The sequence below is a fragment of the Nomascus leucogenys genome, chromosome 13, assembly GCF_006542625.1.
Source record: "Nomascus leucogenys isolate Asia chromosome 13, Asia_NLE_v1, whole genome shotgun sequence".
NCBI lineage: Eukaryota > Metazoa > Chordata > Mammalia > Primates > Hylobatidae > Nomascus > Nomascus leucogenys.
Genome location: NC_044393.1, coordinates 13781960 through 13923793, shown reverse-complemented (window position 1 = coordinate 13923793; position 141834 = coordinate 13781960). Strand labels below are relative to the sequence as shown.

The following is a 141834-nucleotide window of genomic DNA, read 5'->3' as shown; positions in this document are numbered from 1 at the left end:
GTGCGAGTGGTCAGAAGGCCTTGGGCCTGTGTTCAAGTCCAGGCAGACCGTTGTCGCTTTCCCGTCTGTGAAATGGCAGCAGCAAAAGCATCTTCCTGGTGGGGTGAAAAAAGTTGAACCTCGGGGTCCAGGCCCACCCTGAGCACAGGGCAGGGACTTGGTAAAAACTTATCTTTTTCTTTCCTTCTCTTTCCTGCACACCACCTCCCTCCCATGAGGACTGGCTTAAGTCCCTCCCTAGCAGCTTCAGAAACAGAAGCTTTTTGGCCTCTGGGACTGGCAATAGGTTTTAGAGCTCAGATGAGGGCATTTCGTTTGGGATGAATGGGGGACATGCGGCCATGTGACCTTGGTATGCCATGCCATGCTCCCTCTGGACCTCCACTGGCACAATCCGTGGGGGTCCCTTTCTCTCTGATGTGCAGCCCACAACGTAAGCCTTAGGTTTGGGAGTCTGGTGGGAACAGTGCTACCACCGCTGACAGCGACACCCTTCATGGATTGCAGTTGGGAGAAGTGCAGTGACTCACCCAAGGTCACACAGTGTGGCAGGGCCGAGCACCCCCCGCCCCTGCCCCATCCCAGGGCCCAGATCGGGTGGCGCAGCGCGGGGCAAGAGAAGACCCGGGTGTGTCCAAGCCGCGAGCAGGCGGCAGGTGTGGTGGGCGGGGCTAGGGGCGGGGCGCCGTGGACCAGGGTCCAGCCCCCAGCGGAGCGCGATCCTGCTGGGTCGCCCCGACACTCGGGGTCCTCATATTGGCGGTGGCTTAAGAGGGGAGTCGTCACAGGCGTGGAGTCTTCTTTCTAGAGCCGGGGACCTGGGGAGGAGGTGGGAGTTTAGGGGAGGAAGGGCCACGGAGATGGGTCGCTTCTCCTGGAGCTAGAGCTGCGGGCTGGAGTCTCCAGGGTTCGGCCCGGGGAGCCGACCCTGGTCGGCCGTCGGGGCTCTGCTCGGCCCTCCTGAAACCTCCGCCTCCTCCAGCAGGGGGCGGGCCGGGGCCGCGTCTCGGGGGGAAGGCGATCAGGTCGCCCCCTCCTCCGATTCCCCCGCCTTCCAGGACAGCCTCCAGCCCAGAGGGGCGGTCCGGGGGCGGGGTCGCACCGCCCCCTCTCGCTCCCAATCCCGGGGCGGCCGGGCGGGGGTGGGCAGGGGGCGTGAGGCCGCCCCCTGCGGCCCGGGGGCCCCTCGAAAACGCGCTCCAGGTGCCCGGTCCCTCCGCTGCTCCCTGCCGCCGTCCTCCCGGGGGTCTCGGGCGGCCGCGGCCGTGTCCTTCGCGTCCCGGCGGCGCGGCGGGAGGGGCCGGCGTGACGCAGCGGTTGCTACGGGCCGCCCTTATAAATAACCGGGCTCAGGAGAAACTTTAGCGAGTCAGAGCCGCGCACGGGACTGGGAAGGGGACCCACCCTAGGGTCCAGCCACCAGCCCCCGCACTAATAGCGGCCACCCCGGCAGCGGCGGCAGCAGCAGCGACGCAGCGGCGACAGCTCAGAGCAGGGAGGCCGCGCCACCTGCGGGCCGGCCGGAGCGGGCAGCCCCAGGCCCCCTCCCCGGGCACCCGCGTTCATGCAACGCCTGGTGGCCTGGGACCCAGCATGTCTCCCCCTGCCGCCGCCGCCGCCTGCCTTTAAATCCATGGAAGTGGCCAACTTCTACTACGAGGCGGACTGCTTGGCTGCTGCGTACGGCGGCAAGGCGGCCCCCGCGGCGCCCCCCGCGGCCAGACCCGGGCCGCGCCCCCCCGCCGGCGAGCTGGGCAGCATCGGCGACCACGAGCGCGCCATCGACTTCAGCCCGTACCTGGAGCCGCTGGGCGCGCCGCAGGCCCCGGCGCCCGCCACGGCCACGGACACCTTCGAGGCGGCTCCGCCCGCGCCCGCCCCCGCGCCCGCCTCCTCCGGGCAGCACCACGACTTCCTCTCTGACCTCTTCTCCGACGACTACGGGGGCAAGAACTGCAAGAAGCCGGCCGAGTACGGCTACGTGAGCCTGGGGCGCCTGGGGGCCGCCAAGGGCGCGCTGCACCCCGGTTGCTTCGCGCCCCTGCACCCACCGCCCCCGCCGCCGCCGCCGCCCGCCGAGCTCAAGGCGGAGCCGGGCTTCGAGCCCGCGGACTGCAAGCGGAAGGAGGAGGCCGGGGCGCCGGGCGGCGGCGCAGGCATGGCGGCGGGCTTCCCGTACGCGCTGCGCGCTTACCTCGGCTACCAGGCGGTGCCGAGCGGCAGCAGCGGGAGCCTCTCCACGTCCTCGTCGTCCAGCCCGCCCGGCACGCCGAGCCCGGCTGACGCCAAGGCGCCCCAGACCGCCTGCTACGCGGGGGCCGCGCCGGCGCCCTCGCAGGTCAAGAGCAAGGCCAAGAAGACCGTGGACAAGCACAGCGACGAGTACAAGATCCGGCGCGAGCGCAACAACATCGCGGTGCGCAAGAGCCGCGACAAGGCCAAGATGCGCAACCTGGAGACGCAGCACAAGGTCCTGGAGCTCACGGCCGAGAACGAGCGGCTGCAGAAGAAGGTGGAGCAGCTGTCGCGCGAGCTCAGCACCCTGCGGAACTTGTTCAAGCAGCTGCCCGAGCCCCTGCTCGCCTCCTCCGGCCACTGCTAGCGCGGCCCCCGCGCGCGTCCCCCTGCCGGCCGGGGCCGAGACTCCGGGGAGCGCCCGCGCCCTCGCCCCCGCCCCCGGCGGCGCCGGCAAAACTTTGGCACTGGGGCACTTGGCAGCGCGGGGAGCCCGTCGGTAATTTTAATACTTTATTATATATATATATCTATATTTTTGTCCAAACCAACCGCACATGCAGATGGGGCTCCCGCCCGTGGTGTTATTTAAAGAAGAAACGTCTATGTGTACAGATGAATGATAAACTCTCTGCTTCTCCCTCTGCCCCTCTCCAGGCGCCGGCGGGCGGGCCGGTTTCGAAGTTGATGCAATCGGTTTAAACATGGCTGAACGCGTGTGTACACGGGACTGACGCAACCCACGTGTAACTGTCAGCCGGGCCCTGAGTAATCGCTTAAAGATGTTCCTACGGGCTTGTTGCTGTTGATGTTTTGTTTTGTTTTGTTTTTTGGTCTTTTTTTGTATTATAAAAAATAATCTATTTCTATGAGAAAAGAGGCGTCTGTATATTTTGGGAATCTTTTCCGTTTCAAGCATTAAGTAAGAACACTTTTAATAAACTTTTTTTTGAGAATGGTTACAAAGCCTTTTGGGGGCAGTAATTGGCTTTTGTTTTTTTTTACTTTATTTTGGATTTGTAGGATTTTGTTTTTGCGTTTCTGGTGTGTAGGGGGTTGTGTGTGGGGGGCTGCTGTTATTTTTGGAGGTTTTGGTGGTTGGGTGGAGGTGTTGCAGCTGGTTTTTCTGCCTCCTCTGCTACTCCCCCCCGACACACACGGGGTCTGCTTGAGATGGGGTTCCAGCCCTGGGGGAAAGGGGAGAAGAGTAATGGGTCAGGCATTCAGGCTGACTCAGAGCCCCTGGGCGCCGGGACGGGTGGCTGGGAACCCTGCTTGAGAAGAGATTCCGGAGCCTCTGGCTGGTCCCGAGTGTCAGGCTTGGGTTTGGAAGGGCTGGGAGGTCTGTGACCCCTGCCCTGTGTTTGGGGACTAGGTAGGCAGGCCTGTGACTGTAGGAGGAGGGGGTTCAGGTCTTGGTCCTGCTGAGCCCGGGTCAGGGCAGATGCTTTTGGTCAGTGTAGTGGGGTGGGTTGTTTAAAACACAGTTTGTGTATACATGTGTATTTTAAAGAGGGGATTCTGGGTGTGTGGGTGAGTCTGTGTTTGTGTGTCCCTGGCCAGCAGGAGGGAGAGGCCAGGCCAGGTGGAGAGAGGTGGGGGAGGGGTTCTCACACTTCGATTCCCTTTCCTGAGGACGGGAAGCTCATCACTTGCCCTCTTTGCCCAGACGTGGACACTGAGCCCACCTCACCTGCCTGCTGAAGGTGGCTGAACCCAGGCACAAACTTGGGGCTGCTAGCCCTGATTTCCTGGGACAGGCTCCTCTTCCCTGCCCACTGATCCCTTTGCCCCTTCTGGCTTCTCACTGCACCCCCTACTCCCATCCAGCTCTGGATGGCATTCCTGAGAGTTGAGGATGTAGATGGATGTGAGTGGATACATGTACAGCGTCCCACAGTGCCTGGCACGCAAGAGGTGTTATATAAGCGCCTGCTCTTGTTATTATTTTTCGCTGGGAAGCTGCTGGCATTTGGCACCCCAGTCTCCAGTGCAGCGCCAGTGTGGCCAGTACTTGCCAGGGGCCGGCATCTGGTAAACACTGGACCTGCCCCATCCCATTTAGACCTCACAATAACCTTTGGGAAGGTAGGGACTGTTATGACGCCTGTTTTTAGAGATGGGGAGCAGCTTTGGGCTGTCCGATCCCTATGGGCAAGACACTGGTTGGGGGTTGCCCTGCCCTGAGGAATTCAGGGGCAGCAGGCTTCGTAGCCTGGTTTGCCAAGGACCTGGGGCGGTCTGGGATCTCAGGAGCAGCTGCTGATACCGTGGTTCGCGAATGGGAAATGCTGTGCCCCTCCTTTTCCTTTTGGAGGCCTGGTTGTGCTTTCCCTGTGGGAGCCTGGGATGTGGGGAACAGACAGCGACATTCATCCCCCACCCTCACAAAGTGGAGGATTCCTACAAGCTCCACCTCCCTAACGCCAGTGTCTCCTGATGGTGGCTCGAGGGCTATGCAGATTGCTGGACACAGATAACCTCACTTCAACCTGGGACCTGCAGTGTGGCCCTGGCCACGTCTCCTCCCAGCCCTGGGCAACTGGACAACTGGCCGGTCACGCCTTCGAGGCCTCGAAGTCAGTCCAGTCCCAAGCCCCACTGGTCTCGATGGTTTCTGTCAGTAGCAGTGACAGCAATGTGGGCTCGACCTCGAGGATTTACTTGCTGAAGGCAGAGGCTGAGGGGCTGGACCTAGGGAAGGAGGGTGGTGGAGAGGGTCGAAATTTAGGAACAAATCTCAAATGTCTGCTCCCTCCTTTGTCACCAAGAGTTGGCTGGGGGCCACTGCTCACCCAAATCAGGTGAGGGAAGCAGCCTGGCCAGACGGTGCCCCCCTTCCGCCCCTGTCTGCCCCACAGCTTCTGTTTCCCCAGTGCTGTCCTGGAACCAGCGTTGAGTCAGTTCTTCACACACTCACATCTTGCTCTTATCCACATAAGCGCCCCACAGAAGGTGCTAGACCCATTTCTAAAAGCACACATTGAGGTCCACAGAAGTGAGGTTTGTGCTCAAGGTGGGCTAGGTGGAGCAGGTTACAAAACCATCCGACTCCCAAGTCTGTGGGGCAAGTTTGGGGCTGGGAGCCTGGTTTGTAATCCCAGTTGCTGTTTAAAATCCCAGGCCCTTCTTGGAGGGCTCCTTGCCTGGCCTCAAGTTCAGGCACTCCAAGCCCCAGAACTGCAAACATCAGTTTCACAGTTTGGAAGCAACAGAAAGTGAATTTGAACCTGAGCCTCTCGGGCTGCCTCTAAAGAGGCCTGGGAGAAGGAGTTCACAGGTTGAGGGCTTTGACCATGGCCTGGTGTGGGAGCACTGTGGACAGAGCTGTGCCCAAAGGATTTGGGGAGATGTCATAGTTAGGGCAACACCAATCCCGTGGTTCACCAAGCTGCAAGGGCAAAGGGCATGCAGGGAGGAACCAGTCCATTCTGACATCCAGAAACAGGAGGGGGTGGGTTGGGGTGAGGCGAGCCCAGGAGGCCAGGGACTAGCCTCGAGGAATCATGATAATAGCAGGTGTGAGACAAGGGCTTAGATGTGCAAAGCACCACTCCAAGCCCTTGGCACAGATGGAGGTGCTGGATCCTTAGATATGTGGGAGAAAGCCGGTCATGTTAACCACAGACCCATTTAGTGTGTTTGACCACTGAGGCTAGCTGGGAGGTGGGAGCCTGGAACCCCAACCAATGTTTGCTCAGGACGAGAGAGTTAACAGAACAAGACACATTCACACCTCATAGTCTTACGCAATTGTTCCACGGCCTGGTGATTTTAGCAAGGAGATAAGTGGATGTCAGAAATGAACGCTCGAGACACTGCTGGGTGCCGGCCCCGCGCTGACACCGTGCTCCTTGGTTTAATCAACTCATCAGCCTTTTGGAGGCTGCAGCTTTTGTTACTAGCATTTTGCTGCTGTGCAAACCAGCGTAGAGAGGTGAACTGACCTGTCTAAGGTTGCACAGCTAAGAATGGCAGAAGCTGGAGTGGGAGTGAGGAGGGGAACTGCTCCTTCTGAACGCCTGAAGAATATTCCCCTGCAGGCTGGGCGCAGTGGCTCATGCCTGTAATTCCAACACTTTGGGAGGCTGAGGAGGGCAGATCATTTGAGGTCAGGAGTTTCAGACCAGCCCGGGCAAAATGGCGAAACCCTGTCTCTACTAAAAATACACAAATTAGCCTAGTGTGGTGGTGGGTGCCTGTAGTCCCAGCTACTCGGGAGGCTGAGACATGAGAATCACTTGAATCATGGAGACAGAGGTTGCAGTGAACCAAGATCACACCACTGCACTCCAACCTGGGCGACAAAGCGTGCCTCTGTCTCAAAAAAAAAAAAAAAAAAAGAATGTTCTCCTGCCTTCCAAGTTTTGTCCAGACCTCTCTGAGACTGTTTTGTCCCAGTTTCTCAGTCGTTTTTTTGCCCAGTTTTATTTTTCATTTATTTGACAAACATTTATTGAGCACCTGCTGTGTGCTAGGCCCCTTACTGGCTGTTGGGGACATGTGGTGGCCAAGATAGAGGTGATAATTTTCAGGGAGACACAGATGCTAAGTACCCAGTGACTGGAACAAGATAATGGCAGGTGGAGTCAAGGGCTCTGCAGGAAGGAGAGTGGGGCAGAGGTGAGTGGGAGCGGTCCTGCAAGGCCCCTCCTAGGAAGTGGCATCTGAGCAGAGACCCCTGAACCCGGGGAGTCAGGAGTATGGTGGGCTGCAGTTTATTGGGTGCTCACTTCGCACCTGCTGGTATCGTGCATGCTTTATTCTTAAAATCCCAATGATGTAGGTGCTACATTTCTTTTTTTTTTTTTGAGAGGAGTCTCACTCCGTCACCCAGGCTGTAGTGCAGTGGCGTGATCCCAGCTCACTGCAAGATCCGCCTCCTGGATTCAAGCGCTTTTCCTGCTTCAGCCTTCCAAGTAGCTGGCATTACAGGCTTGCTCCACCATGCCCGGCTAATTTTTGTATTTTTCATAAAGGTGGGGTTTCCCCATGTTGGCCAGGCTGGTCTCGAACTCCTGACCTCAAGTAATCTGCCCACCTCAATCCCAAAATGCTGGGATTACAGGCCTGAGCCCCCACACCCGGCCGTGGGTACTACTTATTACTCCCCTTCCCCAGATGGGGAAAATGAGGCACAGAAAGGTGAAGTCACCGGCCCAAGAGCTGGTGAGTGGACGATGTGAGGTTTGAATTCTCGCCTTGCATTTGAACCTGAGAGGCCTTCTCTGCCTGTTTTCCCCCATGGCCCCTGAGCCTCTCCTTTGCTGTTTTCCTGTCCTGCCCTTCCACCCCCACCTGAGTTCTTTCTCAGCTTGGCCAATCTCCTGCGTGGCCTGTGATGGCATCCCAGCAGTCCCCACTCCTTGTGGGATTTTTGATGGTGCATTGGCCGGGGCAGGGTAGTGAGGGAGGCCTGGGCTGGGCAGATCCAGGAGAGGCCAGAGTGGGCTGGGGAAGCCGGGGGCTTTCTGGGCTGGTGGTGTGAGCCCCTCCCAGGTGTCTTCCGAGACAGAAAGGAAGGAGTTCCATTTTACAGAGAGGAGACCTGAGGCTCTGAGAGGGGACAGTTCCTGTCCCAAGAGCAGCAAGGTTGGAATTTGAATCCAGGCCTGCCTGAGCCCCAAGCTCAGCCACTTTTCTGTCTGGTTGACTGCTCTGGGGAAGAGACACGGGCAGAACACAATTAGACGCCTCTGAGGGGTAGGATGTTTGAGCAAAAAAGCTGTGGGTCTTGTCCCTTGCTTGCAGAGTGACCTTGGTTGAGGCACTTAGCCTTGCTGAACCTGGGCTTCCTCACCTGTGAGCATGGAGTACAGGTATCAACCAGTGTCGAGCAAGCACCCATTGTGAGCCCAAGATGGTCCCTGACCCCCGGAGCTGTCATTCTGGTGGAGGAGACAGTGTGCGGCTAGCAAATTGGCAAGCCCATTGCAGATTGTGGTAAAGGCCCTGAAGAAAATAAAGTGGGGGAAGTGGAGGAGGGTGATTGCGGGGGAACGCTTAGGGAGCCTTCCAGGCTGGGGGAACAGCACACGCAAGGGCCCCAAGGCAGGACCCAGCTCCGTGTGTGAGGAGGAGAGCCTGGAGCCAGCATGGCTGGAGCGGAGGCAGCAAGGGGAGGAGTGGGGAAGAAGAGGACCGGGCGAGGGGGTGGGGGCACAGGGCTCCTCATGTAGGGGTGGAGTAGGGGAGAGGAGGATGGGGGCACAGCTCCCTCATGCAGGGGTGGAGTGGGGGAGGGAAGGATGGGGGGGCACAGGGTTCCTCATGCAGGGGTGGAGTGGGGGAGGGGAGGATGGGGAAGGGGGGAGGGGTAGGCCACATCTTCCACGCAGGGCGTTGGAGGCTGGGCGGGCTGTGAGGTGGCTTTGAGGATGAGAAAGTGGGTGTCGCTGCCAGGTGTGGCACCCAGAAAGGCCTTGACAAGCCTGTGGAGGGAATGAAATAGGCTCCTGGGCCTTCGGGACGAGGTAAAGTGCAGTGGGTGAAGGGCACAGGGAGGCCTGCCCGGGCCCAGGAGACCTTGTAGGCGAGGAGCCTGTGACCCAGGGCCTGGAGCCACAGGGAGCAGTTCATCGGGCAGGAATGAGGGGAGGGCTCACCAGGAGGGGTGCTGGAAGAGCCAGGGCTGGGAGCCAAGAGAGGGAGAGTTCTTTGGGAAGCCTTGACTGCAGGGGAGAGGGCACCAACCCTTGTGGGGAGAGAGGCACGGCTGGAGAGGGAGGGGTCTTCAGGGTGGGGTTGGTGAGGTACTGGGGACAGGCAGGAGACAGGACCTCTGTGGGGGTGTTTGCTTTTTATTTGATTTCCTAAGTAATGCATGATTGTGATGGGAGGATCAGAGACTGCAGAGTATCAATAAAAGAAGGAAATAAAGAGCACTACTCAGAAATAAACCCATTAACACTTACTGTGTGGCCTTGGGCAAGTTACTTCACCTCTCTGTGCCTCCGTTTTCTTGTTTATTAAATGGGATAATTAATAGTACCTGCCTCATAAGGTTGTTGTGAAGCTTAAGTGAGATAACAGAACAAATTTAAAGCAGTGCCACACACAGTAGGTATTAGCTGTCATCATTATTCATATCATCATTACCATTTTGGTGGGTTAGGAGCTTAGATGCTAGAATTAGAATGCTGGTGTTCTGAATCCAACATTTTCTTTTTTTTTTTTTTTTCCCCTTGAGACAAAGTCTTGCTCTGTCATCCAGGCTGGAGTGCAGTGGCGTGATCTCAGCTCACTGCAACCTCCGCCTCCTGGGTTCAAGCAATTCTCCTGCCTCAACTTCCTAAGTAGCTGGGATTACAGGTGCCTGCCACCACACCCGGCTAATTTTTGTATTTTTGGTAGAGATTGGGTTTCACCATGTTGTCCAGGCTGATCTCGAACTGACCTCATGATCTGCCTGCCTCAGCCTCCCAAAGTGCTGGGATTATAGGCGTGAGCCACTGCGCCTGGCCCGAATCCGCCATTTTCTAGCTCTGTAATTTGAGGCAAGTGAATGCATCTTGCTGGACCTCAGTTCCCCCATCTGTAATAAGAAGATAATAAAATTTCTCATAGTGTTTTGCAAAGATTTGACAGGTTAACTCACGCAGGGTAAGTTGTTAACTTCCAGAATTTTCATTCCATGTGTATTTTTCCTCATTGTGGCTAAAGTGGCCGATCCAATACTCATTCCCCTCCCTCTTCCTTACCAATGAGATCCTTCTATTTTGTGGGGGCAAGTACCCTACTAAGAGACTACGGTTTCCAGCTTCTCTTGCAGCTAGGGATGACCAGTGAGATTAAATAGAAGTTGTAGGTGGGGCTTCTGGGAAAGCTCTTTAAAGGGGGTTGACTCAGCTGTGAGGCACATTCCCTTTTGTATTCCTTCTCTGCCACCCCCCAGCCCCTGCTTCTTTGTACTTCCTGCCTGGAACTCAGATGTGATGGCCAGAGCTCCAGGGGCCATCCTGAATCATGAGGCAAACTCTGAAGCATGGAAGCCACATGCTGAGGATGGTGAATCTGAAAGACAAAAGGCACTGGGGTTCTTGATGATGGTGGAACAGCCTTACCAGTCTTTACCAGTCCTTGCTCTGGGCTTGTTTACATGAGAGAGAGAAATCTCTGCTTACTGAGGTCTCTGTCATTTGGGCTTCCTGTTACTGGCAGCTGAATCTATTTCTAACTGATATATTTGCCAGAACGGAATCAACCTGTGTGAGCTGTTTTGCGACCTGCATTTTTTCGTGATGCACCAGTGCTTCCTTATTACAGACACTATTGTATATGAGCACAGAAATGCACGCTTTGCTTAGGAAAAATAATTTCCATCAGATGTGATGGAAGGATTTCTTTTTATTCATTTTAATTACAGAAGTAATGCACAAAAACCTCCTGTCATGAAAATATCCTGCCTGTCCTCAAGTGTCTCTCTCGTGACTCTGAAATTTCAGTGTGCCTCAGCCCAGGCTTGAACCAAGCCCTTGAAATGGACAGAAATTTCTCTGCTGACCTCAGTGAGCTCTGCATTTTGTAGCCCCAGCCTGCATATGTGATCCACTAAGGGACTCCTCCATTTGGAAACAGAGAGGGTCAGGCCCTGCTGCAGCTCACAGAGCCTGTTGGCAGCTGCGCTGGGACCAGATGCCCCATGCCACCCTGAATAACCCTTCTGACCCACGCTGCCCACCACCACCTGCTCCACTGAGGCCTTGGCCTGCCAGGGCTGGGAGGCACCTTTGCCAGCCTTCCTGGGGCCAGCCCAGCTGAGATCTCTGGGAGGTGAGTCTGGAGGCCAGGGAGCCGGGCCGGGTGAACTTTTATTTTTATAGCTGTCATCAGATCCCTGCCCTAGCCCTGGAGCCCTGGCAGGGATAGGGGTGGCCAAGGAGGAGGAAGACTCCTCAGAGAGGCTGGTGGGTGGGAGTCAGCAGGCTGTGGGGGAGAGAGAACTGGGGCGGGGGTCAGGGCAGCCTGGGGCACCTGACTCCAGCCAAGCCTCAGTCCTCTCATGCCACATGGCACCAGTCTTCAAGCTCACCTGGCTGACCCTCTTGTGGGATGGTGAGGGACAAAGGGACAACAGGGACCCTTTCCTGCCTTTATTCTTGCAGGTCAGGTGCAGAGCTAATCATGCTTTCCAGTTCTTAGGACATGATTGTCATCAGTCTTTGCAAAGCCTGCATTGCACTTTAGTCTGTTTTCCCGTGCATCACGGTTTTTCTTTCTTTCTTAGTGAAATATACACACACAGCAATGTGCACATAACACAGATATACAGCTCTGTGAATTTTCCTGGTGTTGACCCACCAGTGTCCAGATCAAGAAGAGATCATTCCAGCACCCCTGAAGCCTTTTGTGTCCCTTCTAGCCACCCCTCTTCCACACCTAAGGGTAATCATTATTCTGATTTCTAACAGCAAACATTAATTTTGCCTGTTTCTATGCTTTTATAGAAATGAAATCACACAATAGATACTGTTTATGTCTGGCTTCTTTTATTCAGTATTGTAAATAACATTCATTCAGGTTATTGTGTGTATCAGTATTTATGCCTTTTTATTACTGATCAAAATGACGTTACATGGACACACCACAATGGATTTACCCATTTGATCCCTCATGGACATTCAGGTTGTTGCCAGTTTTGAGCTCTTTAGAATTGGGCTGAGATGAATATTTGAGGGGACATGTCTTTTTTTTTTTCTTTTTCTTGAGACAGAGTTGTGCTGTCACCCAGGCTGGAGTGCAGTGGTGCAATATTGGCTACTGCGACCTCCGCCTCCCAGGTTCAAGTGATTCTCATGCTCAGCCTCCTGAGTAGCTAGGATTACAGGTGCCCACCACCACGCCCGGCTAATTTTTTGTAATTTTAGTAGAAATGGGCTTCCACCATGTTTGCCAGGCTGGTCTCGAACTCCTGACTTCAGGTGATTCACTCGCCTTGGCCTCTCAAACTGCTGAGATTACAGGCGTGAGCCACCGCGCCCAGCGAGGGGACATGTCTTTTGATGAACATATTCACATATTTCACTTAGAAGTGGCTTGCTAAGCCATCAGAAATCTAAAAGTATATGTTTTAATTCCTGTTAATGCTATTCAAACTTAGCTCTTTCTGTTTTTTACTTTTTTACTGTGTATTTTAAAAAAACTTTTTAGTTTGAGAAATGTCTCAAATTGGTAGAAAAGTTATAAATACAATACAAAGAACATGTTCTCTTGAATTATTTGAGAATAAATTGCCAACCTGTTGCCTTATCACCCCTTAATGTTTTGATACATAGTTTCTACAAACCAGGGCATTTTCCTAGATAGCTACAATATAACCATCATAATCAGGAAATTAACACGATACACTGTGACTGTCTACCAAGACCCATTCAGGTTTCACCAATTGCCCTGATAACGTCCAGTAAGGGAACCCAGTTTGGGATCATACTTTGTGTTTATTTTTAATTTTATTTTGAGACAGGGTCTCACTCTGTCATCCAGGCTGGAGTACAGTGGTGTGATCATAGCTCACTGTAGCCTCAACTACCTGGGCTCAAGCAATCCTCCCACTTCAGCCTCCCAAGTAGCTAGAACTACAGGCATGTGCCACCCTGCCCGGCAAATTTTTGTATTTTTTGTAGACACAGGGTTTCACTATGTTGCCCAGGCTGGTCTGGAACTCCTGGGCTCAAGCAATTCTCCCACCTTGGCCTCCCAGAGTGTTGGGATTACAGGCATGAGCCACCGCGCCCGGCCTACATGTTGTGTTTAGTTGCCACACCTCTCTAGTTGCCTTGGAGGTAGAACAGTTCCATAGTCTTTCCTTGACCTTCATGACCTTGACACTTTTGAGGATACAGGGCAGCTGTTGTACAGCATTACAGCATGTCTTTCCCTGCGGGTTTGTCTGATGCTTCATTGTGGTGAGATTCAGGTTCTGCAACTCTGGCAGAAAAATCAAAGAAGCGATGTTATGTTCTTCTCATCCCATTGCTGATGGTGCACTCTTTGATGACTTGATTGAGGAGATAGCTGCCAGACTTCGCATCTGTAGGGTTACTTTCCCTGCTCTTTGTAGTTAATCAGCATTTGAGAGGAGGGACGTTGCAACTGTGTAAATATCTTGAATGTTATCAAACTTTCAATTATTCATTTCATTTATATCAGTATAGATTCATAGTTTTCTATTTTATTCAGTGGGTTGTGGTATATCATCATCATCATCATAGTTAACTTATTTATATGCTTAAATTGTCCCAGATTTGGCTCCTGGGAGCCACTTTTAACTAGCTTCTGTGTCACCATCATTCTTTGAGCATTTCCTTATTTTCTGGCACAGTGAGGTACTATAAGCTTATCTGGTATTTTTTCTGCCCCAGCTCTGGAATCAGCCACTTCTCCTAGGAGCCCTGGTTCCTTTTAGTAGAGAATGGAATTTAGAAGCCAAAATCTCAGGACAAAGTGCTCATTGCTGTTGGGGTGTCTCTACTCCCTGACTCTCGGTGGACAGAGTTAAGGACTGTATATATGTATATATAGAGACACATATTTACATCTGCATTATTTCTGTATCTAACTATTATCTGTCTGTCATCTGTCATCTATTTAGAAAAATATGAATGTACACTGATAACTGCAGTTCTCATTCAGCATCACAGAGTTTATTCTAATTTTCTCTCTTTCCATATTTGAAACTCTCTTTTCCATCAGTGAGAAAATTGGCTTCCATTATTCTTACTATATTTGTTTATTTGATGCATCCCCTATATGTAACCAGTTTGCTATCACTGCCCCCCCACCTCTATTCCATGATTGGTCACCCTCCTCACCCTGTGCAGTCTCTGGCCCCACACTATGCCACCCTTCTTGTGGATGACCTCAGATCAACCCCATCATGGCCTCTATACATTTTTCCTTTCAACTTGAATACATAATATGTGCTCATTGTTCAAAATTCAAAAGATGTGAATGGATTTGCAATGAAAAGTCTGTCTCCCTCCCACTCCTGCCCCCACATTCCCAGGTCCCTCTCCCAGAGGTTACTGAAGTTTCCAGCAGCTTTTTCTTATTTCAAATGGTCTATGTGAGTGCACCCAAACACACACACACACACTCACACACACACACACAAACACACGATATTTATGCACACTGTAGCACATTTTTTACACTGACCTGTGCTTTGCTTTTCTCACTCAACAATGTATCTTGGAGCTTGTTCATATTAGTACTATAGAGCTGCCACATTCCTTTTAATGGTTGTATAATATTCCATTGCATGGATGTACCATAATTATTTAACCAGTCTCTTTCTGATGGACATTTAGGTTGTTTCCAGTCTTTTTCTATTTCACACAATGCTGCAACAGACAATCGTATCCAATAGGTCACATTTTGTATGAGTGCAGCATATATTCCTGGAAGAATATGCTTTAGAGATGCCTCCAGGTTGCTCTGTGTCCCTCTGATTCATTACTTTTTATGCTGATGCATGACATTCCTCTGTATGTATCTGCCACATTTTAAGGAACCACTGCCCTTGTGGTGGACAATGATGTTGCCTCTAAGTACCCACAGCCATGAACACTGTTCTGACAAGCATTGTTGAATGTACGTCTGTCACAGGGCAGGTTGTGTGGATACTGAAATGGAGTTTGGGGTGCAAGATGTTTGTGGGGGATCAACACCTGAGAAATGGAGGGGGTGCAAGTAGGACTGGGCAGATGAAGTCATCCAGCAGCGATGCAGGCTTGCAGAGCCCTGAGCAGTCTTGGGAGCACTGGAGAGGAACTTGCTTGTTGGGTGCCCTGTGTTGGGCAAAATGGCCAGACCTTTATACCCTGCCTTGGTCTGTCTGGCTTTTGGGCTGCCCTGGGAAGGATGGCTGGGGCGAGATGGCTCTCTGCAGCTGGGGCAGCTGTTGGTGGCTGGAGGTCATCACCTCATCATACTCCCTGCAGCTGGTTCTCCCTTGAAGGAGACCTAGGTGGCACATCTTTGTGTTTATCAGTCCCCTAATGGTCTTCTCAGAGTGCCTCTGGTGTATTTACCCAGGAGTGGGATGTCTTAATGTCAGTCTTAATGTCACTAATAGGGCCAGATATCCCTGGTCTCAGCCACCCCACAAGGATCAGAGATCTGCATTTTTGAGGTAGTGAGATTGTGATCAAGGAATGAACTGAGGCTGACTCTCTAAGGCCCCCTGCCCTACGCCAGGCTGTTCCTCCTCATTGTCCCTCGTTCCTTCATGATCTCCCTATAGGGCTCACGAGTTGGATGGGTGTGAGTCTAAATCTCAGCTTTGTCACTTAGCTGTTTGACCTGGAGTTAGTGACCTCTTCTTCCTGAGCTTCAGTTTCATCATCTATGCAATAGGTCTTGTCACATCCTTGACTTTTGTGCATTGTGGGTCTTGGTGAAAAGTAAGCCCTCAGTACATGAGAGACCATATATCAGGAACACAGTATCACTTCTGCTGTATCCCTGCAAATATATATCAGACACAGAGACTGAATCTAGTCATGGGAAACATCCGAGAGATCTGAAGTGAGGAGCACTTTGGTAGGCCAAGGTGGGTGGATCACAAGGATAAGAGATAGAGACCTGGCCAACATGGTGAAACCATCTCTACTAAAAATACAAAAATTAGCTAGGCATGGTGGCCTGCACCTGTAGTCCCAGCTACTCAGGAGGCTGAGGCAGGAGAATTGCCTGAACCCGGGAGGCGGAGGTTGCGGTGAGCTGAGCCTAGATCGCACCACAGCACTCCAGCCTGGCAACAGAGCGAGATTACGTGTCAAAAAAAAAAAAATAGCTAGCCTGCATCCTCAAACATGTCAAGGTCATGTGGGTCAAGGAGAGACTGAGGAAGGAACAGTTTCAGGCTAAAAGAGCTGATATACAACTAAAGGAAGCTACATGCGATCCTGGGACATGATAGGGTCCCCATTACATTAGGGTCCCCAGGTCTTTGTGTTTCTAAGGCTGGAGCTCGGGCTACCTCAGGCTCAGGATTGGGGACACTTCTCCTTAAGCAATGAGAAGGAGAGAGGCTGACTTGGAGAGAACAGAGAGTCAGGGAGCTTGGGCTGGGTTGTTATTCCCCAAGAAGAGTTGCAACTGGACTTTCGCTTCAGTAATGTTTAAAAGAAAAATGCTAATCTAGATGGGGACTGCCATTCATTCATTCATTCATTCATTTATATTCCTCTTAACAACTTGTGACTTTGGGCATGTGGCTTAACTTCTCGGTTCCTCAGTTTCCTGTTTACAAAATAATGATGGTAGTAATAGTACCTATCTCACAGGATGTGGAGAGGATTAATGGAGATGATATGGGCAAAGTGCTTAGAATAGTGCCTGGCATACAGTAAATGCTCAATAAATATCAATTATCATCACAAGGAATTTATTCCACAAATCATTTACTAAGAATGTGCAACATGCCAGAGTTAGTTGTCACTCTCCATCTGGAACTAGAACCACCGAAAGCCTTAGATCCCATAAAACCAGAGCCTAGCAAAGATGACAGGATCTTGGCGTGTCACTACCCTGTCCATCAATCTGGCTGCCAGTGATGGTTTGGCAAGATCCCACGCGCCCTACAATTTGAGCCCAAGGCCTCCTGACAGCCCTGTGAATGCCCCATGCCTCAGTTCCCCAGATGTTGTGACAGCCTCAAACCCTCTCCAACGGCACTGATTTGAACCCTTGTAAACTCAGAAAAAAACAAGACTTAGGCGGCAAAACCCCATTTGTGCAAGGTGGACTCCCTTCCTCAAGTCCTGGGTGATGCTGAAGGGTCCGAATCTGCCTTTTCTTTCCCGCCTGTTGGGCCCTGGTAGAAAGTGGCAGCTGAGTCAGGGTTGGTGGCTCACTCCTGTAATCCCAGCACTTTGAGAGGCCAAGGCAGGTGGATCACTGAAGTCAGGAGTTTGAGACCAGACTGGCCGACATGGCGAAACCCCGTCTCTACTAAAAATACAAAAATTAGCTGGGTGTGGTGGCACGCACCTGTAATCCCAGCTACTCGGGAGGCTGAGGCAGGAGAATGGGTTGAACCCAGGAGGCGGAGGTTGCATGAGCCGAGATCACGCCACTGCACTCCAGCCTGGGTGACAGAGCAAGACTCTGTCCCCAAAAAAAAAGAAAAGAAACTTCAAGATATCCTTCAGCTATATTGTTTATATTTTGCCCCACTTTGTCTTTTTCCCCATTTGTATTTTTTTCTTTTGCCTGAATTATTTTCCAGGCAGCTGTAGACATGAGGTCACTTTACCCCTAAACCCTCCAGGCGTGAGCCACCATGCCCAGTCCATGCACACGATAGATTAATGTTAAAAGCATTATGCTGAGAGAAAGAAGCCAGACACAAAAGACAACTTTCTGTGTGATTCCTCTGATATGAAGTTCAAGAAGAGGCAAGATGAATCTAGAAAGCACAAAAGTGGTTACTTCTGTGGGGTAGAGGAGTCACTGCCTGCAGTGGGACATGAGGAAGACTTCTGGGATCTGCAAAATTCCTATGTTTTGCCCCAGGTGGTAGTTCCATGAATTTATCCATATATAAGAATTCAGGCCAGGCATAGTGGCCCACACCTCTAACCCCAGCACTTTGGAGGTCGAGGTGGGAGGATCACTTGAGCCCAGGAGTTCCAGACCAGCCTGAGCAAGGTAGGGAGACACAGTCTCTACAAAAAATAAAAAATATTAGCTAGATATGGTGGTATACACCTGTAGTCCCAGTTACTCAGGAGGCTGAGGTGGGGGGATCGCTTGACCCAGGAAGTCAAGGCTGTAGTGAGCCATGGTTGTGCCACTGCACTCCAGCCTGAGTGTCAGAGCAAGACCCTGTCTCAACAACAACAACAAAGAAGAGTTCATTGAGCTGTCTGTTTATGCACTTTACTGTACATGCTAAACACCAGCATCAAAGTAGAAACCTAAAATCAATGAACTAATTGTATACATTGAACATAGGAGAGTCAGGTGGGCAGGCAGTAGGGATTGGGGTGAAAGGGAATAAATAAATACAACCAGAGGGCAGCCTGTGTGGGCAATCATGATAACATGTTGCGAATTGAGGCATCAGATAACTTCACCCTGGACACCTGAGGTTCAAAAAGAAAAGCCAAAAAAGACCCAGGAGCACAGAGGGGGAGTGTACCTTGTCTGAGGTCACACAGCTGGTGGGTGGCAGAGGCAGGATTTGAACCTGGGTCTGAGGAACCCCAGAGTGTGCTCCTTACCCAGTGCTCTGGCCTGGACTCTCTGGGCTGGACAGCTCTGCTGTGCTCCCAGAGGTCCCTAGGGCCTGGCAGGGGATGGCGAAACCACTGCTTGGCAAAGACCATTGCAGCCCAGAGCTCACAGCTCCAAGTCGGGAGGGGAGTCAGTGGAGCAAAGGGTGGCTCCCATCCCTGGAGCCTTCCCTCCCTGGCCTGGGGTGGCTCTGCCACCCTCCATCCACCTCCTGCCGGCCTTTGCCTTCCTTCCTGGGCCAGCGTGTGGACTCTGGAGCCCTGCAGGGTTGGGTGTGAATCCCAGTTCTTCTTCTTTCTGGCTCTGCAACCTGGGGCAAGTGGCCCACTTTGTACCTCTGTTTCCACTTTCAGAGCCTGCCCATGACAGCATTTACTTAATAGCATTGGTGAGCAGAGTCGAGGGGTCAAAGATGTGCAGAACTCAACACCATGCTGGCATGTGCTAATTGTCCAATAACGGCAGCCGCTATTGCTGTTGTTGATGTTATTGCTCCTTGGGAGAGGGGAGCTCCTGTTGCTCTAAGGCCTTACAGACACCAACATGTGAAAACAGCTGGCATGGAATGGAAAGTTCTGGAGAAAGGGGAGCTTTCTGACTGCCTGAAGGTTATCAGAAAACTTACTTTCTATGCTGATTTTTGTGAAAGCTCTTGGTAAGCTAGGGTAGAACCAGGGTGGCTTCATGGGAGTACCATCTAGGCAATTCCACAGAGCCCCTTGTTTGGAAGGGCCCCCACTTGGTTTACAGGTCTGCTGTTGTCATCTTGAAATTCTCTCTCTCTCTTTTTTTTTTTTTTTTAGATAGGGTCTTGCTCTGTTGTCCAGGCTGGAGTGCAGTGGTGTGATCATGACTCACTGCAGCCTCAACCTCCCAAGCTCAAGTGATCCTCCTGCCTCAGCCTCCTGATTATCTGAGATTACATGCACATGCCACCATGCCCGGGTAATTTTTATTTATTTTTATTTTTTATTTTTATTTTTTGAAACAGAGTCTCACTCTGTTGACCAGGCTGGAGTGCAGTGGCGCCATCTCTGCTCACTGCAACCTCCGCCTCCTGGGCTCAAGTGATTCTCTTGCCTCCTGAGTAGCTGGAATTTCAGACATCCACCACCACGCCTGGCTAATTTATATTAATTAATTGAGACAGAGTCTCACTCTGTCGCCAGGCTGGAGTGCAGTGGCAAGATCTTGGCTCACTGCAACCTCCGCCTCCCGGGTTCTAAGTGATTCTCCTGCCTCAGCCTCCTGAGAAGCTGGGACTACAGGTGAGTGCCACCACGCCCAGCTAATTTTTGTATTTTTAGTAGAGACAGGGTTTCACCATATTGGCCAGGATGGTCTTGATCTCTTGACCTCATGATCCACCCGCCTCATCCTCCCAAAGTGCTGGGATTACAGGTGTGAGCCACCGTGCCTGGCCAATTTTTATATTTTTAGTATAGATGGGGTTTCACCATGTTGGCCAGGCTGGGTCTTGAACTCCTGACCTCAAATAATCTGCCCACCTCGGCCTCCCAAAGTGTTGGGTTACAGGCATGAGCCATTGTGTGTGGCAATTTTTATTTTTATTTTTATTTATTTATTTATTTTGAGACGGAGTTTTGTTCTTCTTTTTTTTTTTTTGAGATGGAGTCTCGCTCTGTCGCCCAGGCTGGAGTGCAGTGGCGTAATCTTGGCTCACTGCAAGCTCCGCCTCCCGGGTTCACGCCATTCTTCTGCCTCAGCCTCTCCGAGTAGCTGGGACTACAGGCGCCCACCACCACGCCCGGCTAATTTTTTTGTATTTTTAGTAGAGACGGGGTTTCACCCTGGTCTCGATCTCCTGACCTCGTGATCCACCCGCCTCGGCCTCCCAAAGTGCTGGGATTACAAGCGTGAGCCACCGCGCCCGGCCCCAGAGTTTTGTTCTTCTCGCCCAGGCTGGAGTGCAATGGCACAGTCTTGGTTCACTGCAACCTCCGCCTCCTGGGTTTAAGTGATTCTCCTGTCTCAGCCTCCCAAGTAGCTGGGATTACAGGCACCTGCCACCACCCCTGGCTAATTTTTTATACTTTTAGTAGAGACGGGGGTTTCACCATGTTGGCCAGGCTGGTCTTGAACTCCTGACCTCAGGCAATCCACCCGCCTCAGCTTCCCAAAGCTCTGGGGTTGGAGGCATGAGCCACTGCCCCCGGCCCTGGTAATTTTTAAAATTTTATTTTTTGTAGAGATTGGAGTAGGGAGGAGTCTCTCTACGTTGCTCTGGCTGGTCTTGAACTCTCGGGCTCAAACAACCCTCCTGCCTCAGTCTCCCACAGTGTTGGTATTACAAGCATGAGCTGCCGCACCTGGCCTTGAAATTCTTAATGATTTGAGAACGAGGGCCCTGCACCTTGATGTGGCCAGTCCTGGCAGTACTGTGGCATCCGGCATGGTCACCCAGCACTTTCACCTTGAGTGTTCAGGAACACTCTTTGAGGGCACTTGTCCCCATCGTTAACCTCACTAACCTCAGTTTCCTTACCTGGGAAATGGGAGGAAGTGCATTGCACCAGGACACAGAGAAACAATGGGTTAACCTTGGTCTTCTGGCTCTCAGATTCCATCAGTGGGAAACTTGGGCAAATAAGGGCTAGGCATGCCCATGTGTGTGCCCCTGGAGTACTGAGTAGGTTCTCAGTAGATACAACTTGCTCTTTGATTCCCTGGCTGGCCTCTCTTTTTGCCCTAAATTTTTTTTATTAAAAAATTTTTTTAAGACACAGGGAGACAGGGCATTAGAGGAAAGAGCTAATACATCTAACCCAGGTGATGGGTTGATGGGTGCAGCAAACCACCAGGGCACATGTTTACCTATGTAACAAACCTGCCCATCCTGCACATGTACCCTGGAACTAAATAAATAAATAAATAAATAAATAAATAGAGACTGAGTCTTGCTATGTTGCCCAGGCTGGAGTACAGTGGCACAATCATAGCTCTTTGCAGCCTCAAACTCCTGGGCTCAAGTGATCCTCCTGCTTGATCTCAAAGTGCTGGGATTATAGGCGTGAACCACCTGGCTGGCTGGCTTTTTGCCTTTTTACTAAGAAATTTTGATTTAAATTGATAATAGTAATACAGGCATCCATTCTCTTAACATATGATAGCATTTCCAATCAAGCTGAAGTTGATTCTGGATCACCTGCCCAGGGCTGGCTCCTTTTCAACCTGTCAGCGTGGTTTTATAATTTTGAGGTTTGAACTTCCAGATCTTTGTGTATGCATTTCTTTCATCTCTGTGTGAACGTGGCTTTTCCTTCCTTCCTTTCTTTCTGTTATACCTTTTAAAATGTGAACTTTTACAGAAGTCTAAGCAGGGTACAGAAGATACATTTTTACCACCTGAACACACCAGTGTGAGCAGCACTTGGATAAAAAAGCAGAACTTTTTTTTTTTTCTTTTTTTAAGTCTCACTCTGTCACCGCAGACTGGACTACAGTGGCAAGATCTTGGCTCACCGCAACCTCTGCCTCCCAGGCTCAAGTGATTCTCCTGCCTCAGCCTCCTGAGTAGCTGGGATTACAGGTGTGCACCACTACTGCCCGGCTAATTTTTTTATTTTTAGTAGAGATGGGGTTTCACCATGTTGGCCAGGCTGGTCTTGAACTCCTAACTTCAGATGATCCACCTGCCTTGGCCTCCCAAAGTGCTGGGATTACAGGCGTGAACTACCACGCCCGGCCTGAAACAGAACCTTTTTAATCACCGAAAAATCTTTCTGTCTAGGACAACTGCTCTCCTGACTTCTAACAGATTACATTGTTTTGCCTGTTCTACAACTTCATATCAATGGAATCATTCAGAGTATTTGCTTTTGTGTCTGGCTTCTTTTGCTCAGCTTAACTTTTAAGGTTCCTCTATGCAGTACTGTACAGCTTCATTCTCACTACTGTGTTGTGTTCCACTGTGCGACTACACCACAGTCCAGTCTACTGTTGGTAGACAGTTGGGTTATTTCAAGGTTTTGGTTGTTGTGAATAAAGCTGCCGTGGACATTCTTGCTTGTGTCTTTTTTCTTTTTCTTTTTTTTTTTTTTTTTTTTTTTTTACGAGTTGGGGTCCTGCTTTGTTGCCAAGGCTGGAGTGCAGTGGTGCTATCACAGCTCACTGCAGCCTCGAACTCCTGGGCTCAAGTGATCCTCTCATCTCAGCCTCCCGAGTAGCTGGGATCATGGCTATGAGCCACTGCACCCGGCTCTTGTTTGTGTCATTTGGTGGATGCCAGCTCTCGTTTCTATCGAGTTTATACCCAGGGCATCATCACTGGACACAGCATTCACGTGTGTTGAGCTTCTGCATATTTCCAGTTTCCAAAGCATTTTGCTACTGTCCTCCATATTTCCGGCCCATCTCTCTCCTTTTTTTTCTTCTTCTTTTTTTTTTTTTTTAGATGGAATCTCACTCCGTTGCTCAGGCTGGAGTGAGGTGGCAGCATCTCAGCTCACTGCCACCTCTGCCTCTTGGGTTCAAGCGATTCTCCTGCCTCAGCCTCCTGAGTACCTGGGACTACAGTTGTGTGTCACCACGCCCAGCTAATTTTTTTTTGTTGTTGTTGTATTTTTAGAAGAGATGGGGTTTTGCCATGGTATCCAGGCTGGTCTTCAACTCCTGACTTCAACTGATCTGCCTGCCTCAGCCTCCCAGAGTGCTGGGATTACAGGCGCGAGCCGCCATGCCTGGCCCCATCTCTCTCCTTGTGAGTACACCTGGAGAGGTCAGTCTTTTTAATATGAGCTATTTGGCCATGTGTGTAGTAATATCTCACTGTGGTTTCATTTGCATTTCCGGATGATCGTTCTTTTTAATGCCTTGGCGACCTCACACCAGCCACTCACTGGGACTTGTTCCTGTCCTTCCGTGATGTTCTTGAGAGCCGTCCACATGGTGCGTTTGCCAGTTTCCTCCTTTGGAAGGTGGTGAGGTCTTCCCACTTGATGAGGATGTCTCCTGTGACTTTGCCTCTGCCCCATATTTCTAGTCCATCTCTCTCCTTGACTCTGAGTCCTTTCTGTAAGTGGGGACTCCATGATATCCACACACTTGGTGCCCGGTAAATAAATGGCTAGTAAATGGACTGACGGAAGCAAAGGGGAAGAAAAACAAAAAAAACCCCTCCTCCCCCAAACCCCAATTTGGTTAATTGAGGGGTTCCATTGGAGTGATTTTTGGTCAATTGGAGTTTGCTTGTGAAACCTGTAAGAGCATGGACAATCAACCATAAGGTAGCAACACGCACTGAGCCCAGCATTTTCCAGATAATTATCACACTGTGGATGTCACAGGGATGTTGGGAGGGTCTAGCTGGCCGGTGGGATCAGCTACCCCTCAGGCCTCTGATATTTTCCTGAGGTTCCACAACCGGGAAGCGGCTGGGTAAGGCTCCTAGACCCAGGGCCTCTGATCCTACTTGCCACGGTGTTTCCATCTTGTTCTGTGCTGTGTCTGCAACTCACAGCCTGGCACACAAAAGACTCTCAAAGATGTGCTCCAGGAATGACTTTGATGAGCACACACCACATGCCAGGTGCTGTGGTAAGCCCGGGGATACAGAAGAAAATAAGGCGGCCCCAAGCCCTATCTTCATGGCAGGTCCATTATTGGGGTGTGGGATACAGGTGGTCCAATGATGAGTGCTAGGGAGGAAAATAAAGAAGGGGAGGGAGAGAAGGAGTGTGTGTGTGTGGGTGTGTGTGTAAGAGGGAGAGAATCAGAGAGAGAGTGCGTGAGTGTGAGGAAGAGAAGGATGTTTCATTTAACCACAGAGGTCAGGGAACGCCTGGTTGAGGGAGGTGCTATTGGGCGGGTTGGGGCAGGGGAGCCATGAGGTCTCTGGGGAAAGAGGGAATGTCATGGCAAGCCCAAAGGCTCTGAGATGGGACCATGCTGTCTATGTTCAAGGGACCGCAAGGAGGCCAGTAGGGGAGGTGCTGTTGTGAGTGATGAGGAGAGAAGTAGGATGGGAGCTGGGAGGTGGTGTGTGTGTGGCAGGTGTGGGTGGGGTTCTGAGGAGGGCAGGGATATGACCTGACTTCTTCCTCCTAGGGTTACAGGGTGGGTGATGTCGGCCAAGGGGAGGAGAGAACAAAATGAAGCAATTGGTGGAAAGTATGCAGCCTGTGGTCTGGTACACAGTAAGCACTCAATAAGTAGCAGGGTATGTGTGGGTTTTGGATGAGTGACCGCTAAGCTTTCTTTTTTTTTTTTTTTTTTTTTTTTTGACACAGGGCCTTGCTCTGTTGCTTAGGCTGGAGTGCAGAGGCACAATCACAGTGCACTGAAGCCTCTACCTCCTGGGCTCAAGTGATCCTCCTGCCTTGACCTCCCAAAGTGCTGGGATTACAGATATGAGCCACCGCACCTGGCTGGAGTGACCTGCTCAGTTTTAGTGGGATTCCTGGTGGGTTGGGTGATACCTGAGGGGATCTGCTTACTTGGGACTCGCCCCATGGAGGGCTCAGTGACCTCAGATGAGCTGGAGGTGGGGAGGTGGTGGGCAGGTGAATGGGAAGAGGAACTGGTTGGGGGCAGGCACACAGTGTCCCGACTGGGAGGGCAGGCCTTTCCGGGCTCCCCACCAGCTCCCCTCAATCCCTGTGTGTGGTCCACAGGCAGGACCCCCATTTGGGCTCTGTTTATGTGTGATTACAATCTGTGGTCTGTCTCTCCCATAGGTGCTAAGTTCCCTGGATGGGAACCCATCTGTTGTATGGGTGGCTGTGTCCTCAGCTCTTAGAATGGCACTGGGCACATAGCAGGTGCTCAGTGACTACTGGATGGAGGGTGAAGGGTGGGTAATTTTGTCTATGAGCAGAAAGATGGGTAGACAGATGGATGGTTGGCTGGCTGGGTGGTGGTGTGAGCAGCACTCAGATGGAGGAGAGATGGATGGGTGGATAGGTGGGTGGGTGGAAATTGGGTGGGTGGATAGATGAATGGACCAGTAGCTGACAGGAGCCTGACCAGAGTGGGGTAGAATTCAGTAGAAAACTTCTGGCCCAAGAGTTAGAAGACGGGGGTTCGATCCCAGTCTTGCTACCGAGTAATAACAAGGTCTGTGGAAACCTGGGCTTGTCCTGTTGTTGCTCTTTGCCTCTGTTTCCTCATTATTGGTTTTTCAACTTCATTATTCCTTTTATTGTATTGGATAGATCCCCTTTTATTCAACCCCTGGATGTTTCTGAAGCCTCACTGCATGAACAGAGTGAAAGGGAGCTGCAGAGGAGATGGGGGGCAGGGCCCAGCCCTGGGCAGCCCCCTGGAGTGTGCAAGCCAGGGGCACAGCTTGAACACTTAGCCTGACTGTTCACCATTTTGCCACAGCTTCCTCCTCTGAGTCTTTCCTCTCCAGGGTTCCTCCAGTGAAGCCCATGCTTCCAGTGGTTTGGAGCAGTCCCAGAAATCTGCACTGTTAACAAGCCTGCCTCATCGTTCTGAACTTATTTCTGGTTAAGATTCACCGACACCTTCTAGGACTGCTGGATCCTATAGCTCAGCGGCACCATGTGTGTGCGTGTGTGCATGTGTGTGAGCATGTTTGCACGCATGTAGGGGACATGGGGTGGGTGGATGGATGCAAGGACACTTTCTGTATTTAACGTGAGATTTTATGTATTAAAACAAGACTGGAAACAACTGCAGTGTTCATGAGTGGGGCTGGTTAAGTGCCATGAGGCCAGTCCGCTCCACTCCTTGGAGGATCCCGCAGGCATTACAAATAAGGGAAAAGGCTCTGATAAGACAAGATCTCCAAGACATCCTTACATGAAACAGCAGGTGCAAACAGTGCCTATTGTTTCACCACTTCTGTTAAAACATACATGCAAGAAGAGAAGTGTGGGTATTCGTGGACAATTCTGGAAGAACACACAAGAAACTGAGACCAGGGTGGTCCCTGGGGAGGGAAACTGGGGGGCTGGGGGTGGGAGGGAGAATGATGGCATTTTCTGAGTCTGTGCCGGAGTCCTAGGTTCAAATTCTGCCTGTGATCAGCTGCGTGGCCCTAAGCCAGTGGTGAGCACTCTCTGAGCCTGGTTTCCCCGTGTGTAAATGGGGCTGTGTTTGCAGCGTGGGGCTGGGCTGGCGTGCAGGGCCCAGACACTCTGCTCCTGTTTTGGCTTCTGTTTCCCAGGAGGCTCCTGGTCAGGCCTCACCTTCTAGCAGCCCCACTTGGCCCAGGGAGGGTGGGTCCCCGGGGAGGGGGTGGCCCAGTCCAGGGTGGGGCTGAGCTGGAAAAACCGGCAGGTTGGGAGCAGTCTGTGCAGGCACCATCTTCACTCCCCAGCCTGGAGGCTGTGGGGACACTCACTCCCACCCCACGCCCCTGGGAGGCTGGGACCAGAGACAGAGAGAGAGAAAGAGAAAGAGACAGGTAACGAGAGAGATACAGAGAAAGGGAGAGACAAGAAAGGAAAGAGACAGAGGGAGACTTTCAGAAGCAGAGATGCAGGCTGAGAGAGACAAACATTCAGGGTCAGGAGGAAGGGGGCCGTGGAGCTGAGGTCGGGGTGGGGGCAAGGTTGCTTCTGGCCAGGTGCCTGGGGCTGGCCGAGGCATGGGGGCACTGGGGGGGTGGGGTGGGGATGTCCATGCACCCACTGACCATGGGACAGGGGTGCAGGGAGCTGGAGCACCCCGTCAGGACATCTCCCACACTTCTGAGCTCCAGCTGCTGCTCTGAGTGCTCCTGGGAAGCCTCCGGGGCCTCTCACTTCTTGCCCCTCCAGGCCTCCCTGGGGATGTGAACCTGGAGGCTGCCTCTCCAGGGGGCCCTCCCAGAGCAGAGCTGGGAGGGTCTAAAGCGCAATCGAGCTAATTACTGTTAGGCACTGAGATAATCGCAGCCTGGAATGTTCCTTAGGAGGTCCTGGTGGGGGCAGGCAGCCCAGGAGCCATGAGGGTGCCTGGGATTGGCCCAGTAGGTCTGCTGGCTCCTAGAACCCTAAGTTGGAATGGGAGATTTGGGAAGCCCGGATCCTTGGGTCTTAGGGCTTGCAGTCTCTCAGTCCTCTCCAGGCCATCCTGTGTAGCAGCCAACGTGACCCACTGGACTCCATTCTGACCATGTCCACCCCAGCTCCTGCCTGAAGCCTTCAGTGGCTCCCCAAGGCCCTTAAACTGAAATCCACCTGCCTCACCTCAGCCTAGGGGAGGCTGGTGATCTGCTCTTGCTCCTGCCTCATCACTCTTATTTCTATTTCTGGAACATTCCATACTTGGCCCACCTCAGGACCTTTGCATATGCTGTGTCCCCTAGCATGCCCCCTCATCCAAGAGCTCTCAGGCCTCAGCTATACATCACCTCACTGGGGAGGCCCCTGATTCCTGGCTTGCCTGGTCTCCCTGGATGCACCACGTAGCTCCCACCCCCTGCTTCCCAGGGCTCAGTGCTCTCTGTTCTCATAGTGGCATTCCTCATTCAATGTCTGCTTCCTCCACGCATGGAGTGGCAGCTCCGTGAGGGCAGACTCTGGGTCTGCTTAGTCACCGTGGTGTCCCCTAGGACCTGACATGCAGCAGGCACTCCACCAGTGAGCCACTGACCACCAAGGAAGTGGACTGGACATTTCCCGCAGTGTGGACTCCTACGTTACGAAGGGACCCTACTGAGCCCTGGGCTTCCCCTGTGCCCCTCCCACAGCCCCAGCCCCAGCCCCAGCCCCATAAGCTCCTGTGTCTTGAGACTCCACCAGGTGGCCCTGGCCGTGATGTCGCAAGGAATCACTGGCCAGAATCTGGTTGAGATTATCTCCTGGCTGGGCATGGCCCATGTCTCCACGCAGGGCTGGGACCACAGGCCACCGCCTCAGGGTCCCCAGGTGTCCCACTGTGCCTCTTGACTTCAGCTGCAGATAACAGCATTGGCCCAAGGTGGTCTTGCCTCAGCTGCAAGTGCCCGTGCTAGGGACGCGCTAGGTGGCCTCAGGGAAGTCCTTGTTACTCTCTGGGTCTCCGGGTCGCACAGAGTAGGGTCCCACTCCACATGGGAAAGCAAAAAACTGGGGAGAAATGGGGTCTCTGGCTGGGAGACCTTGGAGGAAAAATAACAGTGCTTCTCAAGGGGGGGTGAAGTGAGAAAGTGGTTGGTGACACATGAGGGGATCCCCACGTGTCCCCAGCTGGGGGGCACAGAGGGTCCAGGGTGACTGACCTGCCCCAAGGTCCCTGAATGCCCGAGGTTTACCAGTGTCCTGGGGCCCATTGAGGCAGGTGTGGAAGTGTCCCTGTAGCATGGTGGAAAGAGTTGGCAAGTGAGGCTTTGAGCCATTTCTAGGGCACTGATCCCATGGTGCCTCAGTTTCCTTCTTGTGAAGCAGGTACAATAAGAGTTTCTACTTCACGGGGATACTGTCCTGAGCTCACAGAAGGCAATTGATCACTGCCACTATTATCACCTCCTAAAGTCTTGTCTCACCCCATCTCCACCTCTCTGTGCCTCCTGCCCCACCTGGCCTGGGTGATTAACCCAAGTGAGTGCAGCAGCCTCCGACTGCTCTCCTGCTCCCAGTCTCAGCCCTACATCTATTCTCCACGTGCTGCCAGACAGAGCCTAAAAAACAGGGGCTGGCCGAGCGCAGTGGCTCATCCCTGTAATCCCAACACTTTGGGAGGCCGAGGCAGGCAGATCACCTGAGGCCAGGAGTTCGAGACCAGCCTGGCCAAGATGGTGAAACCTCATCTCTACTAAAACTACAAGAATTAGCCAGGTGTGATGGCACATGCCTGTAATCCCAGCTACTTGGGAGGCTGAGGCATGAGAATTGCTTGAACCCAGGAAGCAGAGGCTGCAGTGAGCCGAGATTATGCCACTGCACTCCAGCCTGGGGGACACAGTGAGACCTTATTTAAACAAACAAACAAAAAAACATGAGCTGGGTCATGCTCCTCTCCTGCTCCACAGCCTCCAGGGCTCCTACTGCCTTCAGAATAAAGATTGGCCTCCTTATCCTGACCCACAGGTGCTGCACAGTGGTGGCCCCCTTTCCTGATCTGTGGCCACTCTCACTGTCACTTGCTTTGCTAGAGCCACCTTGGTTTTCTTTCCATTGCACCCAGCTCCCACCTGCCGCAAGGCCTTGGCACACTCTGCTTTCTCTACTGAACATTTTCCTTTCTCCTCTTCACCTAGTTAATGCCAGATCTCAGATCAGGTGGACCTCTGGTAGCAGGTGCTGTGGGGACCCCCCAGAGCCTCTTCAGTGGGCTCTGCACCCACCTTCCTGCTGCCACGCAGTGCTGGCTGCTGTGGGCTCCCGGCTGGGGCCCCTTAAAGCTGGAGTCCTGCCTCGCTGAGCAGAAGCTGCCTCCCATCCCCCAAACAGAGGTGGACGCAGCCAGTGACCAATGAGACCAGGACTCAGGCCTCTTACTTTGAGGTGGGACCAACGTGGTGGTGCAATTCACGTTCCAGAGCTCCCCGGGGGATCAGGCCAAGTGAGACTCAGTGGAGGCCATATCCTGGCTTAGCTCCCACCCTGCCCTGTCCTGCTTCTCGCCCACTTCTCCCAAAAGCACGTCCTCAGTGAATCACATGCATGCCAGTCCCCAAGTCAGGCTCCGCTTCTGGGCAACCTGACCTAAGATGCCTTCCCTGCCCTCCCTGTCCCCCTTTCTGGTCTCTTCTCCATGGATCTCTCCTTGCAGCCCTGACTATGGCAGTGTTTTTACACTTGCTTGGATGATTATTGGATTGAAATCTGTCCCCCACCCCAGAATGTAAGGCAGGGATCATGTTCCTTCTGTGTTCCCAGGGCCCATCGTGGGCTTGGGACATAGTAAGTGCTCAATCCATATTTGTTGAATGACTGAATGAATCATAGCTGGGTGAGTCAGAGCTGGGCACTATCAAGGCCCCAGGTTCTTCCTATCTCATGGTTCTGCCATCTCCACTCAGCCCAGCTCCTTATGGTGCCACGATGGCTGCCAAAACTCCTGCCATCTCTTCCTCATACAGCCAAGCAGGAAAGGCCCTCACATGTCCTGTTAAGAATGAAGAAACCATTCCCAGAAGCCCCTTGGCAGACTTCCCCATCTCACTGGCCACAGATGCATTCCATGTCCAGCCTCAGCCAATTGCTGCAAGTGGGGAAGGGGGCCTAATCAGCATCTGTGCCCCTGAGTGCTGTGGGTGGAGTCCACCCACACCCACTGAGGGGGGATCTGGCTGCCCACGAGCTGTAGACCCCTGAATTTGGGTCATTTTGACTATTCCTGGGGCTGTGGGTCCCCCACCTGTCCTTCCTCCCTGGGGAGCCCTTGGGTGGTGGAGGTGAGAAGGGGGCGGTGCTGGGTGAGGGTTTCAAGCAAATGAGGCGGCCAGACACCTTCACCTCAGTAAACATTTACAGAGCCAGGAATGCAGAGGAGGTGGTGAGCCCAGCAGATGAGTGTGTGGGGAAGGCACCACCTGGGCCAGAGGTACAGATAGTGAGACAGGGAGACACGGGGGTGAGATGGAGAGACACAGAGACACGCTGGAAGAGCTGATGTGAGAGACACAGAAGGAGAGAGAGAGGGTGAGAGATAAAGAGGGGAGAGACCCAGAGATGGAGGCTTTGCCAGGCAAGCTTTTGCATCAGGCCTGGAGCAGGCACAGGCCCTCTTCCAGTGGGCGTGGTGACCGCACCTCGTTCTCTTTGGCTGAATGTCCCAGGCAAACCCCTTTTCCAGCCTAGGTCTTGGATCCTCCTGTGTCAAATAGAGCTGTGTCCACACACTGGGCCTCACATGGACCTGTGGCCTCCTGTGACCCAGAAACAGCCTTGTGTGGTGGGAGGGAATTGTCACCTCCAGTGGAAGGGGGAGGCAGTGCCCAGGGGCATGGCGAGAGGGTGGAGGAGGGATCTGGACCATGGAGTGCGTGTTTCTAAAGCCTGTGTCCTGTCTGTGCCCCACAGGGCCAGTGTGGGGCTGGGAGGGGTGAGAGTGGGGCATGGGGGTACCCTTGGGGGTGGTGCTGGCCGCCAGCTCTGTTTGCCAGTAATGAGTGTTCTGGTCATAAGAATGGCTGCTGGGTTTGAATGCTCCCCAGGTGCCAGGCACCAACCCCACGAGGGAGGTGCTGCTTAATTTCTATTTAGTTTGGACTTCCCATTTACAGACGAGGAAACCACATCTCAGCGTGGCAGTGACTTCCTAACAACAGGGTGTAGGCTTTGGGGTTGGAAAGGTCTGGGTCCAAGTCCCCGCTTCATCCATGACAGGCTGGGGGACCTAGGCAGTCACTTCCGCCTCCTGAGCATCGGTTTCCCCATTTGTCAAATGGGGAAATAAGTTTAAGGGTGACATAGGGATTGGATGAGATGCTGCCAGAGGGTTCTTGGCACAGGGCTGGGTGCACAGGAAGCACTGGCTGAACGTTAACTGGGCCATCGGATACAAGCTTTTAAGTAATTTAAAATAATTCCTTTAATGGCCCTCCTTTTTTTTTTATTTTTATTTTTATTTTTTAAGGGAAAGAGCTGAGGTCCAGGGAGGGGAAGGGACTTGCCCAAAGTCACTGGCCAGGTGGAGGGTCTGAGGTTTGAACCCTGCGGGCCCTGAGGCCCTCTGTACCACCCATGATGGCTCAGGCCTGGATGGCCTGTTTGCGACTCAATCTTCATGGGTTGAGAAGAGGCCCAAAGTCTGGCCTGATAGCCCTCTGGCCTGGCATCAGCTACAATCACCAGTTGGGGCAGTTGCAAAATCCCTCACCCTTTGCCTGTCGATAAAGGGTGCCCATTGCAAAACTCAGCGGAGAAATTATTAAGGGTTGTGTCATCCTGTGGCCAGGCCCTGGGTGCCTCTTTCCTGCCCGGAAGCCTGGGTAGGGCCGACTACTCACTCTCTCCCTCCATGGCCCTGACCCGAGAGAGAATGGGGTGGGGGTCAGCAGGGGGCTTGCAGGGAATGCAGACGACAGTCTCCAGCACTGGGGCCGTCATGATCCCCGGTTCTTAGGAAACGGCAGCTCCATCCTTCTGGGTGCTCAGGCCCAAACCTCGGGTCGTCCCTTCATTTCCTCTCTTGCCCTGCATTCGATAACTGGCCAGGAAATCCTCTCAGCGCCACCTTTAAAACACATCCAGAACCTGCGTGGGTTTTCTCCTCCACTTCCACAGCTGAATTCAAGGCCGCCATTCTCTCTCCTGCAGTAGCCTCCTTGCTGGTCTCACTGCTCCCATCGTCACGCCCCACTTCCCCCGTGCAGCTAAAGGGATGCTGTTAGAACCCCACTCAGATCCCATCCCTCCTCTGTTTAGAACCTTCCTTGGCTCCAGCTGCAGAGCAAAACCCGAGGTCTTTCCCAGGACCACAGGGCCCTGTCTGATCTGGCCCCCACAGCCTCTCTGACCTCATTCTCCCTCCTCTCTTCCTTGCTCACTCACTCCAGCCACACCAGGCCCCTTGCTATTCTTCCAACACACGAGGCATGATCTAACTAGAGCCTTTGCACTTGCTGTTCCTGCTGCCTCGAATGCTCTTCCTTCAGCTCTTTCACCCAGCTGGATTTGCCACTTTATTCAGATCTCATCGCAATGTCACCTCCTCAGGGAAGCCTTCCCTGGCTACCTGCTAAACTGTCACCTCCACCATCACTCCAGCCCTTTCATCTTTCTTCCCTACTTGCCATCATGTTATACATCTGTTATTTGTTTGGTCAATGCCTGTCTGTCTCTTTAGAATGTCACCTTCCACAGTGCAGGGACTGCCGTCTGTGGTGATCGTGATGCTTTCTGAGCACTCAGCACAGGGCTCCGCACACAGTAGGTGCTCCACAAAGATTTGTTCAATCAGCGAATGGGCGGGCAGGAGGGGTGGCTGTTGGCCCAGATCATGCTTCAGCAAACATCACAAGTGTCCTTTCTCTGGCTGATGGCTTGAGGCTGGTGCCCAGAACAGGTTGCTGTGGAGACGGCTTCCCTGACCACCCTGTCAAGTAGCCCCAACTGCCCAACCCACACCCATGCTCTGCAGTCCCCTCGCCCCTCACTTCCCACAATCTCAACTTGTTTTGCTTCTGTATTTTTCATGGGCCCCTCCTCCCCTGAGAATGGAGCTCTCTCAGAACAGGGTGTCCTCTGTTGGCTCCATTGTCATCCCCCTGAGTGTCCGGTGCAGGACCCGGCACCCCGTGGGAAGTGTTTCATGGCAGGTTGATCAGGGTTTGCATCGGGTGCCCCATCTGCGGGGCTAGTTCTGGTTGGGAGGGCGTTAGGAGGAGATGCTGTGCTCGGACCTGCAAAGTCACGGGGGAGATGTGGACCCACTTGGGCCTTAATTATAACACATCCTATAATGATATGGTGTTATAATATGCACACAAAGTGTACTAATCTGATATTATATCTGGGTTTTGTACAATAGATACAATCGGCTGGCTGCAGTTTGCTAATTCATTCTCGACCTATCTCCACGCTCCACCTAGATGACTATCGGCTTCCTTAATTAAGTGGAAGGCAAGCTCTGCAGGCGATGCTTGCAGTCCCAGCACCGACGAGTCCGGCCTGGCCCTCCCATAAGCTGGGATAATAGCTACTCCCACATGGGGCGAGGCTGGTTCTGCCTTCTTCATCCCAACCTCCTGTCCCAGGCTTGGGTGTGACAGGCCTGCTCCAAGGCCTGGTAAGCCACAAACGCCAACCACCAAGGGCTCAAACTGGCGGCCTGTGGGCCGGGCCGGCCTCGAGATGTGTTGGGTTTGGCCTGCATGGTGCTTTAGCTGAAAGTTAAAATGAGTTGCCAACTCTGAAAAATCAGAATGTTGTACACAAACATCCAGATTCCCGGCTTCTCTTGGGAAATGGGAAGATGCAGGGACTCGGGCTCATAGTCCTGGGTGCTGGGGCTGGGGAGTGGCTGTCCCCTCTAGACAGGACATGACCACAGTTGTCTCCTGCCTGTTTCACTTTTATGTCCTTGCCCGACTCTTGCAGGCAGTTGAGTTTGCAATCCCTGCTCTGGGCTTTAAAAATCAGTTACCCCTTGGCAAGATGGGACAATGAGGCTCAGAAGAGGCAAGTGACAATGGTCATTGCACAGCGAGCTGGAACTCAGGTCACAATCATTCAACAGGTCTTTATTGAGCTCCCACTGTATACTAAGCACGGGAGACAAAGACCACAACAGACCTAGTTCTTGCCTTCTGGGGGGTGACAGTCTGTTGCTCCACAGGCATAGCATCCACCCTTATTGCTGGAGGCAATAGGATCTGTTAGAGACAGGTCCTTTATGATCCCTCAAAGTAGGTGGAAACAGATTCCCCATAGCTTCTGGGCCCCATCCAGGCCAGAGAATGGGCTCTGAAAGGTGCAAGGGGAGTGGAAGCAGCCATCTTGGAAGGAAGCTCTTGGCAAGAGTTCCTATGAGAGGGGGATGTCCCTAATCTCCAACCTGGGCTCCCAGAGAACAGGAAGGGTGAGCAAGGTGGGCTCAGAGGGGTGGCAGGTGGGGGTGGTGGGGGACAGGAGGGGAACAGAGAAGGCGCAGTGGCATCAGCTAGACAGAGCATGGGGACTTTCCCATCCTGGTTGAACCAAAGGTGAATCAGTTAGGTCCTTCTAAGACAAGAAGTGGAGGGCAAGATGCTGAAATACCCAAGCTGCCTACCTACTAGTCCAGGAGAAAGGGCTTTCTGGGAGGAAGTGTTTGTCCACTTGCCTCCCCACTCCATAGCACCACCCCTGGCCTGGAGGAGAAAGTGCAGCCTGGAACCTCTGTCCCCAGTGCCTCAATGCTGGACCCAGCTTGGGCCATTGCAGACCAGCTGGCCTCCCAGGAGCCACATCTGAAGAGCATCAAGCAGCCCACATGCTCCGTGGCCAGCTCCCCACTGACGTGGGGGGATGAATAACAGTCCCAGCCATCATGTGCATTTGCTAAAAATAAACTGACATACTTTTTGCATTGGGAAACAATGTGGATTCCAAACATTCTCAAAGGGCAGAGAGGGGAAAAAAGGAAGAATGGAAATCAAGTTTTCGGGCTTAGCAATTAATTAGTGCCTGTAAACAAATGACTCATGATCTTTCCTGGCTATTTTTCTTTCCATTTTGCGTGGATTTTCGCAGGGACTCGGAGAAGAATGCCAAGTGAGCCAAGCTGATAGGCAAGACAGGGTCCAGATGGGACTGTCTTGAGGGGGCGTTGTCCAGTTGGAGAGTGTGAGGAAGAGCATCAGGTGGAAGAACAACATGTGCGATGGCTATGAGGACTAAAAGATCTTGGCATGTCCAAGGAACACTGAGGAGGCCCATGTGGCTGGAGTAGGATGGGTGAAGGGGTGAGGTCAGATAGATCCATGAGACTCGGAACACACACACCCTTAGTGGTGTATTAAGGCATTTATATTTGATCTAGAAGACAGTGGGAGCCATGAGAGGGTTTTAAACCAGGAAAGAACATCATCTGATTTATATAATGGTGTCATCTAAAAAATAGATGATCAGGCCAGACACAGTGGCTCACATTTGTAATCCCAGCATTTTGGGAGGCCGAGGTGGGTGGATCACCTGGGTCATGAGTTCAAGACCAGCCTGGCCAACATAGCGAAACCCTGTCTCTACTAAAAATACAAAAATTAGCCGGGCATGGTGGCGGGCACCTGTAATCCCAGCTACTCGGGAGGCTGAGGCAGGAGAATCACTTGAACCCGGGAGGCAGAGGTTGCAGTGAGCGGAGATGGTGCCACTGCACTCCAGCCTGGGCAACAGAGCAAGAATCTGTCTCAAAAAAAAAAAAAAAATCAGAAAAATATATTCTACATGTTCTCTGTTGTTTAGATGCTTCTGATACTTAGATTTCCTCAACAAATGATTATCTCGTGTTATATTTCTTAGGGGTTTACACGTGTAATGTCTGTTTCCTCTCCTCAGAACATCAGCCCTATGATAACAGGGACCTTGTCGGTCTTGTTTACTTCTGTGTCCTCAGTGCCTAGACCACTGCTTTCCACACAGTAGGAGCTCAGTAAGTGCTTTTCAAGTGAATGAACACTCTGTGCAAGGTCAGAGGCCTCATTCCACCTTACAGGGCAGGGAGGTCTTCCAAGCCCAGTCTGGATGGTCCCCAGGAGAGGCAGGTTTTATTTAGTTCAAAATAAGAAGTTTGATGGCTGGAACATTGATTCTGCAAGGAATTGAACTCCCTGGTAATGGGTTCATTCCAGCTGGGCCCATGCTATCAGTCCCACAGTGGCCCTCTCTGATTAAAGACAGTCTCTGTGCTGCTCATAGAGTCCACTCAAAGATCTATGAGGTTGGCATGTGGCTATGCCCATTGTGCAGACAGAGAAACTGAGGCCAGGGAGTGGTGACATGCTCAAGGTCACATGGTTACAAGTGGAAGAGCCTGGCTTGGAATCCAGATCTGACTATAAAGTCTGTGTTTTTAACTCCTTCTCTGAGCCGTTGTCATGGGTTCCAATGCCTGCTCCACCACTTAGATGCCGTGTGACCTCAGGCAAGTCACTTTGCTTTCTGAGCCTCAGTGTTTTGCTCCATTTAATGGGAATGGGGCCCCTTGCCTCTCAGGGCTGCTGGGGGTGGCAGGGAGGTCTGAGCCGGCACACAGATGTTCGAATCACGTGCATCCCTCTTCCCTGCCAAGCTCCTTCCTGGGTCCTTCTGCCACTGGCCCCCCTCCTGGGCTGCCGACCCCGCCTTAGGCCAGAAGCTCCTTGGAGTCTACCCTCCAGTTCTCCCCCCGCCCACTGGGTGTTGAGTCACTCATGCCATGAGCTTCTTGCCCTCTGCCTGTGTTTTCTTCCTCCTTTTCTTGGTAAAACCACTGCCTTTTCTGATTGCTAAAGCTCCTCCTAGGGAGCAGGTGGGTGGCAGGGGAGACCCCACCATCCCACAGAACCATCTTCACTGCTTCCCCATCCCTCCCACTCTCACCACGCCAGGCTGAGGTCACTGAGCACGAGGCCTGGATGGCAGACATGGTCAAGGTTGGGGGTTTAATTAATCATCAGGGAGCAGGCAGGGCTCTGGCTGGTCCAGGGCCCCTTGCCTGGGTATAGGCTGGTGGGTAGACTAGGGGAGGTCAAAGTAAATATTCTGGGAATGATGTTGCTTGCAGCCCATGGCAAACATAAACATGGAAAAGCCTATGGGGATGTGCAGTAATGGGGATGGGGTGACAGAGGCAGGGATGGGTCTTTAGAGGCTTCATGGAGGAGGTGTGTCTGGAGCCAGGTTTGCAGATGGGAGATGAAGGACATGGGTGCTGGGGCCAGCTACCCTGGGCTTGAATCTCAGCTCTGCCCCTTTCCCACTGTGTGAACTTGGTCAGGTTCATGTCCCTCTCTGAACCTCAGTTTCCTCATTTTGAAAATGGAGATGATTGGCTGGGCATGGTGGCTCATGCCTGTAATCCCAGCACTTTGGAAGGCTGAGGTGGGCAGATCACCTGAGGCCAGGAGTTCGAGACCAGCCTGGCCAATATGGTGAAACCCCATCTCTACTAAATACAAAAATTAGCTGGGCATCGTGGTGCACGCCTGTAGTCCCAGCTACTCGGGTGGCTGAGGCACAAGAATCACTTGAACCCAGGAGGCAGAGGTTGCAGTGAGCCGAGATCACGCCACTGCAGTCCAGCCTGGGTGACAGACTGAGTAAGACTCTGTCTCAAAAAAAAAAAAAAAAAAAGAAAAGAAAATGGAGATGATAATATTTACATCCCCCTCACAGGGTGTGGTGATGACTGAGAGATGATGCAGATGAAGTGTATAGAGCGGGGCCAGGCATATAGCTGGTGCACAATACATGCTAGCTATTTTCATTCTTACTAGTGGCCTAGTGGAAAGCACTGGAATTTTAGCTGCAGACAGACGTGGGTGTAAATTTCAGTTTTCTGCATCTCCCTGTTCTTGAGCAAGCTCCTCGCCTGTTTGAGCCTCAGTGTCCTCACCCGGACTCGGAGATGGTTTCACTTTATGAGGTTTGTGGTGAGGATGACGCATGAAATTCCTGCAGATTGCTCAGCACAGTGCTGGGCACACAGTAGGCACTCGCTAAGGAGTGGTTGGCATCCACTGGTCTATGGCCCAGTGGTTAAGGCAGGGGTTCGTATATCAGGCAGACGTGGGTCTGAGTCCTGGCTCTGCCCCATGGGCTGCCGTGAGGATTATATAGAGCTCTAGATGTAAAGTACCCAGTTTGGTTCCTGGCACCTAACAGGTGTGTGGACAGCGGGAATAAAATCAGAATCTTTGTGACTCTGAAGACCGGTGTTAGGCCACCCCAACATCCTGGGTGGGAAGGTGAGTTTCTTCCATTGAAAGGTGGGGAAGGTTCTGGCCCTTTCATGGTAAGGAAACAGTTTCAGAGAGGCGACATCACTAGCCTAGGTGGGCAGCTGGGTCTGCTTGTCTCCAGAGCTTGTCTTTCCAAAAGGGGAAATCTCTGGATTGAGGGTGTCCCGTGGGGCCCCTTGAGTGTCACTGTGCATGCTGCTGGAACAGCCTTTTTTTTTTTTTTTAAGAGGGTCTTACTCTGTCACCCAGGCTGGAGTGCAGTGGTGCAACCACAGCTCACTGCCTCCTCAACTTCCTGGGCTCAAGTGATCCTCCCACCTCAGCCTCCCGAGTAGCTTGGGACTACAAGCCTGCATCATCCGCCTGGCTAATTTTTAATTTAATTTTTTGTAGAGACAGGGTCTTGCTATGCTGCCCGGGCTGGTCTCGATCAGTGATCCTCCTGCCTCAGCCTCCCACAGTGCTGGGATTACAGGCATGAGCCTCCGCATCCTGCCTGGAACAGCCTTTTAGTGGTTAATGAACGCAGGTGACACATACCGTGAAGACGGCAACTCTTGGCATGAGGTTCTGGGACCCAGCAGTGTTCAGGGCCTGCCACCCCAGACTAGGGACCAGGGAGTAGCTTTGTATGTATGGGAGGTGGCTTGGGGTCTTGGGGTTGGGGCAGACCCCAAGAGGCCTGGCCTGGGCCTTTTTCCCTCTATGCAATCAGCCCCATAGTACTCTGTCCAATTGTTTATTTCTTGTTACTATTGGGCGTTTTGAGGCATTTCTTCCAACTGTCCAGAATCCGAAACTCCTTCCTATGTGTGGAGAATTTTCTGCTGTATAAGGCAGATGTTCTGTCTCTCTAAAAGGAGGCTGTGAATATGAGCCTCAGATTCTGCCCCCTGCAGCCAGAGCATGGACAATTGGCTCAGCCATCTAGGTTCACTGTCCTGGGCCCCTGGGGAGTCAATTCAGGGTCCATCCAGAGGCTTCATTTATGCAGGTCACATCCTTCTCCTGCTCAGAATCCTCCCATAACTCCCCATTGTCCTCAGGATAAGACTTCAACTCCTGCCCGTGTCCTGCAAGATTTGACGTGATGGAGCTCCACTGACCTCCCCTCCTCTCCCTTTCACCCCTCCAGCCACAGGAACCTCCCTCAGCTAAAGTCAATATGCCGAGCTGGTACCTGCTTCAGGGCCTGTGCGTTTGTTGTCTCTTCTGTTACTATATCTCATTTCACAGGTGAGGAAATGGGGCTGGAAGAGGGGAGAAGGAAACAGGGCATGGTGGAAGGAGAATTCCAACTGAGGTTGGGCTGGCCTTGGCCTCGGCCTTAGCCTTGTGGTGATCACAATCCACACCAGAGACTGCCTCCTCCAGGAAGTCAAAACAGATCCTTTTTGTAGACAGATCCCTCTCCTTGCCTCTGCTCAGCCTGACTGAGGCATTCTCTCGGGCATTTGGGTGGGTGTGTGTGGAGGTGACATTGCCCCCACAGGGGTGGAAATTAATTCTTATGGAGTAAAAAACATCTTAATTTTTTTATGTATAAAGCCAAGATAGGCCGGGTGCGGTGGCTCATGCCTGTAATCCCAGCACTTTGGGAGGCTGAGGCGGGTGGATCATTTGAGGTCAGGAGTTCAAGGACAGCCTGGCCAGCATGGTGAATCCCTGTCTTTACTAAAAATACAAAAATTAGCTGGGCAATAGTGGCGCACGCCTGTAATCCCAGCTACTCGGGAGGCTGAGGCAGGAGAATCGCTTGAACTCGGGAGGCCTAGGTTGCAGTGAGCGGAGATGGCTCCACTGCACTCCAGCCTGGGTGACAGAGTGAGACACCATCTCAAAAAAAAAACAAAAACAAAAAAACAAACTCACCTTAACTTGATTTGAATCTACGCAGTACCTCAACTGAATCCAACTCAACAGAACTCCACTCATCATGTTTAGTTGAACTTGACTCAGCTTAATGTGTCTCTACTCAACCCTCCTTTGCTCAGTTTGACACAACCCAGCTCATCAGCACAACTGACACCAGCCCTGCGCCCCTCCAGCAGAGCGCAGTTCAGGTGAAAACTCACCTCAACCTGACTCAACTCAACCCAGCTAACTCTGCTTAACTCACGTCACCTCCGCTCAGCTCAGCTGACCTCAGTTCACCCCAGTTTACTTCACCTCAGCGCCACTCACTGCAATCCCACCCACCTCAGCTCAGCTCAAGTCAATCCTGCTCTGTTGAATGCTCAGCTCAGCTCCACCCAGCTCCTCAACACACCTCATCTCAACTTTTACAACCAGTTTTTTTTTTTTTCGAGATGGGATTTCACTCTTGTTGCCTGGGCTGAAGGGCAATGGCTTGATCTCGGCTCACTGCAACCTCCGCCTCCCGGGTTCAAGTGATTCTCCTGCCTCAGCCTCCCGAGTAACTGGGATTACAGGCATGTGCCACCACGCCTGGTTAATTTTGTATTTTTAGTAGAGACGGGGTTTCTCCATGTTAGTCAGGCTGGTCTCGAACTCCCAGCCTCAGGTGATCTGCCCACCTTGGGCTCCCAAAGTGCTGGCATTACAGGCGTGAGTCACCACACCTGGCCAAGTTTTTACATATTTGTTACCTTTTTAGAGATAGGGTCTTGCTCTGTCACCCAGGTTGGAGTACAATGGCAAGACCATAGCTCACTGCAGCCTCGACTTCCCGGGCTCAAGGAATCCTGCCTCAGCTTCTTGAGTAGCTGGGGCTACAGGTGCATGCCACCATACCTGGTTAATTTTTTAATTTTATTTTTTGTGGGGATAGGGTCTCACTATGTTGTCCAGGCTGGTCTCAAACTCCTAGCCTCAAGTGATCCTCCTGCCTTGGCCTCCTCCCACAGTGCTAGGATTACAGGCTTGAGCCACTGCACCTGGCTAAAGTCAGTTTAAGTCAACTGTATTCACTCGACTCACCTCAACTGTCTCGACTCACTGGAGGCCCTCACTGTAATTGCCACCTGCCTTCCCCAGACAGCCTCCAAGCCTTGCAGAAAAGGAGTTGGCGTCCAGGTGTTCCCAGTCTAACTGGGGACCCTGACATGTCCTTTCAGCAGGTGCTGTCATGTGGGAAGCACAGGGCACCGAATGAGCAGCCTGTGGCAGCCCCAGAAAGCCCCAGATGGTTCCCCACAGAAGGAAGAGTCAGTGCAGGCAGAACAGTGGGAGGAAGGGTGTCCCGGGCAGAGGGAATAGCATGTGCAAAGTGGCCGAGGCAGGGTGGATGGAACCCTCTGATACCCAGAGGTTGCTCCAGCTGGAGGGAGGAGTGGAGGATAAGGATGGTGTAAGGGTGGCTGGGGGACAGGCCCAATCCCCCAGGGAGGACCTGGCCTGGACAGGGGGAGACACTGCAGTACTGAGCAGAGAAGTGTCATTTTAAACACCTCCCTGGCTGCTGGGGGATGCACAGAGTTGAGAGGTGAGACTGGACTTATTGTGTAGGGACAGAGCCAAGAAATCCAGTCCTGGGGGGCTGGTGGGGAGCAGACAGGTGGGGAGCTTAAGGAGAGAGTTTAGGAAATTAACCATAAAAATGACCAGAAATTGAGCACTTATTCTGGTCCAGGCCTTGTTTCCTTGCCTTACAGGTATTAATAAATCTAATCCTCACAACGATTCCATGAGGTAGGTATTATTATCGACCCTATTTTGTAGATGAGGAAACTGAGGCCCATAGAGGCCAAGACGTCCTAAGGAATGGAGCTGGGACCTGAACACAGGCTTTGGTGCTCCAGAGGCCTCAGGGGCAGCCAGATATCCTGTGCAAAATGCCCATGGCAGGTGCCTCCTGGAGGCTGGCCCCTGCCCCCCAGCACACAGTAGGTGCTCAGGGCCTTCTTTCTTTGTGTTTGTGGGGATTTAAATCATCATCACTACCTGAGTTTGGAGTGTGCATCCACTATTCAAAGGGAGAAACTGAGGCCCAAGGAAGGATTTGAGCCACAGGTAGGAACATATTCCACAGACAGGTAGGTGGTATCACTGGGGTCTTCAGCCACTGGGACTTTTTTTTTTCTGGAGACAGAGTCTCGCTCTGTTGCCCAGGCTAGAGTGCAGTGGCATGATCTCGGCTCACTGCAACCTCTGCCTCCCGGGTTCAAGTGATTCTCCTGCCTCAGCCTCCCGAGTAGCTGGGACTACAGGCACACACCCCCATGCCTGGCTAATTTTTGTATTTTTAGTAGAGGCAGGGTTTTGCCATGTTGGCCAGGCTGGTCTCAAACTCCTGACCTCAAGTGATCCACCCACCTGGGCCTCCCAGAGTGCTGGGCAGTGGCAGGGTTACAGGTGTGGGCCACTGTGCCTGGCCATCATTGGGATTTTGATTCAACGTGTGTGCACTGAGTGGCCCTGTATGCTGCTGCAGGGAGAGGATCCCACCTTTGTCCCTCCAATGCTGAGAATTCTCCCATGGCTGCCCTCTGTCCCGAGGATGCAATCTGGGCTCCTCACTGTGCCCCAAGAAGCTCTGCTGGATCTGCCCCAGCCTCCCCTGCCTCCCTGGCCTCACCTCCCATGACTCTGCCTTCTTGCCCCTGCACCAGCCTCCTCCAGCACCAGTCTCCCCCCCCAGGACCTTTGCACGTGCTGTCCCTCTGCCTGGAACACTCTCCTCATGACAACCCCATCTCCTCCGTGGGTCCTCTACTCTAAAGTTGCCTCACTTCCTCAGCGTGGCCTCCCCGAGCACCTGAACTGAAGCCCCCCATTTCTTATGTATCACATCACCCCATTGTTTTGCTTTTATTTTTCAATATTCTGCTTCCTTGCTGGAATTTTCCTGTCTATTTCCTGCCTCCTGCAGGGGACAGAGCTACTCTAGGCAGGATCCCTGTGGGTCTTGTTCCCTCCTGTATCCCACAGCCCAGCACACAGTAGGTGCTTAAACATTCGTGGGATGAATGAATGAATGAATGAGTGAAGGAATGGATGGAAAGAGTTTAAAAATGTAGGTGTGGAGAGGAGGACTGGCAGGCCTTGGCCCAGGCTGGGGCTGAGGCCTCCTCTCCCGGGTCTCCTTGCCCAGAGGAGGGGCCCCTGCCAGGGCAGGAGGGTGGGTGTTGGGGGCAGCGAGCAGGGCTGGGCGAGGCTTCTCTGTTCCACTGTTTTCATCCTTTCGGTAATTATGGGCTCAGACACTCCTCAATGCCTTCCCAGAATAATAGCCGGGCCTGTTATCAGTGGCATCTCTGGGACCTTCTCACAAACAGTCATTAATGAAGTCTCACTGCCACCCTGCCCTCCCTCTTGGTGGAAGCCGAGGCACAGAGAGGTAAGGCCACTTTCCTAGTGCCGCACAGCTGATGCAGGAAGGATGGGCTATTTTGCCCTGAACCCTGAGGTGCAGGGTGGGGGCCCCTTCTCCCTGTTCCACATGGGAGAAGTCTCTGAGCCTGCCATGACTGGGGGGCCCTGCCCCCAATTTCAGGCCCCCAGCCCTCCTTGAGGCCTCAGGGGCCTCCCAAGGTGGCCTCTTAATCATTGCCGGTTAATTAAGGAGGTTAAGCAGCACCCCGGGGCCCAGGCAGGCCTGCCCAGGGAGAGAGGTGGCAGGGCCCAGACTGCATCTCACATCGAGGCCCCTGTTTCCCAGCCGGAGTCTGGCATGGGCATTGTGTCTCTGTGGTGCCCATCGCCGGACCTGGGGGTCTCTGGGGGAGGCATGGGGCCTCCGATGGGGCCATAGAGTTCCATTGCTTGGGCAGTGCCCCCTCCCCTTCTTCGGGGGTGTGTGGGAGGTGCTGGCATCACTTAATGAGGCCTCCGCGGCTGCCAAGGAGAGCTGGAGGAGTTGAAACAGGTTCTGGGTGAGGTGAGTTTCGTGGGCTGGGCAGAATCCATGGCTCCGTGCCATGTGGGCGCTCCCCAGGGCGGTGGGGGGTGGGCAGGTGTGGGACCCCCAACTGGCCCCTGTGTCCAGCCCTCTGCCCTGATGGGTGGGAGCAAAGGAAGCTTGGGAGGGGATTGTGGAGATGACAGAGGATGACAGACAGGAATGGAGGTTCACATTCCACCTTCCTAGGCCCCCTCTGCCCAGCCTGTGGGGACCACACCAAGACCCACCATGCTGGCAGCACCTGGGGCTCCGGAGACACTGCTAATCTGTGCTCTGACACAGACTTGGGCCTCAGTCTTCTGACCTGAGAAATAGGGGTGGTTGGATGGGATAATCTCAGGCTCAGAGCTTTAGTTTCGGAATGACCCATCTATATCAGAGCTGCCTGACTTGCTGTGCGACCCTGGGCAAGTCGCTTTCTTCCTCTGGGCCTGTACAGCTCCGGCAGTGACCCGGTGGTGGTGGGGTGGACGCAGTGATCCTTGTCTCCGCTGAGGTTGCCAGTGCTTTGCGAGAGGCACCTAGACTGCTTTCTCCAGGATTCTTCCAGCAAGGAAGCCATTCAGTGCATCTCTCCTGGCCCTGGGGAAGCACCGAGGCTCTGGATTCAGGCCAGGCAGGTTTAGGAGGAAGCTCCCCAAGGCCAGGCTGTGGGTCCTGGGGTCAGGAGGGCAGCCCTTCTGTGTTACTGAATCCTCGGGGCCACTGCAGGCTCAGGTGAGGCTGGATCAAGGCGGGACCCAGAGCCCATGGGGGCCCCGTGGGTTCTTTGTCTTTCCCACTATTTTTTCAAGTCACTTTTATGGATATATAATTTATATACAGCACGATTCACCCTTCTGTGGTGTGCAGTTCTATGAATCTTGAGAAACGTATACAGTTGTATACCAGCACGATCAAGATACAGAATATTCCATCACAGCAAAAAGTTCCTTGGTGCCTCCTTTGTTATCAATCCCTTTCCTACTCCCAGCCTCTGGCAACCACCGATCTCCCCCAACTTTTTATTTTGAAAAATTTCAGACTTAGAGAAAAATGCCAAAACTTCACAATGAGCCACCAAGTGTCCCTTCCCCCAGAATCCCCAACTGCGAACACCTGGCCCCATGTGCATTCTTGGTCTTCCTCTGTGTGATTTTTGCTGAGCTGTTTGAGAGTAAGTTGCAGACATCCTTACCTTTCACCCTAATTACTTCAGCGTGTGCCTCTGAAGGACAAGGGTGTTCTCCCACGTAACCACAGTGCCGAGATCACTCCTGAGAAATTTAGCATTGATTCAGTTACATTACCTAGTCTCCAGGCCATGTTCAAATGACTGGAACTGCTCCAAAGTGCTGTTTATAACCGTTTTTCATCTTTTTTTTTTCCTTTATTTTTCTGGTACCAAGGCTTAGGCCCTGCCTTTGGTGGCACATCTCTTTGGTGTCCTTTTATCTGGGACATGGAACATTCTCCCGGCTCTTGCTTGACTCCTTTTTTTTTTTTTTGAGTTGGAGTCTCACTCTGTCACCCAGGCTGGAGTGCAGTGGCACGATCTCGGCTCACTGCATTGCTTGACTCTTTTTAAAAACCACTCTCATGGTTTCCTATACCAGGAGCTGCCAGGGGAATTCCCTGGGGGATGTGAGTGCCAGGAAACGGGGGCTGCTGACTTGGGGGACATGGGATGTTCTTAGGGTGTTTTTTTCTGAAAAGTCTTGTTTAAAAGTAAAGTGGCAGTAGAAGGAGAGAGAGATTTGGGTTCATTGGCTCAACTTTTAAGAATGCTGAAAATTCAAAGCAAAAAGAGACACTACCCAATTTGCAATTGACAGGGATCTCTAGCCCTGTGGTTGAGGTTCAAATCCCAGCTGTGCCTCCCCTTGGCTGTGAGCCCTTGGTCAGGTAACTTCACTTCTAGGGCCTCTGTTTCCTCATCTGTGCGATGAGGATAATAGCAGTCTGTCCACTTTGCCCTGTTGTTGTGAGGAAATGAATCAATGCATATAGTGCGTGAATAGTGGCAACTTCATTTGCTAATTTGCGGATAGTTTTTAGACATTTCTCTCTACAGTTACAGAGATATGTTGGATATACTTACAGAGATAGCTCATGGATATATGTGAATCATGCATTATATAAATTAGGCCATCTTCTTTTCTCTCAATAATTTATCACAAGCATTTTCCTACATCCACAAATGGAGCACTTGTGCATCGTGTATAAATTTTAACTTTAACTCATTTTGTCCATAGATAATACCATGTGGCATCAAATACCAAAGGTACAACAAGTGTGCAGTGAAAAGCCAGTCTCCCTCTTACGTTTGTCCTCACCCTCTCAGCTCCTCACCGTGACAGTCTTTTGTGTTGCTTTTCAGAAGGGTTCTGTGAACATGTGGGCAAAAGCATGTATTTGCTTTGCTTTCTTACAGATATCAGAGGACTCTGCACACTAGTTCTGTGCCTTGTGATTTTCAGCAACAGTAGACCTTGATGATATCAGTGCATAGAGAGCACCCTCCTTTTTCAAGGCTGTGTGGCGTTCCATGGTGGACACAGAGCAGGATGTAAAGAGCTAGTTCCTTAGTGATGGTGGCTTGCAGGCTTTTGCCATGATGAATTGCAACAGAGAGCCTGGTGGAAAGCTTTCTGTGTCCTTGTGCAAGTATATCCATAGAGTACATCCTAGATGTGGAATTGCTGCGTCAACGGGGATCACGAGGTCAGGAGATCGAGACCATCCTGGCTAACACAGTGAAACCCCGTCTCTACTAAAAATACACACACAAAAAATTAGCCAGGCATGGTGGCGGGCGCCTGTAATCCCAGCTACCTGGGAGGCTGAGGCAGGAGAATGGTGTGAACCCGGGAGGCAGAGCTTGCAGTGAGCCGAGATCATGCCACTGCGCTCCAGCCTGTGTGACAGAGTGAGACTCTGTCTCAAAAAAAAAAAAAAAAAGAAAGTTATATATATTTTGAATTTTGCCCTACCATCATTTTATTTAGGATTATAATTATTTTTGAGACAGGGTGTCACTCTGTTGCACAGGCTGGAATGCTGTGGCACGATCTTGGCTCACTGCAACCTCTGCCTCCTGGGCTCAAGCCATCTTCCTACCTCAGCTTCCCGAGTAGCTGGACTACAGGTGTGAGCCATCATGCCCAGCCAATTTTTGTATTTTTTGTAGAGATGGGGTTTTGCCATGTTGCCCAGGCTGGTCTTGAACTCCTGAGCTCATGCATTCTGCCCACCTCGGCCTCCCAAAGTGCTGGGATTACAGGCGCGAGCCACTGTGGCCGGCTGCCACCATCATTTGTAATAGCTGCACAGATCCTAAGTGTATTTAACAGTACCCTACTGGTGGACATTTAGGTGGTTCCAACTTGCCCTTCCTATAAACAATGCCACAATGAACATCTTTGTGCAGCCGCCTTTGTGTGCAGGACAGTCAGCTTATGGGGAATTCCCGGGATCAACAGGAAGTACCAAGAAGGGGAAACTGAACCGCAGGGGCCAGCATGACCCCAAGGCCTGTGGGTATGGATGGTGGCTGGACTGGTTGGATGGGTATGGATGGTGGCTGGACTGGCTGGAGGCTCCCGGGCTCTCCCTGTCCCTGGTGTGGCCAAAGGGTCCTAGAGTACTGGACTCCTCTAGATCCTCACTGCTGTAGGTGTGGCCTGGGAGTCCCAGCATTGACGCCGCCTGGGAGTCTATTAGAAATGCAGGGTCTGGGTCCCCCCACCCCAAAACCCTGTTAAATCAGGATCAACATTTTCTTTCTTTCTTTTTTGAGATGGGGTCTCGCTCTGCTGCCCAGGCTGGAGTGCAGTGGCATGATCTCTGCTCACTGCAACCTCTGCCTCCTGGTTCAAGCAATTCTCCTGCCTCAGCCTCCCGAGTAACTGGGATTACACGTGCATGTCACCATCCCTAGCTAATTTTTGTATTTTTAGTAGAGAGAGGTTTCGCCATGTTGGCCAGGCTGGTCTCAAACTCCTGATCTCAAACTCCTGATCTCAAGTGATCCACCTGCCTCAGCCTCCCAAAGTGCTGGGATTACAGGCATGAGCCACAGCGCCCGGCCTAGGATTGACATTTTTACAAGTCCGCAAGGGATTCGCCAGCACAGCTGACATTGAGAAGAGCTGCCCTAAAACAAACCTAGACACCCCAAGACTGGAGAGAATGGCTCAGCCTTGGGTCTGGGGCAGTCCTGAGGTCACACCTGGCTTCACCGCCTGCTGGCTGTGTGATGGAAGGCAAGCCGGCCAACCTCTCTGTGCCTCGGTTTTCTCATCTTCAAAACAAGGAATGAGAGGATCCCTCCTCTCACAGGGTGATTGTGAGAATCAAGCACGATCATTCACAGAAAAGCATTTAGCACAGTGCCCGCACTTAGCAAATGCTTACTAAGCCCTGTGATTTTGACGGTTATGGAGGCTCACGCTATGGAAGGCGATGTGGGAGTCAGATCTGTCTGAGTTTTGGTTTCTGCTCTCTCCGTCTCTGTCGCTGTCACTCCCCCTGTGTCTCTTCAGCCCCGTTGTCTCTTCATATCCGCTTATTTCTCTCTGTTCCGCCACCGCGCGCTTCCTCTGTCTCGGTCTCCTTCTTCCTGTCTCTCAGGGTCTTTGTCCTCATTTCCACCTGGCCATAGGAGCTTTGCAAGCATCTATGAAAATGCTAAACATTGGGAAAAATGGAGCTAACTACAATGACAAAACTGCAAACTAAAAATTAAAAATACTAGAAAAGCAAAACTATACTATTATAAAAACTCAAAAACAGTAACAAAAAATTATGTTTTTGGTGGGTCGTGGGGCTTTTCCAGCCCATTTGGTGGGTAGTGGCTTGGAGCTGCAGGGCTGCGGGGCCCTGCTGGGGGTTGCCTCTCTTTCCTATGTTTTTTTTTTTTTTTTTTTGAGACAGAGTCTCATTCTGTCACCCAGGCTGGAGTGCAATAGCTCAATCTCGACTCACTGCAACCTGTGACTCCCAGGTTCAAGCGATTCTCCTGCCTCAGCCTCTTGAGTAGCTGGTACTACAGGCGTGCACCACCACACCAGCTAATTTTTGTATTTTTAGTGGAGATTGGGTTTCACCATGTTGGCCAGGCTGGTCTCGAACTCCTGACCTCAAGCGATCCACCTGCCAAAGTGCTGGGATTACAGGTGTGAGCCACCACGCCTGGCCTCTTTCCTGTTTCTTTGGACCCCATGCAGCCTTGGACCTAAACAGAGCTGAGTGATTCAGTGGAGATCTGGCCTCAGCTGGTCACTGATCCCCTTCTCTGTCCTTTCCTCACTGCATGGCCCTGGGAAGGCACAGCCACTGATTTGTGTTCTTCCAACTCGTTTACTAAATGCCTACAGCACCAGGCCCTGGGACACAACACTGAACACGATAGACACAATCTCCGCCTTTTGGTGCTTATGTTCTAGGAGGGTGTGCATGTGACAGATGATATGGATATGAGTGAATAAACACGCAGAACAGTTGTATAGTGCTAAGTTGCGGTTGTGTGATAGAGAAAGGCGTGGGGCTGCTTTACACTGGGGATGAGGGTGGGGATCTGGGAGGACGACTCTGGCCTGAATTTAGAGACTAGAATGATGAGAAGGAGCTGGGCCTGGGAATAGCTGGGAGAAGGACATTCCAGGCAGAGGGAACTGCAAGTGCAAAGGCCCTGAGGCAGGGACAACCTTGGGGGTCAGTCATGATTGGGAGATCTTGGAGGAGGAAAAGGTCTCAGGAGAAAGACAGTCTTTCTTTGCTGAGTGTCTCAAGCAAGTTACTTGCCCTCTCTAAGCCTTAGTTTCCCCCTGTGTGAAATGGGAATGTTAAAGACACAATCCCAAGAGATGAGTGAGTTTTAAATCCAGCGGTGGGCCAGAATTTCTATACTGGAGGGTCTTAGGGGATGGTCGGGCTATGGGGTGATTTGTCTTGAAATTGTGGGCTTAGCAGCACTACTGTTTTTACTTGGTTTATGTGGGTGGCTTTGGGGGGTGATGATGGAGATTATTTGTGCTTGCAAGCGATGCCCCAGTTTCCCCATGGCCGAGCCCCTGATTTCAGGAGTTAATAGCCTACAGCACTCGGCACGGTGCCTGGCACAGAGCAAGTAGACAGGAATGGGGAGGGCATTCCAGGTGGGAGGAAAGGCGTGGAGATGGGAATGTTTAAGGCGTGTTAGGGGAAGAGTGAGGAGACCAGCCTGGCTGGTGGGGATGGGTGAGTGAGAGGCTGGAAAGACGGGTTGAGGCCCAGGATGAGACCTCGAATGGCATGCAAAGGAGGGTGGCCACAGCCCAGAGGCAGGAGGAAGCCACTGTGAGCTCTGGAGCAGGAGAAGCCGTGGAAATAGGCTTTGTTTCTGGTTTGATTCTCAGTATTTTTAATGTTTTACTATTCAAAAAAATTTAAAGGATAAGAACAGAAGTTTCCACGCAGCTATCACTCAACTGCATGGAAACTTATGTTCTTCTGTGTTCTTTTCTTCCTTAAAAGGAAACACTCCAATATAGGGGATCCCCCCATATCCCTGCCCAGAAGGATCTCTCTTAGAAGTCACTGCAACCTGTGAGCTGAGATTGCACCACTGCACTCCAGTCTGGGCGACAGAGCAAGACTCCGTCTCAAAAAAAACCAAAAAAACCAAAAAATAAACAACAAAAAAAACCAGTCACTGCAACCTAGATTCGATGCTCATGATTTCCCTGTGTGTCTTTATCCTTCTTTTGTTGGTTTGATGAAGGTATCCACCTGGTTTGATGGAGGTGTAAATGCACACAGTAAAACACACAGATCTTTTTTTTTTTTTTTTTTTTTTTGAGATGGAGTCTCGCCCTGTCACCCAGTATAGAGTGCAGTGGCACGATTTTGGCTCATTGCAAATGAGCCTCTGCTTACCAGGTTCAAGCGATTTTCCTGCCTCAGCCTCCTGAGTAGCTGGGACTACAGGCCCGTGCCACCACGCCTGGCTAATTTTTTGCATTTTTAGTAGAGACAGGGTTTCACTGTGTTAGCCAGGATGGTCTCCATCTCCTGACCTTGAAACACGCAAATCTTAATTGTAGTTTAATGGTCATGGGACCACACCAGATCAAGATGTAGAATGTTCCTAGCCTCCAGGGGCTCCCCTCAAAGGTAACTACTGGTCTGATTCCTATCATGATAGATTGGTTTTGCCTATTCTTGAGCTTCACATAAGTGAGCCCATTCAGTCTGTGCTTTTTTGTATCAGGCACTTTCACTTAACCTCATCCAATGAGGTCTATCCAAGTTTTGTGTCGCTTTTCACGGCTGTGGAGTATTCCATTGTTTAACTAGACCACAGTTTGTTGAATCACCCTACGGTCAACAGAGATGGGGGTTGTTTCCAGTTTCCACTATTTTGAATAGTGCTGCTGTGAACCCTCTCTCACACATCCGACAGTAGACATAAGCAGGCATTTCCCTTAGTCTATAGCCAGGAATGGAATTGCTAGATGATGAGATATGCACATGTTTGGTTTTTGTAGCTATGGTCAGTTTCCCAAAGCAGTTGTAGGACATCTTTAGACTTTTACACACACACACACACACACACACACACGTGGAATCCCTGATGGATTCGGGGAGCTGCTTTGGGTTGTGGGTGGGATTGTACAGATGGCGTCCCTTGTAAATTTGCTTCTGCATCCTACTTTTTTTCCGCCCGATGTTCTGTTCTGGAGCTCTGTCCCTGTTGGCGGAGTGGCTCGGGTGCATCTATTGGTTGTTCCCTGTGGGCTTTGTCGTGGGGACAGACCACAGTGCTCTTCCTTAGGCTCCTGCTCCGGGACATTTAGCTTATTCCCGACTGGGACTCTCTTTTTGGCTTTTCATGAATATCTGTTATGCGTTGAGTGTGGCCAGCTAGGACTGGCCGAGGTGCAGGGTGGACATTGGGTCTATCGTGGTAGGAGATGGGGACGAGGGGCTGGTGGCACAGATAGTTTCAAGGGACATTTAGGGAACTTGGTTACGGTGGGGAAAGAAAGAAACAAGACAGGGGACTTGGGGGCCAGAAGCCCAGGTGTAAATCCCTGCTCCCACCTCCTAGCTGTGTGACCTTGGGCATGTGACTTTGCTGCTTGGAGCCTCAGTTTCCTCATCTGTAATTTGGGAACATCAACCCTGCCTGATAAGACGGGTGTGCGGGTTGAGTGAGCACAGACATTCAGTGGACCTGGATAGGATTTGAACCCCTTTATTAACTGATTGACCTTGGGCAGGTTGCTTCACCTGAACCTCAGTTTCCTCATCTGTAAAATGGGGATAAAGTAGTACCTGCCTCCCAGCAATTTTATGATGATGAAATGAGATTTTGGACATAAAGCACTTACTAGATGCTCAATACCTGGTAGACTCTTGTTAGTAATACTATTGCGGTTGACTTCGCTGCCTTTCCCCCCAGAAGGTGGGTGGCTAAACAGCAGGAATTGGTCTTTTGTCCCCACCTTCCTCCTGTGGCTCCCACACAGGACAGAGGTGAGGGTCATCTGCATCCAGGATGTAGACCTGGAGTGAGCCCTGCCTGGCTGGGAGCCTCAGTTCTCTCCTGTAACATGGGCTCATGGCAGTGCCTACCTGACCAGGTGGCTTCCCAAGGGGCACACGATCTTGTTGGGGAGAAGAGCCGGTCAGGAGGGACCTGTGGACAGGAGACATTTTCCGAGCAATGTTGTGGCTGATGCCATCTGGGGGGTCCTCCCAGAGATGGGGGGGTGTTGGGCTGAGCCCCTGAGGAAGGAAGACATGGCATGGGAGTGTGAGAAGGGAGAAGAGGAATGATTCCGGCCCTGCTGACCTCCTGAGGGGAGGTTTCAGCTGCAGGGATGCCAGAGCCCCTTGCTGCAGCGGGGACACTCAGGCCACAGCGAGAGGGAGGCTGGAGTCCTGGGTTCCCGACTTGCTGCTGATATCCTTGTGCTGTGTGACCCTGGGTGCCGATCGCTCTTTCCCTGTGCCTTGGCCTTCGTTCATTGTGAGAATCTCAGACTTGCTCTCTCTTCTGCTGGGTTTCCCGGCCCCCGCAGACCCCCTGGCCTGGCCCCTCTGCCCTCATGGAGGCCGAGGCCAGGGCCCAGGGCCAGGGCTGCGCACCTTGACAACCCGCCCACGCCGGGCACAAAGGCCCATTGTTCGGGCCCACGTTGGCGGGGAAGCGGGCGGGGAGCAGCCGCCTTTCACCCAACCCGCTTGTGGTCGGCGGGGACTGAGGAGCGATTCACAGAGGCCCCCGCCCCCTGTCCGGGCACCCAGCCAGGACGCCTCCTGGGCAGGCACCCTTGCCAAGCTGGGCCTGTGCTACCCTGAGCTGGACCTCAGTTTCCCCAGCTGAGAAAAGGGAAGCAGAGCAGCTCTGATAGCGGGGTAGAGCTTTGCTGTTTGGCCTCACTGCCCTGAGATCCACTGCTCTGTGGCTTCCCTGGGCACAGAGCAGCTGCCCCTGACATGTCGGAGGAGGCCACAGGATCTGGGGCTTTGGGGCCTGACAAGCCTGGGTTTGGATTCCTGCTGAATGATTTCGGGTGAGTCTATTCAGCTTATGAGTCTTAGTTCTCCTGCTAAGAGAGGGCTTGGAGTCCATGATCCTCAGAGGTAAAATGAGAGAAATGACACCTAGGGGCGGCATTCATTCATTCATTCATTCATTCATTCCAAAAGGTGTACTGGGTGTCAACTCTGTACAGGACCAGCTATAGAATGTTCAGTGTCGTGTGCAAAATTAAACGTGAGGGTCCTTGTTCAGAATTAAGAATTTCAAGAGGTAACGGCATTAATCCAAGCTTGGGGCCCTGTGTGAAGGCATGCGTTGCAGGTCTGTGAAGCTCACTCTGCCTGTGTGCCAGCCGTTATCCCAGGCACCAGGACCAGGCACTGGGCCCCGCTAATGAGAGAGGGAAAAATTTCTGTTTTCATGGAGCTCATAACCTGGCAGGGGGACCTAGAGTCCCTGAACCTTCCCAAGGCCAGGTGCCCCAGGAGGCCTGCTCCTCCTGGGCCTGCTGACCAGGCCAGCGGGGTGAGCGGAGGCACCCAAGCTTCCTTCGAGGCTCCAATGTCAGTGACCCCCACATCTGGCTTGGCACCCATAATAATAATGGCTTACATTTGCATAAGACTCTGCCGGGGCTGATCCAGGAGCCTTTCTCGGATGAACTCAGCGTCTTCATGGCAACGCCATGAGGAAGACAAGGCAGCATGGCTCACCCCTTGTACAGATGGAGAAACTGAGGCTCAGGTTCACTGGACCATTCGGCCAGCAAATGGCAGAGGCAGGATTTGAACCCAGGCTGTCTGGTGCCAGGGTCTTCATCTCCCCATCCCGTCCTCTGTGGATGGGGACAGCGGTGAGCGAGGTGGTTTGTGCTGGCAACAGAGGCCCTGCTGTGGATTGAGGCTGGGGAGGGTGCAGGTGTGCTGGTGGCCCGCCAGCTGCCACCTGGGTTGGCCCTGCTGTGTGGCCCTGAGTCACAGCGCTGTGTCCTGGGAAGCTGGCTGTGCTCCGGGCACCCGTGGGGCCTGAGTCACAGCAGAGCACACCCTACCTTCCTGCCCACCTCCCACCTGGGCCCAGGGACAGGCAGGCCCTCTGAGCAGGTTCCTAGGCAGGAAGTCACATCTCTGCCCACTGTCAGGGGCAAGAAAGAGGCACCCGTGTGTGGCTCCAGAAGCACATTCCCGCTTCCTGTCACTGAGCCCAAACCCATCCTTCCAAGCTACCCTTTGGATGGATTAGCTGGCAGGTAAAGTACTGAGCTCCCCATCACTGGGAGTATTCAAAGTAGGATAGCCTGTCAGGGGTGCTGAAAAGTGTTCCTGAATCAGGTAGGGCCTGCTGCTGGAGTATGTGAATTCCAATGCCCTAAACATGTGCTTATGTGCTAATTTTTGAGTAGCTATGGTGAGCAAATTCTACAAAATCCAAAAGTAGAAAGGGGTATGGAATGAAAGGCAAGTCCTCACTCTCTCCTTCCCCCAGCCTCTGACTCCCCCTCCTTAGAGGCAGCCACTGTTAACCTGCTATTTTGGCCAGAGTTAATTTATGTACATACAAACAAATATCCATGTTGTCCTTGCCTCCCTCCCACACTTCCACACAAATGGTAGCCAATATGCTTCTTACAGTGTTCTGCTCCTCATTTTTTTTTTTTTTAATTATTTGACAACTTATCCTGGAGACTATTCTAGATCAGCATGCAGAGCTGCCTCATTCTTCTTACCTAGCCACATGCTATTCTGCTCCCTTCCCTTTTAAAATTATAACTCATTTGATTAAAGGAATTTTCAACCCTGAATTCTACATATTGGGATCTGCACTGTCCTTTGCTCTGGTGGTGGCCTGAGAAAATTTTCAAAATTTGGCTGGAGACTATAAGCTCTTTCCACATCTGTGGGGATTTTTGTGTTCTGTTTTTAGTTGAGTAAGGTGAGGGGAGCTTTTCATTCACAGCTCTCCACGCCAGGCAGGCACTGGTAATCCACTGGTGAGCCCCACAGGCATCATCTCATCTGCCGACAGTGTGGCCAGGCTGTGGGAGGAGTATGTGGTGGCAGGGAGCCCAGAAGAAAGGGCTTCCTGTGTTTGTTTAAGTAAGGGGTTAGTGATGGCTCCTCAGGGGAGGGACTATTTGGGCAGGGCCTTAAGGGATGCATAGGAGTTCCTATGAGGAGAAGTATGCAGATGGGCTTGCCAGACAGAGGAAACTGCATGATAAGCAAAACTACCTGGTAGATGCAGAAACTCCCATCAACATCCACTTACTGAACACCTACTAAGTGCCAGGCACTGTACTACATACTTTACAAGTCATTGCTGCATTTCAACTCTTGACAGTTGTAGGCTATTACTACTCCCATTTTACAGATAGGTTAGTTGAGGTTCAGAAAAGCCCAGTAACTTGCTCATAGCAACACAGCTACAAATATCGAAGCCTGGGTTTGAACCCAGGCAACTTGGGCTCTTGGCCATTCTACTATCCCACAAGGGTCAAAGGGATAGATGGCGAGGTCCCAAATGCTGGATCTTGACCTTTCGACCTTCCCAGCTCAGGTCCTGCCCCTGCTCAGAGGCCCTTAGTTGTTCCCCATCGCTCCGGGACTCATCGGCCTGAGCTGCCTTCTCCCTCCAGCCAGGGTGGGCACCTGGGGCAGCATCAGCCTTTCTGGGTCTGGCTGGGTGTGCTGGGTGCTGCAGGACTCCCTACCTCTCTGGCAGGAGCCACACGTGGTACTAATGGAGCCAGGGAGCAATTAGGGGGGCATATACCCTGGCCTGTCCCCACTGACCGGTTTTGGATGTAGCTGGAGATGGAACTGGCCCTCCAGCCTTTGTCCCCTGGAGGCCTACGGACTCTGTCTTCAGGGCAGTGCTGGCTGTCACTTTGGCCCAGCCCCTCTGGCTTCCTGGTTGTGAGCAGCCTCTGGACCCAGAGAACTGTTCTCCCGTGTACCCTGTTGGGCACTGGGCCTGGGGCTTTTTAAACCTCACGGATTCTGCAGTGTGGGAATTCATCACTCCATTTGGCAGATGAAAAAATGGAGGTTCAGAAAGGTGAAACGACTTGTTCAAGGCCACACAACGAGGAAAGGGCAGAGCCAGGACAGGAATCCAGACCCTGAGTTTGACTCATAACCACCCTCCACTCCTGCCTCCGTGCAAGAAGATTTTCCAACCTGTCTGCTGCTTGGCAGGGGCTTAACCAACCTCCCTCTCTCTTTCTCTCTCTCTCTCCTGGTCTTCAGGAAAGAGGCAATGAGCCCACTGCTGCAGGGGATGGCGGAGCTTGGATGCTGCACCCAGGACTGAAAGGGGGACCTGTGGGCGGCCTCTGCCTCTCCCCACCCAGCGTCAAGACACAGGCCCACATTCCCTCCTGGCTTCTCCCTGAAGGGAGAGAGAATAATAGTCGGTTCAAATGTCAGGCCTGCTCCGTGCTGGTGGGGAGACTGGTTAAGCAGGTCTGCAGGAGGGATGGAGGGAGGAAATTATTAATAATTGCAAAGCAACCAGCCACACTACAGGCCTTGAATTGTGTCTGGGTTTGTCTTTGGAGGTGTGGAGTTGGGGGTGCTGATCCTGGGGACCCAGCCCAGGGGTCGGGGCAGCCTGGGGACCAGCTGCAGCTTCCCAGAAGCCTGTGTGGGTGACGGAGATGATGGGGGCACAGAGTCAGCCACCCACCCCCGGCAAGGTGGGACATATCCCAGCCTCCCCATCTTCCACTGACTCAGGGAAGGAAGGATCTGCCAACATCTAGGGGAGGGAGGAAAGAGCCTACTACGTACCTTCAGGAAGCTTCTTATTACGTGATGGATTTAATCCTCACAACAACCAGATGAGGTTGGCCTTGCTATTATCTCCAGTTGACAGTTGGGGAAACCGAGGCACAGAGGGTCTAAGGGTCTAATTTTACAGATTTGAATCCAGGAGGTCTGAGTGCAGCTGGATAGTCCTTTGCTGGTATCTCCCCTTTGCTGGGATGGGAGGATCCCCATTCCCTGGGAAGAGCCACACCCACTCCCAGAACATCACCATGATCCCTGACGCCTTCCCTTGGAGGACAGGAGTTGGTGTGAAGCTTCTCTGAGCCTCAGTTTCCTCATCTATGGAATAGGAACCAGAGTTCCTCCCTCCAGGGTCAGACGGCAGCTAGCTGACAAGGGGAGCAGGTAAGGAGGTGAAGGGTCGGTTTGCTGCCTGCTGCCTCCACCTCCCTTCCAGAACCAGTCACCAGTGACAGTCCCTTCATCAAGACCCTTTCTTTCCTCCCTTCTCCAGCACCCACGGCAAGGTCTGACCAACAGCCGCAACCATAGTGGCGCTTTGCCGAGTCTTCCTTGAGCTCCCTGTGTGCCTAACGCAGTGCTGATCCCCTCCCCGGGTCTTTGGAAAATCTGCTCTGAAATGTCTTGTGAGTGATCAGTTTACACTTCAACAGGAAAATGAGATGAGTTGAATGGTGGAACTTGAGGCAGGGTTTTGGGGAATGGACAGTGGGAGTTCTGGGAGTCTAGAGCCAGCCTCTGGACTTGGGGCTAGTAGGGCCGAGGCATGCCCAGATCGCACGCCATCAAGCCCCAGGACCAGCCGCATCTGTGGGGTACCTCCAGGGCGTCCCCCTCCTCGGCCTGCCCTGATGGGCTGATAAGACCTAGCCTCGGAGGAGGAGGCAGCTGTAATTACAGGCCTTAGTGGTGGCGGGCAGGCGAGTCATGAGGTGGGGGGTGACTCAGACGATTGCTCCATGGGCAGGGTGGAGGCGGGGGCCACCCATCTGCCCCTCACCCAGCTGGCCTGAGATGGGTCTGGGCACCCAGGGAGCGGCCCGGCCAGGGTACCATCCTTGGGCCTGTGACCCAGGCCCCTGTGCCACTTGGCATCCACGAGACTGGCATTGCACTGGACTTGGGACCGGCTGGGTTTTCCCCTTTCTTCGTCCCGGGCAATAGCTTCTGGGAAGTGGGAGTCAGCGCACAGAGGCACCAACGGGAGGATCATCAGGACTGGGCCGAGAGAGCCGCAGACTCGGGGGAGAGTACCGGGAGTCCCAGACCACGGAAAGACAGAACCTCAGCCATGTGCAGACTCTGAGAACCGGCAGATGACGGTTTCTAGAACCAAATATTTTCAGGTTCAAGGATTCAGGGACTAGTAGATTTGTAGAATTATTGATTTATAAGATCACGAAACTGGTTGCAATTGGTTCCAGAGAATTCATATATCCATTGAGTTAGAGATTTTAAAAAAACCACAGCAGCTGATGAGTTCAGGAGTAAATTACCTTGGTGTCTTCAACTTGCTCCCACATGGATCAGACAAGAAAAGCCCCCCAAAAGTAGAAATATGCATCTTTCTCATTTTACCTAGCTAGAGGGAAAGCCTGCAGACTGAAGAATTAACAACTGGTAAATTGAGGCAATCATTGTACTATCATTTGACTGTCTATGGGCTTAAAAATTGTCAAAATAAAAAGCCAGGAAATAGTAACAAAGAAAACGAAATGTGGGTCAGGCATGGTGGCTCCCGCCTGTAATTCCAGCACTTTAGGAGGCTGAGGCGGTAGGACCACGTGAGCCCAGGAGTTTGAGACCAGCCTGAGCAATATATTGAGACCTTGTTTCTATGGGAAGAAAAAAAAAAAGAAAAAGAAAATGAAATGTGAATATCAACCAGGACATTACAAATTATGCAACTTGGTAATCTATCTGTTATTCTCTTCATTCACTCATTGTATATTTTATTTACACACTTTTGCAGAATACCTACGTGGTCACAAGGAGAAACTGTTCTAAGGCTTTACAAATATTAACTCATTTAATTCTTATCACATTTCTAAGGGCATTATGAATAGTAACTCATTGAATTCTTACAATTCGATGAGGTAGGTGCTGTTATGATGCACATTTTACAGATAAGGAAACTGAGGCACTGAGAGGTGGAGTAATTTGCTCAAATGGTGCTCACTGTGTTATTAAGCCTCTACTGTGGACCAGGTGCTGTGCTAGACAGAGCAGTGAACAGGACAGACTTTGTCCACACCCTGGGGGAATTTGGCAGAGGAGACAGATAATAAACAAGCATGATTGTTTATAAGTTCAAAGCGGAAAATAAGCCTGCTGCTTTGATGGAAGGTGGGGGTATGGGGTCCCCGAGATTGAGAGAACAGGTGGGGCTCTTCTGAGAAGGTGGCCTTTTGCTGAGACCTGAAGGACGAGGAGAACCCTGGACTTGAGAGACATGACTGTCATTTGCCTGGGCTGTGCCCTCTGCCTGGACTGCCCTCCCGCTTCCGGCTTCTCTATGCCAACCTTACCGTCACTGGTCCAGGTCTGGCTGGGTGGCACCTCCTCTGGAGGTGGGAGGTGAGCTGGGGGCTTCCCCAGCCCCAGAGGGAATCTGTCCTCGCCCGGTCTTTTCTCTCCTCCTGGTTCCCAGAGCAGACCTTAAATAAGGGAAGCCTCCATGTGACTCAGCAGCACCACCTGTGCCAGGCACTGTGCTGGGATCCCACCCAACCCCGAGTGGGGAGCATAGTTTTCTCCTGGGGAGGAGATAGAGGCTCAGAGAGGTTAAGAGACTTGCCCAAGGATGCACAGCTAACAAGTGTTCAAAGGAAAACCCACACTCAGGACTACAGGCTGTCTTTTGGTGACTGGTTTACCTGCTCACCTCCCTGCCTACCCTGGGCACCTCTCGAGGGCAGGTGCTGGGTACTGGAGTCAGTTCTGTGTCCCAGCATCACCCGGCCCTGGGCCTGGCCTACATGGAATGATTTTCCCTTCACCAGGCTGAGAGCATGAGACATGAAGGACTAGGCCAGGGCCCCGGGGGCTAGCTCTACCCCAAGGGGAAGGTGGGCATGGGCCTGAGCCCCTGGGCTCCCAGACAGACCCTGTGCTGGCTCCTGCCCTCTGTCCCCCTTCTTCCCTGGCCCAAACTGGCATGGTGCCTTCCCTGGCTCTCTTAGGCTGCTCTGCCCAGGGCTGAGAGGGACGCAGGGGCCCAGACCCCTATCCCCAGCAGACAACAACCTCTGGGGCCACTGAGCAGATGGTGAAACTGAGTCTCAGCTGAGTCAAGCTTGACACAGTGGGGGTGGGGTCAGAGTCCAGGAATCTTATGGGTTCACAAGCACAGGCACAGAGGCGGGAGGCATGTGCACATGGACACGCTTGCTGTGAACACGAGGCTGATGTGAGCCAATGAGGACACACCATTGGTGCAGATGGCACTGGGAACACAGCCACCCACACATGCCCATGTGCACACGTGTGCATAAACAACCATGAGTGCCTTCCTGGTTTTAATCCCACTCTACTTCTAGTCTTGCTGAGATACCGCACTTCCCTGGGCCTCAGTGTTCAGATCTAGGAAATGGAGGCACAGATTGAAGCCTGGGTAGGCTCGAGCCCGGTTTAGCCATCCTGGCCCCTCTTCTGCATGGGGCCCGGGGACCTGCCCTGCAGGTTTGAGGAGAGAATTGAGTGCGCTGGTCTTCCCCATGCCGCAGTGGACATTGGGAATCCCCTTGGGGCAACTGGCCTGTGTCACTCACCACTGGGCTGGCCCTGACTCTGCTCCCCAAGCTGGTTCCTGGCGCTGACTGGCATAAGGCCAGGCTGCCTGGGTACTCAGCTCCCATGCTGGCCACAGGGGCTCCACCAGGCGGTGGGACAGAGAGGTGTCTAGAAAGTTCTGCCTTAGACAAGGTGTGCCCGTGTGCATGAGGGGCAGGCTCCGCTCAGCTCTCCTCCCCGTGACTCTCTTACTGGGGGACTTAGTAGGGTGGAAGGAGCCCAACACCGGCGTCCCCAGGCGGGATTCAAGGCCAGCTCCATCAGCTCCATGCTCTGGGGCTCTGAGGCCTGGGAGCCTTGGTCTTCTCACGTGCAAAATGAAGAGCATCAACCCACCTGCCGCAGGGACGGAACAACAGCATAGTGGCTGGCACACAGTAGGTGCTCAACAAATGCCAGCTGTCTAGCTGCAGACTACGGTCACAGTTTCATTCATTCATCCATTCATTTTGTTATTTATTTATTTGAGACAGGGTCTTGTTCTGTCATCCAGGCTGGAGTGCAGTGGCGTGATCACGGCTCATTGCAGCCTTGACCAATCCCAATGCCTCAAGCAATCCTCCCACCCTTAGCCTCCCGAGTAGCTGGGATTACAGGCGTGTGCCAACACACCTGGCTAATTTTTCGCATACGAAATCCCTTCTCGACAAAAAATACTCCTGGGCTCAAGCGAACTCCTGGGCTCAAGCGATCCACCCTCCTTGGCCTCCCAAAGTGCTGGGATTACAGGCATGAGCCAGTATGCTTGGCCCCATCATTGATTTAACCTGTATTTATTGAGACCCTACTATGTGTCAGGCCCTGGGGGGAGTGTTGGGATCACATCACAGAACAAAGCGGACAGAATCCCTGCCTTTCCAGAGCTGACAGTCTAGTGGGAGAGATGGGCATTGAATGAGTAAACAGCATCATTTGAGATTGTGGTAAAGGAAATGAAGCAGAGAGCTGGGATGCGGGGTGACCAGCAGGACAGCCAGGGAGGGCCTCCAAGAAGCAGGCGTGACCTAAGAGAAGGGTGCTGGGGGTGGATCAGTGGTAAAGGTAAGGGCCCTGAGGTGGGAACAAGCTAGGTGGGTCAAAGAACAGTAGGGAGGTCACCGTGGCTGGAACAGGGAGAGTGAAAGGGAGAGGGCTGGAGAGAAGGGGAGGGAGTGGACCCTGCGGGGCTTCGAAGGCAGGAGTGAGGAATTTGAATTTCATTCCAAGGGTAATTATTATGAACAAAGACCAAAGTCATGAATGACTACAAGACAGAAAATGCAAACTCACTGTGATTCACTTCCAGCCCAGAACTTTGGATCAGGAAACTTAAAGAAAAGCACCTGCACACACAACTTCTCTGTGGCTAGTTTTGTTTATTTTGGTAGAGATGGGGTCTCACTACATTGCCCCGGCTGGTCTCGAACTCCTGGGCTCAAGCGATACTCCCACTTTAGCCTCAAGTGCTGGGATGACAGATGTGAACCACTGTGCCAGGCTACGACTTTCGTTTTAGAAAGAAATACAAAGGTAACAGGCCTTTGCCATTTGTTGAATGTAAATTCAGAGCGTTACACACAAATGAGAGTTTGTTAGTTGCAAAGCCAGTCACGGTCTCTGACTTCAGTGCTGGTTGTGAGAGCGAGGTGAGCTGGGGAGGGGGCATGATATCACCAGCCCTGATTTCAACAGTGCAATGCCAATTGGGGAAGGCCTGGGAGATCAGCTGGTCCACCCCACTAACTCCCAGATGAGGAAACTGAGGTCCAGACGAGGGGAAGTGAGTGGCCAAAGGTGACACTGTGAGTCAGAGGCAGATGCGAGACTTGAACCCAGGTCCCCTGACTCCTAACCCAGACTTTCTGAGAAATGAGTGTCTTGCCATGTGCTTCCCCTTTGCCCTTTCCTCTCGGACAGTGTCAGCTGTCTTTGGGGCCAGGAAGGAGACATGGGGGCCAGGGGTTTCGGGTGGACCCTACCACAGGGCTTCTCATCTGAGGCACCGCTGGGATGTTAAACCGGATGGTGCTTTGAGGTAGAGGCTGCCCTGTGTTAGGCCTTCAGGCCATTTTTCAGACAGAATCGGGACTTGGAGACCAGGGCCCGGGGATGCTGCTCGAGGTGACAGAACTGGAAAAGATGAAGGGAAGAAAGGAATATAACCCACATTGAATAATGATGCCTGATGCTTTGACCGGACAATGGCCATTGCTGGATGTTGACATAAACAATAGGTGTCTACAGGACGAAAGAGCCAAACGACAACTCCAGTGTGAGCGGAACAGGCCCATTGGGTCAAGACACAATTCCACCACAGAACGGGTTTCACAAAGGACCATGTCGCGTCAACTCAGCAATGAAACCACCATGGTCTGGAAACCTGAGATCAGGACCCACAGAATGACTGGCGGAATGACAGACCAAATGTGGAAGATGCTCCAACCAGGTGTGAAAAAGTCATTCTGTGAATTATGAGAGTGTGGGAAAAACATACTCACTGGAAAAAAAAATCCAGTTGTTAAGATAGATTATTTATTTTTTTGAGACAGAGTCTCGCTCTGTTGCCCAGGCTGGAGTACAGTGGTGTGATCTTAGCTCACTGTAACCTCCGCCTCCTGGGTTCAAGCAATTCTCCTGCCTCAGCCTCTCGAGTAGCTGGGACTATAGGTGCAGTGCCACCACGCCGGGCTAATTTTTGTGTTTTTATTAATTTTTTATTTGGAGATGGAGTCTTGCTCTGTCGTCTAGGCTGGAGTGCAGTGGCGTGATCTCAACTCACTGCAACCTCTGCCTCCCAGGTTCAAGTGGTTCTCTTGCCTCAGTCTCCCAAGTAGCTGGGATTACAGGCACAAGCCACCATGCCCGGCTAATTTTTGTATTATTAGTAGAGATGGGGTTTCACCATTTTGGCCAGGCTGGTCTTGAACTCCTGACCTCAAGTGATCCACCCGCCTCAGCCCCCCAAAGTGCTGGGATTACAGGCATGAGCCACCGTGCTCAGCCGATAGACTTTATTTTTAAGAGAAGTTTTAAATGTACAGAAAAACTGAAAAGATTGTACCTTATGACCAGTTTCTCCTATTATTCGTATCTCACATTAATTTGGTAGATTTGTTACAAGTTTTTAATTTTAAGTCTTTTGAGGGAGGGTCTTCCTCTGTTGCCTTGAGCTCCTGGGCGCAAGTAATCCTCCCATTTTAGCCTCCCAAGTAGCTGAAACTACAGGCATGGGCCATCATGCTCAGCTAACTTTTGTATTTTTTTTTTTTTTTAAAGACAGGATCTTGCTATGTTGTCCAGGCTGGTCTCAAATTCCTGGCTTCAAGGGATCCCAAGTGCTGGGATAACAGGCATGAGCCACTGCGCCCTACCTTTATGTTATAATTAATGCACCAACGTGGATACATTGTCACGAGCTAGAGTCCAAAGCTTATTCTGACTGCCTTAATTTTTCCCTAATGTCCTTCTTCTGTCCCCGGATTCCATCCAGGGTATCACGTGGCATTTAATTGTCATGTCCCTTTAGGCTTCTCTTGTCATAACAATTTCTCAGACTTCCCTTGTTTTTGATGACCTTGACAGTTTTGAGAAGTTCTGGTCAGGTATTTTGTAGGATGCCCCTCTACTGGAATTTGATGTTTTTTTGTATGACCACATTAGGGTTATAGGTTTGGGGGAAGAAGACCTCAGAGGTAAAATGTCATTTTTATCACAGCGTATCAAGGGTACTTACTGTTAATGTGACTTCCAACAGTTGCTGTTGACATTGATCACCTAGCCTGAGTAGTGTTTGTGAAGTTTCTCCACCATCAAGTTGCTATTTTTTCCTTTTTCCACACCGTACTCTTTGGCAAGAAGCTGCTGTGTGCAGCCTACGCCTGAGGTATGAGGAGTTATCTCCCCTCCTTTCCACTGGAGCATCTGTGTAAATTATTTGGAATTTTTGTCCGTGAGAGATTCTCCTCTTCATTCCTATCCATTTATTCAATATTTTATTTATATCAGTACAGACTCATGGATATTTACTTTATTTATACTTTGGGTTATAATCCAAGGTTGCTTTATTTATTTTCTTGCTCAAATTGTGCTAACTTTGGCCATTGGGGGCTCTTTCAATTGGCTCCTGCCCACTTCCTATCAGTGTAGTTTTCTTGAAGTCCTTTCATATTTTCTGGCACTACAAGTTGTTCCACATTCAACTTATATATTTCCTGCTGCAGTCTTAGAATCAGTCATTTCTCTAAAGAGTCCTGGTTCTTTTTATTAGAGAACGGTATTAGAAACCAAGATCTGGGTGCTGGGTGTGCTCGTGGCTGCTGGGGTATCCTTTCTTTTAGCCCTTTTCAGCTGACGGAGCAAAGAAATATCTATGTGTATACTAACCTGTGTATATACACACAGTTATCAATATTTCCATGTGTAACTAGTTATATTCATGTTTAGCTAAACATGAGTTTATACTGATGTCTCCAGAATCCATTATATGTGATGAATTTAATTAATTAATTTTTTTTTAGATACAGGGTCTTGCTTTCTTACTCAGGCTGGAGTGCAGTGGCATAATCACAGCTCACCGCAGCCTCCAACTCCTAGGCTCAAGCAATCCTCCCACCTCAGCCTCCTGAATAGCTAGTACTACAGGCAAGCACCACCACATCTGGCTAATTTCAAAATATTTTTGTAGAGATGGAGTCTCACTATGTTGCCCATGCTGGTCTCTAACTCCTCGCCTCAGGTGATCCTTCTGCCTTGGCCTCCCAAAGTCCTGGGATTACAAGTGTGAGCCACTATGCCTATCCTATCCTATGATTTGAAATAGTGGTGTGACACTAAATTCATAACCTTATTTATTACTACCTGAACACTTATTATCTGACAAGTACTTTCTAAGTGCTCACCACACATTACCTCCTTTGGACTGCATGACAGCTCTAGACACTGGTTCTCTATTCATCCCCATTTTACAGATGAGGAAATGCAGACACAGATAAGCTATATATCTTGCCCAAAGTTTCTCTTCTAATAAGCGGTGAAGTAGAATTCAAACCCAGGCTCAATCGTGTCAAACATTAAAATGTATCTATATTTTGCATTAAATAGAATTCATATACAGCTAAGAGAAAAAGGTCACCTTATGGTTGACTGGTTGACGTAGTATTATAATCACAATATTTCGCTTCGATGTTCTGATTTCCCTGGGAGCCAATGAATTTGTGTTTTAATTCTCAAAGTTTTCTGCCTGAGGCTGTGTTGTTGCGAATGGCCAGTGGATGAAAGAGCTCTTATGCTGTTCCCAGTCTGTCCAGCTGCCATGTTGACTCACCATCAGTCCCTCCCTCCAGCTAGCCCCCATGGGAAATTCACAAGGAAGCAGGGTCTTCTGGGGAAAACGTCCCAGGCAGCTGAGATCCCCGGAGGGTCAATGAGGGAGGGACAGGATGTGTAAGGGGAGGAAGTGGGGGGTGCGAGAACGGCCTTGGTGCTCTGCCCCCTAGGTGTTCCCAGTGTGAATCTGGTCTGACCTGCTGTGCTTCTTCTGCCCGGGCTTCTTGAAGGAGGCCTACCCTGACTCCAAGAGTGGCCTCTGGGTGACCCAACCAAAGGCCCCTCCTGCTTCTCCTCACATAAGGCCCCCTCCTCTCAAACCCAAGGCCCAGCCTCTTCCACCTCCTCCAGGAAGCCTTCTCTGTCTACCCCACTCTCAATAATATCCTTGTTCCCCGAAATAAATCTCAATCCTGGACCAAAGTTCTCACACTAGCAGGCCTCAGATGTGCTTTTTAGGCCTGTGTCATGTTTTCTAAACTTTTGATTTGACTCCCAGCATTGAAAAGCAAGACATTTCACCTAAAAATGTGAACACACAGCCTCTCTTACAAACGTGGAAAGCCTGGCATCCCCTGGCCCTCGTTCCTTCCGGTGAGCCCAGTCCTGCGCCTGGCACACAGCCTTCTTGGAGCACTGGCTTTGGAGGCAGGCAGGCTCGATTTGCCCCTTCCTGGCCATGGGACCTGGCAAAAAATGCTTCTTGGGCAGCCTCAATTTCCCCGTTTGGAACCAGGGCTTAAAACAAAACCTCCTTCATGGGGTTGTTGGGAAGAAGAAATGAACTAATACGTGGAGCAGGCTTAGCACAGGCCAGGCACTCAGAAACCTGGATTAATGATATTTCCTTTTCTTGTTTTCCTTTTTGTTTTCTTGCTTTGGTAGCTCTCATTTCCTCAAGGCCCTATCCTTCCCCACTCACTCTGTCTGTTCGTCCATCCATCCGCCATTCCACTAACGCCTACTGTGTTCCGGGCACATGGAGGACCCAGTTGTTCCCCTCAGAAAACCCCTCTTCCTGATCTGCCTGAACAGAGAGCCATTTCATCCACACATGCATTCATTCACTCTTTCATTCAAATGCTCACTGAATACCGACTGTGTGCCAGGAGTTGTTCAGAACATCAAGGAAACAGCACTGAACGAAACAGACAAAAATCTCTGCTGTCCTGGGGCTGATGTTCTACTGGTGGCAGACAGACCATAAACCAATTATAATGTGAGGTGGCACTAACTGCTGGGAAGAAAAACCACAGATGTGGCAGGGGGCAGCTGCTTGGTCAGGAAGGCCTCTCTATGAGCAGGGAGGGGGCCGTGTGGCTGGCTCCAGGATAAGAACATTCCACGAAGAGGGAACCAGTGCAAAGGCCCTGAGGCAGGTGCGGGCCTGGAGTGTTTGGGGACAGAGCATGAGTGGAGGGGTGTGAGTTACGTATTTCCGTGATGTTAGAATTCCTCTCCTCCCTGTCATTCTCTTCCCGCTCCTCTGCTTTCTCTCTCTCTCTCATTTTTTTTTTTTTTTTAAACAATGGGTCTCTTAATTTTGTCATCAGATACACAAGGACAATTCATAAAAATAGAAATAATATCTGGGAAGCTGTGGGTATGCCATTGGCACACAGGAGCGGCGATGGCTATTCTTACCATTTCTTCTCATTTCTGGCAGGAATGAATCACTTACTTCCAACGTTTCCTAAAGAGGCAATGGGCTCCTGGGCCCTTTCTCACTCGGGAGGGCCTTTCCTCTGCCCCATCATTCTGAGGGTTTCTGGAAGGTGAGTGCGTGGGATGTGTGTGTGTGTCTGTGTGTGTGTGTGTCTGTATGTGTGTGTGTGTCTGTGTGTGTCTGTGTCTGTGTGTGTGTGTGTCTGTGTCTGTGTGTGTGTGTGTGTCTGTGTGTGTCTGTGTCTGTGTATGTTTGTGTGTCTGTGTGTGTCTGTGTGTGTGCCTGTGTGTGTGTCTTGCCAAAGAAGGGTGCTGTTGCCTCTTCCCCTTCGCTCCCCACATCTCCTCTTTTCTTTTCCATCTTCTGCCCCTTTGGTGGAAAGAAGCATCCAAGCGTGGGGAGCCTTGTTTTGGGGCCACTGAGAACTTGCTGAGTCGAGCTTGCTGAAGCTCATGATAGCGAGGCCAGGGCGGGGTGTGGCTCATTGTGTCAGAAAAGAGGTTCATGGAACTCTTGAGAATGGGAGTCCTGGAAATAGGGCCCTAGGCCCATCTGAAGTCTTCTCGCTTGTCCCCAGAGCTTCAGGCTCCTTCTTGTCCCCCCACCTTCCTGGATGCTGCCTGGTCTAGCCCCATCATCCTGCCTGCGCTATTGCAGTTACCTCCTGCCTGGGGCCCCTGCTTCTGCCATGGGCCACCCTGGCTGTTCCTCACACGCAGCCAGAGGACCCTGCCAGAACCAACTCAGACCCTGTCCCACCCCTGCTCAGAGCCCTCCCAGGGATCGCACCCCACTCAGACGCCCCGCGAGGTCCTACGAGGCCCTGCGTGTTGGCTCCTATCTCCTCTCTGAGCTCACCTCTCCCACTCACTGCCTTGCCCTCTGCCCCCTCGCCCAGCCACACTGGCCTCCCTGCTCCGTGACAGGCTCCTGCTCTAGCTTTTGGACCCTACTGGACCCCTCCCACCCCAGTGACCTCCACCCCTCCTCTTGGGGTCAGCTGGGCAGCCTGCCTTGCACTCCCTAACCCCCTCCAACCCCGGGAGTGGGGCTTCTTGATGCCAGCCTCCAAGCCCTTTATCACGTGTCCATGGGCAGTGTTCTGCGGTGTCAGCCCTAGAAAGGTTGGCTGGATCTGGGTGCACTGTGGTGCCCCAGAGCCTGGAACACTGTTCGCTGCCTGGAACAGTATTGGTGCACAATATGCAGTAGGCATTCGATTTGTGCTTGCTGAATGAGGGAGCCTCAGCGTTTTAAAATCAGACCTTGAAAACATTGCACAGTTCTTAGAATCCCAGGCTTGAAGAATTGGAGACTGGGAGGCAGTGAGGCTGGGTGAGTCTGGAAGGCTGTGGGCCCATCTGCCCCACCCAGGGGCCCTATCCAGTTGTCACAAAGGCTAGCCCATGGCCAGTCCTGTGAGGGGCCGGTGCTGGGCATGGAAGCTCTTCTTGACCTTCTTACTTGTGGCATGACTCGAAAAGTTGAGAACCATTCTGCTCTCTGAGCTCTGATTTCCTTGTCTAGCCAAAGAGAATAACAATTTCTGGTACTTCCTTGATTTCTGTTCTAAGTACATTTATTATTTCACTGGCTCGTGGTGAAGCTTGGAGAAGTTTATGGGTGGGGAACCTCACCAACAAAACCTCCATGGCAGCAGAAGCAGGCCGTGCCAGGAGCTGACCATGTGCTGACCTGGGCTGGGCATATTCCCTGGCTGGGGCATGGCCGCTGTCTGTCCTGGGCTCAGCACACAGTCGTCTCTTTCTGCCCAGCCAGGTCTCTTTTCAGAAACTTGAACTCATTAGACTGCCTCCAGCCACAGGGCCTTCGCAGGTGCTGTTCCTTCTGTCTGGGATGCTCTTCCTTCTATCTTTGACCTGGTTAAACTGGGGCCTTCTTATTCTTCTGATTTGGGCTCAAACATCCCCTCTTCCAGGAAGCCCTCCCTGATGACACCCCCCAAGTCAGGTCACCTTGTTAACCACTTTCTATTCCTTATCACAGTTATAATTATTTATTTGCTCTCAGTCCCCACAGGGCTCCCCACCCCATCTTCTGGGCTTAAGGCTCCCCAGGAGGGAAGTTGAGAGGTCCAGGCCCATGAGTCAGCAGAGCTCGGCTTCCCCTCTTAGTACTTTCTTTGGGGCGGTTGGGGCCTGGCCTCCTCCAAGGGGGACTAAATTCAGGGGTGCCTAGGTGGTGGGGAGGTGGCCAAGTCCTCCCCCCGCCCCCTACCCCAGCTGCCCAGCATCAGAAAACTTCTCTCCACTTCTGTGCCAACACCTGCCTCAGCCACTGTTGACACACTCACCTCCCCCACCCCAACTCCATTGCCACCTTCTCCTGGGGAAGCCAGAGGGAGCTTTTCATAATCTAAATCTGACCTCCAACGGCCGTTCTCCAAACCCTTCCATGGCTCCCCGTTACTCTCTGAATAAAGCCCAGCCCCTCAGCCAGCCTCCACGCCCTCCGTGGCCTGGCCTGGCCTCTTCTCCTTCATGCCTCAGCAGCCCCCAGCTCCCAGCAGCTCCCTGCCCCCAGGTCTTCCTGCTTGCTGTCCCACCAAATGGATGAAAGCCACCTGTTCCCTCCCTCACCTCCTTCAAGCCCAGACATCACCTTCCTAGCGAGGCCTTCCCTGACAGCGCTTCTTAAAATTCCAGCCTCCCCACCATCCTTTCCCCTGCTTCCCTCCTTTATTTATCCCTATAACCCCAGCCTCTGGGAATAGGCCATAGAGTTTGTGGATTCATCTTGTTTTTTGACTGTCTCCCGGACTAGAATGTCAGTTCTCCACGGGCAGGTGCCACTGTTGCTGCCCTTCCTTACTGTGTCCCAAGGAAGGAGTGAGCGAGGCCTGTGTGGCTGTGGGGTCAGATGCGCTTGGGTTCGAGTTCTGGCTCATTCACTGCCTGACTTTCTCCTCTTAGAGCCTCAGTTTTCTCATTGGAAAAATGGGGGAAACATAGGGTTGGGGTAAGAGCTGAGTAAACCCTTGTGTGTAAAGTGTCTAGTGCCTACATGTGTCTAGAGGGAAAAAAAGAGCCAAAATGAGAACTCGTCACTCACGATCTCAGGGAGATGGGTGATGCTGCTTAGGCCTGGCCACACCCTGGTGTTGTTACCCGGCCACTGAAAAGTGTGACCCGCAGCCCTCCCAGGACCCTTCTGTTTTGTTTGTTTGCTTCTAAGTATTATTTGTTACACAAGCATTTTTTCCCTTCTAGATTTTATTTTTAATGAAAAAATTCAAGGGAAATTAGTGTATGTAATATTCCACACTTGTTTTAAAAAGGAGGTGGAAGATACATGTGTATGTTTTTAAATTGAGGAAAAATTCACATAACATAAAAGTAACCATTTAAATCAATCATTAATTGGCCATTTTAAAGTGAACAATTCAGTGGCATTTAGTTCATTCATAATGTGGTACAATTATCACCTCTATCTAGTTCCAAAACATTTTGTCCCCTCCCCTCCCCTCCCCTCCCCTCCCCTTCCCTCCCCTCCCCTCCCCTCCCGTCTCCTCTCCTCCCCTCCTCTCTCCTCTCCTCCCCTTCCCTTCCCTTCCCTTCTTTTTTTTTTTTTTCCAGTCTCATTCTGTTGCCCAGGCTGGAGTACAGTGGTGTGATCTCAGCTTAGGGCAGCCTCAACCTCCCCAGGCTCAGGTGATCCTCCCACCTCAGCCTCCTAGATAGCTGGGACTAAAGGCACATGCCGCCACGCCCAGCTAATTTTTTGTATTTTTTTGTAGAGATGGGGTTTTGTCATGTTGCCCAGGCTGGTCTCAAACTCCTGGGCTCAAGTGATCTGCCTGCCTCAGCCTCCCAAAGTGCTGGGATTACAGGCATGAGCCACTGTGCTAGGCCCCAAAACATTTTTAATCACCCAAAGGAGACCATGTACCCATTAAACAGTCACTCCTCATTCCTGCCTCCCCCCAATTCCTGGCAACCATCAGTCTTCTTTCTGTCTCTACGGGTTTATCTATACTGGAGCTTTCATATAAACAGTATCATACAATATATGACCTTTTGTGTCTAACTTCTTTCAATTAGCCTAATGTTTTTGAGGTTCTTCCATGTTGTGGCATACATCAGTACTTCATTTTTTTTATTTTTAATTTTAACTTTTTTGAGATGGAGTCTCACTCTGTCGCCCAGGCTGGAGTGCAGTGGCATGATCTCAGCTCACTGCAACCTCCATCTCCTGGGTTCAAGTGATTCTCCTGCCTCAGCCTCCCGAGTAGCTGGGATTACAGGCATGTGCCACCACGTCTAGCTAATTTTTGTATTTTTAGTAGAGACGGGGTTTCACCGTGTTGGCCAGGCTGGTCTCAAACTCCTGACCTCAAGTGATCACCTGTCCTGACCTCCCAAAGTGCTGGGATTACAGGCGTGAGCCACTGCGCCCCACCAGTACTTCATTTTAAAAAAATGATCAAATACTGTTGTATGGATTGATCACATTTTGCATATCCATTCATCGACTGATGGACAGTTGGGTTGTTTCCACCTTTTGGCTACTGTGACTAGTGCTGCTATGGTAATTGGTATACAAGGACTTGTTTCGTGTGTGTGTGTGTGTGTATATATATATATATATATATTTTTTTTTTTTTTTTTTTTTTTGAGAAACTGTCTTGCTCTGTCACCCAGGCTGGAGTGCAGTGGCAGTGGCATGATCTCGGCTCACTGCAACCTCTGCCTCCCAGGTTCAAGTGATTCTTGTGCCTCAGCCTCCTGAATAGCTGGGATTACAGATGCGTGACACCACACCCAGCTAATTTTTGTATTTTTGGTAGAGGACTGGGTTTCACCATGTTGGCCAGGCTGGTCTCAAGCTTCTGGCCACAAGTGATCCACCTGCCTCAGCCTCCCAAAATGCTGGGATTACAGGTGTGAGCCACTGCGCCTGGCCTTGTGTGAGTATTCTTGAGTAAAAAATACAAGATGCAGAAAAGGATGCCCAATGTGATTCTGATTTGTAAAAGGAATGACAGATAAAGAAATCCTTTGTCCAGGCAGACATAGTCTGTATGGGATTTTCATTCTTATAGAAAAGTATGTAAGAATCCGTTCTCAATGGTCAACAAGGGAAAAAAAGAAGGCTTTTGCCAGAGTCCACTCCCAGCCCCTGAGGAAAAGCTATTGTTCCCTTATTTATTTATTGTTATTGTTACTTTTTATTTATTTATTTTCAGATGGAGTCCCGCTCTGTTGCCCATGCTGGAGTGCAGTGGCGCGATCTCGGCTCACTGCAACCTCCACCTCCCAAGTTCAAGTGATTTCACAGCCTCAGCCTCCTGAGTAGCTACGATTACAGGTGCCTGCCACCACGCCTGGCTAATTTTGTCTTTTTAGCATAGACAGCGTTTCACCATGTTGGTCAGGCTGGTCTCAAACTCCTGACCTCAAGTGATCTGCTCACCTCGGCCTCCCAAAGTGCTGGGATTACAGGTGTGAGCCACGGTGCTCAGCTGCTCTCTCATTTTTTTCATACAGGAAAGCGAAGTTCAGAGAGGAGTAGGTTTCTGTGCAGGGCGTGTGGCAGAGCTGGACTTGAACTCAGGGCGGAATCCTTAGCCATGGTGCCCCCTGCCACATTGTTCCGCTTTCCTTCATCTCTACTCCCCAAGATGCCTGGCTCCAGCTGAAGATCCAGGGTTCCCAGGCCCCCCTCCTGGGGACAGGTCCTCCTTCAGCCTGACCTGAGCTCTGCCACTTCCACCGGCATGAACTGTAGCAACAATTTGGCTCCCCGGGCCTCATTCTCTCCATCTGGAAAATGGGCACAGCATGTGCCTTTCTGCACAGTGAGGTTGTGAAGGATTGATGAGGCAACATGCAAGGAGTGTGAGCCTGGGGCCTGGCACCCAGGAGGCCACCCCAGTGGGCCCTGCTGGGTTTCCGATTTCCCCTGTGACACCTCCTGGGGGCTGGATCCCCAGTGGGAAGAAGGATGAGGCCTGGGGGGCCTGGCTCTGGCACAATGCAGAGCATTGAGCTCATGCCAGCCTTGGCTTTGGGTCTGGACAAATACAGTAATCTGGGCAGGACTCACACAAAGACCTGGAGGCCGGGTCAGGCGAGGGGTGTCAGGTTACCCCCGTGGGCTGCAGCCACACAGGCGGCTTGGGGGGTGTATTTTCTTTTCCCTAAAGATTATCATTAAATGAGCCCTCACCGAGGCCTCAGCAGGCAGGTTTCATTACAGGAAAAACTGAGGTATAGGGGTTTGCAGGCCTAATGGGACACACTGTCACTGCGACAGGAACAACATTAGCAATAATAACAGCTGTCCTTCGGGACTGGCTCCCAAGGGCTAGGCCCCAGGTGAATCATAAGCCTTTTTCTCGATCCTTTCTGCAGCCCGAGAGGAAAGCCCCATGCTATCCCCATTTCATAGATGGGAAAACTGAGGCTTGAAGACACTTTACGGCCTCCAAGGGCTGTTCTCTTCATTCCTCCAGCAGAGTGGGGATGAGACGGTGCAGGGTCTGGAATGTCTGGGCAGAAGGAAGAGCTGGAGCAAAGGCCTGGAGGCTGGAGAGCACTGTCGGGGGGTGGGGGGAGGAGTGGGTCGGTGTCCCTCAGCGGGGTTTCATCTCAGCTCTGCCATGTCTTGGCTACATGACCTCTGGCACCCTACTGGGCCTCTTTGATCCCAGACTCAACTGTAGAATGGGTGCGTGAGAAGAAAACCTTCTGGAGCTGGGTGTTGAGGAGAGAACAGTGCCTGACACATCATCATAATAATGCTGAATAGATGTTATTTTCATTCCTAACCACTTCCTCCAGGAAGCCCATCCTGACCTCCTCTGGCTCCCAAAGTCACCTGGACTTCCTCCATCACAGACCTTGCCACAGTGTGAGAAACTGCCTCATCCACACACCAGCTTCTCATCCCCATCCAGACCCTCTGATTGGGACTCCCTTGAAAACTGTGTCCCCAGAGCCCAGAAAGAGTCCAGCACAGAGCAGCTGAGGGGGCAGGTGCTGGTGAACAGTGTCACTGAGCCCCTGCAACTCACCAAGCCTTTCACACACGGGTCCTTCTTTTAACGTCTTTCTTCTCCTAGATAGAACCTTGGCTTTGCCAAGACCGGCATAGTTGCTGTTCAGGAAATATGTGAGGAAATTGTTGAGATGAACCAGCACTCAGGGGAAGGGAGGCTTTCTGAGGCTGGGGCCTTAGCAGGTGGAGCTCCTGGGATAATAATAATAAGAAAGATGCCTGGACATGGTGGCTCACACCTGGAATCCCAGCACTTTGGGAGGCTAAGGCAGGCAGATCACTTGAGGCCAGGAGTTCAAGACCAGCCTGGCCAACATGGTGAAACCCCGTCTCTACTAAAAATACAAAAAATTAGCTGGGCATGGTGGTGCGAGCCTGTAGTCCCAGCTTCTCAGGAGGCTGAGGCTGGAGGGTCAATGATTGAACCTGGGAGGTGGAGCTTTTAGTGGGCCGAGATCGCGCCACTGCCACTGCACTCCGGGCTGGGCAACAGAGTGAGACTCTGCCTCCAAAAGGAAAGACAACAATAATCATTAGTCTTTACTCTGCTCCAGGCACCAGGCTAAGTCTTCTCAGTTCATCTCCCCAGCAGGTTAGTTCTATTATTGTTTCCATTTCACAGATGGGAAAATCAAGGCACAGGGAGGTGAGGTGGCTTACTCCAGGTCACACAGTTAGTGAGAGGCAGAGGCAGGATCAAAGCCAAGACTGTTTGACTGAGGAGCCTGCCCCGAGACCTTAACCACACAACAACCCCTCCCTAGAAGGAAGGTGCCACTACTGGACACATTCTGCAGATGGAAACCAAGGCTCCGAGAGTCAGAATGGCCTGCCCATGTCTGGACACAGAAATGGAGGTTGAGCAGGAGATGCCTGAGGCGGGGTCCCTGTCTCCTAGGCCAGCACCTGAAGAAGGGGTGGGAGACCGCCCCTCACCCCCCCAAGCTGTCCCCTGCTTGTTGGAGTCTCTGGTCAATACCCTGGCCTCTGCTACCCAGCCCAGCACCCGAGATGCTGCCTCTTCCGCCTGCCTGGAATCTCGGGTGCCTTCACAATCAGATTCTCTGTCTCTGCAGCTGCTTTCCATTTGAGCCCTTTGTGCTGAAAATACAAAAAATGAAAAGAAAACTTGGCACCACCCCTCTGCTTTGCTTTCTGGGGAGGAAGGAGGATCCCAGCTACTTCTTTTCCTCATTCTGGGGCCCAGAGATACCCACAGCCTGCCCAAGGTCACACAGCAGGGTCGGAGCCAGGACCCTGGCCTTAGACTCCCCTTCCAGTGCTCTACCCACTCTGGCCACTGCCTCTGCTGTTCCTGGCTCTTCCTCTAGGCCCGTGAGGAGCAGAGAAATTAGGATGAATGTTCCTGAGCCCTACTACATGCTGGGCACTCTGCCATCTTGAGCTCACAAAACCCTCATGACAGCCCTGTGAGGTCCCGTCACCCCATCTAACCAACGAGGAAGCTGAGGCTCAGAGAGGGGAAGCGCCCAAGATCACACAGCTGGGACGTGGCAGAGCTGGGGTTCCAGCTCCTGTTCCCATTGCTGGACAGCTGCCACATCTGGCACCCAATTTAGGACCCCTTGGGGAGGCCCAAGCCCCAGGGGTGGCGGGGGATCCTAGAGGGAAGTGTCAAGGCCAGGACCCTGGAGCAGAGCCAGGTAGGAACAATGGGTCCTCAGAGACCAAGGTGGCAGGGCGGGGCGGTTGCTGAGCAGGGGCGGCAGGGCGAGGTGGCGGGCGGGGCCCAGGAGACTTCATGCTCCCGCCTCCTACTCCAGCTCCCTGTTTGGGACTTGGGGACGCTCCAAGCACCTTAGCTCCTCAACCTGGACAGACCCATGGCTCCAGCAGGAGGCAGGGCCAGCCCTGTGTATAACCATAAATATAATGGGCAATAATCAGATTTCACACTTACCGAGCCCTACTACAGGCCAGGCACTGGGCCAAGGGCCCTTCCTGGGTCCTCGCAACCAGCCTAGGAGGTGCAACTAGGATTAGTGGCTTTTTACGATGCGGAAACGGAGGTCCAGGGAGGTACTTAGCACCTGCTGTGCCAGGACAAAGAACTTTGGGAAGTGGGGCCCTCAGAGGGTGGGTACCCTGTTCCCAGAGGCAGGAAAGTTGAGGTGGACTGGACTCAGTGGGGCTCAGCGGGACACGGTGGGGAGTCAGTGCTCTCTGGGGGTGAGACGAATTAGAGGGAGCCCTTCTGGTTTTTTAGTCTCTGAACATGGGGTGGGGGAAGCAGAGATGTGGGGAGCAGATGAAGCCTCCCTGGCACTGCTGGGAGGATTAAAGGACTTGATGGACACCCAGGGCTTGGAAATGTGCCTGGTAGAGAGTAGGTGCTCAGGGAACACCTTCTGTTTGCAGAAACAGCAACTCGCACTTAGGGAGCCTGCTGTGCATCTGAACCCCGTGCCTGGGTGTTTCTGACCCCCTTCCAGCCCTCAGCCCTCCTCTCTCTATTTCTCCCGTCTCAGGTTCATTCCTATTTTTCCTCTTGCCCCAATTAGGCCATCTTCTATGACTGCAATGGTAAAAATATTAATTAAATCTTATAACATGAAGTCTAATGTGGGGCCATTCCAGCGTTCCAGGGCAGGCTCCCTGCGCTCTAGGTAGGCATCGCCTCATTTCTCTTTCTTCATGGGCCCCAGTGCCTGCTGTGGCTCAAGACATCACGTCCCACATGATCACATCCTAACTAGGAAGGGACGGGCAGAAAAGGGGACTTTCTCCTCCAAGATCTCACTTTTTTTTTGAGACAGAGTCTTGCTCTGTTGCCCAGGCTGGAGTGCAATGGCGTGATCTCGGCTCACTGCAACATCCGCCTCCTGGGTTCAAGCAATTCTCCTACCTCAGCCTCCCACGTAGCTGGGATTACAGGAGCGGGCCACCACGCCCAGCTAATTTTTTGTATTTTTAGTAGAGATGAGTTTTCACCATGTTGGCCAGGCTTGTCTCAAACTCCTGACTTCAGGTGATCCACCCACCTCAGCCTCCCAAAAGTGTTAGGATTACAGGCGTGAGCCACCGTGCCCAGCCAACAATTTTTCTTAGATGTCCCAGTGGATGTCCCCTGGTGTCTCATGGAATGATGGGCTCACATGTCCATATCTGAACCAGAAAGGAATTCCTGTGGCTGACTCAGGCCAATTAGGGTTCAGCCTGTCTGGCTGCTCCAAGGAGATGTGGGCTCCGAAGGTGATGGGGGCACGGCTGGGTTGGCCACCAGCTGGAGTCTCACTGATGGCCTTCTAAGTGGCACAGTGGGCCTGGGTTTGCTCGGCCTTCTCTGGCTGGTCCTCTTGGCAGTGTCTGCCCCCTGGGTAACTGCCCCCTCCTTGAGCACGGTCTTCCCCAGCCTCTTGATGACGGCTCGCTGGTCTCGCTGGTTCTCCTCTTACCTCCCTGCCCGTTCCTCCTTGGGCCTCGAAAACGACCCCTCTTCTGCCTTCATCTGACCCTTGCTCCACGAGCTCAGGTGTGTGGGGTCCCTCATGCCTTTATGCGGGCTCTGTCAGTCTGTCCGTGGGTGTCCCAGTGGCGCACCCCACTGGGAGACATGAGTGTCTTTCCCAGCTGAGAAGACAGCACTGCCACCCACTCAGTGGGCCAGGTGTCAGACCCCGGAGTTGTCCTTAACTCCTCTCTCTCTAACCTCCACATTCAATCCTCAGCAAATTCCATCGGCTCTGCCTGTGGACTGAACCCAGAACTCGACAAGTCTTCCCTCCTCTGTCTGGTCGTTGCTCACCTGCCCGGGCAGAATCTCCGCCCCGGACTCCCCACCCACCCCACACAGCCCTCCACACTCAGCCAGAGGGCTCCTTTTGGAACCCAAGTCAGGTCACACCATTGCCTCACTCCAAACCCTACTCCTACCTCCCTCAGAGAGAAAGACAGTCCCTGCTCTGGCCCCAAGGACGGCCCTGCATGGTCTTCTCCCTCCCCACCTCCCCTCTCCCCTGGCCGCAGTGACCTCCCTCCTCCTGCTAGAACACACGGAGCTTTGCCCCACCTCTCCTGGGTGCTGTTTTTCTGGATCTTTCCATGATCAGCCCCATCCCCTCACTCGGGCCTGTGCACCTCAGAGAGGCCTCCCAGACCATGCCTGAAAGTAGCCCTGCCCACCCCTACCACACCTGCCGAAGGTCAGCTTCGGCAAGTGGGGACTGTGTCTTATTCAGCACGGGGCCAGCACAGGGCAGTGCACAGAACGCAGCAGCTGGCATCGGGCTCTGTGGGTCCTCTCACAGATGCAGTCCATAGGGACGGTGTCTGGGTCCCAAGGTGACCCCTGGGCTGAGGTCACCACCTTTCCCCTTCCAGGATCACTGCCTGGATGACGGTGGGTGTCCCAGTGGTGGGGAGAGCAGCTCTGAGGCTTCACCGTGCCCACAGCAATGGGCACTGGAGCCTGGAACCTTCATTCCCATGTCACAGAACCTCCAGGAGTCTGGAAGGGGACAGTTGCGAGGAATGGAATTTAGGAACTTTTGGTCCGTGCTCAATGTTCCCTTTGGGGACATCTTGTCTGATGGTTGTTGTTTCTGTTTTCTCTTTTCCTGAGCTATGGTGCCTATTGTTCAAACAGAGGACCCTGAGCGATGGCTTGCCTCACTCAGGCGCAAGCACCCGAGCTGTCTGGCAAGGTGGCAATCCACCACGGCCAACTTCCCCTTGGGGATTCCACAGGAAGGACGTGGCCCCTCCAACCGAGGCGGATGTACGGTCTCTCCATAGATTCTGCCTGCGTAATCCCAGGGCAGCTTCAGCTGGGTCTCATGGGGCCACCCTGTGGCCTGCGTTCAGGGACCACATCGCAGCAACAGGGCTGCGTTAAAGCTAGAATCGCACCCAGCAGACTCGGCCTGGGGGGATCCACCAGCCCACATCTTCCTCTCCCCATACAGCCACCTGGCAATTGGCTCTTCTCTCTCCAAGGCTGTATTTTTTCTTTTTGCTGAGTGTGTGCAGTTGAATTCTCGTTGGTTAAAGCGCCTGCGCGGTAGCTGCCCTGAATACAAAAAAGATCAAGGGGGTGCTGTCCTGGTAGGTATAAGGAGTGGAGGCACTCCACCTTTACTACTTCTCCAGGTGACCTGAGGGCCTGTCCTTAGAATACCACCAGGCTCAGTGGAACCCAGTTTGAAAGCCCACGATCGAGGTCCGTCCCTTTGGTCTCTATCTGGGAAAGTGAGGCGAGAGAGCGGGGAGGGGGCATTTTGAGGACCAGAAATGGCGTGGCAGAAACAGCCAGCCTGGAGGAGGGGGTCCGGGCAGGGCAGGACCCAAAGGCTCCAGCAGGATGTGTCTGGTGAGGTTGTCTGGGGGATGTGACTTGCCTGTCCCCTTCGTTCATTCTTCATCATTCATTCATTCATTCATTCAACACATATTAATGAAGCACCCACTGAGCTGGGGGTGACAATGATCCCTGCCTACAAGAAGCTCCCAGGCCAGTGGAGGACATGAACACCCTTCAAAATGTCAATTTGTGACTGTGGCAAGTACAAGGTTATTTGAGGGTCAGTAAAGGGGGAAGGAGGTTGATGTGGTCAGGGTGTTCGGGAAAGCTTCCTAGAAGCTGAGCTGGGAACTGAAGGGTGAGTGGAGGCCAAGCAGATGAGAAAGGGAGCAACGAATATTCCAGCAAGTGTACACAGCACGTGCAAGGGCCCTGCTGTGAAATGGAGCAGAGTAGGAGAGGCTAACAGGCTCGCAGCTCCACGTAGCGGAAGGTTCGCAGTGAGGGGCAGATGTGGAGAGGAAGGTGAGGTGGGGGCTGGACAGGCTCCCTGTGAGAGCAGCCCAGTCTCTATGCCAAAGGCAGAGGGGTTCTTGGGAGGGTCTGAGCCAGCAGCACTAGCTTCTTCCTGAATACTCCAGGGCTTGGGGCTGGGGTGGGCATCTGGATTGGATCCTCAGTGGGATAGGAGACAGGGTCACCTGGCACTTCCGCCCACCTCTGTGTTCCTGGTCTGGGTATAACAATCACTGTCTCTTCGTTTTTCATGATTTATCTCACTGAACCCCCAACCACAGACCAACCCCTACAGGTGCCACGGGTTGAACCCACTTGTCAGATGGGGAAACTGAGTCTGTGAGATGTTCCCATGGCCCCACCCACTTCCTTCTGCTCAGAGAAAAGAGGAACGGGGAACTGATGCCCGTGATCAGCTGGGAAGAGTCTGGGCAGGGAATGGGGAGGGTGGGGCCCTTGGGGGCCTGCATTCGGGATGGGCAGGGGCCCTGCTTCCGTTTAACCACAGCCCTGTGACATGCCCCAAAAGGGAAGCAGCAGCCTCCTGTCCTCACCCCTCCGTGCCCTAGGGAGGGGGCTGGGGATGCCCAAGGGTGGGGAGCAGGAGTCTGCGGAGGCCTCATCCTCCCACCCCATCCTCCAGTCTGGGTTCTTAGAGAACTCTGGGGTCAGCTGAACCCAGCTGGTGACCTCCATCAAGTCCCATGAAGACCTTGGCTTCCTATTCTGTAAATGGAGGATCCATCTCTCCTGCGGAATGTTCTCAGATTAGCACACAGTGGGTCCTCACTGAATGGCTAGCCAGCGGTTGTTGGTTGAATAAGCTAAAAGTGTTTTTCTCCCTGAAAGGAGTAACCAATTAGATAAGGAACCCCTGTATATGACATTCCACAAATATTTCTTGAGCACCTATTAGATTTCAGGCATTGTCCAGGTACTATGGAGCAATGAACAAACGAGACAAAAATGCCCCCATCACCTTTGGAGCCCACATCTCTTTGGAGCTGCCCTACCTTTCCTGGTTTGTGGCAGACAACACTAATTGATCATCTTTCCTGCTGAAACCAGAATTCTCTCCAACACCGTGCACCACTCAGGGACTGACATATGGCGGGGAACGGCCTGTCATCCCCAGGGAGGGATGGCATGTGGGGACTTGGAAGGTCTCAGTGAGAATCTTCTAGCTGATTTAAGCAGCTTTCTCTCAGTCTCTTTCAACAAATATTTATTGAGCACCTACTCTGTGTCCAGTACTGTGCCAGGCACTGGGGATACAGCAGTGACCAGGGTGGACATTGCCCTTACCCTCGTGGAGCTGATGTTCTGGTGAGAAAGACAAGTAAACAAATAAGCAGACACTTCCAGACACGGATACTACAAACATATGCCAGAGGCATATGGTGGAGGGTGACGGGGAGGAGTCTGGGGTAGCTCGGGGTTGGGGGTTCTGGAGGGAGGGCATTTATTGAGACCTCACTGAGATGCAGCCACCAAAGGAACATATGGGAGAAGGTGTCACAGGCAGCACAGCAAAGGCATAGGCCCAGAGTGGGGAATGAGGTTGATAGATTTAAGGGACAGGAAGTAGTGTTGCTGGCGGGGCATGAGTGTGGGGGAGAGAAGCAGGAGAGGGTGGTGGAGACCAGGCTGGGGCCATACATCCAGGGCTCAGGGCCGGGGTGGGCTCTGGATCACATCTCCAATGGGATGGGCAGTCACTGGAGGGTCAAAGCAGGGGAGAGACTTGGGCGGGATCCCATTTCAGATCCCTCTGGCTGTGTGAAGCAGGGACACCCGGCTGGAGATGGCCGCAGATGTCCAGGCGAGCGAGGATGGCAACTTGGACGGGGTGATGCCAGTGAATGTGGGGAGAGATGGCCAGCCCTGGCGGGAGGCCCAGGGCTCTGCATTTGGTTTCATTTTTCCTTTTACACAATCCCCCTCCGGCCCCGGGCACTCTGGGTCACTGGACTTTCCCTGGCACTGCCGGTGGGGCCCACAACCTGCTGGCGATCTGGCCTCTCTGGGTCCCAGCCCGTTCCCTGCCCTGCCCTGGACCCTTCCTCTCCAGGGACAGGCCCAGCTCCAGTTCCTCTGTCACTGTTTCCCACTACCTCCTGCCCCAGCTCTGCCTGGGCCCTGCTGATGTCCTAACTCTGCCACTGCGCCAGCACCCCCTGCTCCAGCCCTGCTGGCTGCCTGGGAGCCAGCAGATGCTTCCTCTGAGCTGCCTTTTCCAGGTCAAGTTTGCCTCCAAGGAAGCGAGCCTGAGACTCCCAGCCAGTTGTGTGTGGGGAGACAAGTTAGAGGGAAGTACCCCAAGGTAGCTTGCCAGAGGGCAGCCTCGCTCTTGGGCAGATTTTTCCTCCGGTCCAGTTTGTTGCTGGATGGAGCAGGCAGATCTACCTTCCCCACTGACTCAGGCCTTGGGTGCTCGGATGGAGACTTGTGGCTGGAGAGCTGTATTGAGCAGGGCTCTGAGGCTGCATCTACGATACTAGGAAGGAGACTCATCATTGATTAGTAATGCCTGCTGTGGACCCAGGATAGAGGATAGGGGCCACGCTGGCCTCATCTGTGTGTCTGCAGCACCCAGTAGGTCCTCAGGTCTGCACTCCCCTGTTGTGCCTCTAAATCTTCAAGTATAACAAATGCTGTTTGAAAATACCTTATGACGGTGGGCCGAGGTGGGAGGATCGCTTGAGGCCAGGAGTTCCAGACCAGCCTGGGCAACAGAGTGAGAACCCATCTCTAGGGGGAAAAAAAAGAAATTAGCTGAGTGTAGTGGTGCACACCTGTAGTCCCAGTTACTTGAGAGGCTGAGGTGGGAGAATTGCTTGAGCCCAGGAGATTGAGGCTGAAGTGGGCTATGATTGTGCCACTCCACTCCAGCCTGGGCAATAGGGCAAGACCCCTCATCTCTCTTAAAAAAAAAAAAAAAAGGAGAAAGAGAGAGAAAATACCCTATGGCCTTGGCCTTGGTTTCCTTATCTGTGAAATGGGGATGATGATGACCAGCCCCCAAAGGGCTTATCTGCACCCTGGCAGTGACTGACACAGGGGCCCTGAGAGCTGCGTGTTCCAGAGTCACGCAGCTGGTACATGGCCGAGCTGGTGGGGTTTGAACCCTGGGCGCCTGAGTCACAGAGAACAGGCAGAACAGTTGGGCCAGGGAGGGGAAGGTGCTGCCCAGAGCTCTCAGTGACCTTGGACCCCACTTCTCCTTTCTGCCCAGTGTGCTCGGCACACAGGAAGCCTGGCGGGGCCTCCCTTGCCCATCCTGTCTGCAGCCGGGTGGACACGGGGTCCCGGCGTCACCCACCGCCACCCAGGCCTCCTCCTTCCTGTGTTGTGCAAGATGAGGCGTCCCTTGTGTGGAATGGGCAGGCAGCTCTGGCTATGGGTGGACGGGTGAATGGGGGCCTCTCAGGCGGGGTCACTGCCCGCGGTTACCGCTAGCAGGCCTGGCCTAGGCCTCCACCCCTTCCTCCTCCTTCTGCTCCTCCTCTGTTTCCCCAAAGTTCAGGCAGCCTTAAGCAAGAGGCTGTGGGACCCAGGAAACTGGGGAGGTTGTCCAGCCACCATCTTGTCCCCACAGAGCACACCTAGGCTTGTGCAGTCGTGGAGAGGTCCTAAACAACAACAACAAAACTATAATAATAATAATAATGATAATAATAATGATAATAGCTATTATAGTGGAGCGGCTTCTATGCGCCAGGCATGCTCTCATTTAACCACAAATACATAAAACGCACCTCCTATGTGCCACGTGTGATTCTCAGACCTTTACTTCATGTCCCATCGAATCCCCCCCCACACTTGTGAAACTTTTTTTTTTTTTTTAAATGATTCCTTTCTTCAGAGTAGAAAACTGAGGCTCTGAGAGATGAAGCCAAGGTCACGCAGCTCAGCCACATCCCACTGACCATCATCCTGTTCCCTGGGGTGAGTGCTGTCCTGGAAGTTGGGGGGCTCAGAAGCTGTTGGTGCCCACCTGGGAGGTCGCCCTCGCAGCTGCTATCTTGAATCTCTTGCCCAAGGGCTTCCTCTGGCCATGAGAGTGTGGGAAGCAAGTGAGAGACCCTTGCCAGTAGAGGTGGGGCCTGGTTGTCCCCCTACCCAGCTTCCTTGCTTCTGGCTCAGGGGACAGTGGGAAGGTACTTTCTGCGAGTTCTCCCAGAGTCCTCTGGGGGTTGGGCTCCTGTTGCCCACTGAGGAGACCTGCTCATCCACCTTCCTTGTGTCACTTCCTCTCTCCATCCCAGTGTTTCTAGAATCACCTCCCAAATATCCCGCTTGCACCCAAACCCTTGTCTTGGGTCAGCTTCTGGGAGCCGACCTAAGCCAGCAGCTATAATGCTCAGGGCTTAAGAGCTTTGGAATCAGATGGACCTGAGTGTGAATCCCGGCCCTGCCACTTAACCTGAGTGTGAACTTGGGAGGCTGCCCCACCTCTTGGAACCTCAGTTCCTCCATCTATGAAAAGGGAACTTACGTGCAGAAAACCAAGTGACTATGAGGGGGATGGGGCGGTGTGAGATGATGGGACCAGAGCACGTTCCTGGCTGCAGAGCCCACAAGTCACGCTGTCTCTGAGAGCTTTAGGGGCGGTATGGGGACAGGGGCGCAGAGGAAGAACTGATTGCGAGTCCTCAGCCCTGTTTGGCTGACGGGGGATGGGGATGGGTGGGAAAGAGGTATAGCCTTTTTCCACCTTCCCCACCCATCATCCCTGAGATTCCAAATGAACATCGGGACCAACCCCAGGAGCCCAGCGAATGTTCAGGGTAGCACAAAGAACAGGTGCCAAGTTTACTCCCTGGGGGGTGAGACTGGGTGGCTGCAAGAGCTGCATTGGTAGGACTTTCACCAGGTAGACAGCAGGCACCTCGTCCCTGCAGATCACAGCTTTCAGGGCCACCTGTCCATAGAATCCCTTCACTGATCTGTGCTTGAGGCAGGGGTGTGGGGGACTGGGCGTCCTTCTTTTACTCTGGGTGGGGCCTCATGTTCAGAGGGGGCTCTGTCTACCCCCACCACAAACCTGCAGTTTCCCTGCCACAGCGATGGCAACCTCAGCCACCTGGCTGCCCAGGCCCCCAACCTGGGTTCTCTCTCTTGTTCCCATGGGCAGCCCATCAGCAAACTCATCCACATGTCCAAGGGTCCACCCCCACTACTCTGCCCTGTCCTGGTCCAGCTAGGATGTTTGCAGTCGTCTCCTCATTGGTCCCTCTGCCTCCTCTCTCGCCTTCCTAAGCCAGAGGAATTCTGTAAGAGCTCAAGTTAGATCCTATCCCTTCTCTACTCAGAACCCTCCACGGCTCCCAACTCACTCAGAGCAGAAGCCCACAGGGGCCTGCAGGATCTACGCCCCAGCCCCACCTGACCTCACTGCCTCTCCCCTCTCTGCTTACCCGCAGCCACGGTGGCCTCATCTCTCTGCCATAAACTTGCCAATTATCCTGCTGCTGCCTCAGGGACTTCACACCCACTCTTCCCTCTGGAACAGAGGACACTCTCGCCAGCTCTCCCCATGGCGGATCCTTGTCTAGGGTCAGGCCTCTGCTCCAAAGTCACCCCTGGGGATGCCTTCTCTGACCAGCCCCACATTCCTATGGCCTCATGCTGTTTTTATTTCTTCCTAAGACTTAGCACGTATCCTAGAAATTAACCTGCTGGTTGATCCTGTTTCTTGTCTGTCTCTTTCCAGTGGAATGTCACCATCGCCCAGGTGGGGATTTTTGTGTGTTTCGTTCACTGCTGTACACCCAGCCCCCAGCACAGCGCCTGTCCAGGGCAAGTGCCCAGTAAACACTCAGGAACCAATGCAAGCACGCATGCATGGATAAATATTTCTTTGGCAGATGAGGGGGCTAAGGTTCAGAGAAGGCCCTGGGGGTCTCAGACTCACAGCCCAGTGCTCTTTCTGCTGACACGCCCTGGTCTCTCGAGCAGTTTGTTGCCTGTTCAGCAACAAAGATGGCGTGCCTGGTTAGGGGTCCTGCGTGCGAATCGCAGTCCCTGCGTGTCTTGGCTGGAAGTCACCACCCTCTCTGCTCCAGGGCCTGTAATTACCACTTACCCTGGTCAATGGGTCCGAGAGATTCCCCATGTAGGCAGGGCTGTGGCCAGGGTGCTCACCTGGCCCCCAGCAGGTCCCATGGGCACTGTCTGGCCGGGCTTCATGGCTGACATTCCAGCTACATTTCTAGCCCTGGGCTGCCAGGGGCAGAGGGTGGGGAGAGGGTCGTGGGCTTCAGGCTGGACAAACCAGTCAGCCTTCCCAGCTGGGCCACCTCACCACCCACTTCCTGTGGGGCTCCTTGAGGCCTGGAGGGTGGAGGGGGCCTCTGTCCAACCCCCACCCATGCCCTCTTCCCTTCTCTCCCTCGGGAGGTCCTCCCAGCAGCTCCTGCAAACAGACCCCCGACCCAAGCCCTTCCTTCTGCCTCCACTGCCACCATTGCTGCTCGTCTCTGCTGGCACAGAAGTCTCTTCCCTGGTCTTCCAGAAATCCCCTCTCCACACTCAGCCAGAGGGACTATTAAAACTGCGGGCCAGCCCACATCAGTCCACAGCAAAGTCCTCTCTAAAGGATCCCTGTTGCTTGGAGAATAAACCCTCGGATTCCTTCCTTGGCTCTCGGGGCCTCCTCTCTGACCTCCCTCTGTCTCCTCTCCCGACCTTCCTCCTCACTCACCCTCCAGCCACGCTGGCTTCCTCCTTGCTCCTGAAACAGCCTGAGGCCCACACTGCCCCGGGCCCTTTGCACTGGCTGTTTCCTCTGCCTGGAAACACATCTCCCAGGCGTCCACAGGGCTCCCTCCTGCAACTCCTTCGGGTGCCCACATGGGAAGCCATCCCTGACCGCCCCCCCACTTCCTTCTGAGCACGGTAGGGTCTTTCTACCTAGTCATGAGGGCAGGGATTTTTGTCTGTTGTGTTCTCCGTGTGCCCCCAGTGCCATCACAGAGCCTGGCAGAGGGTAAGTGCTCGACACACATCGGCTGACTGCCTGAATGAACAGCTCTATGAGCCGATGGCAGATAAGGACACTGAGGTCCTCTGGGGTAGGTGACCAGCCCAAGGCCACACAGCTGGTCTGAGATTAGGCCGGGAGAGGAGCCCGGGTTGGTCACATCCTGGAGTTGGCGTCTTGGAAACTGCATCAGGAGAATAACAAAGATGAGACGCAGGCTCTAACAAGTGGATACCAGTGACTCTCGCCCCGCCAGCCCCAGCCCTGCGGCCTTGGGCCCTTCCAGGAGTCATGGTCTGCCTGCCTGGGGCATTCCAGGCTTCGACCCAGGTCCTGCGCTTTCTATTTTGAGCCTCTTAGTCCTGAGGACTGTGTGTTCCCAGCAGGCGGCGCGGGCCAGAGGCTGAGCCTGGGTGTGGCTGTCACCCTATCTGGGGCCAGAGACCCAGATTCCCGGGCCCTTAACCTGTTGGCTGCTGAGGGCTCTGGCATAAGCCCTGTTCCCTGCTTGATGGTCTCCCCTTCAAGCCCCTGCCCTGGTGTCTTCCAGGCATCGTATCAGCCCATCTCACCTTGGATTATTTCCCTGTTTGGCCCCATTTGAATCCTGGCTCTGCCCCTTTCCAGCGGTGTGACCTTGGGCAAGTCACTTCATCTCTCTGGGTCTCAGTTTCTTCAACTGGGAAATGGGGACAATAAGAGTACCTGTCTCTGGCCATGTGTGGTGACTCATGCCTGTAACCCCAGTGCTTTGGGAAGCCGAGGCGAGAGAATTGTTTGAGACCAAGAGTTTGAGATCAGCCCTGGGCAACATAGTGAGACCCCTGTCTCTACAAAATTTTAAAAAACTTAGCCGGGTGTGGTGGTGTGCGCCTGTAGTCCCAGCTATTCTAGAGGCTGAGGCGGGAGGATTGCTTGAGCCCAGGAGTTTGAGGCTGCAGTGAGCTATGATTATGACCCTGCACATCAGCCTGGGTGATAGAATGAGGCCCCATCTCTAAAAATAACAATACTAATAATAAATAAAAATGAAAACGAGTACCTGTCTTCTGGGGTTGCAGAGGAGATTCAGTGTGATGAAATTGATGAGAGTGCCCTGCACGGAGACGGAAATTCAGGAAGCATCGATAATAAGTACCCCCACCATCAGCAGCTGGCTTAAATATCAAAACTGTCATGGCCTCTGGAGAAATGACAAGAATTCAAAGGAGCTTTCCTGCACTGGCCACCCTACACCTTACACCCTTACTTCCTCCCCTCAACTTGCCTGGATTTATCGACCCCCACTACCCCACTGGTTGCCTTCTCTCCACCTGGCACATTTTGTATGAATTTGCTTGTTGGTTCTTGCCTATCTCCCCAGTAGAACATTAGCTCCATCAGGACAGGGACTTTTGTCTACCTTATGCACCTAGTGCAATGCCTGGCACACAGTCGGTGCTCAATAAATGTTTGTTAAAAGAACCAATAAATTAATAGTGACCTCTCCGGGGAGAGGAGCCCTGAGCTCATCTCCCTCCCCCAGCCCAGGGCTCTTAGGTGCTTGTTGGTGTCAGGCCCAGGCCCCCTCTCATCAAGCAGCGAATAAAACTGCCCTGGTTGGCATTCTCATTTCACAGATGGAGAGACTGAGCCCAGAGAGGGAGAGTCGCCTGTCTGATGTCACACAGAGGTCAGCATCTGGGCTGGGATTCCAGCCCAGGACCATGTGGGGTGGGGGGCAGTGGATCAATCTTTTCCTGGAGGGAGTCAATGGTGATGGTGGGAATGGGTCAGGGGTGCTGGCAAGGAGGTTCCAAGGCCCCCAGGAGGGAGGGAGGCATGGGAAATGAGTTAGTCCGTCTTGAGTTCTGTCTCTCTCTGTGTCTCTCTGTTTCTGCCTCTTTCTGTCTCCTTGTATTTCTCGGTCCCTGACTTCGTCTCTACCTCTTTCTCTCTTCCTTGTGTATCTGACCCACTGCCCAGGAGGGGATGCAGCTAGAGACCCCTGGCTTGGGGCCTGGAGTTGGGGCCAATGAGGGGATTGACATCTGGGGTTGAGCTGGGAATCTGAAGCCAGACCCTGCAGCCAGGGACAGCATTCCAGTCTCGGCTCCACACTCCAGGGATAGCCTTGGAACGCCAGGCGGTTCAGAGAGCCTGAGGCCTGGTCTTGGAGACCTGGGTTCCAATCCCAGCTTTGCCACATTCCAGCCTCGTGGCCTTGGGCCCTTAGCCTTTGTTCCTGTAAAATGGGACCACTGAGAGCCCGATCTCAGGGTTTTATGAGGAGGAATGATGTGAGGGCTGTGCTGGGCTTTCTGAAGCCCTGTGTGGCCTGGAAAGCACTCAATAAATAACTCAGTGTAATGATTTCTTCTAGCAGATGGGGAAAGCGAGAGTTAAAGAGGCCCGATCATTTCACTCACTCATTCCTCAAACGTTATTAAGCATCTGCTATGCACCAGGTGCTTTGTTTTGTATCCATTAACTCAGGGTTCAGCAAACTACAGCCTCCAGGCCAAATCTGGTTCACAGCCTGTTTTTATAAATAAAGTTTTATTGGCACACAGCATACCCATTCATTTACATATTGTCCACAGCTGCCTTTACCCTACAAGTGCAATGTTGAGCAGTTGTGAGAGAGACCTTAAAACCCACAAAGCTGAACATATGAACTCTCTGGACATTTACAGTAAAGTTTGCTAATCCCTGGATTAGCCCATTACAACCCTGGAGGAAGGATGTGTCATAAGCTTGATTTTACGGATTAGGAACTGAGGTCCCAGCGCAGTGTCTGTCACAAGGTTAGGTCTCCATACGTAATATCTGGGTCTTATTCCTCCTCTTCTTCCCCATGGGGAGCTGCCAATTCCTGTTCCCTTTCCCTATCCTACATGGATCATAAGTGGATAATTTGAATCCCGCAGAGGAAGGAATGCGTTTGAAGGTCAGATCAATGGAAAGAGTCCTATTTTCAGGTCAATTTGGACCTTGCCAAAGCCTCTTCCTTCTGGTGACCTTAGCTGAGAGGTCTGCCACTAGTAGGTGCTTCATGAACAGTTGCTGAACAAGTGATGTGCGTCATGCCTCCGCTGTGAACTTCAGCTTGCTTGAAGGCTTCCTCCAAGTAATTGCAGGAGACCCCACAGCCGGCTGCACACCACCGTTGGGGTGAAAGATGGCCTCGAGCCATCGGTGGGAGAACACCCTGGGCAAGGAGATGCTTTCTAGCGCTCCACGGAAGTGGGGGAGGGGATCTCACTGCCCCCCAGGCGTGCCCTGGAGTCTTTGTCCCTTCCTCCCTCATGCTGGAGGCCTGTAGGTACCTGGCTGGAGAAGTTGCCTGGCCCTCAGAACACCCAGGTTCCCCCCAAGCTCCTCCCCAGCCTCCTCCCTGCTGGCGTTGGGGAGCTCCCGGTTTGCCCTCAGCCCTTTTCTGGAGGCCCCAGAATCACCAAGAGGCAATCCTGCCTGCTGCCTGGAGGAGGCGATGTGGGAGACTCATGAACCTGGGGTGTCTCCCAGCCAGGGGGCAGGCATGGTGATCTGGGGCTGCTGAGCACTGCAGAGCCTTCCCTGATGGCCTTGCGTGCCACTCCCTGTCCCTCCCGTAGCCTTCCCATACTGCTGGATGACACTTGGGTAAGTCATTTCACCTCTTGGCTCTGTAAAATGGGACTGGGGTGGTCCCTACCCCTTCAGGGTGTCATGAGAATGAAAGGCATCAAGTGGGCAAAGTGCTTGGCATGGCCCTGAACCATGGTGGGCATTTGTCACACACACTCATGGACTTATTCCTGGGTCCCTAGGACACCCTGGAGCTCCTCCCCAGGTTGGGCCTGCTGCTGGCGTGAGAGGGAAGAAAGGGGACATAGACACCAAAGATACAGTTCTCATCCTCATCTAAATGCTGGTGACTTCCAAGGGCGTCTCCCCAAGTCTTCCCCTGAGCCTAGACTCAGGGGTCTCCACCCACCTGTCTCTGTCACTGCTGGGATGACCAGGAGGAGCCTCAAACCCAGGTCGGCCAGGACTCCATTCCTGATCTGCCCCCTGAAACCAGTCCTGCCTCCGCTGATGGCTCCTCCATCCTCCAGGTGGTCCCCCAAACCTGGGAGTCTCCCCTGCCTTCTTCTCCTCACTCACTCCCACATCTGATGGTTCATCACATCCTGTCGACTCCACCTTCAAGGTGGACCCGGAGTCTGCCCTCGTCTCCCCACCTCCATGGCCCCCGCTTCGGCCACGGCCACCAGCACCACCGCCTGGACTGGTGCAGTCACCTCCTCCTGGCTTCCTTTTCTCCCTCAGCCCCTCACAGTCTGTTCTCCACACATGACCAGAGGGACCTGTCAGAAGGGACCTATATCTTCCAGCACAGACCCTCCCAGGGATCCCAGCTCTCTGAGTGAAAGCTCCCTGTGGCCTGCGAGGCCGGGTGTGACCCTGGTCCCCCAGCAAACCCTTCACTGGTCTGATGACCTCGCTGCCTCTCTCCCTCGCTTACTCCCTTCCAGCCCTGATAGCTTCCTGCTGTTCCTCAAGAAGCCCTGGGTCTTTCCACCTCAAGGTCTTTGCAGGTCCCTGGAGCCCTTATCCACCATGGATGTCCATGACCCCCTCACCCCGTTCAGGTCTGAGCTCGGATGCCACTCACAACAGCCACCTTCTCTGACCCTTCCCCTGGCTTAAGGAGCCTCTGCCTGCTCAACAATCTCTCCCTCTACGCCCCTGACCATCCCGTAATCTTTTTTCATAGGGGGAGGGGAAAGGCACTCCCAGGAGAGTGGACAGTGTGGGCCAGGGCCTGGACGTGTGGGCAGCAAGAGGGTGGGTGAGGGGAGAGTGGTGGAGCCTGGGTGGCTGAGCTTCAGGGGGAGGCATTCTCCAGGCAGGAGTGAGCAGGCCGGGGTCACCCTGACTCCGTCAGCCACTGGTTGTGTGACCTCAGGGAGCTCTCTCTGGACCCAAGAACTTGCAACTGCTGTTGGAGACCCACTAAGTGGACCTGTCGTCTGACAAAGGGGGAAACTGAGTCTGCAAAGCTGCTGCTATGACCTGGTGAAGGGAACAGCCCAGGGATAGGGACAAACGAGGGGCTTCTAGCAGTCACTTGCGCCTCAGTGTGAGTGAGCTCCCTGGATTCTTCGCTGTCTGGTAGCCCCTAGACCCCATGGGCCTTGGGAGGCAGAGTGAGGGCAGGGCTGAGCCTGGGGTGGGGTCAGGACTGCGTCAGGTCTCGGCCCAGCCTCTGTCCCGGCCCCTGGCTCCCTGCAGGGCACTGGATTGCACAATCATACCACCCACGGCTGTGACCAAGGCAGGTGACACATGCTTTCTGGGAGCCACCCTTGGGCCGTGCAGCCTCGTCACACACACAGGGCCACCGTTGGCATGGATGCACCCCGGCACATCCTGACTGCGAGGAGTGACTGCTCCTCACACTGCCACTTCCGGGCTGTGTGACTCTGGGCAAGTCACTTCCCCTCTCTGAGCCTCTTTTCCTCTTCTGTAAGAGGAGGTAATACAGTGCCTGCTCCCCTGGCTGTTGGAGGGATTGACTCTGCTCCTGCCATGCTGGCCTTCTGGCTGGTCCTCAAACGCACCGGGCATGCCCCACCCAGGGCCTCCGCCGGTGCACTTCCCTTTGCTTGGGCCGGCCCTTGCACCTCCTTCAGGTGTCTGCTCAAACATCGTCGCAGCTCATGAGGCCTTTCCTGCCCCCGACACTCCCTCCTTACTGAATTCCTCCCTGCATCTCTCAGTACTACCTGACTCATCATGGTTCCTGCTTGTTCTGTCGACCCGCTCCAGGGTAGCAGCTCCATCTTTGTCTCTCTTGGTCATCACTGTGTCCCCAGATCCCAACAAGGCACCTGTACAAGACAGTGCTCAGTCCAAACTTGCAGAATAAATGAATGAATGAATGGAAAGTGCTTAGCACCATGCCCGACCCTTAGTAAGCACCTGAAACCCAATGCCATGTGGTGGTGTTAGCTTTGGCTCCCGATTTCTAGCCCCATCAAATCCCACCCTCATCAGCCCGGCTCCCCTGCTTTCTCTGCCTGGCCAGCTTCCTGCTGCCTGTGCAGTCTCTTCCCTGGGTCAGGACGACCTCTCAGGGAATCGTGGGCCTGCAGGGCTGGCTCCCTCTGGCTCTGCCTCCAGCTCCTCTTACATCTCCCGGGGGCAGAGGCTTCTGGGAAACAGGCTTTGAAGCTCCCCTGGGTCAGACCCGCTGGGGCCTTCCTTAGGCATTGCCTGATGTGACCCCATTAGTGAACAAATGGGGACAGTGAGACCTAGAGAGGGGCAGCCATGTCTGATGTCAGGCATCGGGGCTCCCAAAACATCCAGGGAAGCTTCTAGGACGCTGGCTTCTTTGTTGTTTTTGGAACAGAGCTGAGCTCAGGTGCCTGTTTTCTACATGACAAAACTGAACCCCGTTACAGGCTTTGGAGCCAGGTTTGAATCTCAGTCCTCTCACTTCCTGGCTGTGTGATCAAGGTTTGTCACTTGGTCCCTCTGAGCCTCAGCTTCCTTGTCTGCAAAATGGCACGCTAATGGTACCCAACTCAACGGAGGTGTTTGCGGGGACAAGGTCAGCCATCCTGCAGGTATGTGGGGTCTCTGGCCTCTCCCACTGGGTCCTGGGACTCCTGGCTCCGGAACCCCCGAGGCCCAGCCCCTCCAGGGCCCGCATGGTTCCCTCCTTGCTGGGATAATTTACAGTCCCGGGGCCATTGCTGCTGTTGCTTTATTTTTTTCCCTTCCCCGACTTCTCCCCTCCTCACCCTGGCCTCACTTCTCCAGAACCAGCTTGTTTTTGTTTTCTGTTTTTACGGCTCCATAAATGAGTCACGAGTCTGATTTGATTTAATTTCGTTGTAATTGTTATCTTTTCAAGCTTGTTTTTTTCCACTCGGTTACTCACGAGACCACAAAAACCTAAACAGGACGGGGCCTTCCCCAGCCGGGCCTCCTGGTCCCCCGGGGCTCCGGGCCAGGGTCAGCAGCTCCTGGAGACTGAGGTGGGGTCTGTGGAGCTTCTGTTGGGAGGGACTTGGTGTCCCCAGCAGGACTGGGTGTCCCGAGTCCCGGGCTGTAGCTCTGTTGCTGGACAGCCTTGAGAGAATTGTTCGAGCCTTTTGATTTCTCCAGCGTCCTCCTTAGCAGGCTTTAGAACAGGGAACAAAAACCCAGGCACCCCTGGGCCAGAAGGCGACAGGATGAGTAAGGTGGGCTGGTGATGGCTTCGGTAACAGGAGAGAACAGGCTCTTCTCAGGGGACGGTGGCCTCTGAGCCAGCAGGCGGCCCAGATCTTCCCATTTAGTAAGAGAAGCCAGAAGTCTGAGAGTGTATGTGAAAAGTCCTGATTTTTAAATGTTGGCCAACGAGTCAAATTAAAAACAAATAAACAAAACCTGACTCTGTGGATATCTGTGGCCCCATGGGCCACCTCTGGTCTAGAAGGTTCCAATTCTAGCTGCAGCAGCCGTGTTCTCAGTCCTTCCACCCTTCTGCCTGAGCAGTCCCCTCTGCCTGAAACTCTCTCCTTCTTCTTCCTCATCTCAGTCACTCTCATTCTCTGAACCTCGGTGTGTCTCCTGTTCGCAGCTCAGAAGAGGTGACATCTGCTTCATCCATGTTCGCCTTCCCAAGGTGCCTAGTTGTTCCCGATTCACTTTTGTTTCTATGCTTTTTCTTCCATGGAGGATCTGTCTTGTTTGAGACCGCCTTCGTAGTGGGGGAAATTAGCCCCTTAGTTGTTAAAAGTCATAACACATATCCTGCCTGTCTTATCATTCATTTCTAAAATGGGGCATGATACTTCTTTGGTCATTTAAAAACCGAAGACGAGAGGCCGATGCCTCCAGGGATTTGCTCTGGGCAGTAGGAGCCAGGTGTGGGGCCAAGGAGTGGGGGCGGAGGAGGAAGCCAGGACCCAAGCCAGGGGGCTGAGGGCTGCTCCTCCAAAGCTTGGGTATGGACATGTGACCAGGGCCCACCAATCACGTGCAGCCATGCCAGATTTATGAATCAGAAGTTGGAAATGTTGGGGGCTGATTGCTTAGGACTCCGTTCTGGGGTGGGTGGGGCTGCAGCCCGGCTATTTTTCCAGAAGCTGCAGTGGGCCAGTTCTGGGGGCAGTGACCAGGGCTCGGCGGTGGCCACAGTGCAGATGGAATCATTTTGCAGAAATGACCCTCCCCGTGATTATGTCAGGAATGTCAAGTACAATGAAAAGAACATTGCATTGTGCAGTCATGCAATTTGGTTTAAATATATTTAAATGTATCCACACTTGCTTTAGTGTGTTCATTCTAAAAATCTGTGCACCACAGCAATTATACGATAATTGCGTTAGATCAAAGAGAAAATCAATTTATTTCACAATTTTTATCCCCCACGTGGCAAGACAGTGACCTAGTCAAATCTCTCTGAGGTCATTCTTTTATTTATTTATTTATATTTTTTTGAGACGGAGTCTCGCTCTGTCGCCCAGGTTGGAGTGCAGTGGCGCGATCTTGGCTCACTGCAAGCTCCGCCTCCCGGGTTCACGCCATTCTCCTGCCTCAGCCTCCCAAGTAGCTGGCACTACAGGCGCATACCGACACACCGGGCTAATTTTTTTTTGTATTTTTAGTAGAGACGGGGTTTTACCGTGTTAGCCAGGATGGTCTCAATCTCCTGACCTCGTGATCCGCCTGCCTCGGCCTCCCAAAGTGCTGGGATTACAGGCGTGAGCCACCGCACCAGGCCATTCTCTAAGGTCATTCTTCATTATGATGTTTTGGCTCTGGTTCTTGGTGAATTACTCACTTTACGTGGCTTTTTCCTGAGCCAAATTGTCCATCTTTATTTTCTGAGCTGTGGCCGGAGGTCTCCAGAAGCCCCCTCCCAGTGCCTCCCTGGGTGTATCTCATGCTGCAAAGGGCATGGGGATCTGAAGGCTGGTGCTGCACTCCTGGAGTCCTGATGGCTGTGAAGCCCTGGGACCCACACAAGCTGAGCTCTGTCACCCACCACCACCTGTGGCCTCAGCCTTCCCAAACTCCTGGCTCAGCCCCTGCCTCACCTTCTCTTTCACCCTACTTGTCTTCCCCTCTTTAAGCGAGGCCTTGAGTGAGACCCTTGGGCAATGCTCTGGGCCTCAAATGGAAGCTCCATGGATGCTTCAGATGCTTCAGATCATGGAGTCCTGGAACTACTGAATTTTTTCCTCCAGGACAAAGGAATCACCAGCCCTCAGCAGACTAAACCTTTGCAACTCTAAAATTCAAATGCACAGGAGGCCTGGTAGACCAAGTCATGTGCTTGTTTGGGAAGCATTTATTGAGCATCTAGCATGTGCTAAAGTACTAGGGAGACAGCAGGAAACAAAATGGACTAATCCTTTGACTTTATGGCTCTTAGGTTTTGGGAGGGGGAGACAGCAAAGAAATGACAAATAAGTGAAAGACATAGCATGTCCCATAGTGAGACCAATGGAGAAAGGGGCTGAGTCTGCAGGAATTGAAGGGGCTGGCCACACAGATGTCTGGGACAGAGCATTCCAGATGGTAGGAAGAGCAGATGCAAAGGCCCTGAGGTTGGAACAAGCTTGCACTGTGGGGAAAAGTGAAGGAGAGCCAGAGATCATCCAGGCCCTGAGGGCCACAGGAGGAGGAGGAGTTTGAATTTTATTGCAAGTGAGGTGGGAGCATTGGAGGGCTCTGGGCACAGGAGGGAGATGGCTTGACTCAGGTTCTAACACCAAGTTCCTCAGCCTCGGCACCATTAACATTTGGGGCTGGATGCTGCTCTGTAGTGGGGTCGTCTTGTGCAGTGTAGGATGTTAAGCAATGTCCCTGGCCTCTGCCCGCTGGAGAGGTTGTCAGTTGCACCCCCTCCCCAAACCCAGCTGTGACAACTAAAATTATTTCCAGACATTGTGGAATGTGTCCCGGGTGCAGGATCTCTCTGGCTGCAAATGGGGCAAGTGGACTGTGGGTGGCAAGGATGTTGTGATGAGAGCAGGGAACCCAGCAGAGATGACTCCCCTAGTCCAGGGCAAAAGGAGGGCAGTGGCAGCAGAGGTGGGAGAAGGGGCTGGATTCTGTTTGGAAGGCAAAGCCAGCAGGATTTGTTGGGTTGGGCGAGGGAGATGTTGGAGTGGATGGGTGGATGCAGGCGCTATCGTTTGCTGAGATGGGGAACTGGTTTGAGGGGCCGCATTAGAAAGTTTCTCCTCCAGATGCCAACTTCATAGGTCTGGGGCAGGGCCCAGAACCTGGCGTGGTCGCAACCTGGCCTCAGGGGATGCTGAGTTTTTCACACTGTGCTTCAAAGAATTAAAGTGTCCAGAGGATGTACACTGGGGAAGGGTCTCTTCTGCGGGTGCAGATGGGAACAAGTGGGCAGGGGGCCTTTCCCTGCCAGCAGACCAGGAGACTCTAAAATGCTTTTTCAAGGGAGTCAGAGGATCAGCCTCATTGGAGGACTGGTTCCAAAAGGCAGCCTCACAGCCAGGCATGATGGCTCATGCCTGTAATCCCAGCACTCTGAGAGGCTGAGATGGGAGGATTGTTTGAGCCTGAGAGTTAGAGACTAGCCTGGGCAACATGGCGAAACCCTGTCTCTAAAAGAAAATAAATAAATAATAATAAAAATTGGAATAAAATAAAAGAAGGGATTCTGAGACTGAAAAAAGCCAAACTCAGGTGCTGCCAGGGCTGGGCAAGCAGCACTCATGGTGAAGTGGTGGGAGATGGGTGCAGGCCTGTCTAAAGGGGTGGACACTGCTCAGTTTCTGCCAGTGTCGCCACGTGGGAAGGTCGGGACTGACAGTTTTTCATGAGAAGCTGTGAATCTAGATCGGGGTGTCCAACCTTTTGGCTTCCCTGGGCCACACATAAAATACACTAACACTAACGGTAGCTGATGAGCTAAAAAGAAAAAATCGCAAACAAAATCTCATGTTTTAAGAAACATTATGAATTTGTGTGGGGCCGTATTCAAAGCCATGCTGGGCCACATGTGGCCTGTGGTTCGTGGGTTGGACAAGCTTGATCTAGATTGTTATATGAAACCTGTTGATATTTAAATGTTAGAGCAAATATATGCATATACAGTCCAGGTTTGGCCTCAGGGCCATGAGTTTGAGGCCTCTGTGATAGTGCAGCCCTTCCATTTTGCAGATAAGGAGCTGGCCGGGAGAGTTAGCACAGCTGCCTCCGAGCCTGGCAGATGGTCCTGGATCGGGGCTGGACAGGGTGCCTTGGAGAGGCGGTGCTTGGACTCAGCTCTGAAGAAGGGTCAGATTCCCACAAAAAAGAGGAGAGGGCATTGCAGGGGACGGAGGAGTGTGAGCAAGCATGTGTGGCAGGAATATGGAAGACTGTTTTCCAGGTGGAGGGAGGTAAGAAGACGGGGAACTGGAAAAGGAGTTGAAGGAGATGGGTTGATGAGGATGACAGGGAATAAACGGACACGGAAGGTCAGATTGGACCCAAAAGAGGGTTGGAAAAATCACCCAAACACTTTAATAATGTTAGTAACTTCACTTCTGAAATTGTGTGGCAGCAAGCAGTGCGTTTATTTTACCACTTACTTCGGGTTCTTGGCAACCCTGCGTACACCAGGGAACGTTTGCCCAACAAGAAACATTCTCACTCGCAGATTGTTTACAAACGCCTCGAAAATTTTTGTAATATTTTTGTAAATATTAAATTAGAAACTTAATATAGAATTATAAAGTGTGAGTGGGTTAATTAAAGATTTTAAAATTTCAACTTAGCAGGTTTTTCTTTTTCTTTTTTTTTTGAGACAGGGTCTCACTCTGTCGCCCAGCAGGCTGGAGTGCAGTGGTGTGAGCTCACTGCAACCTCCACCTCCCAGGTTCAAGTGATTCTCCCACGTCAGCCTCCTGAGTAGCTGGGACTACAGGCATGCACCACCACACCTGGCTAAGTTTTGTATTTTTTTATAGAGACAGGGTTTCACCATGTTGGCCAGGCTTGTCTCCAACTCCTGACTTCAAGTGATCCACCTGCCTCGGCCTCCCAAAGTGCTGGGATTACAGTCGTTAGCCACCACACCTGGCCAGCAGATTTCTTTAAGTATTTTAGAGGCAATATTTTTTCCCCAAAATCTCCCTTGTGCAAATTTTCTACCTCCCAGCTGCCAAAATTTGAGGTGATGGACAAAAATAGTTGATATATAATGATAGAAAGACGTAAGTGAGGTTTAGAGAGAGAGAGAGTCTAGAAAGAGTTCACTTTGAGAGGAGAGGATCAGGGCAGGCTCCCTGGAGGAGGAGGTTTTGAATATGTGTGTTGAAGGGTAGGTGAAATCCAGACCAGGCAGGTGGGTTAGGGAAAGTGAGGGCATGCCCGGTGAAGGGCCCTGTGTGTGCACAAGTGTGAGGTGGGAATGATGAGGGTGAGGGTTTGGACCAAAGGCACTGGGGCTGGGGCTGGGGTGCCAAGAACCAAAGAGCCACGATAAGGCCTGTCTGGGGCTCAGCCAAACTGGGGAGTAGTGCATGAGAAGAGGAATGGGGAGCCCTAGAGGGTTTTAAGCAGGGGAGGAACGTGGAGTCCATAGCAAGGCAGAGTGGCTGGTGGGGAGGTGGGGAAGATGCCATGGCAACCATTCACGACAAGCCTCAGCCCTGAGCCTCAAGGAGGCAGGCAAGGCTGAGCTTCTCTTTCCAGATTGTTTGTGGGTGCAAAAGGGCAGCAAAGAATGTGGGTGCCTCGTCCTTCTGCCCACGGTCTAGTGTCCTTCCCCTCACCCCAGTGGAGCCATCATAGGCGAAATGTAAGAACAAGTCGCCTGTGTTCAGTGGCTACAGAACACCTGGCCTCGCACAGAAGGCTGCGGGGATTTCTGCTCATTCATTCTTCCCACCTGCCGCATGAGGGAGGTGCTACGTCCATTTTACAGAGGACACTGAGTCCCAGAGAGGCTAAGCAGCATGCCCAAGTTTACACAGCCAAGAAGGGGCACCGCAGGATTCAACCCAAAAGTCTGCGCTCCAGCCACTGCCCTATCATGACACACACGCGCTCCCACCAAGTCTGGCTCCAGTGTTTCCAGTACCATAATCACCCCCATTTACCAGATGAGTAAACTGAGGCTCTGAGAGGTAGAGTCACTTGCATGAGGCCATACAGCAGGAAGGGTCAAAGTAAAGATTTGAATCCCTGGGTCAGTCGACTCTGGAGCCTGCTCTCCTCCCACCATACGCCTCAGCTGCTCGCCCTCCTGGGCATCTGTTTCCTCATCTGATGAACGGAGGTGACGGCGATGCCTCCCTGGCAAGGTCCACAGAGGATCCCGGGTGGTGCATGTCGATCACCCAGCTCAGTGCCTGGCACTCAGTGGATGCTTTAAACGTGATGGCTGTGTTTATTTGTATAAAGGTGGCTGAATATTAAATGGGTGGATTTATGGAAGGCACTTAGGGTAATGCCCTGCACATAATAGAGGCTCAAGAAACACTAGAAGCAGTTACTATGATTATAGGATCTACCACAGGGGACAGCCCAGTATCCCCTCAAAGTTGCTTCCTTCCCAAGTTGCCTTCCATTTATTTCTCCCTTCATCCAACACACTGGCCTTAGGGTCCAGGTTAGGATTTGGGGGGTTGGGGGGCTTAGGTTACAATTTGGGGTGATTTGGCCCCTCCTGCCCATCAGTCAGAGTGATGCTGAGAGCACTGGATGAGAAGACCAGAATTCTAGGTCCACACTCCGGACCTGCTGTGTGCTCTCTGGCAACTGCCTTGCCCTCTCTGGGCCTTGGTTTCTCCTTTCATCTGCAGAGCCTGGGCCAGGCTGCCCTGGCACCCCGAACGGGGCCGGGGGCGGTTCCTGTGTCCCCTTGGCCACCAGCCTCCATCTCCTGCCTCTTGAGCTGCAGGCCCGCCCCGCTCAGCTGTGACGACGAACCAGCCAATCTGTTTACTGAACTGGCTGACCCCTTCCGGGAACTCGGCCCAAGCTTCCCAGAACTCGGGTATTAATGACCCGGAGCCACATGACGGAGCATGACACAGCACTTTTGGGCACAAGGCAGGGCCCAGAGGGGTGCGTGGGGGCCGCAGCCCAGCCCCCAAGCCCGGCCAGCGGGTGAGTCACCCGGGCCCCCTGCAGCTTCCTGATCCCAGCCACTCAGCTGTCCTCCCCACTCCCAGGTTATCCCCAGTTGTCAGGGCTGCCCTGGGACCCCTTAACCTTTGCACTAGGGACTTAGCAGCGGTCTTGGGTAATCAGGGCTGCCTTCTGGGATTACAGATGGGGACAGTGAGGCCCGCAGGACTGGAGTGAATGAACAGTGAGCTCTGAGTAAACGCCCACTGTGTAGGAGGCACTGTGCAAATATGTCGTATTAGTCTCGCAGCGATGCAACACAGTGGCATAGTTTAATCCCCATATGATAGATGGGGAAACTGAGGTTCAGAGCGGGAATGAATTCTCCCAAGGGCATGCAACGAGAGCACTCTGTTTGACTGGAGATAATTTCGTTTCGTCTCCTCAGCAGCCGACAGGGGAGGTGCCATGTGGACTGTTTCACAGCTGGAGAAACTGAGGCACAGAGGGGCTGAGTCACCTGCCTAACGCACTGAGCAGTCTGGCTCCAGGACCTGTGCTCTGAACCAGCACCTGGCACATAGCTGGCACTGACATGGTCTCCGTGCACTGCCGTGGATGACAGCAATGCTGGCTGTGGTGTCGGGCGGAGCTGGGTTCCAATGCTGACTTCAGCTTTCTCAGGCTGCACAGCCTGGAGCACGTGGCTGCACCCTACTGTGCCTCAGTTTCCTCACCTGTGGAGGGTGATTGTGGTGGTCCTGATCTTGCAGAGCTGCAGTGAGGGCTATGAGTGTGGGGTGTCTAAACTGCACCGGACACGCAGAAGGCACTCTGTGAACACTGACTTTCATTGGCCCAGGCCTCTGAATCCACGACAGTTCAGTCTCTGAACCCCACAGTTTCCTCCTTCACCCTTTGCTGCCTCAGGGCAAGGTGAGGGCGGTGGTTTTTATGGGCCTGGGAACCAGACAGGCTTGGGCTCAGAGGGGGCATCTGCTGCTGGCGGGAGTGGGGCCACCTGGTTCCCAGTCCCTGATTTTGGGCTGGGGGCCAGGGGTGGGCAGGGGTGGGGCAGCACTCTGATGCTCTTCCCTTCATTCCACCACTATTGCTTGAGCACCTACTGTATGCCAGACTCCAGGGGACCCAGCAGTGAACAAGGTCTCTGCCCTCACTGTAGTGGAGGACAGGATGGAGGAGATAAATATCGGTGAGCAAATGCTCGAAGAGGTGAGAGGATTTCACCAGAGAGAAGGGCCGTGATGGGAATCAGCAGGGGTGTTTGGGAGCTGAGTGGGTCAGAGAGGGCTATTCTGAGGCGGTGACATGGAGCAGATGCCTGAAGGAGAAGGTGGAGCAGATGCCTGAAGGAGAAGAAGGACCAGACCTGGGGAAGAGATTTCCAGCAGAGGGAAACTCACCACAGCACGTGCAAAGGCCCTGAGGGTGGGAATGGGTTTGGGAAGTTCCAGGAAAGGCAAGGAGGCTGAAGGGGTGTGAGGAGGGGACAGCAGGGGTGCTGGAGGGCCAGCAGGGGTCGGACCATGCAGGGTTTGGTGGGCTGAGTGAGCAGCCGTGGCTGCGACTTGGGCAGGAGCCGATGTGAGAGATGGCAAGACTGCCTGAGATCGCATTCAGAACTTCTATCCATCTCACAGATGAGCTCGCTGAGGCCCGGGCCAGCTTCCCCTAGAAGGTCAGTGGCTGGACAGGCATGAGAATCGAGGGAGTTCAACTCCCCTGGAGAAGACAGAAGCCAGAACATGGGCCGTGGAGGAGAGGGTCCCACATTCATCCCTGCAGCCCCGAGAGCTGTGGGCTGTGGGGCCACCTGGATGGCTTCCTGGCAGAGGAGGTGACCTCCAAGCTGTGGCTGGGGCAGAAGGGCTGGGAGAGCGTTCCCAGTAGGGGAAGCAGCACACAGGCCCTGAGGCGGTGGTGAGGTGCAGGCGTGTCTGGGAAATTCATCACTGCTTGGGAGTCAGGAGAGTGACGGGGTGAGGAGGTGTGATTGTCAGGGTCTCCCTTTCGGAAGGCCTTGGGGCCAAGGGGAGGAGCTGGATTTGCCTTCCACCGCGTGCAGAACCCAGGCTGGATCCCAGGACTGCCCAGAGACAGGCACACGTCTGCCCTCATGTGGCCCACAGTCCAGGGGCAGGGACTGTCTGGAGAGATCAGGGCCATGGGGGGCAGGAGGGCGGAGGGGCAGAACTCCCATCCTAGTTCCAATCTCAGTGCACTCCCTGGGTGACTTGGGGCAAGTCACTTTACCTCTCTGAGCCTCCGTGTCCTCATCCATAAATACCACCTGGAAAGATATTCTCAGAATGAGATCATTCGCTCATTCATCCACTCGTTTATTCCTTGGATTTTTTTTAGAGCTTCCTATATGCCAGGCCCTGGGCTGGGTGCTGGGGACACAGCAGTGACAAAAACCCCTACCCTTGTAGGGCTGATGGAAGAGGTAGTGCAAAGCAGCGAGTGGTTAAGAACACAGACATTGGAGCCAGGGGCCTTGGGTTAACTCCTGGCCCACTGCTTATTTGCTGTGTGGCTTTGGGTGAGACACTTTACCTCTTTGCGTCCTACCCGTAAGATGCCACTTCATAGGATTGCTGAAAGGACAAATGAGTGAATATATGTAATGTGTTTAGCACACAGCCTGGTACACGGTAGGTGCTCAATTGTGCTTGAATGAGCGGAGACGTGCAATAAGCAAACAGAAGAGGGGTGAGTGGATCAGACAGTGTCTGACAGTGGGAAGTAAAAGTGGCCAGCTCTTAGCAACAAGTAGCCATACAGTAGGTGCTCAATAAGTGTTTATCCTCCTTTGTCTCCTTCTGCATCCATCTTGGACCTTAGCCCATAGGGGACTTAAGGGCCTGAGGTTTGGAATCTGTGTAGAAGGCGGGAAGTTGTCTTTGCTGATCCAGAAACCCAGAGCTGAGCTTTGGGGTCGGGAAGAGCAGAGACGCCTCCAGCACCCCCACCCCTCATGCTCCCTGCACCCTGTCCCCAGCATCATGTGCAGCCTGGGTGGCTGTGGCGAGCTGGGGCCTGCCAGACGGGTCCCCAGTAATGACACTCATTACACAGGTGTCTGGCAGCGGGGGGAAGCTAAGGCCCCAGGGACTGCATTCACATGGCGCCCAGCCAGCCCACCCCGGGCCCTTCCTCGTCCTTTATAAGTCCGGTGCCCAGCGCAGGCGGGCAGGTGGGGGAGAGGAGCTGGCGAAGGGCCAGCTGGCGCCCAGTGAAAGGAGGGAAAGGTGAGAGTGGTCTGGGTGCCAAGCACTGGTGTGGAGGCCAGGGGAGGTGGGCACGGGGGGCGCGTGTGTGTGTGCACGCATGTGTGTGTCAGTGTGTTTTGGGGGGGGTTGCAGTGAGTCTGTGTCCAGGTCTATGCATCCCCCCGGCCTGTGTGTGGAGATGAGAGGGTCTGTGTGGATGAAGCATTGATGATCCCCTAGGTGGGTGCAAAATCTCCCATGCCCATTTCATTTGTTCTTTAACCTACACTGTGAGGTGGGTACCAGGCTGGGTCCAGCCTGGACCTAGTGACTTCAGAGCCAGCCCCAGGGCAGCCCTAGACTCTGCCGTCTAAGAGCTCCAAATCCAGGGAGAGACAGACGCCAGGCAGAGGACCAGGACATCCCAGTGAAGACTTTGATGGAGAAAAATAAGGCAGGGGGCTGACAGAGATCAACAGGATGGGGTCGGAGGCCCCACTGGAAGGTGAGCTTGGCCGGAGGCCTGGAGGACGAGCCGCCATGGCAAGATCTGCAGGAAGAGAGTTCTGGGCAGGAGGAATGGCAGGTGCAAAGGCCTCGAGGCAGGGCTCAGCTTGGCCTGTGTGAAGGGGCGAGTGAGGAGGGGACTGGGGGCCGGGGCAGGTCCAGAGCTCATGGCCAGAGTCAGGAGTGTGCATCTTCTGAGTGCAGTGGGAAGCTTGGCACACGGTAGGCACACAGATGGGGGCTCTGCTGGGGTGAATGGGTTTGATGAGAGCGGGGACCGGGCCCTCTGGGTGTGGGAATGATTGGCTTTCAGAGCTACAGACAGGAACGTGGGCTGCTCAATTGTGTTTGAACCTATTCTCCTAGGTTCAAACCCCTCCTGGATCCTGGAACCTGTTATTAAGCTGGCTGCACCCCAGGGCGCCGGCCTTTATCCCCAGACAGGGCCCTGGCCCCCAAGACGGGAGTGGACGGGCGATCCTGGTGAACCCCATGCCTGCCCCACCCCCCGCCAGGCCCCTCGGCAGGGCCAAGTCTGCTTCTGAGAGCTGGAAGGAGACTGTGCAGCAATGAGCATCTCTCCTTTTACAGATGGGGAAACTGAAGCCCAGAGAAGGAATGGGTATGTCTTGTGGCAGGGCGCTGGGGGCAGCACCCAGAAAGCCTCCGTCACAGCTCATATCTTTTCCTACTTTATCCCCGCCCACAGCGGGCTCCTCCCAGTATGACTGTGGCAGGGTAGCAGCTGGTGTCCGGGCAGAGCTAGAGGGAAGAGCTGGGTCCAATTTGAGAAGCCTCTCTTAATTGGGTCCTATAGGAAGAACTATTAACACTCTGAGTTTCCCATCACCAGAGGTGTGCAAATAGACCCGGATAACAGCCCTTCATCTGCTTAGAGATTACAGAGAGGTTCAGGCGGACGGGAGACCACTTCCCTTCTAGCTCTGTGATTCCACAGGACCTCGGAACAATCCTCAGCTCAAGCCTCAGTTTTCTCGATTGTAAAATTGTTTTTTGTAGTAATCAGAGTGACCTCATTAAAAGGACAACTTTGTTGATAAAATTCTCCTGCATTTATCCAGCCCTCGCTTGGCTCCCCAGTGCTAAGAGACAGCTCCAGCCCTCACCGTGGCCCGCACATCCTGTAGCCCTGGTCCCTGGGGCCTTCCCTCCCACCCCCTGATTCTCCCCTTCCTCTCTGCTGCAACCATAGACTTCCTCCCTGTTGTTCCTCTCCTGCCTCAGGGCGTTTGCAGATGCTGTGAGCATTGGATGCTGGGCGGAGGCCTTCCCATAATTTCAATCTCCCACCAGTCCTATCAGGTAAATAGGAGATCCATTTTACAGATGAGGAAACTGAGTCTCAGAGAGCTGAAGTTAAAGACACACAGCTTTTTGTGAATCCACAGGAGTCAGGATTTGAGCTCAGGCCATCTGGAATCTAACACCACTCTCTTTTCTTCATTCCTTATGTGACTTGTTTTCATTTTCAAAACTTTGCTCAACAGTTGCCTTCTCCAGGAAGCCTTCCCTGACTACCCTCTCCATCCACCTCCCATGACACCATTGCTGCACTGCTCACACTGCCTCTCAATTATCTCCCTTTTTTTCTTCTCAACAGCTTTACTGGGGTGTAACAAACACACGATAAACTGTGCATACTCCAGTGTTCATGTGGATGAGTTTGGACATATGCACACACTTCCGAAACCACCAGCACAATCAAGACGGCAGACATATCCATCACCCCCAAGGGTGTCCTTGTGTCCTTTTGTCATTCATCCCTCCTGGCACCCCCATCCACACTCCCATTGCCTGCTGACTGTGGCTGATCTGCTTTCTGTGGCTGTGGATTAGTTTGCGTTCTCTACAATTTTCTGTAAGTGGAATCATGCGGTGTATTCTTTACTGGGCTTCTCCTCAACCTTATGATTTTGAGAGTTACCCACGTTCCTGTGACCATTCTCTTTTTTTATGTATCTGCCCTGTCCCCCTCAGACTGTGAGTTCCATGGGGCGGGGACTTTGTCGTATTTACCTCTATGTCCCCAGCACTCAGCACGGGGCTGGGCACACAGGAAGTGCCTAATAAGTGTTGACTGACTGGAAGGAGGATGAGGACGTGCACAAATGGGGGAAGAGCGGGTGCATTTGCATGGCAGTGAGGAGCCCAAAGCCGGATTAAGAAAAAACAGCCCCTGGAATCATCTGGAGGCCTCGTGGCCCCATCAGATAAGCATATCCGCTCATCCCCATGGCTGTCTCTGTGGAGCAAAGATCTGGATTGTACAAGGGCTGGGCCTGGGCTGAGGCGGCGCTAGTGGTCCCTTTATCTTGCGTGGGCATTCGGCGCTGTGTTCTAGAACTGCACAGCCCACGCACCGCGGCAGGCAGAGGCCTGGGCTCCGGCAGCGGGTGGGCAGGTGGGCGGCAGGAAGAAGTGGCCGCCCAGCCCTCCCCAAACCAGTCGGACTCCTTTGCAGAGATTACTGCAGGCGCTTTGGGAGATGGGTAAGGGAGAGTGGGAGGCAGGAGGAAAAAGCAGGAGGAGGGGGAGGAATCATTTAATGAGCAAATATTATAGGGAATTTCCAGTTCATGCCCCATCAGGCTGGGCAGGAACACAGTGGGATTACTCAGGCGGTTTCCAGGTACCAGCCTCGACCTCGAAGGTTCAGTGTGGCTCAGATGCCTCTAGGTCTTCATCGCTGGCTAGAAACCCAACTAGCCAGGGTGAGAAAGTGGCGGCGAGCTACATCCTGAGACAGAGCCTGCAACCAAAGTCGAGTCTAAGCATGTGCTTCCTGCATCAATCTTTGCTGAGATGACCTTATTGCCCATTTCCCAGACAGAAAAACTGAGACTGGGAGTTGTGGCATTGGCTAAGGCCACACAGGGGTCACTGCAGAGTAGGGAGAGCTTAAAAGCCAAGGCCATTTTGGAGTGACTCCTTCAACAAGGGCCACATTCTTTTGATAAATACTTATTGGGCACCTACTGTGTGCCACACACTGTGCTCAGCTCTGCAGCTTAAAAAAAAAAAATGGAGGCCGATCGCGGTGGCTGACGCCGGTAATCCCAGCACTTTGGGAGGCCGAGGAGGGCGGATCACGAGGTCATGAGATCGAGACCATCCTGGCCAACATGGTGAAACCCCGTCTATACTAAAATACAAAAAATTAGCTGGGCATAGTGGCGCGCACCTGTAGTCCCAGCTACCTGGGAGGCTGAGGCAGGAGAATCTCTTGAACCCGGGAGGCGGAGGTTGCAGTGAGCTGAGATTGCACCACTGCACTCCAGCCTGGGTGACAGAGCAAGACTCCGTCTGAAGAAAAAACATGGAGTCTTTGGGCATATATTGTGCATTGCATCTTATCTACAGATGAACACAATTTTTGAGGTCAGAGATGTGGCACTTTGTTTTCTTCTTTGTGGAAACAAGAAGTTTGGACCAGACTAGCATTTCCCAAATCTATTTTATCATTTATCCATTCTGAGGACACAGATCTGAGGGACAATGAGTCTCTGGGGGTACTTATAGGAGTGACAAGGGGGAAAGCGTTCCATTATCCATTGGGTTTGGGAATTCCTGGGTGAACATTTGCCACAGGTGTTCTCAGTCTTGGATGCTCCAAAGAGCTCAATGAGCATCTAGGTGGTTAGGTCCTGTGAGTTACCCTCTGGGATATCTAAGAGAGTTTGTTCATTGTTTTTCTGACTTCATGAGTCCTATTTGGATGCTGCTTCCTCCAAGGAGCCTTCTCTGAATCCCCAGAAGGACCTGAGTCCCCTTCTGTGAAGGCACCTGCCTGGAGCTCCCTTTGACCTCTGAATATTTTCCACCTTGGGTTGTAGCTATCTGTTTCCATCACTTGATTGTGAGCTTCTCAAGGGCAGGGCCAGCTGTGATTCACTTCTTGGTTCTGGTATAGAGAACAGAATGGGTGGATGGAGCATTTAATGGGTGAAAAGATGAGTGATGACTTGACGGATGGGTGGATAGTCAAATGGATAATTTAATGGCTGGGTACATGTGTGGAGATAAGGGAACTGTTTATGAATGGATAAAATGGATGAAGAAATAGATCAATGAAAGAATAGATGAATCAATGAATGAGATAATTAACAATTGAATTAATGGATGAGTGAACACATGAATGAAGAAATTAGTGGATAAATGGAGAGATGGATGAATAAATAAATAAATAAATGAGGATGGTTGAATAAATAAATGAGCACTGGATTTTAAATTGTGTGATGGACGGTGTGGGTGATTTCATTGTTGAATACTGTGAATTATTGATGGATTAATGAATAGATAAATATATAATTAAATGAATGAATTAATACATAAAATGATGGATGACTTAATAGATGGCTAGATGAATAAACAGATAAAGGGATAAATGGGTAGATGGATTGGTGATTCCATGAGTGAATGGATGGGTGTATGGATGGGCAAATGGTTGGATGGATAGATGAAAGAGTGGGTGGATGGATGAGTGAGTGGACAGAAGAATGGGTAAATGGATAGATGAATGGATGGGTGGGTGGGTGGATAGGAGAATGGATAGGTCGATAAATGAATGGATTGGTGGGTAGGAGGGTGGATAATAGAATAGATGGATGGGTAGGTGGATGGATGGATGGATGGATGCATGGATGGATAGGAGAATGGATAGGTAGAAAAATGAATGGATTGGTGGGTGGGAGGGTGGATAATAGAATAGATGGATGGGTAGGTGGATGGATGGATGGATGGATGGATGGATGGATGGATAGGAGAATGGATAGGTAGATAAATGAATGGATTGGTGGGTAGGAGGGTGGATAATAGAATAGGTGGATGGATGGATGGATGGATGGATGGATGGATGGATGGATGGATGCATAGGAGAATGGATAGGTAGAAAAATGAATGGATTGGTGGGTGGGAGGGTGGATAATAGAATAGATGGATGGGTAGGTGGATAGATGGATGGATGGGTGGGTGGATGGATAGGAGAATGGATGGATAGATAAATGAATAGATTGGTGGGTAGGAGGGTGGATAAGAGAATACATGGATGGGTAGGTGGATGGATGGATGGAAAGATGGATGGATGGTTAGATTGATTGGTGGATGAATAGATCAATGGGTGGATGAGTGGATGGGGAAATAGGATGGAGGAGTGCATGGATGGTGGATGAGAGAATGAATGGATGGATAGGTGAGCTGGATGGATATACAGGTGAATGCATGCTATGTCATAAGATTGGAACTGAGGTCAGGAGGCAGGAAAATTCCTGTGTTCCTCCCTGATGCAGCAGTATCAAGTTTTTGAAGTTTGAAAGCTTAGTGAAAACTTTGACTCGTATCTCCAGAAAATTGCATATAGACACAAAATGTTAGCAACTTTATGGGAGTGGTGGTCATGGAGCCTAAGAGCCACCTACAGACCCAAGGTGAGGAGTCCCAGTGCAGTGTTATGTATTTTTTTTTACTCTCTGAGCTCTGATCTTGGAGAGGAACCCAGGCCCAGTGGAGTGAAGGCAGCTGAGACGGGGACAGGTAGTTTCCTAAAGGAGAAGACACTTGTGTATTCATTCATTCATTGCACAACATTGCTGTGACCTTTCTGGATGCCTGGGAGAAGATAAAGGTGCCTCTCATAAGTGGCAAGTGTTTGGAGCTTGAAGTCAGACAGATTGCATTTTTAATCTCATCTCTGATATGTACTGGCTGGGTGACCTTGGGAAACTTACTTCACCTCTATGGGCCTTCTCTTCATGTATAAATAGGGACAGCAATAATCCCTATCCTATTGGGTTGCGAATATGTAAACAGGTATGTAAAACATGTAGCCCAGTGCTCAGTGCATAGTAAATGCTCAATAAATGTCAGTTCTTCTTTTTCTTCTTACATGACTACTGTTGTCTTGCATTGGGCCTATGCAAGATGCTGCTGAGCCTGAGATATCCAAGGCATCATCCTGGCCTTTTAAAGTGTCCACAGTCCATCAGGGAACACAGACAAGTAAGCAGAGGTTTCCATTCGCACAGGGTGTTGGGGCTGAGATAGGGAATCCTAAGACCTCATGTTCAGGGTCATCTGATCCTCAGCATCCATTCCTGTTAATATCTCTTTCTAGCAAGAGGCTGCAGAGACTGGAAGGCTACATGCCACATTTCCCAGCCTCCTTTGCAGCAGGGGCTCTGAACGCTCGCAGGTCCCGCCAGGCAGATGCCTTCCTGTGAGAGTCAGGAAGTGAGGGCCGCCTTGTTTTTTCCTGGGCTCTCTTTCTGCTGGTGAGCATGGTCATGGGATGGATTTTCTTGCAGCAACCTTGGCATCCGGTTACCACTCTTGGGGAGTCTAGAGGTAGGGGTGGTGGTGGTGGCTTCCTCATCTCCAGATCGCTGGATGGTGCTGCGATATGTTCTCAAAGTCTACAGTTCCTCTGTGGCCTCCTGATTCCCCACCATCCTGAGTGGCTGGCAGCTTTCCTGAAGGTCCAGTTCTGCTGTGTGGTGCTGGTGCCTCTCCAGCCCTTCTAGCAATGTTGTGAGTGTTCAATTCCCTGTGTTGAATCCTTTCTGCCTAAAGTGCCTGGAAGGAATGCTGTCTCTAAAATCCAAAACAAACACAAAATCTGGAAGGGTTTCTGGTTCCCGTAACTGCAGTTTGACTCACACATGGTGGGAGGCGGGGAGCACTGTAGGACCTCAGCAGGTACCTAAACCAGACTTAGGGGGTCAGGGAAGGTTTACGAAGCCCGTGACATGTAAACTGAATCCTGAAGGGCATATATGGAGTAGTCAGACAGAGTTGAGTGGGAAGAACACACCAGGCAGAAGGAACAGCCTGTGCATGGCTGGGCACAGTGGCTCACACCTGTTATCCCAGCACTTTGGGAGGCCGAGGTGGGCAGATCACCTGAAGTCGCGAGTTTGAGACCAGCCTGGCTAACATGGTGAAACCCCATCTCTACTAAAAATAAAAAAAAATTAGCTGGGCTGTGGTGGTGCACGCTTGTAATCCCAGCTACTCGAAAGGTTGAGGCAGAAGAATCTCTTGAACCCGGGAGGTGGAGGTTGCAGTTAGCCAAGATCGTGCCATTGCACTCCAGCCTGGGCAACAGAGCGAGACTCTATCTCAAAAAAAAAAAAAAAAAAAAAAAAGAAACAGCCTATGCAAAGTCTCAGAGATCAGAAAAGACATCGTGGAGAAGTGGGTAGTTCTGGAACATACAAATTGTAAGGAGAGGTCAGGGGCTTTAAGGCTGGCCAAGGTGCTACACTTCCTTTGAAAGTGATGGGGAGCTTCTGACAGTAAACAGCAGAAAATAGTAGGTGTCTTTCAGGCTCCTGCAGGAGGCTCAATTTGTGGGAGAGGAAGTATCGTTGCAGGGAAAGCAGCGAGGTGGCAAGGAATTGCAGCCACCTGGGGGAGAGGTGATGAGATTGACCTGGCATGGCAGCCTCAAAGGAGGGGAGGGTGGATGGATTTGAGGGAGGTTGAGGACGAGACTCCCAGGCTTTGGTGACAAATTGGGTTGGAGGCATGGCGGCGGGAGGCATTATGGATGATGCTCATGTTTCTGGCTTTGGACACTGAACAGTTGTGCATCCTTCCAAAAGAAGGGAGACAGGCAGAGGGACACTTTGGGGGAAGTTGCTGAACTTGCTTTGGGCGCACTGATTTGGAGGATGCCTGGGGGCCATCCAGGAGGAGCCATCCGGGAAGTGTACAGACGTGTGGTCAGAGGCTGAGACAACAGATTGGATATGGACAACAACCCACGGCTTTGGTGAGAATGAGTGAAATATTCATTCAACAAATAGCACAGGGGAGCCTGAGACACACTATCTGTTCATGTCTGAATACCTGGCAGTGGGCCAAGGGCCTGGCTGCTTGTTAAATAAGCCAGGAGGAAGCGCTGGAGCAAGCCTTGGAGGGTGGGCTGGGTTCTACCAGGAAGAGACGGGATGAGGGCCCAGTGGGCAAGTGCGTGAGGCCTGGGTTTAAGTCCAGCTCCTCTGTGTGTTGATTGTAGGGACCTGGGCCAGATGTTTTCCCTCCCTGAGACTGTTTCATCTGAAAATTGGTTATAAGGGACATGGTGAAGCTTCAAAGTTGTGCTTGTGGAAGCAGGTAGCTTGGAGCATGGAACAGGGCTTTTGGGGCACAACTTGGGACACAGAGTCACCCACTTCCTGGTGTGGCAGAGCCACAGGGGATGGGGAGAGAGAAATTAGGATCCGCTTGAAAAACACATCCACAGCTGTGTTCCATGTGAGAAAGGAGACCTCAGTTCCCGCCCAGGCTCCCTTTCACCCCCCAGCCTGCTAGAGCTGGTGGGCGGGGGAGTCATCTCCATGGCGTGGAGGAGGGGACCAGATGACAGAAACCTTCTCCACGTCCCTTGGAGCTGCTGGAGCTGGGTCCTGGCCACCGTCCCAGCCCGTAGCTCCTGACTCGGGGTCAGGCTGAGATTTGCTCCTTCTCTGCCTGCTCCACTCAGCTGCAGCGAACAGAGGCTGCAAACTGGAGGCCTCAGGGGCCCAATCTGGCCCCCAAGCCTGTGGGGCTTTCTTCAGCCCACACAGAATTTTTAAATGAATGAAGCCAATATTTAAGAATCTGTGGGCACAACAGAAAAACCTGTGTTTTGATTCCTCTGGAAAATCAGGGCATGGAGCATCTGATCATAGTGGGCCCTGTTCTCTAGGGACCACCATCGGCCGGAGCTGAGGGGTGACTGTCTTCAGACAAGGCATGTGCCCCAGTCCCCACCACTCCCTCTTGTCTCTCTGATGCTGAGGCCAAGGAATAGTAGCTATTTATCATCTTACCCCGGCCCACTCTGCTCATTTTAAATTCCTGCCTGGTCCCTGGTGACACAGTTTTCAACCCCAGAGCCAGTCTCTTTTTCCTCTAAAACCACCAAGACTTTGGCCCTGGTTCTAGGCCTGAATTGGCTTCCCAAGACACCCAGGCTCTGAGCTCCTCAGGGTCATGGTTTACCTTTCCCTCTGCCCTACAAGGCCCAGCACCGCCCCCGGGAGACAATGATGGGCTGAGACTTGGCCGGTGTTGGGGGGCCGGCTGGGCCTGTGGGAGGCAGACCCACATCTGCTCTGAGATGTGTCAGCTGGGCCTGGTCACACTCTCTGCGGCTCATCCCTGAGGCATGTGGAACCAGGCGCTGTGCTCGTGGCCCAGCCAGGGTGGTGGGCGGGGCCGGGCCCGGGACATGGTGTATGTCAAGGCCACGCACAACAGGCCTGATGTTCCAGCCGCAAACACATTGGTTGGAAAGAGGAAAGGAGGAGGGAGAGGCAGAGCTGCTTTAACAGAAAGTACGCAAAATACAGAGGCAGAAAGAGCCGAACTCACACTGTAAGTTGCTGTGTGACTTCAGGCAAGTCACCTCACCTCTCTGAGCCTCTAGCTTAAGATAGAACTAAGGACAGACCCCAGCTTGCAGCCTCGTAGGCATATTCAGTGGTACAGTGGCTGATGTGGGGCCTAATGCCTAGAGGGGCAGCCTGGAATGGAGACAAAAATCACAGACTTTGGGGCCAGATGAGGTTGCCACTTGTGAGCTGGGTGACCCTGGGCAGGTCACTTCTCCATCTTCATCCCCAGGGAAGGTCCTCACCAAGTTATTCTGCCAAAAAAAAGAATCCATTCACCGAACAAATATTTATTGGGCAATTCCTGTGGGTCAGGCGCTAGGGACATGGCGGGACATAGGACGGTCAAAGGTCTCTGCCCCCATGGAGTTCACACTTGTGGAGAGAGCAGGCAATACACAAGATAAATAAGTTGCATATTGCATTTGAGATCCGTGCTAGGGAGAGAAATGAAGCAGGAAAAGGAGACAGGATTTCAATGGGTGGGGCAGGGACAGCCTGGTGATCAGGTGACAGCTGACAACGATCTGTAGGAGGTGAGGGAGGGAGCTGCGGGAAGGGGAGAGTGTTCCAGGCAGTGGGAACGGTGCACAGGCCCTGAGTGGGGGCTGTGGCTGTTGTGTTTGGGGTGTAGCAAAGTCGCCAGTGTGTGGAACAGGGTGAGCGAGGGAGAGAGACTAGGAGGACGGGAGGGCCAAGAGGCTGTGGGGGGCAGATCCTGCAGGGCCACATGGGCTGTTAAAGGACTTTGGCTTTTTCTCTGCAGGAGATGGGAGTCATGGAGTGTTCTGAACATAGAAGGGATGCGGTCTGACTTCAGTTTTCATGGATCCCTCTGGCTGCGGGTGGAGAATGGGCTGGAGGGGGCCAGGGCCAGGACAGAGGCAGGGGGGATAGTGGGGAGGTGATGGCAATAGTCCACCCTCTGTTTAGTGATTCTGGTCCTTCCCTGCTCTAAAGCCTTCCTGACTTCCCATCGCCTCTGGACAAAGCTCAAACTCCTTAGCATGACATTCAAGGCCCCCTTACCTGACTCTACCTGCCCCCTGCCCCAGCTCCTCACCTCCACAGCATCCCAACCAGATATCCTTCCTTCCCTGCTCCACATCGGTCCACCTTTGCCTGTGCTGTTTCCTCTGCCAGGAATGCCCTTCCTGTCCCCCTTTGTGACCCAGCTCATGTGAAGCTCAGTCCCACCAAGCTAGGAGATAGAAAAGCAAGGAAGAGAGGAAAGCCTGTTCCTGGGGAGGGTCAGGGAGGGCCAGGTTTCGGCTTCCCTCTTCTTCCTGGAATTCATCCTCCAGGGCCTCCGCAGCTGAGGGCAGGCTCAGGAGCTGGGAGTGGGGCTGTAGCCCACACGACCATGCTGTGTGACCTTGGGAAAGTCACACACCCTCTCTGGGCCTTGGCTTTTCGGCTCTGTAAAATGGGGAGGATCCTGGAGCTCCTCATGGTGGTTCTGTGTAGTGAAGGGCTGTGGCAACTGTGGGAATAACAGCATCCTGGGGAAGACATAACTGTACTTCCTCGCCCAGCCACGCCAAGCCAGCTCAGGGTGGCCCTGAGCTGATGCTAGGGGTAGCTTGCGGGAGGGGTGCCCTCTGAAGCCCTGAGCATCTCCAGTTCAGTCACCCCTGAGTGACCTGAGCACCTACAGTGTGTCCAGCCCCAGCACCGTGCTGGAGCAGGGACAGAGGCCAGACGGCCTGGTTTCAAATCCCAGCCCTGCCACTTCCTAGCTGTATGATCTGGGCAAGTCATGTAACCCAGCTGGGCCTTGGTTTCTCACCTGTGACATGGGGACAGTAAGAGTGCTCTCCTCCTGGGAAGCTCAGAGAAGCCAGTGCGCTCCTATAAATACCATGCTCAGGGTGTGGAGGAAGCAGCTTATCAAGGCCAACTAGCATTATTATTATTATTATTATTATTGTTATATCACCACTGTCATTTCCTGGCTTTGTGGCCTCAGGCATCACTTGCTTCCCTGTGCCTCAGTTTCCTCCCCTGTGAGATGGGGTAATAGTCCCACCTTCGAAGAGTTGCCATGAGGATTGAGCCTGATGCATGTAAATGAGCCTGGAGCAGAGTAGGCCCACTGGGATTTTTGTTTGTTTGTTTGTTTGAGACAGGGTCTCGCTCTGTTGCCCAGGCTGGAGTGTGGTGGCAAGATCTTGGCTCACTGCAACCTCTGCCTCCCAGGTTCAAGCGATTCTCCCACCTCAGCCTCCCAGGTAGCTGGGACTACAGGCGTGCGCCACCATGGGCGGCTAATTTTTGTATTTTTAGTAGAGACGGGGTTTCACCATGTTGGCCAGGCTGGTCTTAAACTCCTGACCTCAAGTGATCTGCCCACCTTGGCCTCCCAAAGTGCTGGGATTACAGGCGTGAGCCACAGTGCCTGGCCTCACTCTGTAATTTCTTAAGAAAAACATTTCAAATGCAGAATTTATTTTATTCACTACCGTAAGTCATCACTGATATATGAATAGTCCCTATGAAATCCTTTGTTGTTCCTCTAGTCAGACAAATGCTCATTTGGTTTAATCTGACTTAACAAATTAACGAGATGAGGAGGAAAATTCCAGGCCTCGGGACATTCACTGCAGCCCAACCGGGCACCAAGAGACACATGTCCTTCTAATGAAGAGTGGAGGAAGATCAACATGATCCTTATTTACACTTCAAGTCATTATGACTGTAAAGCTGGGTGACCTTGGGCAAGTCCCTTCCCTTCTCAGACCCTGAGTCTCTTATTTCCTAAAATAAGTGTGATAGCTTCCTACCTGCCCTGTCTAGCTCACAGGATTGTGATCTGGCTCCAAGACATAACGGCTATCATTTATTAAGTCCCTCCTGTATGCAAAGTCCGTCTCCCTGACCACCCTGCCTCCTTCCAGGAGGGAACTGGATGCTGCTTGTTTTCAGGACAGGACAGTGAGGCTGGGGAGGTGGTGGAGGATGCTGCCCAGGGAGAGGAGGAAGTGGGGGGCTGGGGCTGGCTGGGCTGACGCAGCTGTGATGTCAGACACCGGCCACAGGCAGCCGGCCCAGTGCTAACTGTGCGCTCTCTGCTGGTCTGGCCTGGCGCCTGCCCCCTCCTCCCCCGCCACCCCCCTTAACCCCTTCCCGGCCTCCTCTTCCCAGACGGCCATCCCCCAGGCCCAGCCTTGCCCACAAGATTCCCAGATTTCACAACTGGGGCTGGCGCTGAATCATGTACAGTAAGTCCGGGGAGAGAAACTCCCGGCTGCCTGGCGTCCCCGGGACAGGACAGCTGCCAAGCTTGCCCTCCCTCCCAGGGGCCCACCGGCAGCCAGGGATCATCCCCTCTGGGCCCCTGACCAGCTAGGGGTTGATGGGCGGGACACACAACCTCTCTTGGCTGTGCCAGGGATCAAGGGACTGTGCGGTTTCCAGGGAACCTTCAGGCTCTGGAGCGATAGGGGCAGGACAGGGTGGTGGGAGAGGGGTCGAAGTGGCCTTGTATTCAACCACGGCCTGCCACCAAATCACTGGTGACCTGGAGCAGTCCCTAACTGTAACTCTAAGTTACAGTTTCCTTATCTGGAAAGTGGGGATAATCACAGCCCTGACCTCACAGGTGGCTGGAAGGACTCTGAGAAGATCTGTGTACAGTGCTTACCGCAGGAAGCGCCCAATAAATATTATTATTATTGTTGTGACGTCGAGCTGCTCATGACACGCTTTAAGACCCTGGAGAAATCATCCAGTTCTTTGGATGACATCTCCCCTGAAACACCCACCCCTCCCGCTGTGATACAAATTACATCTTATCTTTTCAAAACTTCTTCAGTACATCAGCAAACATTTATTGAGCACCACTGTGTTCCGTGCCTGCCACCAGGTCCTGGAGATACAGCAGTGGACAACACAGAAAGACATTTAAAAGCCCTCTGTTCTCATGGAGCCTGTATTCTAGCTGAGGAGAATCAGACATTTGAGGTCATTTCAGTGAGTGAGCAGGGCTCCAAAGGAAATAAAGCAGAAAGTGCGATGGAGAGAGCCTGGGAGGTCCCCTCTGATGGGGTGACATTTGAACAGAAGCCCCAACAAAGAGGAGAAGCCCACGTGCAAAGGCAGGGGGTGGGAAATGCTGCTCCAGGCAGAAGGAACTGCAGGTGCTAAGGCCAGGCTGTAGGATCCTCTGGTTGAAGGCTCAGCAAGGGCAGTGAGGCTGGAGCAGAGGGAGTGAGTGAGGGGCAGAGGGGTGGGAGGTGAGCTTAGTGGGGCCCCCACCCTGGAGCAGCTCTCCTAATACCAGGCTCTTCCTGAAAGTGGCCACCTGGTGCCTGACTTCTACCTGTAGGGGCAGCCACCCGACAAGGGCCCGGCTTCTTCCCACCCAGGGTCCCAAGGCCCTGGAGCTGCCCGCTCACAGTAAAAAGCCTCATTCCCAGGAACCCCGCAGAGGGCCAGGCTCCCCTGCCCCTGCCCTTTGCTCAGGCTGCCGCAGGGACTCCCCTGCCCCTCCCGGAGGATGTGAGCCCTCCCTGCCTCTCAGCCGCTCAGAGTGTGGGCACTTGCATCTCGGAGTCCCAGTGTGCCCACCTGTGAGATGGGTACCATGTTGCCTCAGGGAGGGAGTAAAAGGAGGAAGGGAGCTCTGGCCTTAGTATCTGTACCCTGAACCCTGGAAGAAGGAAAACATCCGGGGCTCACTGGGGACCAGGCTGTGCGTTCATAGCTGGACGGAGAACTCAGGCCTGTGTATGTGTGTGTGTGCGTGTGTGTGCATCTGTGTGTGTGTGTGCATGTGTGTGTGTGTGCACGTATGGGGTGGCGGAGACAGGAGGTGGCATCAAGACCCAGGAGCCACAAGAGTGAGGAAGAGGGAAGGGGTGGGCTTCCGGGGACAGGAGGCAGTCAGAGCCTGGTTCTGGGGCCCCTGCCCTCCCTCCCGGGGGCCCAGCGGCAGCCAGGGATCATTTCCTGGGATGTTTTAAAAATCACTTATTTCTAGAAAAGTCTTTCATCATTTCCCTTCAGGTCATGGAGGCTGAGATGGCTGACGGCGTAGGTGGCTGTGGCCTGATGTGTCACTTTTGGTCTCAAACTGAGGCAACAGGGGGACGAAGTGGCTGCGAGGCGGAGTATCTGGCATATGTGTAAGAAACAACCACAGTGCCCTGGGGAGGGCCCAGGTTCTCAACCCCACCGCCAGGGTCTCAACGTGTCTCCCAAAGGTCATGTGGGCCTTTAAGAGGTGGTTGGGTCCTGAGAGCTCTGCCCTTATGAATGGATTAGTGTCGTTATTGCAGGAGTGGCTTCATGATGGAGAGAGTGGATTTGTCATGAAAGTGAGTTCGGCCATTCCTTGCTGTCTCACGTGCCACCTCTTGCCATGGGATGCCCTCGCCATGGAATGCCCTCGCCATGGGATGCCCTCACCATGGGATGACCGCAAGAAGGCCCTTGCTTGAGCGAGCCCCTCCATCTTTGGCTCTCCGGCCTCCAGGACTGTTAGAAATACATCTCTGTTCTTTGTAAATTACCCAGGCTGTGGTATTCTGTTATAGCAACACACAACAGACTAAGACACCACTATGTGGCTGAAGAAACAGGCCCAAGAGGTGAGGAGTGTTGCCCAGGTCTTCTGGCCAGAGGAGCGGCAGAGATGGGATTTGAACCCTGGGACGGTGTGGCTTGTGACCACTCCTAGCTTCAGCCCTGCCTGGTGCTGAGGGGTTTGGGGCCAGGACGATGGCCAGATGTTTGGGCACACTGGGCCCTACCCACCTGGAAAGAGGCTGGCCTGGGGTTGAGTCAGAACCAGAAGTGACTCAGGCTAGGACCCCTCTGCACCCTCCCTCATGCCGTGGGTAACTACCTGCCCGGGTTAATAGCGCCCACTTCCCGCCACCTTTCATCAAGGCTCCTGGAGCTGCCAGGCAGTAATTAACCCTCACAGCACCCTTCTGAAGTCAGCACTGGAGGCAGACGTGTGATGAAACTCGTTTATTACAGGTAGGTAAACTGAGGCAGAACCCATTGCAGCCTGGGAGCCTAGCCTGTTGTTCCCCTGTGACTCAGCAGCTCAATCTCTGCTTTCTTCCCACAGGAAGCACCAGTTGGCCCAGATGCTTCTCATCTTTAGAGTTGAGCTGCAGGCTGGAGACCTGGAAGGCCCTCGCAGCACCTGCTCCCACCCTCTCACCTCACGAAAGCACAGGAACATGGGTTTGGAGCCAATGGAAAGTACTGGAATTTGGCTCTGCTCCGTGGCCCTGGGCAAGTCACTGCCCCTCTCTGGGCTTCAGTTTCCTCCTTGGTAACACAGAATGATTATACCTACCCCTTGGGTCTGTTGACCTGAATCTACCCCTGAGTCATTGCCTTTCCTTCTTGTTGCAGCCACACTGGCCCCTTGACAATTCCTTGAACACAACAAGCCCTTTCCCACCTCAGGGCCTTTGCACGTGCAGTGCCAGATACCTAGAATGTCCTTCCTTCCAATCTCCCCATGGCCGGCTCGTTCTCATCTTTCTTGGCTCAAATGTTACCTCCCCAACCTAGACAGCACCCCTGCCACCTCTTCACCCCGTCTTACTCTTCTTCAAGCACTGCTGGGGGTATCTTGCTATTTATCTTGTTTGTATCTTTTTCAGCTCCATGAGGGCAGGAGATTTTGTCTGTTTCATTGACAATGTGTTCCCAGAGCTCAGCACAGTGTCAGGCACACACTAGGTGCTTAAGAAACAATTGCTTCCTCTACCTCTTCCCCTGATAGCCCCAAGTTCAGCTAACTGGCTGTGTGACCCTGGGGACTGCTTTTCACCTCTCTGGTCCCTTATTCTCCCTTGTGGACAAAAGATGGCTTGGGCATGAGTTTCTTCAAGGACTCAGGTACAATGAAATCCCTGGGACCCTAGCCTCAGTATCTCCCCAGGCAATGGTGTAGAGAGTAAGAAGGCAGGTGAGTGAGGACCAGCCTCTGCCTCGCAGACACCCTCTTTCCGGCTTCTCTGTCCTCCCACTTTGCCCTGGGTTTGTGGACTTACTCTGGGCAGATCTCCACGACCAACCACCCCCTCCCTTGGCATGTCTGTCAGCACCCTTGGGGGAAAGAATTTGGAAAGGGGAGGGAGAAAGAGAAAGCAGGGTGCGAGGGGATGGTTCCCACACCTGTGTAAATAATTTGTCATCTTAAAATGCACAAGTATGCTCACCTTTAATGCCTGCTTCTTGGGCTTGTTTTCCTTGGCAAGGCCCCCACAGGAGTGGAATTTCGGCCAAAGGGAGCCCAATTGTCATCTTCTAAGCATGTTCCCAGGCCAGGGGCCGGGGAGGGCTCTGGCTGATGCTCCACTTCCGTCCCCAGAAGTGCTGGAACGTTCCTGGGATCTAGGGAGCAGCCTCCAGTCCTGGAAGCTGTCCCAGAATTCTGGAATGTTGGAATTCAAACGGCCTCCTGCCCATTTTCCGGAGGAGGAACATGAGACCCAGAGAGGGGAAGGGGTTGGCCTGAGGTCATACAATGTGCACAGATGAGCTAGAGTTTGCTGGGAGAAGGTGCGGGTGTGTGGACAAGTCAGCATCTATCTCCCATTTTCAGGTAACAGCACCTCGACTTCCTACTAAAGAACCCCCTCTTCCCTTTTCTCAGTCCATGAGGCTGGGGGTGCCCAGAGGCCTCTGTCTCCAGGGGTGGACATGTGACTAGGTCTTGCTCTAGTGATTGGTCCAGGGATGGGCACATGACTGAGCCTGCCCAATGAAACTTGATCCTGGGACTTTAGGGTTGGCCGTGATTTGTGAAGGAGATGCCATTTTCCATTGGATGGACATCGAGCAAGTGAACACTTAGAGAAAAAGAGGACAAAACAAGGGAAAAGCCTGCCTGAGAGGAAGCAGCACAGAGCTGGACAGGCTTTGAACTCCTGGATCCCACTGTTCCTGAAATTAGGCACCTTCAACTTTCTAGTTATGTGAGCCACTGTCTTTCCCATTTTTGGCTGAAAACAGTTGGGACTTGCTTTCTGTCCCTTGCATACAGAAGGTGCTGACTGACCCCTGCCCCATGGAAGAAGATACTCCAGGCAGAGGAAATAGTGTGTATAGACACCCCAAAGAGAATGCCAAGTGGGGCACTCATGTACCAAGGAGAAGAAGGAGGAGGCACGTGGGAGCTGAGCTTAAGAGTTAGTCGGGTGGTCAAGGTGGGAGAAGGGGGTATCCTTAGCACAGAGAACAACCAATGCAAAAGCTTGGAGGGGTGACTAGTTAGTGAAGATCAACTATGTGCTGAGCTCGTGTTGGGTGGCAAGGGACACAGACGAAAAGGGCACAGTGGAACCCAGCTGCTCCTCACCTGCTCCAGCACAGTGCAGGCTTGTCTGCTTTTGGAGCAGAGCCTGGACACCTCCGCGTCCTTCCCCTGGCAGAGTGCTGCCAGCACGCTCTCTCAGACTCTCCAGCATCTCCTGGTTGATGTGCATCATGGGGACCACACAAGATTATTTTATAGGCTGCACAGGCGAAGCATAAAATCACCTCGGGTCACATAGTGAGAGTTATTCTCTCTGCAAATTCTTTACAGTCTTTCCTTTATATCCAGAAGAGTCTCTGTGTGGTGCTAACTTGCCTCTAAGACCAAATACTTGCTAATCTCCCTTTGTGAAAAAGAGAGCAGGTATCAGGCTCATTCCTGTCTCAGGCACACAACTGTATCTAGCTAGACTTTTCGAAATGTCATATAGAGCTGCAGCACATATGAATGATGTGCCCAGCTGGTCCCAGGCCTGTAATCGGCACCCCAGTGAGCAGACTGAACATCCCCACCCCCACAGCTGCCCTCTCTCCCCTCTACTCATGTTCCCTCTAGGGACGCCACGATCCCGACTTGTATCACCACAGATGAGTGTCACATGTTTTTGAATTTTACATCTTATCTGTTTTCTGTTTCTATACAAGTTTGCCTTTTCTAGAATTCCATATAAGTGGAATTCTACAATGTGTTATCTCAATTTGAGTCTGTTTTTTTTTCCTGCTCAGCATGATGCTTTTGAGATGCATATATGAGGTTTTGTGTATCCATAGATGGTTCTTTTTTATTGCAGAATAATGTTCCAGGGTATGGATGTACCAAAGCTTGTTCATCCATTCACCAGCTGAGGGATATTTGGACTGTTTCCAGTTTTCAGCCATTATAAATACAGCCACTAGGCACATTTGCAAACAGGTTTTTATGTGAACGTAAATTTTTGTTTATCTTGGGTAAATTTCTAGGAGTGGAATTGCTGGGCCAAGTGGCCAAGTGTATGTTTCACTTTATCAGAAACTGCTGAGCTGTTTTCCAAGGTGTCTATACCATTTTTCATCCCTACCAGCAATGTACGAAAGTGTCAGTTGCTTGCTATTCTCACCAGCACTTGGTGGTGTTAGTTTTTTGTGTGTGTATGTGTGTTTTACGTTTAGTCATTCAAATAGGTGATAATAGTATCTCATTGTGGTGTTAGTTTGCACTTCCCTAATGACTAATGATGTTGAACATCTTTGTATGTGTTTCTTTGCCATCTGTATATTTTCTTTGGTGTAGTATCTGTTCAAACTTTATGTCAGTTAAAAAAAAAAACCCAATTGTTTTCTTCTTAATAGATTTGGAGAGTTCTTTATATATATTCTGGATACTAGTCAAGCCTTTGTCAAATATGTGATTTGCAAATATTTTCTCCCGTTCTGTGGCTTGTCTTTTTATTCTTTCAATAGGTAGACTTTAATAACATCGTTTTGTTTTCTTTGTAAGTATTTTTCTGGTTATCTTTGATTTGTGGCATGTATTCTTTGGTTTTTCAATTCTAGTGATAACACCAAATGTTTTCTTTTAAAATAAATTTATTTAAGTAAAAAAGTCAGTAAATTTGAAGAAACGCATTAAATAAGGAATAGTAGAAGTGGACAGTAGACAGCATAAAAATCGTGAAGGCAGTTTCCAATTTGCATAACCAAAGCATGGGCAGCTCTGATTCATTCGTCAACAAATACTGATGGAGCCCCCACAGTACACCAGGCTCTGAGCCAGGTGCTGCGGACACAGGACCAAGCGAGACAGTTGTTTCTGCTCTTTTAATGCTGGTTTTTCTCCAGTGAGTCTCTCTTCATCTTTCAAAAGCCAATTTGAATGACCCTTCCTTCATCCAGACCTTCCCTGGAATGTTTGTCACACTCTACTGCAACTTTCTATTTCTGTATCTCCCAGGCAAGGGGCAGCCTCTGGTAGGGTTGCAGAGAGCTTGGTGCATAAATATCTCAATAAATAGCCTCTCACAGAGTACAAGCTATGATGAGGTGCTGAAGACCAGTTGCTGATTCAATTGGTTGAAACTAGTCAGGTCCACCCTGATGAAGGGGCCTGAGGACCCTCCCTGAGGACCCAGTCTGGCTGACCCCATGCAAACCAAAGTCTCTCCCCTTGGCCTCCCCTGCCACATAAAGATACCAAGAGAAAAAGCCTCCCAAACCCACTGCCTTCAGCCTCTGCTATTTGCTTCTCATCCAGTGCCCATGGATGCCTTTCCTGCAAGGCACAGTATTCATACAGACACTTACCAGGCATCTTTGTTCTGACCTGCCCCAGGACCACCACCTTCACCTCGGCCTCTTACCACCATTCCCCTGTTCCTCCACTCCAGCACACCAGCCAGTGTTTGCCCCTCCAACATGCCCAGCTCATTCCCACCCCTGGGCCTTTGCACTAGCTCTTCCCTAGTTCATTGCCTTCTCTAGCTCTCCACATTTAGTTCTGAACTTCACTGACCCTCCTCAGAGGCCCTCTAGGCTATGCTACCAAAGCCCTCTCTCCTCTTTTTTTTTGAGACAGGGTCTCACTCTGTCACCCAGGCTGGAGTGCAGTGGTATAATCATAGCTCACTGCAGCCTCCATCTCCCAGGCTCAAGTGATCCTCATGCCTCAGCCTCCTGAATAGCTGAGACTACAGGTGTGTGCCATCATGCCCAGCTATATATATATATATTTTTAAGTAGGGATAAGGTCTCACCACGTGGCTCAGGCTGGTCTCAAACTCCTGAGCTCAAACAATCCTCCCACCTCGGCCCTCCAAGTGCTGGGATTTCAGGCGTGAGCCACTGTGCTCAGACACCCCATGTATTTTTGGTCCCTTCATTCTGTTTCTTTCCTTTGTAGCATGGAATGCTCTCATTTCCGAGTTTATCTGTGTGTTTGTTTGTTTCTCGTCTGTGTCCCCTGTTGGAGTGGCAGCTCCATGAGGGATTTGGGTCTGTCCTTCTCTCTATCTCCCCAGTGCCCAGCACAGTGCTCAGCACACAGTCGGTACTCAATCAGAATTTGTTGAATCAATGAGTGAATGAATGAATGAGCTCATGAGCTCTCCCTTCTCCAGATGCACTCACGGCAAAGTTGAACCCGTCTATCTGCCCATGCGTCAGGCTAGCTGTCCTGTGGGCCCCTCCTGGGTGGGTACTGAGGGATGCCCACTGGGTCCAGGCAGGCCTGTGTCTTGTCAGCTGCCCAGGCTAAGGGACTTTCCATTGTCCTTGGAGTTGGCCTGTGGAAAGTTGTTCTCAGGACCTCGTGAGCCTGGGGCCATGGATGGGGTAGAGGTAGCTGCAAGGTACAGGGACCTGGCGTGAAATTCCATCGGTTAACACTGTAAGTGAGGCTTTCCAGCTCCCTTTCATCTTCCCTGTGATGCCAAGGGGTGGGGGAGAAACTCCACGTAGGGCTTGTGTGTCTTGAACAGCTTCCTACCACCTGCTTTTTCTTCGGAAGAAACAGAGCAGATCCCAAGTACAGGCCATCATTGGCAATAGTAGCTGGCTTTGTTTCACTTTTTTGTATATTTCACCAATTGTCTTCCATTTGCAGCAAGTGCCTTAGATTGGGTGCCCACAAGCAGATCCCTAACAGAATAAATTGAAGGCAAGTAGCCTATTTGGGAGACGCCTCCAGAAAGCACTGGTAGGGAAGTGAGATCAGGCAGGAAGGGCTGCCAATCTCAAGAGCGCTACCAAGCCAGTAACTACTTAGGCAACTGGGGCTCGGTCCTGCTGTGACACGCTGGGAGCCCATGTAGTAACGGAGTTAGCCCCCCAGGGGCGGGGATCAGGTGGCCAGGGAGCTGGGGAAGGGACACGTCAGCTCCTGCCTGTCATTGGTTGACAGCTGCCGCTTGGAGTGTTAGTTCCCAGCACATCCAGCCTGCCCCATGAGCAAAGCTCACAGGTGAAGGGGACAGGTGCTGCAGGTGGAATCCTGTCTGTGTTCACTGGAGAAAAGGGAGAGGAGGTATGGGCAGGGCACAGACAACAAAGGCCTCACAGTCAACGCTGGTTCCTCATTTAAAGCCAGGATAAAATGAGTTCATTTAAAATTAAATTTTAGCAAACATTTAAAAAGCGAATTGATGGAAAGAGTAGGGAATACCTGCAGGTGAAATGTGAACATGGCAAATGCTGCTATTTTTCAAGACGTCCAAAGCCTTTAATAGGCAAACAGTGTTCTTCATGACCCACAAGAATGGAGTGTTTGGGGCGGTGACAACACTCTCCCTTTCCTCCCAGCATGCCAGGTTCATGCTCACTCCTAACACTGCCCAGGACCCCTGGGAGTCCTGGAAATGGGCCGTGAGGCTTGGAGGCAGAAGCCCTGTGTGACTTAGGGTTTGTCCCTTAACATCTCTGGGCCTGTCTGTTAAAAGGGGATGTTCTCAAGTCACATAAAAGAGTAAATGTGCAAAAATAGTCAAAGCAATGATGAAAGAAGAACTAAAAGACAGGACTTGTTCATCCAGACATTAGAATATATGACAAAGGCATAGAAATAAAACAGTTTGGTATTGGCATATAAGTGGACAAATACAACACGGGAACAGAATAGCATCCAGGAATTAACCCAGCTGTCACCTGGCCTACCTGCACTCATAGATGTGAAAGGATTTAGAAAAGGGAAGACATTGGCAGGCTTGGGATTCTCTGGATTATGTTATGTCTGGGCTGGTGAAGAAGCTTCCAACAGGCTCCCCATCTGCAGCCCTCCCCTCTAACCCTACCAGCCATGGCACCAGGTTCACTCACTGTCATGAGCTGCACTCACTCCCGCTCTGCTCTGGAAATATCAGAGCCTCCCACGCAAGATGCGTTAGACCACAGTTGTCACCATTCCTCCTTTTGCAGTTCTTTTTGATTCTTCTGATTAACCCAAGGAGAAAGTCTCAGGCAGGCGCGGGTGGACTTGAATACCTCTCCCACGTTTGCTCGTCTCCCTTTATGAGGCAGAGCAGGCCTTAAGCTCAGAGCTTCAGCAGGCAGGAGAATGGAGCTAGAATTTGGTAGTGTTCTTTTGTGATTGTTGTTTTAAGGTTACTTTCTATTTACAGAAATGAAAAGTTGTTTCCTCCTTCTGAGAGTAACACAAATTTTCCTTTAAAAATAATTTTTTCTAATCCGTATCACAATGAGAATGAACCTCCAAAACATGATGCTAAGTGAAAAAAGCCAGACACAGAGGTCTTTTTTTTTTTTTTTTTTTTTTTTTTTTTTTTTTTGAGACAGGCTCTTGCTCTGTTGCCCAGGCTGGAGTGCAGTGGTGTGATCTCGGCTCACTGCAACCTCTGCCTCCCAGGCTCAATGATTCTCTCACCTCAGCCTCCCCAGTAGCTGGTACTACAGGCGCGTGCCACCACACCTGGCTAATTTTTGTATTTTTTGTAGAGGCAGGGTCTCTCTATTTTGCATGGGCTGGTCTCAAACTCCTGGGCTGAAGCAATCCTTCTGCCTCAGTCTCCCAAAGTTCTGGGACTACAGGCGTGAGCCACCATGCCTGGCCAGAAGGTCACATATTGTGTGATTCCATTTCCAGGAATTCTCCAAAATAGGTACATCCATTGAGACCAGTGAAGAATGGTGGTTGTTAGGGGAATGGGGAGCAACTGCTTAATGGTCACAGAGTCTCCTTTTGGGGTGATGAAAACGTTTTGCGATTAGCTAGAGATGATGGTTGCAGAACACAATACAAAAATGCCACCGAAATGTTCACTTTAAAATGCTTTTTTTCTTTTTTTTGAGATGGAGTCTCGCTCTGTCACCCAGGCTGGAGTGCAGTGGTGCGATTTCAGCTCACTGCAAGCTCCGCCTCCTGGGTTCACGCCATTCTCCTGGCTCAGCCTCTCCAAGTAGCTGGGACTACAGGCGCCCGCCACCATGCCCGCCTAATTTTTTGTATTTTTAGTAGAGACGGGGTTTCACTGTGGTCTCGATCTCCTGACCTTGTGGTCTCAATCTCCAGCCTCGGCCTCCCAAAGTGCTGGGATTACAAGCGTGAGCCACCGCGCCCGGCCTTTAAAATGCTTAATATGATGCTATGTGAACTTCGTCTCAGTAAGTTATTTTTTAAAAAACCAACGGAGTAAACCAAAAAATCAATTTACTTAAGAAAAGGTATGAATAGCTTTAAAGATGGCTTTTAAGTGAGGTGTGGGAGACACTGGCTAAGGGGATGAGTCTCGCCATCACACATTGGCTCATACCTTGCCCAGGCCTGGAAGGCCCTCTGCTCACTGACGGAATCCTATGCATCCCTGGGAACCTAGCTCAAGCCTCATCTCTGCAGGAAGCCCTCCTTGATTACACAGGTGGTCAGGTGGGGTCAGTCCTGCAGCCCTTCAGACCCGGTTGTGAATCCCAGTCTTGCCACTTACTAGTGGGAGGAGTCTCTTAACTTAGACATATTGTTTGACTAAGAGGGCCTCAGTTTCCTTATCTGGAAAATGGGGGCTTATGATAGTTCTTATCTCACTAGGTTGAGCTCCTACATAGAAGGTTTTAGGACAGAACCTGGGGAGATGTAGCTGCCCTTAATTCACACTGCAGTCTGGCACTGATCGCATCACAGTTGCGTTCCTTTTCCTCCTGTCTCCTACACTGTGGGCCAGGGCTCAGCCTTTGTGATCTCTGTATCATGTTGCTGTACAGAAATCAGGCACAGTAGGCCCCCAAGAAGGGCGAGTTGGCTGACATGCAGAGGAACTCCCAGAATTCCACCTCTTCTCTCACCTCCACGGTCCCCGCCCTGGTCCAGACCCTGCATGGCTTACCTGGACTATTGCGGTCTCCTCCTCCCTGGTTTCCTGGCTTCTGTCCTGAATCCTCCACCTCCAATCCATTCCCCACATGCAGCCAGAGAGATCCCGTGAGAACCTAAGTCAGATCTTGTCCCTTCTCTGCCCGGAAACTTCCCATAGCTCTCACCTTGCTTAGAGGAAAAGCCAAAGTCCTCCCTGAGGCTTGTCCACTGTGGGACCTGCCCCAGCCCCTCTCTGCTCTCTCTTCCTCCTCCCCAAGCCCTCGTCCCTACCACAGTCTCCATGTTGTGGCTCCGACACTCCAGGCTCCACCTCAGAACCTTGCATCTGCCGTTCTGGTTTCCTGGAGCACCCATTACCCCACACGGCCCGCTGCTCACTTCCTCACCTCCTCCAGGCCTCTGCTCAAATAGCACCTGCTAGGGAAGCTTCCCCCTGCTTCCCAGGTTTTGCTGGACTCCGAAGCTGAAGCTCTTTTCTTCCCAGAGGCAAAGCCCTTGGCTGGGGTCTTGGGCCCAGCCCGGTGACTCAAGCGGAGAAGATGCTCCCAGGCCTCACGCTGGATTTGGGGCCCAGGGTCAGCCATGGGGGTAGGCGGTACTTAGGTTGTACCTGGCGCAGAGGCCTCTGCCTGCCCCTGCCGTGGGAGGCAGCCCTGCCCTGCACACACGGGCTTCCAGGCTGCGGGTGGGAAAGCCCCACATCCTCGTCTGCTTACCTGACTCGAGCTGACTCAGACCCCCAGCCCTGGCCAGAGGGGAGCCGCAGCTGCTCCGCCCCTTGATGGGAAGCAGAGCTGTGGCTGTGAGGGCCTGGCTGGGCCAGACACTGACTCACCTCTCTCTATCCCGCCCCTGCGCTGGGAGCCACGCCTCCCTCTGGCCAGAACCTCTTGGCCGTCTGCTGTGGGAGCTGCCCCAGGCGGAGTCTTCCCGAGGGGTGCCTTCTTCTGCCGCTGGGAGCCTTTCTGTTCCTTCAAGGCCCAGCTTGAGGGCCATCTCCTGCTGGGAAACATCAAATTCTCTCTGGCCATTAGGGGAAAATGATATGGGAGAGGTAAAATAATAATAATAATGCCAGCAACAATAATGAAAACAACTGTTATATAAGAATAATAGCAGCTAGCCATGCTTAGTATGTGCCAGGCACTGTGCTAAACACTTCACGTTTTAACTCATTCAGTCCTCACAATGGTCCTATGAGGTAGGAACTCTCATTTTCCAAGGTACAGAGTGGTCAGTATCCAGCCCAAGGCTACCAGCCAGGCAGTGGGAGGAAGGGATGTGAATCTAGGCAGCTGGACATTGAGTGGCATTCTCACCCCCAGCTCTGAGAACCGAGTGGAGGCCCCTGAGGCTGGAATGCAGGGAGCTGGGAGGGAGGGGAGCCAGGTCCTGGGCTCTGTTCCAGTGCTGGTCCCCACAGCAGGATTTTGAGTCTCCCCAGGCAGAGGCCAGCCCCCTCTCTCCAGGGGAAGAACCTCCCAGAGGGAGGGCCCTGCCACAGCACAGGCTGGTGCTTGTTCCCTCCATCGGGGTGGAGCTCAGAACAGAGGGTCTGGGCAGTCCACCAACATTGCCCGCCCCGAGTGATGCCAGCCCCTGCTCTGGGCAGCCACTGAACAGGAATTCACACAGGTAGGGCAGGGACCATGGCGTGGGTACTTAACCCATTCACGCTGCCAGCCACACTGTGAAGTGGGGACAGTACAAACATCCGTTTTACAGAGGAGGAGACTAAGGCTCAGGGTGACAGGATTTGCTCAAGGCCACAGAGGTAGAATATGGCAGGAGTGAATTCAAACCCAGGACTGTTCTGATGCCACACAGTCAGAGTCCCTTCTACTGGGTGGTGACACAGCATCTCAGTGAAGAACGGGGCAGGGTGGGAAGCAGGAAAAAGCCTGGAGCCTCAGTTCACATCACCCTCTCCCTGTGGCCTTCCACTAACCTGAACTCGCCAGTCCATCTTTTCATTCCTTTACCCACACATCCACCTACCTACTCATCCACACATTCATCCACCATCCAAACATCTCTCCATCTGTCCTTCCATTATTCCATCTATCCTTTCCATCCAACTCTCAGCCATCCATCCACCCATCAAGACTTCCCTCCACTTATCCTTCTATTCATCCACCCATCCATTCTTCTATCCCTCCTGCCTTCTATCTGTTCATCCTTCCATTCATCCATCTGTCCATCGGTTCAAATATCATCTATCCACCTATCCTTCTTTCCAACCTCCAATCCATCCATCCAACCATCCGCCCACCCATTCCTCCATCCACTCATCCACCCACACATCCATCCATCCATTCATCCACCCACCCACCCACTCATCCTCACATCCATCTACACATCCATTCATCCATACAGCCCACAAATGTCTATTTGAATGACAGCTGCGATGCCCAAGCCTTGGGGTTGCCGTGCCTTGAGCCAGGAGAAACACGCCTAATTAGGTTTCTGTTTATTTGTTGTTCCAAGAAGGCTAATTGTGGGCTTTGTAAACAGCCCTGTGATGGCTGAGGAGTTACTTTAGGAGGACAGTTAAATAAACAATCACTGGGTAGAAAACAGTTAGTGCTGGTACACAGCGGGTCCGGAGTCATGGCCTGCCTTATAGAGGAGGGGTGGAACTGAGTTCCAGACAGTGCAGAGGCTTTGAGTCAGAATGATGGGAATGCTGGCAGTAACAGCTCATCTGTGTTGGGTGCCTACTGTGTGCCAGATGCTGTGCCAAGGAGGCCTCACAGCAACTCCAGGTGATGGCAACCATTATGGCCCCGATTTATGGATAGAGAGACTGAGGCTGGGGAAGAGGAAGCTGTGTGTCCAGGGTCACGTGTCTGAGAAGTAGCACAGCCATGACACTGATCTAGACCTGTCTCTGTGCAATAATATTGATAATAATAACAAATAATTACATGGTACTTACTATGTGCCCGGCACTGTTCTAAGAGCCTTCTTTACCTGTACCCTATGAGGTCAGAACTAAACATCATCCCTGTTTTACAGATGAGAAAACTGAGATTGGAGACATGAAGCAACTTGCTAAGAATTTTTAAAAATTAATTATCTTGGCCCAAAGTCCTACTGTTGATCATGTTATTCAGTGGAATGCACTTTCTATGCATTTAACTTAGATGCAGCCATACACGATCTGCCAGACATTTAAAAAAATAATTTTTCATCTATTTTATGTCTCTAAAAATACTACAAAATTATAACTTATGTGTTTTTTATTACTTGCTGCTGAGGTTTGTAAAATGTTTCTGTAAAGAGCCAGATAATAAATGTTTTAAGATTTGTGGGCCATACCCTCTTCATTGCAACTACTTAACTCTGCTGTGGTGCAGGAAAACAGCCACAGACTGTATGTCAGTGAATGACTATGACTGTGTGCCAATAAAACTTTATTTACAAAAACAGGTGGTGGGCCAGGTTTGGCTCAAGGGCTGTAGCTTGCCAACCCCTGACTTTGCAGTACACATGTATTTGTATTTACCAAACCATGTTCTCTGCCCTTTTATGAATGAGATAAAAGCTTTTCAAGTGTGATTTCAACCAGGCTATTTCACCTCCAGGCCATTTGCTCACCACATGCCCTATACACTGTTTAGCAGTTTTCCCACTATTGGCAACTTTGGAAGAAATTTGCAAATTACTTGAATTAACCTGATTTCTTCATTTGCAATATCAGTAAATTAATGACACCTGTGAGGGGCACTCAACTTGGCCGTCACCCCAGCAGGGACACTGAGGATGCTTCACTCCAAATCTGTAAACTTTAAGCTTGAAAAAAAGAAATTGAAAAGTGAAAGTGAGAAGTTCTGTGGCTGGGATTCTATTACTGTTTTCTATTGGTGACAAGAACAAGGAAATGAAAGGATGATATGGGAGAGGTATTACAAAATGTACTCAGGGCTAGTGGGAAGAGAACAGAGTAGTGTCAGAAGGATCCCTTTTCCCCGTTGTCCCCACCTTCTTCCCATCAGTGTTCATTTCCCAACCTCAGAAAAGTTGTGAGCCTGGGTAAAACAGTATGTGGCCGCTCCAAAGTTAAAAGACAAATGGTAACCTAGGTAAAAATATTTGAAACATAAATGTAGACAATGAATTTATTTCCACAATATATAAAGAGTTCCTGCAGAACAATAAGAAAAAAACCACAAACCCACTAGAATCATGGGTAGTGGATGTGAACAGGCAATTTACATAAAATACAGATGACAAATAAACATGAAAGATGTTCAACCATGCTGGTAATCAGGCAAATGCAAATGAAAACAACAATGTGAGAACATTTCCCATGCCTCAGGTTGACATGAACGAGACTGGTGATGTAAAGTGTTAAGGAGACTGGGAAACAGTCACACTGATATACTGCTGGTGGCAGTGTAAATTTAAACAGCCTCTCCAGAAGACAATTTTTACAGTAGCCAGTAAAACTGTAAGTTCACATTTTTGGGCAGAACACTGCAGTTCCTTGATGTGGCATCTCCCTTAGTGAAACATCCACACACAGGCACAGGGAGTATGGTCAAGATGGTCACTGGGAGCAACCTAAATATCCATCAGTTGAGGAAGGGTTAAACACCCTGCGGTGGTCTGAGGCTCCCCATCTTTTGAAGCACAGTCTGCACACCTCCATCACTGATGTTGAACCTGTTAGGTGCTCACTCTTCCACGCATCCCTTGCAGCTAGGAGGTGGTCACGTGAGCCAGGTGCCACCAATCAGACGTGCTCATTGAGACCTGGAAGCAGGGATAGTTCAGGGGCAGCAGAGAGGGCTTACCAATCCAGTGTTGGGTGTGATTTGGGGTACTGTCCCTGCTGACCTTAAGCCTGGTTCTCCAATCCTCCCAGGCTCCTCAAATCCCCTATTTTATTTTGAACTTTCACTGAAGTATAGCACACATAGAGAAAAATGCACAGGTCGTAAGCGATAACTTCATGAGCCTTCATAAGTGAGTACACTTGTGTAACCAGCCCTTCATCAAGAAACAGAATATTCCAGTTCCCTTAAGCTTCCCTTATGCCCTCTTCCAGTCACGACTTCCCCGAGGCTAAACAAGGCGAGTTGTGTCTATTTCTAGTGCTTTATATAAATGGAATCAAATGATTGTGCTTGTTTGTGTCTGGCCTCTTTCCCTTAATGTTCAAGTCTTTGAGATTCACCCATGCTGTTGCATGTGGTTGCAGATCTTTCATTCTCATTGCTGGGCAAAATTCCATAGTTGGAACAGTGTCTGAGTATGTCTCTCTTCTTTCATTCATTCTCCTAGTGATGGACATTTGGGTACTTTCTACTTAGGGGAGATTTATGAATAGGGCTGCTATGAACATTTGTGTGTGTCCTTTTTGGTGAAAATCTGTCTGCCCTACTATTGAGTGTAGTCCTATTGTCGGGTCTTATGGCAAGTGTATGTTTCACCTTATTAAGTTGCCAGTGTCTTCTGAAGTGCTTGCACCATGTTGCATTCCTACCAGTCATGTATGAGGGTTCTTTCTAGATGCTCCGTATCTTCATCAACTGTTGGTCTTTTCCATATTTTTCATTTTAGCCATTCTAGTGGGTGTACAGTGGTTATCTCATCGAAGTTTTCATTTGCATTTCCCTGCTGAGCAAGGATGTTGAGCACCTCTGTGTGTTGATTGATCCTTTGGGTATCCCCTTTTGTGAAATGCCTACTCGAGTCTTGGCCATTTTTGTTTGTTGGATTGATTGTTCTTCCCCTCATAAAGTACTTTGAATAGACTGCTTCTCTGTTTAAATTACTGTATCAGCCAGGGCTTTCCAGAGAAATAAAACCCAACAGGATGCGTGTGTGTATATATATTTATATTTAATTTAATTTTTAAAGGGATTGGCTCATGCAATTGTAGAAGCTGGCAAATGTGAAATTTGTAGGGCAAGCTGGCAGACTGGGGACTCAGGCAAGACTTCTATGATACACACTTAAGGCAGAATTCCTTCTACCAAAAACTTGGGTTTTGCTTTCAAGGCCTTGAACTGATTGAATGAGGCCCACACACATTATCGAGCCCATCTACAGAATATCTTTTATTTTTATTTTTATTTATTTTTTTGAGATGGAGTCTCACTCTGTTGCCCAGGCTGGAATGCAGTGGTGCAATCTCGGCTCACTGTAACCTCCGCTTCCCGGGTTCAAGTGATTCTCATGCCTCAGCCTCCTGAATAGCTGGGATTACAGGCGTCCCCCACCATGCCGGGCTAATTTTTTGGTGTTTTTAGTAGAGATGGGGTTTCATCATGTTGGCCAGGCTGGTCTCAAATTCCTGACTCAAGTGATCTGCCTTCCTTGGCCTCCCAAACTGTTGAGATTACAGGTGTGAGCCACCATGCCTGGCTCAGAGTATCTTTTTTTTTTTTTTTGAGACAGATTCTTGCTGTGTTGCCCAGGCTGGAGTGTGCAGTGGTGCAATCTCAGCTCACTGCAACCTCCGCCCCTCAGGTTCAAGCGATTCTCCATCCTCAGCCTCCCAAGTAGCTGGGACTACAGGCGCCTGCCACCATGCCTGGCAATTTTTTTTTTTTTTTTGTATTTTTAGTAGAGATGGGGTTTCACTATATTGGCCAGGTTGGTCTCGAACTCCTGACCTCATGATCTGCCCGCCTCGGCCTCTCAAAGTGCTGGGATTACAGGCGTGAGCCACCAGCCCAGCCCAGAATATCTTTATAGCAACATCTAGACTCATGTTTGACCAAACAACTGGACACTGTAACCTGGTCAAGTCAGATTTAACTACCACAATTACCCAGAGCTGTTTATGTTGCTCTCAACTCTTAGCTGTATCTAATCTACTGTGAACATACACGCACACTCACACACATGCACACACTACCAACAACAGTGGTAGGCATTTCATTGTAGTGCATAGAAGTGAATATGGAAGGATGCTAAACTCATTACATGACCCCCTTGGGGAATGTCCAGGATGGACATCAAAGGGGATTTTAACTATAAGCTGTAACTGTAAAAAATATTTTTTAAGAATATAATAATGGGGGCTGGGCGCGGTGGCTCATGCTTGTAATCCCAGCACTTTGGGAGGCCGAGGCGGGCGGATCATGAGGTCAGGAGATCAAGACCACGGTGAAACCCCGTCTCTACTAAAAATACAAAAAACTAGCCGGGCGTGGTGGCGGGCACCTGTAGTCCCAGCTACTAGGAGAGGCTGAGGCAGGAGAATGGCGTGAACCCGGGAGGCGGAAGTTGCAGTGAGCTGAGATTGCGCCACTGCACTCCAGCCTGGGCGACAGAGTGAGACTCTGTCTCAAAAAAAAAAAAAAAAAAAGAATATAATAATGGGTTAATTGTATAATTAAAATTAATATTTAAGTGGCAAAACTTTAAAAGAAAACCAAAGGAGTCGTTAAGTCCCCATTATTCATTCAGCAAATATTTACTGAGCACCTACTATGCACTAGTTGTTGGAGACACTGGATAAGACAGATCCAGTCTCTATCTTGGTGGAGCTGACATCATAGTCGAGAAGACAGGCAATAAAGAAGCCAACAGGGAAATAGCAGATGATTTCAGAAAGTGTTCAGGAGTATTCTGAAAGCAAGCAAGCCATGTGCAGGGGCACACTATGAATGGGGACAGGGTTATGTTGGTGTGGGAGGTCAGGGAAGGCCTCCCTGCAGTGATATTTGAGCTGAGCCCTGAAAGAGAAGAAGGAGCTGGAAGAGCACACTAGGGGATCAGCTCGGCACATGCAAAGGTCCTGTATTAGTCCATTCTCATGCTGCTAGTAAAGACATACCCGAGATTTAGTAATTTATAAAGAAAAAGAACTTTAATGGACTTATAGTTCCACTTGTCTGGGGAGGCCTCACAATCATGGCAGAAGGTGAAGGAGGAGCAAAGGCACATCTTACATGGTGGCAGGCAAGAGATCAGTGCAGTGGAACTGCTCTTTATAAAACCATCAGCTCTCTTGAGACTTATTCACTATCATGAGAACTGCATGGGAAAGACCCAACCCCATGATTCAATTACCTCCCACAGAGTCCCTCCCACTACACATGGGGATTATGGGAGCTACAAATCAAGATAAGATATGGGTGGGGACACAGCCAAACCATATCAGGTCCTGAGGCAGGAATGGACCAGATGAGCTGGGATGAGAACCCAAGCAAGCTTCCGACTTGGAAACCGAGGCTCAGAGAGGGATACAGGCAACTCAAGGCCACAGCACTGGATGTGGTGTAACTGAACGAGAATTGAGCTGTGTGCTGGTGCAGAGCTGCCTGTACAGGAAGGAGGCCTCTGAGCTGCTCGAAGCGCTCTATCTGCACTCCCCCACAGAAATACCCTTATGATCAGAGCCAAACATTGGCGACCCAGCCCCCAGGCTTGTGCCAGCCTTGCCCTGGCAGCCAAGGCCAGTATCCCCACCGAGGGGCATCTGAGGGCTCCATACTCTTTGCCTCTGAGCTGAGGGTCAACAGAGGCTACCACTGCTGTTTTACCTAATTATATAATAGTGGCCAGGGAGGAAGTTGTCAGGGATAGATGCTTTACCTGCACCATCCCATCAAATCCTGCTAAGAACCCCATGAAGGGGTATTACTATTCCCATTTTGCAGTTGGGAACACTGAGACTCAGAGAGATCAAATGCCTTGACTTCAGACCCTGTATTTTTTTTTTTTTTTTGAGACAGGGTCTGGCTCTGTTGCCCAGGCTGGAGTGCAGTGACATTATCTCAGCTCACTGCATTCTCCACCTCCTGGGCTCAAGCCATCCTCCCACCTCAGACTCCTGAGTAGCTGGAATTACAGGTGCATACCACCACACCAGGCTAATTTTTGCATTTTTTTTTTTTTTTTTTTTTTTTTTGTCGAGAGTGTGTTTCTCCATGTTGCCCAGTCTGGTCTCCTAAGCTCAAGAGATCTGCCTGCCTTGGGCTCCCAAAGTGCTAGGATTACAGGCATGAGCTACTACACCTGCCCAGAGCCTGCATTCTTTACCTTTACAGTCTAGACCCTGCTCCTATAGATCCCCAGGCAAGAGCAAGACCATCTTTTTTAAATGCCAGAGCCTCAGATAGGAAAGGATGATCTCACCCAGGACTTCATTATACAGATGAGAAGACCAAGGTCCAAAGAGGGAGAGGAACCATCCCCTGACGATACAGAGCTGGGTCTCCTGCTCCCAGAGTCCCTCCAGCTTTACCCCCTGCTCCCCTCTCCTTCCTTCCATTCATGATGACCTCACTGGCCTCTAGGCTCTTGCTCCAACATGCTGAGCTCAGTCCTGCCTCAGGGGCCTTGTACTTATTCCCCTGCCAGATCTAGCCTATCATTTCTTGTCTTCCTTGACCACTCCATCTATAGTGGCTCTGCGTGTTGCTTTCCTACCTAGGTTTATTTTTATTCCTAGCATTTATCACCTTCTGTCATTATATTAAGTATTTGTATAGTTTCTTTTTGTCCATTACCTGCCTAGAATATCAGAACCATAAGGGCAGAGACTTTGTTCACAACTATATCCCCAGTGCCCAGCCCAGGGCCTGGCCTCCATGGTGCTCAATATGTGCTCGTGGGATGGATAGATGGGTGGATGAATGGATGGATGAATAAATGGATGGACAAATGGATGTATGATATGAGGGAGGAAGGGAGGAAGGGTAGGATAGATGGATGAATGGATGGGTAGATTAATGAGTGGATGGATAGATGGATGGATGAATAAATGAATGAATGGATGGATAGATGCAAGGATGGATGGATGGACAGAGGAATGGATGGATGCATAGATGGTTGGATGGATGTTTGGATGGAGGGGTGGGTGGATAGATGAGTGGATGGATGGATGGATGGATGGATGGATGGATGGATGGATGGCTGGATGGACAGATGAATGGATGGATAGATGGTTGGATGGATATTTGGATGGACGGGTGGGTGGATAGATGGGTGAGTGGATGGTTGGAGGGAATGAGGAGAGGATAGATGGATGAATGGATGGGTAGATGGGTGGGTGGATGAATGGATCAAGGGAGTGAGAGGGGAAGGGATGGATGGATAGATAGAAGGGTAGACTAATGGGTGGATGAAAGGGTTGACGGATGGAAGGAATGATGGGTGGATGGATGGGTGAGTGAATGGGTAGATGGGTGGGTGGATAGATGGTGGGCGGATGGACATTTCTCCCAGCGTCACTTCCTACCCCTGGGCTGTGGGTCTCTCACATGGCTGCCCTGACTTGCCTTCCCTGGCCCCAAGCCCGAGCAGGGAGCTCTAGGGGCTTCCACATGATTGGGCAGGATTTCTATTTCTCACCCTCCTCTGAGGCTGGGCAGACAAAAGCCTTTGTTCTTCCTCCCTGCCTGGCCCTGCTGCAGCCAGGGTGGGAAGTTGCTGGCAAGTCAGCAACTTAACTTTGCTGCAACTGAACTGAACTTTGAGGCGTAACCTGTCAAGCGAGCCCCGGAGGCTTCTGTGGCCCACAGGGGAGGGGCATGATGGAGGTATGGTGGGGAGCACCATTGCCAGGCACAGAGATGATCCCTATCTGGGTGGACCCCCAAGTCTCCCAGAGTAGATTCATTTTTTGAAGCAAGGAGAGGGGAAGCTAATAGATGAAGCTGGCTCTGGGCTCTCCATGGACAGCTGGGGACGGTGTTTCTTTTTGTCCTCCAGAGTTGTTCTGTAGGGTGAGGGGTAAGAAAGGGGGCCCCTACTTAGTGCTCACAGTGGTCCTGTGAGGGGATGTCACGGTCACCATTGCACAGAGGGGAAAACTGAGGCTCAGAGAGACTAAGTAACATGGCCCCAGGATCACCCGGCTAGAATATGGAAGGCAAGGTGTGGACCTGGACAGTGTGGCTCAGATAAAAAGTTCTCATGTCCCATGTCTCCCCGTCACACTTGGCATAAGAGCCACAGTTCTTCCCCAACACTGCCTTGCTGGATGAACTCAGGTAAGCCTCTTTCCCTCTCCGAGTCTTAGTTTCTCTCCTCTGTAAAACGGGAGGCTCGGCTGGGCCCTAATTTAGATATTGCAGGATTCTCTGGGTTACTGGGATCACTGGATTCAACTTTCATAATAATATGAAGTCTCAAAGAAATTCTCA

The 141834-nt window shown here is 52.1% G+C and overlaps 1 protein-coding gene and 3 long non-coding RNA genes across 4 annotated transcripts; 3 read left to right on the top strand and 1 right to left on the bottom strand.

Annotated features, from left to right (window-relative positions):
- Positions 1-1116: 1116 nt before the first annotated feature.
- CEBPB (CCAAT enhancer binding protein beta) lies at positions 1117-3219 on the top strand. The gene is made up of 2 exons (XM_030826485.1): positions 1117-2734; positions 2893-3219. The coding sequence occupies exon 1, from the start codon at positions 1565-1567 to the stop codon at positions 2600-2602; it is 1038 nt and encodes a 345-aa protein (XP_030682345.1). The 5' UTR covers positions 1117-1564; the 3' UTR covers positions 2603-2734; positions 2893-3219.
- Positions 3220-46622: 43403 nt separating this feature from the next.
- Positions 46623-58312, bottom strand: LOC115837996. The gene is made up of 3 exons (XR_004033060.1): positions 57903-58312; positions 49031-49268; positions 46623-47352 (listed from the first exon to the last, which is right to left on the bottom strand). It is a non-coding gene; the product is annotated as an uncharacterized LOC115837996 (long non-coding RNA).
- On the top strand, positions 57678-76788 carry LOC115837995. The gene is made up of 4 exons (XR_004033059.1): positions 57678-58286; positions 58396-58528; positions 68665-68773; positions 73871-76788. It is a non-coding gene; the product is annotated as an uncharacterized LOC115837995 (long non-coding RNA).
- Positions 76789-102434: 25646 nt separating this feature from the next.
- LOC115837998 lies at positions 102435-124837 on the top strand. The gene is made up of 5 exons (XR_004033061.1): positions 102435-102545; positions 107868-108125; positions 121724-121933; positions 122271-122349; positions 123218-124837. It is a non-coding gene; the product is annotated as an uncharacterized LOC115837998 (long non-coding RNA).
- The last annotated feature ends 16997 nt before the right edge of the window (positions 124838-141834 follow it).

Bases quoted from the DNA above. Each gene is read 5' to 3' on its own strand.
- CEBPB (XM_030826485.1), top strand. From the start codon at position 1,565: ATGCAACGCCTGGTGGCCTGGGACCCAGCATGTCTCCCCCTGCCGCCG.